Source organism: Callorhinchus milii, unplaced genomic scaffold (genome assembly GCF_018977255.1).
Source record: "Callorhinchus milii isolate IMCB2004 unplaced genomic scaffold, IMCB_Cmil_1.0 Scaffold17, whole genome shotgun sequence".
NCBI classification, from domain to species: Eukaryota; Metazoa; Chordata; class Chondrichthyes; order Chimaeriformes; family Callorhinchidae; genus Callorhinchus; species Callorhinchus milii.
The window spans coordinates 11259542-11403720 of record NW_024704758.1 but is presented as its reverse complement, the minus strand read 5'-3'; the positions used below and the strand labels follow the sequence as shown (position 1 = coordinate 11403720).

Sequence of the window (144179 nt, the reverse complement as noted above, 5' to 3'; positions counted from 1 at the left end):
TTATATCTTAAATTGGTCCAAATCCCTTCAAGTGACTTCATTTGACAGGCTAGGCTTAGCAAAATAACCATTTATCCGATTAAACAAGACAAGTTTGTGTAAATTTGCAGCAATGCTAAATTATATTCCTATTAGGAGGCAGCTCTGCGATTTGTCTATCATTTCCATATGGCAGTACACAACAGGAGCAGTATTATTAGTCAATAAAGAATTGCCTAATGGCAGTATGGGTGATGGTTGCTATGTAGGAGCATATGGGTAGTTACAAACAAGAGCTTTTCAATCCACAAAAACATTTTTTGTCAGCTGGTTATCTAAGCCTCTGTGACTTTGAAAGTTTGAGCTCTGATCATTCCGAGTTTGTTTGGAAGCTAGAAAGAAATTTACACATATCATCTGGTCACTCATTTCACTGCCACATGGATTAAAAGGTTACAGATGTCAATATCTGTCACCAGCTATCCCTGTCCTTGGATCAGTTCATCCAATTAGTAACTGCATTAATCTTGTTAGCTTCCTCCACTAGATTTATCCACAGTAAATAGAATATGACTGTAGCAGGGTACAGGTTTAACAGGCTGATGTTTTCCTTAGAGAGAAGTAGACTAGTCATTTTCACTAACAACTGTTTCTGCAGTTTTACACAGATTTGGATTAAATTGCTCAGTTAGAGAGAACTGCATACATTCGGATTTAACTAGGGTATAAGGAAAATGACAATAAAATGATTTTGCCTGAAATACGGGTGCTACAGTGGGTAAGAACACTTCTTTTGCCTCTTCTTTTACCGGTGAATATTCAATCCAGCTCAGACCGATGGGATGACAAATACCTCCCAGCTGTAACACAAAGGGTGGAAATAAAAGGCAGCCATTTCTCATTCCACTGCTTCCAATAACAATACGTAATCTTCACTGTTACGGGTGCTCCCCAATCTATTTTAACTCTTGAAACAAAGGTAATTTAATCGGTTCAGTTTTACAAAATGATTTTACGGCAAAAGTTAAAAACAAGCGATCCATTTGTATCGCAGAGCAACAACAAAAATTACATTTACATATCGCGCCCTTCACGTGGTTTGGTGTGTTGTTTGGAGCGAGTGACTAAATAAGAATAAAAGTGAGGCAGACTTATTGGAAGTTAAGATGGTGCAATAGGTAGAGAAGTCTTAAGGTTACACAAGATGTGACGTACTCTCAAAGCATTGCAACAAAATCATTGGCCAGGTTGCTGTCGTGGCTGTAACTCCAGGAATCATTTCAATTTGTTAGTTAGGTTTCCTGTAGCCACATAGTTGCTAAGGGAACATTTGTTGATTAGCATGGGATTTTCTCTAGCACGTAGATGAAAGGGAAACAGCTGCTGGAGGTTTAAACAGTCGATACATTCTGCTGTGCCAATGTAAGGAACTTAAATGGATCCATGAAAACTCCATTTCATGGCCTGAAAAATGCAGTCCATGTTATGTTACTTTTCTGCTAAAATCCCTCACTGAATTTGTATTTCAGCGTGACAAGTGCAATATCCGAACTACTATATTCCTGGGTGAATTAGTACTTTATAATGAAGGCTCTGCCCCCTTATGTAATACTGTAACTACTTGTAGTGGAAGTACGGCACTTTTCTACAGTTCTTTACTAACTTTGTATAAGTTTACTGAACTACTACTCGAAAATCAATAAGTTATTTCAACAGTCCCTTTCTGAATTGCTACTTTAATGATAATAATCCTTACATTTGGTAAGTTAAAATAAAACAAGCACCTTCTTACCCTGTTACAATGGAATTGTTCCACTTACCTCACGAGAGCATATGAAAGTGGCAAATGAGAAAGGGTCATTCGACTCAAAAGCCTTCCCCTTCCCACATACTATTTGCAATTTACCCAGACTCTCATGCTGTCTGTTAAAGTAATATAGAGTTCTAGTTGGGAAGAGTATCAGGTCGAACCTGAAAGAAAACTGCCTTTTAAAATGCTATCTGCTTCAATTGCACTTGCATCTTCTACATTCCTTTCCAATTCTCTCCTTTAAAAAACAGGGTTCGCGGCATTCAAATAGTAGTTTGAGCAACATTAGTATCTAAACATTCTTACTCTAGCAGGCAGAAAGCGAGCGAGAGAGAGAGAGAAAGAGAGAGAGAGAGGTGGGGGAAGAGATAAAGACATGTCCAGGAAAGATAGCATTTCATAGTAACAGGATGCAGAAATGTCATGAGCATCATGCGAGGTGGAATCTACCTCAAGAGTACAGAAATTGTTCAGTGCTTTGATATGTCCTCCCAATGTGAAAGGTGCTGAATAAACGTAAATTGCTTTGTATCGTACCTTCAGTGAAAGCCAAAGACCTCTGGGCACAATGGACCATTTGGCCTAGTTCTGGATAATAATATAATAGTAATAATAATAACAATGGATCTCACAGATGGGCGTCAGAAAACTTTCCACTGCATTCCCTGCATTCCAGCAAAATCTGGCGCTGAAAATCAAGAGTACATTCTATTTTCATGTTTTCATTATTTCATTAACTATCCTGCAATACACTTAAAATGGCACCGCTCTTACTTTTTCCCCTTAAAAGTGAGAATAGACGACAACAGCTTTAGCTGCCTGTCGGCAATTCCAAGCTTTTATTGCTGCTTTTTTGAAACGTTTGCCTCAGATTATGCTTAAGCAGATGCTCAAGAAAGAAATGGACAAAATGTACTAACATGCTGGGCAAGGGACAACCTTGAATGGCAGTGAGCAGCTCGATGGCAGTCCATGTCCTCATTGAGGTAAAAATGTAATGCTTTTATTAAGCAAATAGACATGGCGCTGGTTATCTTGCTCTTCACTAAGTGGCTTACGTTTGGCGTATAGAATTACACAGTATTTGCATATTATGATGCTCAGACCTCTAATCCTTGCAGATATGTACACGTTGCTGCTGTGACAAGAGGGCAGCAAAATGTATGTTACTCCAAGCTCACTGAAGAACACATCTGCCATTGCGACAGATTTAATATTTATTCTGCTTTACGTATTCTGTCCTATGGACATTTAGCACAGAAAATGGCTGCTGTAAGTTACTGGTGGTTTCCCACTAACAGGAATTCATTTTTAAGAGGTTCAAATAAATTTAAATGCATTTTTCTGCTTCTCCTCATCACATATGAATCAGAATGCAACAGTCATACCAGTTTGTGTGTTTTTTCAAGGCATTTCTATTTCACCATCCCTTCAACAGGGAGCTTATCCTTAGCTTTGTTGAAACTAGTCTCAATAAGAAGTCGGAAAAAATTATGATTCAGTCAGTGAAAGGAATATTTTAAAATAGCAGCACTTTACATTTTAAGTCCATTTCACTGCATATACTTGTGCAAAGGGCAACCAAATTTATCTACTCATATAATATAAATTAGAATTTATTTATATATTATAATTTCATGGCCAACATTTGACTAGGGAAAGCTTTCAAAAGAAACACAGTTTTGAACTTCCAATTGAGCTTATGAAGCATTAGAAATACATTGCTTACCAACTTATGACATTTAGTGAGGCATTTGGAAGAAAAAAAATTCAATAGACTCGGAAATAAGGTTGAGCATATTAAAGCGTATAGATCTGATCTAGTGAAAGTCTATTACCATAGTTCCTGTGAATCATGATGGTTCATCTCATGCATTAAGGAGCACGAGAAATTCATCACCCACCGGCTCAATAATCTATAGGTGCGTCGTGATTGAGTGCAAGGTCGTGTGTGACACTTTACCAGCTTTTAAAAATTAAAGTTACTCCAAAGTCGTGATAGAGGTTACAATGGCAGTGCCATGTCACGAGTTGACTTGGAGCCAACACGTTTCAGACCTTATCCAGATGGCCAAACTGACAGAATTGCAGCAGGTGTTTTTTTTTTTGGTGGGAGCCATTTGTTTGACTGTTCCAGGAAATCAGTTTGCTTAAATATTAACTGCTAAAGGTGACAAGGTCTCTTAGATTTGAAAACGTTCCAGAAAACTCATCGTCGGAATCCATCAAGCGAACATTCGCCGAAGTGAATTCAAATGTTCGGTTTCACTAGACTGAATTATGACACCACATCGTAATGGCAACAAAAGAATCAGCGGTACCTATAGAAAAATGGGATCAACACTCACACGTCTTATTAGTCATAACCTATAGTGCTAACAGCTTAAACCATTCAGGCCTATAATTCACAGAGCAGTAAAGTTGGCAGTACATTTAAAGGGTAGCTTTATTCTTGGAGCACTAAAAGAAGTGTTTTTGTTTCTAACTGCCCTTTTCTCTCAAGCTCCCCTTTCTTTTGTCGTATCCTTGCTTTTCCCTTTTTTTAAAAAAATTATACGAGCAGTACTCTTACTTTATTTCTGACAAGTAAAACGCTTTCTATTTCTTTTTAAAGATTTTAACCGGCATAGAGTTAATTGCTTTAGCGAGGAGTGCATTCCACCTCCCCATTTCCCATGGGGGTGGTGCTGACAAAAATCTTCTAATTTCATTGCTTTGACTTGCTTTTTAATTTGACACCAATGGCCCCCAGTTCTCCATTGGCAATCCAAGTTTCACCTTCCTGAAGATGATACCTGTGGATTCTCACCTCCCTCAAGATATTGAGTGGGTGTGAGGAATCATTACGGACTAAGTTCACAAGATCACAAGAGAGGTTCAAATGAAGGAGGCCCTTTAGCCATTTGATTTCATCCCTCCAGAATATTCAATCTACTGCCTCCCCTTTGTAGCATTGAGCTATTTCTTAAATGAATCTAGAATCCTGGCTTCAACCACCTTCTGAGTAACCCATGGCAGTAAATGAATTACCATCTGCGTAAACATATACAGCACTCCCTGATGTCAGTCCTGAAATTGCCCTTTACCATCTGTCAGCCGTTGAACTGGAAGGTCTAAATGGGCTTTACTCATTCCAAATTTCACAACTTTTAAGATAGTAATCCTGAAATTAAGAGCTCGGACAGTTAGAAGTGAGATCAGAAAATATCTCTTCAAAGAGAGGCTTGTGCAAATGTGGAATGGACCCCTGTAGAGGTGGGATCGCATCGGGATCTTTAGAAGGAGGCTAGGAAAATACTCAGTAAGCATTAAGGAGTTTGAGGCAAAGGCTGGGAAATGAGATTAAAAGATACATCGGGTTCTGATAGGGTGATGGGACAATCTCGACAGGCTGAACGAATGGCCTCTTCCTGTTTCTATGTTCCTGATTGCTTGCATTGTAAATGAATTTGAGTATCATCAGACACACACAATAGCAAATCCAGTTACCAATGTTTATGGACGAAACACTCAATAGAACTTGCCTTTTTCCACAGCTACAGAATGGAGGTGATGAAATGCCAAATCAGTGAACTATATTTTATATTTTTTTCACCCATTTATTAAGTCAATATATAATTTATAATAATACAACTTGCATTTGATATAGCACCTTAACAAGTCGTCAAGACATCTCAAAGCGCTTCACAGGAATTTGTTTACTGTGAAATGTAGTGACTGTATTTGAAGGCGTATGCAGCAGGCAATTTGCACATAGCAATGTCCCACAAACAATCATGAAGTGAGTGATCAATTTTATTTGGGGGATTGTTGCCCAGGACACCAGGAGAAAAACACCTTTCTCTTTTCAAATAGTGTCAGGAAATCTTTAACGTCCACCTGAACGGGCAGATGGGACCTCGGTTTATCGTCTGAAGGACGGCACCTCCAACAATGCAGCAAAAAGCCAGTGGCAGCCGAGACTGTGAGCTCAAATTTAATTCATTCTTAATTTTTTTTTCTCCATTCAGCTTTTTTTTCCCCTTTTTCTCCAATGTCTTTTGCATTATACTTTGGCACCTCTGTTTTTCAACTGAACTCATCTTTCTCACATCTTCTTTGTGTGAGGAATCAAACCTGCCTGAGCAATACAGAGCAGAAGGTGATGATAAATGGAAAAGCTGCGGAGCCAGTGATGAATGGAGTTCCACAGGAGGTTTGTTCTGCTCCCTGTGGCTCATTCAGGCTATGACGATCCCACTACTGTACCATGTGGCAAGGTGAGAAGTACAAGGGGGTTGACTTTCAAAGGGATCTGGACCAATTACACGAGGAATTGCTGATAGATTTTAATTTGAATAAACATAAGCACACTGGAAAATGAGACATGAAATATGTTGCAGAAGTGTTTGTTCACCACAAGTCCAAAAAGGTGATGGAATTAAATTGAATTGCTAGCAATTCAATCCCCAATCCCAGGCAATGCAAAACTGTGAGTAAGGCAAAGTACAAGTATGTTTGGTTATATGGGAAACAAAACAAATAGGTTACAGTTACATAGAGTGATAACAGCACAGAAACAGATCATTTGGTTCAAGTTGGAGTTTGTACTCCACCCAAGACCTCACCCTCCTATTTCCCTCACCTACACCTTTCTATTCCCTTTTCCCTCATGCACGCATCAAGTTTTTTCTTAAATAATTGATGCTATTTGCTTCAACGACAGCTTCTAGTAGTGAGTTTCACATTCTGTTCACCCTCTACACTATTCCGCCTTTCTTCAGATCAAATGATGATGCGACAGTAAAAACAACAATTTAAATTTATAAAGTGCCTATCAAAATGCTTCATGGGGCTGACCGGGATGTTTAGGATATAGTGGGATTGCTCAAACTTCAAAAATACTAATACAGGGGAAAGGCTATGAGATAAACAGCAAGCACCGAACACAACATTTCAGACTCTAAATCAGTAAGACTGAAAAGGACGGAGTCATACACCACACCATTGTGGGTGGACAAATACCTTGTCATTAAGATAGATTCCTTCCACACACCCCCAACATCCAAGAACAAATCAATAATTGATGTTTCTGATGGCACACTTGCTCAGATTCTCAGAATCCCATCTGTGATGGCATTTTATCAGTCAATGGAAAGATCTCTTGATAAAAGATTGTCCCTACCCTTCAACAAAGACAGTTTCAGCAGGAAGAAAAAGACAGATAAGAAAGATTTTATGAGGCAAACGATGAGATGGAATAGGAGGAAAAGAGTAAAGAAAATTAAAATACAAAACAGAAGGTAGAGGGAAGTCAAGGAAAAAATGACCACAGGATGGTCACAAATAAAGTATTTATTTTTGTATTTTTGTTTGAAATTTTTGTTTCAAAGTTTATTTTATTCGTTTACCACAGGAAAAGCCTCAAAACTAAATTCAGCACTACTTGAGATTTTCCCCACTCAACTTTACTGCCATTCGATTTCACAAGTCTTGACACCAGCCTGTAAGCACCTTACCCAAAATGGCAAAGTGTGGACTATTTTAAAGCTACTGACTGTCATATTTATGTCAAATAATGGAATTTTAAAATGTTTTACAAAGTCTGGTTCATTGATGCGCAAACTCACCGTGTGAGTGTTAGGATATTCAGATGGATATCCCACACATATGCAACCATCTAATAAGGACCCCCAGTGAATAACAAGCAGGACTGGCCAAACTATTTGTTCACTCTCTTGCCAGGAAACACTGAGGTTAATTATAGCACCTGATTTCTGTCCTGGCTCAGATCCCATAAGGCAGGAGCCCACATGCAAAGAACTCTGGTCTGAATGGCCTAGCAACATAGCAGTGGAGCTTCAGAAAATAATTTTGCTTTGAACATTCTGGATTAAAAGAGCTGGAATGCATAATTTGTCGTGTGTGTTAACACAAGGTTATTCTTTGCAGGTGGAAATAAAATCTCCCACCATCTTTTAATGATTGTATCAATCTGGTAGTGGAGGTGGAAGGTACAAAAAGGTTTGCTTTTGGAAGCTGGATGTTACACGTTCCTTTCATGTCTTATTTATGCAGTAAATTGCAGGCATCACTGGCTTTATTGATCTAATTTGGGGCTAAGCTCTTTGTCGTGTTCTTGTCAGATAACGGAATTTAAAATTTATTGCAAAATCCGTCTCATTGACTGCTACACTTATATGCTTTTCCATTCAAACCTATTCAACATTTGAATGTTTAGAACAAAATAAAAGGAAAATAAAGGATGATGATTTAATATCGGTTCATGTCAAACTTTCAAACCTGGATGCAGATGGATGCTGGCAATTAGCTACTCTCATTAGTTCATAATGAGATCAGCTATAACTCAATGAATATCCACTGGACTACCCAACATCAGTGAACCAAGCAGACTTACTTTGCATATTTATACTACTCCTTAAAGTGCTCCAGAAAATCATGTCATCGATTCTGAATCTTCAATCTACGACTGTTTGTGGGACATTGCTGTGCGCAATTGGCTGCCGCATTCGCCCACAAATATACAGTCAATTCACTTTACAGTGTGTTCTGTGAAGTGCTTTGGGACGTCCTCCTGACGTGAAAAGCGCAATATCAAATGCAAGGATTATTATTATTATTTGAATCGCACTGCTTTAACCAGATTTGTACCTGCACTTATCACCTCAAATCAAAGTTTACTGCAGCTTAACCATGACATTGGTGCTGTTACAAGATAATCTTGGTTGTGTGTCCGTTGCCGAATATGAAATTGAATGAAATGTCCCATTCAGTTTCTTTCAAATTGCAAAAATGTTGTCAAAGATGAATTGAAGGATTGTCTAGTTGCACAATATGTTTTTTGCAAAATATGTTTGTGCACAAACCACATCACAACATGACAAGTGGCGGAGACTTACTTAGGCAACAGATTCTCAGCAGATTTCTTTATCCCTTCCTCTTAAAAATACAAAAAAATGAACGAATGAAATAGATGAATTGACTTTCTGTTGCTACTTGAAAACAAATACTCATTTTTGCATATTCAATGTACAACAAAAATTCCAGTAGTGCAGTGCGCTGTAAACTTTTACAAAGAATTCCTCAATTTTAGTGAGAGAACAATCATATTATTATTATTATGCCAGTCATGTAGAAATCACAATACATCACCGTGCCCCAATGAAAGAATACTGGCTACAAAAGGTTTATTACACATACGTTGGTGTAAAAGTACTGGCTGTGACATGTTAACTTAACTGATCATCTCAACATTAAGAATGAAAATACAAAGAACACGGAACAGCCTGGTTTACAATGGAACTAGATTTTCAAACAGATTAAGTGGCACTCCTTTGCAGACAGGAATCCAGATCTTGTTCAATAGATGTACCGCAAATTGGTCTGTAATTACTTTTATCTACCACAGTCAGTCTACTGCAGCTCAGGGTGAGAGAACGTACAGCCCTTCAATCTTGATTCACAAAACTATTTTTCTTTTGGACAGCCTGTGGATAAGAACTGTGTTTCAGCAGTTGCTGAGGTCTAGTATGTGTGTTCCTCCCAGTATGCAGTAAAAGCAGGAAAACATTATACTAACAGTAAGATAAAGAACTTTAAAGAAAGTATTCAAGGTAAAACCACAATACTGATTTTCAGGAGTAGAAATTAAATTATTCCTGCAATATGTAGACACTGCAAACTTTTAAGGCACCAGTCAGAGGGTTTTTTGGATTGTCTGGAAATCCTGTTTATTCAATGTGTATTTTGGAATCAAATTTCTATATGCACTACCATAATCTCCTCTCCAAATGTCAGGAAAGCACAATAATGAGATTCCCTTTTACTGATACGAGGTATCACAACACGGTTTAAAAATAAGGTGCCATTTCACTGATGTTAATTCACTTTCATTTGTATTTCAATGTTGCGGATGTGCATTTCAATCATGGATGGAATAGAGAAAAACATCATAGCAAAATTGCAAAAAGAACATATTGTGCCTGTGCAGCCTTGCTGTACTGTTGATCTCTCTCATTCCACCTACCCCTGAATTCATAACAAAACCTTACTCATAGCCTATGGTTTACCTGGCTCGAACAGTGTCTTGTGTGATATTACATCATTGTCCCTCCAACCTTAGCAATTCAGGACTCTTTGAAAAGAATAGATTTTGAAGCAATAAAAATACAACACTCCACCTTTGTATGGGCAACTTTAGGAACAGTACAAAACATGCCTTTATACATGCAAAGAGGAGATAACTGGTGTGCTTTATACCAGCTCTCCATTAATGATTTTATCATTTTATTAATCAGAGATGAACTAAATCACGTATAAGAGTCAGAGAGGTCCAGTGGAAAGGGGGTAATTCTGGTTTTGCCAGAACATCTTGGCAGATTTCCAGATGCATCTACAAGACTCTCTAGACTTTTGGCATACTTTTGTATTTCGTGCATTGCTTATCTCTCTGCTTTTTGTCCTCTTCAGCATTTTCTTATATTTTCTCTCACCTCTGCAATTTCACGAAGATCTTGTCGATTCACCGCATTGTTGTTAATGTTATTTCCTTGCTTTCCAAATGGCTCACGTCAGCCACGGCAACCAGACTGGAAAACAACAACTCAAATCATCTAAGCCCTCACACACGTTAGCAAACTAACAACATCTCCAGTACCAGACTGATAAACAATGTCTCATTCCATCTCCAACTGTAAGCAGTCTCCTGTCACGTAGAGGAGCAGACTGGTTAACAATGGCTTATATCATCTACCGCATCACCTACAATTGCTCAGGTCATTGTGAGCTCTCCACACCTGCTGAGAGAGACTGATGTCATGAACAGGCCATTCCCTACGTGCACATCACATACGGACCCTGACTGTTACAGAAAGTAGATAAATGCCTGATTTGACCTTCATGTCCCATGTAGTATCCTAAACCAGGGATAAGGTAACATTCAGATTATGATAAATTATTACTTTAAGCATTGGTTTCAAGTGCTCTCTACTCCAGAAAAGGAACCCAAGACTCACCACCTCGATGCTAAAACATCTCTGAGTAGGAGGTTGGAGCCCCTCCAGCTCCTTCACCTTACTGTGAAAGCAGCTGTACTTTTCAGTGATAATAATTGATTTTGCTGCAGTTATTTGATGATATCTAGCTTTGCGTCAACCTCCAGAAACAAAAGTGAGAGTAAACTCTCCTCATCCAATCAAAGGAGGGATTCACAGAGCCCAAAAGTGCACAGCACTAGACTATTGTGATTATTCCTTACAAGTAGGAGATTTTGATTGTTTGTACGACCAAAAGGAAAAAGAAAAGTGCTCTGCATTAGAAGTATTTCCCTATAGAGTATCCTTCATGTTCAAAATAAACATCAGTGTGAAGGGAAAGATCAAACACTTTTTTGAATAAAGCCAACAATTTCCATTGACGTGCGAGGTAAATTCTTCTGCTACTCAAGCAAAGCAATGGACTAGCATTCCGATTTTCACTCCCAATTGACGTGCGGCTCAGAGTAAGTGAATGGGAGCAGTTTATTAAGAGGAACGTAACACTACTTGGGCTCACTGGGAGCAGACCCCACTGAAAGAAAGGTATTCATAAATATATTTACTCGTTCATAAAACACGAGCCTGCTTTCCAAATCTGCTGTTACGTGAACTGATTTACAACCTATTCATTGGAAAATCTGTAGGAGAAGATTTGACAAAAGAGAGTGAAAAAAACGAAGCAGCGCAACATTCTGTCACCACGCATTGTGTTGTAATACATCAACACAAAGCGCAGAACCCGGTGACGTACATTGACAATAAAGATGTGAGGAATGAGCTGCCATAAGTCAAATGTGTTGCTGTCGTTGTCAACCATCCGGTGGCTCGCGCTCTCATTTCACTTTAGCCAGTGGTTATCTTAGATTGCGCTTATTGTTAATGCACATTTTAACTATTGCTGATATGCAGCCACAAAGCACCAGGGTTCTCTTTCCTCTTAATCCTTTCCCTCTGAGGGTACTGCCAAACAACAGAAGTGTGTGTTTAAAAAGTGCAATTCCTCAAATCACACTGGAACCTGGTTACAGTGTAAACAAAGCAGATGTGTATCTATTCGGGCTCCACTCAAAAAATATAATACAACACAAAATTACATTTGTACAACTCCTTTCACATCGAGAGGACGTCCCAAGGCGCTGGTGCCTTCAAATGTTTTTCAGTGGCCCAAAACCTTTAAGAGGTTCATTTGTTATTGTATTGTAAAGAGCCAGCCATTCTGTAGCTTATAATAGCATTAAAAAACTAACACCCAGTATTGGAGTTCAGCACATGTGCGAATGTGCATCCATGTATGCAGAGTTCCCCTCAGCACTCAGACAATGTGAAGTTGAAATGCAGCTCTGAAACACTCAACTGCTGGAAGGAATATTGCTTCACTTCCATCAGTATAAACAAGGCATTAGGTTCAATATAATTCATCTGGATAGTGTTTGCATTATCACCCCTTTCAAGTTTGACCCAAAGATTAATTAATTCTGTGCATTTAAATGCATGTGAAACTGATTCAATTCAATAAAATGATAGTATAATCATGAATTGTTTACCAAACAAAGCAAAATTTGCAAACTTAGTGACTCGGTTGAAAGAAAACGTTAAAAGCTTTTCAAATCCTAAAGCAACTTTGGTATATATTCTAGGAAATTAAAGATTTATTTTGATGGATCACAGATGATGTAGGTTTCATTTCTAAGTTGAATTTTTACATTCTATGAAATTTAATTCAAGATTCTTAAGTATTAAGCAACATGCATTAATTGTGTGTAATATATAATTGACTATTACACAGTGCGTAGATTAAAAATAACGTAAATGCAATCCTACACTGTAATACATGTTTGTAGAAGTAGCAGTTAGGTCTATTGCAGTTTAGTTTGAAGGTTTGAAATTAGGTTTCAAAATTTGCAAAGACTATTTAACTGTACATAAGTGCAGTTTACATGGACAAGCTATTCCAGAGCCCGGCAGAATTGTTTATTTCTGTACCATAGGCCATCTGTAGCCAATAATCTTGTTGATATTGATCAGGAAAAGTGCTCACATCATTTTAAAGTAACATTTCAAACTATCACTGTGTAAGCCAATTTAGATATGCAGCTGATACAAGACTTGGTACAGTACGACCCAATATGAATCTTTGAAAAAACAAGTTGCTAGTTAAGTTACAGTTTAGTTTATTGTTATATTGGAAGTGGCAACAAGTTTTACAGTTTAAAAACATCAATAGTTTGCAGAATTAATCTATTTTTGGAAATCAATTTTTGGTCTTTAAGCAGAAGGGACACTTTAAAATCAACTTCCAAACATTAGATCTGACAGCATCTAAAGTTACCTCTCGGTCGGTCATTTATATATATTACCAGGAAAACTCAGAGAAATCCTTTAAATAAAACATACAATCATTCTTCAGTAGAGTACATGGAGACAAATGCCACGGATGCGAAAGGTGTCGCTGGGATTACCAATGACGTGCTAATGGTTGTTGAAGCAATCTCTTTGCCTCCTTTTTCTGACTCACCAGCTCCCTTTGGGGGCTTTTCTCACGTCATTGAGGGACTGTGGGTCATTCACAGATCATCGACCGCAGGCAAAATTCAGCACTGTGCCTGCCTCCCTCTGGTCATGTAAAAAGGGCTCTGGTCATTGACAAGCCGGCTTTGAGCTTTTATCAATCGGGTTGACTAAAAATAACTCCTTTCATTTTCTGGGTCATTTTCCAAATTAACAGTCGGTTCTTTTCCGCAGTAAGACTTTGTTTGAGATTTATAAATTGTGAATTTCAATTTCCTCAGACTAGTAACTACTTTGTTCAGCAATTGCAAATCTAACACAGTTTTTTTTAATCTTGCTCAGTTGCAATCAAAAACATATTCTGAGAACAACAGCTCCTATTATAAGCACATATTTTCGATTCTCAGCAAATGTTGCTAGACTTATTTTTTTGCGCTGGCTTTTACTATATCTGCTTTTTAAGCTATCAAATGATGCAGAACAAGTTTGTATTTTGTCAAATAAATCAAGATCTCTAAAGAGGTCATATATGTGGCTCCAAGAGTAAACCTGTTATGAGCATGGTTCAGTTTAAAAGGGTCACAATTGCGGCTCTGTTATAAAACTCAGTTTACAGCCACACTGAACTGCATCACACTAGTCGCATCTCAATTCAACTTCTCCAGCATTAGACTGCACTGTATGTTTAAACCACTCTGTGCGTCAGATTGCCTTGAACTAGAGCTAAACATATGTGTTGCAGTAAATCTCAGGACAGATGGTGAGCAGGGAATGCAAAAAAATGCTATTTACTATCCTGATTTGAAGCCATTTGCTTTGGGGCTATTTTTCAATAGGCCTAAGGATGTGGGGCTTTTATTTGTTTTTAAACTCTCCAGTAATATTATAGTTGATAAATTCACACCGTTTAGAAAGTCCATTTATATTCAGAACAGCTGCAAATTTGCAAAAGAAATCTGAATGCGATAAACTGAAGTGAAAGTTTTGAATGTCTGTACCTAATCAGGTTAACAAGGGTCGTTAGGATGTCTTTTATAATATTGAGTGATTGATTCTGCTCGTAGCCCTGGTGGAATTGTAAAGGCTGGACGAGGACCTTAAATGGGGAACAGGCAAAACTAATCTCCACTTAACTTCTCAAATACAAACTTGCTGTAGTAGTTCTGTCCTCCAACCATGTTCTAATCACCAAAAATGAGGCACGAGGTTAATCTCATATAGAAACAGGAGTTGGCCTTTTGAGCCTGTTTTTTTTACAAACTTAGCATTTCCTTCACCCTCTGTGTATGTTATATAAAAAATGTAGTTGGATAAATAGTGCAGGAAACAGATATAACCAATAAAGGACAGAGTTGCAGACTCAAGTCAGGGAAACCAAATACGATGCAGTCTTTCTGCCTTATTCCCTCCCTGCCATCAAACCCAACCTTAAGAGACATCTCTTTGTCCATACGTTTGACCTCCTCTCACACACCCCCACCCACCCCAGGCTCCTAGTCAGCTATGTGAAGTACTTTAAGATCACCTTCGACATGAAAGACACTTGTTTAGGTTGGAGAGAAGCCTTTCTGTGCAGGTTCGCTCTGTGTGGCACAATAACCAGTTTGAAAGTTCTCAACCCTTGTTGGTCTGATCCATAAAAAACCCAATATCCAGACAATCAGCAGAGCTCCTCCCATTCATTCACAGGGATGCTAAATGGCTAGCACTGAATGTTTCTTAAAACAATATTTGGGTATCTAGCACTTGTACCTGAGAATTCTGGTATTTGTGTTCTGCATTTATTTTCCCTTCATTTAACCAATCAAACAAAATAGTTGTGACAAAATGCAAAATACTGCGGATGTCGCTGGGAACACTCAGCAGGTCAGGCAGCATCTATGGAGAAAATGAAAGTGAATCAACGTTTCGGGTCCACCACCTTTCAGCAGTTCCGACGAAAGGTCATGGATCCGAAATGTTGACTCATTTTCCTTTCTCCATAGATGCTACCTGACCTGCTGAGTGTTCCCATCGACTTCTGCTTTTGTTTTCAAAAATAGTTGTGATCTAGGCAGCACACATTGTGCTGTTATCTAGAAGGCATAACATGCTGATTGTATTATTTATTACGAAGCAAGGTCACAAATAAAGACTGTACTAAATTTCTCTGTCCTTGACAGGTGGCAAGAGGAATTGTGCAACAACACAACTCATTTGGCAAACTAGAGCCAGAGCCCATTTGTCATTGACATGTGGCATTAAGAAGCAGTAGGGCACAGCTTCCCAAATTTCAGCCAATCTATCAGGAGGGTTAGTCAGTCTGTCCGTCTTTCTGCTCCGCATTGCCCTGCTGCTGGAAGCGAATTGCACTTCTCCTCACTTCCAGTAGAAACATTTCATCAACCGGCTTTAAAGCAGGAAGAGTAGCAACCAGTCCACAAATCACGTGTGAACCTTTTTCTGGGTTAATGCATTTAGTACTTCAAAGATGTGTGGTTCAATAATTTGTATATTTTAATTCTAGATTACTCACTAAAAGGCAAATTCCTAAAGCAAAAAAAAAAGATCAGTTCAGCTTGGAAGGTATGTTTCTTAAAAAATAGCAAAATTCAATTAGACGTTACTTATGGATTGATTGATCATAGCTGTCCCAGCCAAACGGAAGAAAGCCAAAATTTAGATTCATTTATCTGGAACCGAAGTGTTTATTGTTTAAGAGGCACTGTTCAATGCATAAACACTTCCTCTCCTCAATCAAGTCTCCTACCCGCATACCCCATGTCAAGTTAGCATTTCTTTTATCTTCATCCAATATGGAAGAGCTTAAGGGAAAAGAGCATTCTACTAAATTGTCATTGAAACCTCTGGCCTCACTAGGTTTAGACACATGCTTGGTAGAGTCTCCCAGTCACACCCTCAACATGAGCGTTCAATGAGAAAACACCTCTTAGCCCACCACAGGCCATCCCCGCCGCAGAAATGTATGAACCCCACTCTTCACAAAAATGTGGGAGGGGGGGAGGGAATACACTTGAAAGAGAATAGAAGAAAGAAAGAGAGAGAAACAGATACAAAGTAAGGGTGAAAGGTGAAAAGAAACAGGAAATTGCAAGATGGAGTGGATTAAAACAAAAGGACGCAGCTATTTAGATAAAAAGACATTTGCTTAGGGCTAGGAAAAGATAAATGAATTGGGAGCGGGTACCACACATGGTGTGGGGGGATGGGGGTGGGTCACTGAAGTCGTATTCAGTTCCTTTTCTATGAATGTTAAATGTGGTAGAAAGAGTACAGTGAAATCAGTCATTCCAATTACCTTTATTAAAGAGCCACTTGTCTCGAAGCCAGTTGCTTTGGAATTTAATTAAAATCCACGTCCATGCAGCCTCAGCCACTAGAATGAATTCTAGTTACATAAAATAACTAGAGGGAGGCTGTATTGGGAGCTAACAACCATTAAATATATTTTATGACCTCAGTTTAACAGTACTAATTGTGATTGCATGTAAGGCATAGCACTTCACCCTGTTTGTCACTTGGGTCATAAAGCGTGCTGAAAATAAACTGCAACAGAGGCTTCAGTCCTAAAGGCAACATTTAACAAAGTACAATACTGTTCACCTTGTACATGCAGATAACACATTTTATTTTCCAATACTGACCAAAATAGCGTGCTGTGCCACAAACACTATTGTGTTCATCATGATGTCTGCCATCTTGGTATCATTCTGCTGTGTTGATCATCGTCTTTGTTCTCCTAAACACTATCAGCTCTGAAATGTCACTCCTTTATTCCTTTATTCTAACCTTTTCATGAACCGAGGGCTTTTTTTATTGTGCACAGACCTGTACACAGGCAACGACTATTCGTCTTCTCCGAATGATTGATTCTTCTTTTATAAAGATCACAAATTTCTTCCCAGGAGAGCAGCCTTCCGCTGAGGAGAATATCTTTCTTGCCAGTATCTAATGAACGTAGGTGGATTCTTTTAATGTGCATAGTTGTGCTCAGGTAAAACAATTACCAAACACAGAGGCAGGATCTGTTCCAAAGCACATTGAAATGTGCTTTACTGCAAAAGCACATCTCAAACTTTGACATACATATTCACTGTATCTCACACAACAAAAACTCTTCAATGTATCCCAATGAAGAGTTGGAACATTTAACAACAATACTTGCATTTGTATAGCACCCTTCACACCACAAATCAATGGCAGATGTTGAGGAGGTAGCGGATAGAAGTTCCATCTAATCACAGAGTGTTACAGGTCTTTCAGCCCATCAACTATGCACCACTTATGTTTCCATAAGCACTACCTAATTTAATCCAATTTCCCTGTTCACCCCAATGTGAAAGGCACTTTACAAATGTTATGTTCTCTAGTATTCTAGAGAACAGCATCATATGCAAACAAGCAGTTATCACTTTCATTAGCTGCACAAACCTGACTCATGTAGGTATGAGCTGGTGTGTTCCTCTCATTTGTAGAAAGAAGTTTCTTCCAGTGTCCTGGCTGACAATGCCCGAAGTAACATTGGTCATTCACATCATGGCTCTTTGTGGGACTGTGCTGTGCACAAATTGGTGCCCCATTCAAACCAAATTGTTTATTTTTTTAAAGTCATTAACAAAACATCTGATCTAAAAATTCTATTCTGGTTTGGTTTGTTCATTGTAACTATTAAATCTGACAAATTTGTCCAGTTCAGATTTAAACCAGTTGCTGAACCTGTTTCACACCCACTTAGACCATTGATAAAATGCCATGACTAAATACTTTAATGTGCTACATTATTTCCTTCATTTTTTATGCCAATCTGTGAAAAATTTCATTCACAAGGGAAGGTTTTTAAGTGATCTGGGAATATATTCTACTCTTCTACACCAATAATCATAGATTGTACGAGGTAATTTGGTTTGTTTGTGTTTATTCCGAGATTAATCCTGCAATAAAGCAGAACAAAATTGAATTCCGATTTGAAAACAGCAACAAGTTGTCCTGAAAATCAGTAATTCAGAAACAACTCAAAATGAGGTCCAATTAAGCCTGTGCCTAAATAATGCTGCAAATGACCATCATTAGGAATCCTGTAGCTCAGTGGTTAGAGCCTCGCAAGCGAGAGACCCTGGGCTCAATTCCCAGCAGGGCGAAATGTTGAGCAAGTTTCCTTATTCCACACGCCTCTGTTTACCTAGCAGTAAGTAGGAACCCAGTTTTTAGTCGATTGGTGGTTCACTTTTCCGGGGGTAAAATAATGCCTTCAAATTTTTTTAAAAAAAATAAGAAACTGGTCACTTCAATCCACAACTGTTTGTGGGACATTACTGTGCCAATTGGCTGCTGCTTTTCGCCCACAAAATATACAGTCAATTCGCTTTGCAGTATATTCTGTGAAGCGCTTTGAGATGTCTCAGAGACGTGATAAGGTACTATATCAAATGCAAGGATTATTATTATTATATCTCGACAAGTACATATATATTTATATTTGGAGAACGTTTGCAAGCAGACAGGTGGCTGTCCGAGTCCCTGGTCACTTCCGCCCTCTCTTGCAGACGTTTCTCCTTACCTGGGTTGGAACTGGCTCAAGTAATGGAGATTAAAATAGCAAAGCTTACTGATCAATGCAACACTTGCTGCATGGGAAACCAGCCAACTAAGGTTGGAACAGCCAACATTTTCAATACAAGGAATTTGCTTGTTGAATCCATGTCCGGTTTTCTCTTCACACCTGAGTTTCAGGGATGGGTGGATCTGAGTCAATTCAGAGGTATAGAGCTTGCGTCATCTACTTCACAGACCAGATGTATTAAACTGTATTTACATATTGAATCAGGCATCCTTTTTGTACAGCTGACATGATGATGCTTGGGTGAGCTTTTTCGGGCTTGTAGATTTTAGAGCCATTTAAAGAAAGTTATTAGTCTATCTATATAGCAAATACGCTAATTCCATTTAATATGTTAATAAATTTTTCTGGAGCCTTTATTAACCTTATAAATCCATATGTGATTCACCTATAGCAAGTATAAACATGATTGTTGTGACACAAGCACGCTTTAATCTTGGGATGGGTGGATTTGAGCCAATTCAGAGGTGTTTCATTGTTAGGTCCAAAGAAGGAGCAATGATCAAGGAAGTGTTCATGAACAAGATAACTGGTCTATTGCTAATTCATTCAGGAGTATTAATATTTAAGAAAGAAGAATAGTGTGAGAACCTTTAATAAGATTTAATACTGCTAGCCTGCTGGCAAGTGATCAGATATCTGCCTGGCTTTCTTCATTATTACATCTCAAATTACTTTGTTTGACACTTCCAAGTGAGAACAAAGTTATGAATTGCTTGTTTCTTAGTGAATTAAACAGTTGAGGATATATATATTTGTGTTTATATATACATACGGTAATAAAATGATTTTGATTGATGCATAAGTGGCAAAGGTGTTTTAAATTTGTTACCTCAAATTAGGAGGTGGGGCAAAAATTGTGAGAAAGAATGCAGAAAACTCCAGGAGACAGGTTAACAAAGTGGCCAGATAAGCAGCAAATGAAACTGAATGCAGAAAGATGCCAACGTACAGTGCATTTTGAGAGGAAGAACAAAAAAACACCTTCCAAAGGACAGTACTTCTGATAACATCACACTGAAGTGCTACTCTGGACTGTGAGCTAAAATCCTAAAGTGAGACTTGAACTCCCCCCTCTCTGTTGTTCCAGAAGCAATAGTGTTCCCAACTGATCCACCCTGAAACCCAATAAGATGGTCATGTTAAATCTGTATAATCCATTGGTTAGAGGACAATTAGGAGCAGTTTTGAGCTCCTGATTTCAGAAAGGACATCACCCGGGGAGGCTATATGGAGAGGCTTCAAAAGCTGGGACCGTTTAATTAGAGCAGAGAAGGTTTAAGGGAAGGCTGAAATTCAACAGAAGTTTTGAAAATTATAAGTGTTTGATGTGGTAAATTGTTATGGTAACAAATGGACAACAGGACATACTTTGAGGATTGACACAAAAGAAAAGGAGCGCGGAGTCCATGCAGTAAAGAATACTTAGGATAATAAAAATAATATTAAAGGGGATGGGGAAAGAGCAAGGGAAATGGGATTATGGTAGATAATTCCAGTGGGGGAGCTAACAACAGCATCAACACAAATTACTTCCTTCTGCGCTGTAAACGTTCTATGATTCTATGCTGAATAAATGCTATTTCAAGATTCCTCTCCTTCGCTTGCCGGGCATTCCAGGGAGGTCAACAAATCTTATAGATTCTGACACCGAGGTTGTTTGGAGGATTCCACCCCCACCAGTAACAGTAGCAACACGGTGCTGCACATAAATATACATAAATATACATCATGCGCGGTGCAGTTTTCATTTCTCTGGCAAACCTAATCAAACTGGTTTCTTGCCTTTTCATTTTATTTTCCAATTTACCCTTTGTTGTTTTAAATCATCCATCAAGAACTAACAGTAGCACTCACGATACTTCAGTGATGCAAAAATGGGGTGAAAAATCGATTGAGACCAGAAAATAATCATTACACTCCCAGCCCCCAAGTGCTTTAGTAATATTAACAGTTTTTGCCTGCCATAAATTAACCGTTTTTGACAGAAAAAAAAGTGCTTTTGTAAATAAAAGCTGGGCCAAGATGCACTAATACCTCATCATAATGCTCTATTCTAGTGCTGGATGAAAAATCAGTAACAGGCGGATTATAATGAGAATATATTTCTCCTACTTTTTTTTACTGATCATAAACAATCATCACAACTGAGACTGTGGCATTGTAATGAGATATAAGGAGCTTTTTTTTAAGTAGCAGAAGTAATAGAGTAGAATTTTCAATTCAAAATCTTCCACTGTCAGTCCTCTTTCCCATTTATTCTGGATGATCTAAAGCTCCATTATTCTCTACACTGTCCTTCATTTCCAATTGATAAAAGTACGGAAAAGTCTACATTATAAATAGCATTGTCTGTCTACATCTCTGGTGAGAGTGTTTTGCTGTCACAATTGTTTCTCCATTATTATGACCCCACGCATACAGTGGGTGGACATAGAGCAATCTGATATTCTTTAAGGAGGTGTTATTGGTTCTGATTGACTAACCACAGTTACCATTTAGATTTGCAGCACTTCCTATGATTGATTGGCTAATGAACCTTTCGGTAAGGACAAACAGCAAAATAAACATGATAAAACACAGACTTAAGATATTATGCCTGGGTTAATCAGCATCATATACAGTGCCTTTTTTAACCTTAGTTTATGACATATTTATTTGGGCGAGACTTTTTTTTAATATAAAGAAAACCCCAGTGAAGCTAAAGCTTTAGTTCGCCTGGTTGTAAATTACAATTGCGACTGCCAAAATGCTCATTCCCGATTTAACTTCATCACTGCCCCCATATAATGGTTCTGACACTCTCTGATCAGGTCTCTTATGATTTTTCACCAGTTGCCTTTTTCTTTTGTCCCCATTTCCTGACATTTACAGTCAAATTCAGTTGGAGCAATTTGGAGATGCTTAAAAATTAATTTGTTTGCTCCCCACGTCATCCAAATGGCTTTCCAAATGACTACAGTAGACACTGCAGTGCCAACATCTTGCGTGCTAAGAGATTGGAGACTAACTGTTCCAGAACGCAAGCTGACCCCATTCAAAACTCAGCCTGCAATCATAATCCGGCACTTTCAATTGTGATTTCTGTGGGTGTTCTGAAGTATGTAAATTTTAGAAGTTTCACTTAAGTGGCTTATTTTACAAAGAGGAAATTGTTAATTATGTCTGCTGCAAGCACTATATACAGCCCGGCTGCTCATTAAAAGGAATGATCCAAATATGCATTAATGCTATTCAGAGAACTTGAGTTAAGGCTAAATATAGAATTAAATGGGATAATGCAACTTTTAAAAGAATGGTCATCCACCTTGCGGCTCTTTGGGGGAGGATCTTGCTGTGTGTAAATTGGTTGCTGTGTTTACCTACAAATATGCATTCACTACATTTCACAGAAAACTCTGTGAAGCGCTTTGAGAATGTTTTGACAATTTGTACCAAATGCAAGAATTATTATTATTAAACCATAAATACAACTTTTAAAGCCTTAAAGCTGTGAGGCCCTTCTACCCATCACAAAATGTTTTGCCCACAAAATACATAGCCAATCACCTTACAACATTTTTGGTGAAGGGCTTTGAGACATCTCAACGACGTGATAAGATGCTATATCAAATGCAAGGGATTATTATTATCATCCACTTGTTAAACTACTCAAAACCACAAAGAACAACTTATGCATCGTCTGTTCTGAAGCAGGTATCAAAGAAGGGTTACAATATTGATCATTGAAATGGATAAAGATAGAAAAAGAAAGAATATAGAAGGGACAGAGATAAAAACAGGAAATTGAGATTAGAGTAGTTACCTCCAGTGGGCGGAGGGTCAGTTGACTTTCTCCAGAGCTGTAACTTCTATTGAGCACAAAATAGGTTTAGAATCAGAAAGCAGAAATACATTTGTTACAACTTTGACGATAACTTACCTAGCTACAATCCAAGCTTCTCTTTTTAACAATTATGGATGCTGTTTTTTTTACATTCGAATACACTGCACTGAAGAAGAATTCCTGATCACCTGATTTTTAACAGATTTCAATGACCCTAATCAATGGTATCTGATGGGCAAATCCTTTGGAAAAACAAAATATTAATCATTTTGTGTGTGTTTTTGCGCATAAAAAGGTAGCCAGGTGGAAAAACTCTTGACCCTTGAAGTGCTCAAGTGACTATTTATAAATCATCAAATTTATTCTCTGGAAAGTCAAAACTTGAAGGTCACTCACAGAGTGAATATGCTCTGGTGAAGTTACTCAAGTCCCCAAGGAGCATGTCCATTGGTTTGAACTGATGTGAGTGCAGTTGATCTATTTCAGGAACAGTTGGTAGCACTTTTTTTAACTCAGTCTCTATAATGTTTCTGTCATCTTAGCAGCATTCAATACTTTTGAATTTTATTTTTTTAGAATCTCAAACTTTTAAGGTGAGCTTGCAATGAAAATCTGCAATGGCCAGGCACTACAATATTCCACAGTATATTATTCCCATATCTATATGTTGTATATATGTTTGTATAACTGCTCATAGAGAAAATCTTTCTATTTAATCCCATTGTAAAAAAGTTGAATAATCAATTATTTTTCCTAAAGAATACTAAGATTTGCATCTGTTCCTTTTTGTCTGGACATTCCATCAAATAATCTGTGCACTTTTCAGTGATCAAATATATAAAACAAAGACAACTTGCTTTTATATAGACAGGGCATATTTATATGCATAGAGCAGCATCTCAGAATTGCTTAACAGTGGTGGAGCTTGATCCTGAGCTGCAACACCAAGTTAACTGTGCAATGAAATTTAATTTGTTGCCCTCTAACAGATGAGCTTTCAATGAAAAGTCCGTAATGATCAGGCACTACAATATTACAAGGTATATTTGGACATTTGCCCTCTTTAAAACAAATTGAACAGAAGCTTATGCAAATACAAATGACATCACATACCCAATGTCAGAGATCTGAATGCATGTGCAGCCGGAACACATGACTGATATAGAATACGATCAGGATTGTTTTAAGAATTAGTAGAGTCAATCTCCCGAAAGTATTTGGACTTTTCAGAGAGCTTCGTTGGCCTGTAGGATACCGAGCCCAGTGGTGTCACATGTTTTAATATTGTAGCGAGTGTTAACTGCACTGCTTTTGACACTGTCTCCACCAGGTATAGTCAGGAGCGATTACTAGCGCTGAGGGAGCTCATCTCCAAATGGTCATCACACTAGTTTCACACTGTAAAATTCCCGGCAGCTGTTTGCATCTAGCAAAAAAATACACCCAGCGGTTGGAACCTGGATAGCAGAGTCCCACACATGCATTGATGGGCAGATGAGCAAATCACTGCCTTCCCCTATTCCACACCAATCTGTGAGCTGCAGCTCTCCATTCTTTAATCTAAATTGCTGCTGCTATTGTACCAGGGAGAGCTGTGAAGAGCTGTAGAAAGACAGACATAAATTCCTGAACCACTCAAGCATGTTCCTCTTGATTGTATTTATGTACAACATCTTCTGGTTCATGTCTTCCTGACATTCTATTTGTTGTACACGTTGGTACTTTGACAAGAGGGTAAGTTTGTAGTATTTAAGTCGCAACCCTACTATTTTGCTTTCAGGCACTTTATTAGTGTTTCTATTTGACAGGCATGTGAATAGCATCTCCCAACTGTATGTATGCCTGCAAGTTAGGGCCTACTGCACAGTTTGCTTACCCTATTACACCTCGTTTGCCATCATTTTGTTGGAAGTCTCATATTTAAGTATCGCGGTAGTTTTATTAACACTGAGGGAATCTTACAATCTCATCTTACAATCTCATGATAGAAATTCTGATGAGTAAAATAGTCATTAAATGCACAGTGGTCTGCCTGAGCTCTCTTGTTCTTTCATTTAGACTGCCTCCCATTCCACCGGCCTATCTCTTATAATGAATTCAGAAATCTACTGCCGTAGTGCACCATTGGATCTAACGCTGCCAAACTGATTCATCCTGTTCACTGGGCTGCAAAGCCAATAAAGCAACTTAAACCATTGCTTACGGCCCCGAGAACTGAAGGGCTCCAGATATGGATATCACAATGAAGATTTAGCCATGCACTCCACAGTGTTCACTGACTCTGTCAAACTACAGTAACTACTGGTTCTTCACAAATATACTCTCCTGACGACCATGTCTCGCTGTGGTATAATATATCCATCAAAGAGAATTTATTGATTCTCAGGCCATTGTGCTCTTATCTAAACCTTTCATCGCCCTCATATCACAGTTTCAGAACTTATACAATGTGCACTGGATGTCAGACAGCATAGTTTAGTATATTCTATGGCTAAAAAGAACATTCCGGGTTTCAATTATTTCATAAGTTCATTCTCTTTTTTGACCTCATTTTCAATTCGATTTGGGTCCCTCAAGATTTTAACTTCCTTGCTGACTGCCTGAATGCTGTTATAATATTGGAAGAAGATTTTGGTATTACTTTTGTTTTGCACCTGCTGCATCCCCTTTCCAGTTCTCTCTTGGCTCCCTTGATTTATGTGTTTAAAATCTGCTTCTGTATAGTCTTACTTTTGGCCCAATGGTCACTTACTCTCTTTTCTTCTTCATTAGTTCATTTAATTTTCTTCTTAATCCGTTTTTCATCTAATTTGCCCCAGTGTAATAATAAAAATCCTTGCATTTGATATAGTGTCTTTTACAGGTTATACTGTAAAATAGTGACAGTATTTTGTGAGCAATGTCTCACAGATTTTAAGTGAATGTTCAGTTTTATCTTGGAGATTATTAGCTTGAACACTGGGGAAAAACTCCCTTCTCTTTTCAAATACATAATGACAATCTTTGCATTTGATATAGTGCCTTACCACATCGTTCAGACGTCTCAAAACGTTTCAGAATGTATTATAAAGTGGATTGAGAGTGTATTTTGTGGATGAAATGCAGCACATCAATTAAAAACATGCAGAGAATGCAATACAAATCCATACCCGAGTACGACTAGGTTTCATCCGAAGGAAGGCACCTCCGACAATGCGGCACTCCCTGAGTGTTTAGTGGAGTGTCGGATAAGATTGTGTGATTTCAAAGTCCCAACATGGGGCTTCAACCCACAATCCTCTGACTCAGAGGCTAGAGGACTACCAACTGAGTCAGGCTGATACCTGGTTGTGCTGAGGTACACAGTTTTATTTCATACTCTGCATGTTTTTAAAGGATGTTTGGCCAGCCTTCAGCTTCTAAATGAAGCTCCATCTGCTTTCTGTTATCTCTCTGTTGCTTCAGCCTGTTAATTTCCCCACGTATTGATGACTGAATTACTCAGAAGTCCACAATGGCACACGGTGCACACAACACATCTCATAATAAGTATTCTCTTCCCTTAACAATTAAAACTGCTAGAAAAAAAATCTCCATTTAAAATAATCGCATCAGAAAAATATAATAGTGACAGCAGTTTGAAAAGCAGACTAACTGCACATCTGCAACTTCATTCATTCCTTTTGAGATACATTGTTCAGTTCATTTGGCCGTCTAAACATCACGTTACACAGCAACAGTGGGATATCTTCTATATCCTCTACAACACCTATCTAAAATTATTGAAATACAGTGAAAGCATATTATGATAAATCATATAGCATTATTGTGAAAATCGTTCTGCTTACTCACAGGAAGTAATCAATGGGGCTTTATAATAATTCTCAACAAAGGCCTTGAAGACATTTGGGGTTCTTTGTGATATGACTAAGGCAACAAGAGAGTAAAGAAAGGAACATAAAAGATTTATTGAGTTTGCAAATACAAAGTCTTTATGAAAAGCCCATTTTGTCAGTCATGTTTATTCACTCCTTCACATTTTATTCATTTTTCGTGGTAAACGACTTTCAATTCATCTTAAACCAATACTAGAGAGAGAGATGACTGAGCCCTTCTCTGATCCCCACCCACAGTCTACTCAGGTGGTAAATGGAATGAGCTATTCAAAGTACAGAGCAAATTAATACAGAGCATTGACTTTTTTTTAATGGGTTTACTGAGGACTTTTAAGTCTACTCATGACAGAACTGAGATTTTGTGTCTAAAGTGATCTGGAGGGTTTGTCTTGTAAAACAGACTAATCCTAGAAGAATAATAGAATCAACTCAATGGTTTAATTTCACAGCTATTGCAATTTAGTTTACAAGATAACTCCAGCATTACATTAACTACATCTTATAGTAAGTATGCGTCAAAGAGTTTGAGCCAATTACTATTTAAGACGAGTGCTACTGAAATGCCTTTAAACTAGTGTGTGACAAATCTCCATTAGAGTTGTGAGTGCTGTTCTTACGTCACTGCAACAGATTTTGGTTTCTTAAAAAGCTATGGGACTCAAGATGTAAATCCTGTTAATCTAACCCTAATACTATACTTCCACTTCTATCAGTGTTTGAGAATAGATAGCTTCCGCCCTTGGATCAATAAGACCAAGAGTGAAGAAATAGGTGTGGCTACTGTTTTTTTTCACTCTACAAAGTGAATCCTCGCTTTAAAGTTTGTTTTAATGTTTTCAAAGAGAATGCATTTCTACACTAACAATAATTCAACGGTTTTTATTACTGTGGGGAAGTTTTCAGCCATCAGTAATTTTGTTGATGGGTTTGTCAAGACAGCAATACAATATGTTGAAATGATAGTCAAGTGGAAATAGTTCCCAGTTTCTAGTACAAGTTTAATATAAGCAACACATTGTCGATGCTATTGGGAGATCACCAATTAAAGTTGCTAATAGATGGGCAGATCCAATTCAATTTGCCAGATTTTGAATTCTTACGTAGCCTATACAAGTTGATCTCAGAGGTGTTATGTTAGGATAAATGAGGAGAGCAGCATTCTAGGCTGTGATCATCCTTTGATAAGGAATGAGACGAACAAGAGTCAGAACACATAACTGCATTCTCACAAGAATATATCCTAGAAATAGAGCTAAAATTGAAAACATTTGACAGGCAAATAGACAAACATCGCAGAAGTGTGTAATATTGCCTTGCAAAAGAGATTAGCCATGAAAGAACTCAGTTCTGTGTAATAAAATGTTAATCTAAGTTATTACAGAGAGGTGGTATAAGGTTATTCACTGAGATATGACATAATAATAATCCTTGCTTTTGATATGATGCCTTATCACGTTTAGAAATGTTTTAACATACTTCACAGCAGTTATTGTAAACAGTACTGACTGTGAATACCATAAACTTCACGTTAATTCTACTAAGACTGGATGTTTTAAGATGTAATAACAGTGCAAGAAGGAATGAATCGGGAGTAATGGTAATTTATAAAGAAAGACATAATGATGCCTCCAAATAATATCTGCATGGTTTGATATTAGATTTTCCATCATGATAATCCTTTGACTCTTTTTTCTGAATCACTAGAGAACCAGACGGTTCTGCTTTCTTTTAAATCATGGAAATTAAGTTTTCTCACGCTTGTAAAGGAAATGAAGAATGAATATGGAAGTGTGGGTCACCATGTGAGTTACACATCGGAATGAATTTCCAAGAATGAGCACAGGAATAGTTTTAGCTATGCTCTTGAGTGCTGAAATAAGACTCTTAAATCAAACCATTGATCCACACACATGTACATTTAAGTGGTATTGATTGTTTTGCTTTCTTTTCACCCAAAAGCAATAAACTCTCTATTCGTTTTCCTTGGAATATATCGGTTCCTTCCTAAACCATCACTGCTTTATTCCTTACACCGGCTCCCCTTCACCCAGTGGATTGAATTGAAGATTTTTGTTCTCGGATTCAAATGCCTCCACGGTCTCGTCCCAGCCTATCACCATACTGCTGTGGCTGCTCCCTCCACTCAGAAAACACCAGCTTACTTCATATCCCACTCGCTCCTCCCCAGAATTGGCGAGCAAGCCTTCAGCCATTCTGACCCTGCGTTCTGGACCTTCCTCAGCTCATAACGTCTCATCCAAATGATGGTACCTCCAGCAATGCAGCACGCCACCATCACTGCAATGGAACGCCAGTCGAGAGGACATGATTTCAAAGTGCTGACATGGATTTTGAACCCCATCGACAATCAACTGTGGCAGGTACACAGTCAATAGGTCAACCTTCTCATGGACAGGTGCAACCTGTGCCCATACACAGCACTATCTGGCCTTCACTTATTGCTTATTTTAACAGAATATTAGTCCAAGGTACTAGTACAGTACAATATGTCTGCACATGAACGTGTATGTTTTGAAATAATGTGCATTGCAAAATACAATCAAATAGCAGAAAAGAACATTATGCTGAAAATACTTATGAATTATGCACAGTATCTATTTCCGTATGTAATGCACTGCAGTATTTAATTAAGGAGCATATCTGATTTTAAAATATGATTCATGCACACATACTTTGAACCCAAAAGACATTTCATAACAATGCATCAATGAGATAAATTAACTCAGAGAAAAACAACAGACAATAGAAGAAAAGCCCAGTTTGTGGTGATCTGGCATTGCTCTACGTTTTAAGTTGAAATGGCATGTTTTATTTATGGAAAAGTTCAGTGGTTAAAGCATTGTACAAATGTACAATTCCTCACTGAATTGTCTCTCATGTCTGTATGCTTCGTGCAGAGGCTTTCGATGGTGGGGCTAATTGATTTAATAGTCAGTTGTCTAACCCCAGAACAAAATAACGCTTTCCAATGGTTTTCAAATAAGGCCTTGTGGCTGGCTGCACTAAACTTCTGAATAATCCATCCACTTTATTTCACCACCCTTTCATTTGGAGGTAGTATCATTGCAACTGATGTGTTTAAATCCGTATACATGGTGCTGCCATTTGACTCAAAAATCAGATACCTATCATTACTGCATTCACTGACCACTTTTTGCACCCACTGAGCTACAGCTTTTCTTTGGTCCGCTGGATGTATGATACACGCGGAAACCCATCATTATGCTAAGAGTATATAAGCCAGACTGAGAATCCTACATATGCATGCCACCTACGCATGGAAAGTTCCCTGTGTGTGCACTCTTTCTGTCCCTGGAGGAACGTACGCTGCTTACATAATGCCAGGAAGTATTAGGCACAGGGTGGCAAGAGCCAAGAGATAAACTACCCAGATATTGAAGGACTGCATATCTTCAGAATGTTTAGATAGAATGTGTTAAAAATCAGCCCTTTTTCAAAAAATAAGTCATTAAGCCCCATTTAACTACCAAAGGAAACCATCAAAATTTACTATCTTGTTATGATGCTGGTTTTACTTCATGAACATTAGAGTAAATGTAGAAGCTAATTAGAATAAGGATGCACTAATTTGCTGTCAGTGATGTAGCAACTTTGTTGGGGGAAAGTGATTCAATGCATTTTTTTTACATTCCACATAACTTATGTACGACATATTTTAGTTCCAGCCAGAATTCAAAATGAACATTCAATCCAAAACAAAGCTAAGCTTTTCCCATCCTCCCAAACTGTTTGAAAATACTCATCAGCAATAAAGATCTATGTCACAAACTGATACCATTTACAATTGTCCAACACTGTTACGGCTTCAGCAACAAAATGATGCAGTATAAAATGGGTGAAAATCAGACCGAGTGTGAACCTAGAATCACTCAGACATTGAAAGAGCACATTACAATGCTATCAGCTATGCCAAGATGTCTGTGCACAACTGGCTGCCACGTTTCACCTACAAAATACACAGTCTTTCCACTTTACAGTGTATCCTGTGAAGCGCTTTGAGATGTCTCAATGACATGATAAGGCGCTATATCAAATGCAATTATTATTATTATTATCATCAGAATAAAAGGGAATAGGTCCAGATTAAGAAAGCCAAGTTTAGGACAGGCACCTCTGCATCTTCCTGGAAATGATTGTTTTATTCCTTTGCTCAGAGGGTAATAAACAGCTGGAACAGGTTCCTAGAAGGGTAGTTTAGCCCAAGACAGTGGACTCATTTGAGAAAAAGCTTGATCAAATATCTTCATCTCATTAAATATCTTCTTGAAGTTCTTAAATATTATCATCATCTCCATCAGTCATTATCATCACCATTTGTTACTTCTTTCACCATGACCTTGTCTTATAAAAACTAACGGTGGTTTCGAATAATTGCCGGTAGCCTTGTTAAAAGCTATTGAATTGCTTTCTTTATAATAAATTTCAAAGCCAACAAACTTATAATTTCCAGGATCAAGGTTCTAAACACTAGAACCTTAACAATTTTCCAATCTTCTGGTGCTACCCCCTACTTAATGAGCCTGCAAAAATATTTGGCAGCAGCTCTCACAACTTCTGCTTGTATTCTCTTAACTATTCTTGGATGTAATCCACCTGGCCCTGAATGTGAGCATTTCATTTCTTAAAAAGACCATTTCATGTCTGCTCGCTATTTCCTTCAGACCTCAGAAACATTTCCCGGCTTTCCAACTGACACAAAGAGCAGATTGCAAGAAGCTCCATTCATGTGGGGAATTAGGACACAAATCCACATCCTGCATATCTTTACAGTGATAATGAAAAGAACTTGCGCGAAATAATAAGTAATAATAATAGTAATCCTTACATTTGATATAGCACCTCACCACGTCGTTGAGACGTTTCAAAGCGCTTCACAGGATATTCTGTAAAGTGAATTGGCTGTATATTTTGTGGGCTGAAACAAGCTGTTTGGAAGAACAAGCTATTTTTTCTTCATTCATGTGTGCAAATAAACACAAATGTTTGATGCCAATATTTTGCACGGATAGTAGCAGAAATGTATCCATGGCCCATCTTTCAAATTAGTTCCGCACATATTCACCAAAAACATATCAATTTTCAAAACAAAGTCTTGCTACAAAACAGAAACAAAACTAAAGATGAAAATGAATTTGGACATTTGTGCAAAGGTTCAATGAAAAGATGGTTTGCATGTTATGCACAGTTTTACATGAATTACCAAACACATAAAAGCTTTTCAAATATTGTATAATATATTTTCATTGTATTGCAGATGAAACAAGGCACATCGTAAATCCGAAACAGTGTTACGTAAAAAAAGTAGCACGAGTGAGTTGATAAATAACACTCAAAATTGTATCGGAGCTTGTTTTTAAATGAAATCAAAAGATTTCAACCTAAAGATACCAAGTTACTGCTTAAGATATTGGTGGAGGATGTTGCTGACGCAATTTGGGGATTGGATCTTGGACTCAGAAGTCTCTTTTTTCTCCTCAGAAGCCAAACTTGGTGATGCAGATCACAGTGTTAGTCTAGAGAGAAAAATGCTAGAGGGCAGAAGGGCAATATCCTTGCCAGAGCAGCACACTGATTTCACTCCTGAAACCCCTTCTGAATCAAACCGCACAGCCACTGATACGTTATTTGATGAGCAATGAATGGAAAGAAACCTTCACCTGAACTCACCCATATACAGTTCCATTGAGATTATCAGCATTTATAGATCTCTCTCTTATTTAAAAAAAAACTTTTTTAATTGAAAGACTGTGAATGACAGAACTCTCGGAAGGTGTTCAAATGTTTCACTCACATCTTAGCCTCAGCCATCAATTGATCCTTTTTTTTCGGAGCACAGCCGAGTGTGACTCAGAAAAAGAAAAGAATCACCGCAATGCTGTGTACCTTGGCCACTTAAATTCCAGCTCTATTTGAAGGTGGAAGCAACAGCCTTAATTAAAACCTCCGCCAAGGCAAGTAAGAGTCTCGAAAAAACAAGAGTCTAATCCTTGAACTCTCCCTATACATTTTTAACAACAGATTTATCATAGTTACAAAGTAATACAATACAATCAACATTTATGCAACGCAGTATAAAAAGTATCCTTGGAATTTTCAGGATTGTAAAATAAAGCTGAAATGATGCCCATAGAACACAATTTCAACCTAAAATTGAACATCTGCTAAGTTAATATTTCTGTTTTACAAATAAAAAATCCCAAACATTTTTCTGTCCAAATCCATTGCACTATTTGGTTTCTTCCCAAAATCTCGCACAAGCTTACCTCACCAATAATAATGCTGCTCAGATTTATCACGTGCTTAGAATAAACTTGAAATATGACTTTCAGGGTTTTTTTTCGTAGAAATTCAAAGGGTTAAAGTTCATACTCAATGCATTCAATCACTGTGCCAGATCCTGGCAAACACCTTCAGCAGCTGCCAGTTTTGCTCTCATTACAACACAAGTGCACCATTATAACTGCAGTTGTTTAAATGTTGCACTTGGAATCCTAACAACTTGTTTAGAGCTATCCAGAACTGTAATCCTTTGATGTTACCAAGATCCAGTTGCAAGGCTTTGGTTTAGTCAGCACATTATTTGCATTTATACAACTGGCACTGATTACATTATTACACATAATAAATATTTGAAAAGCTTCATGCATTTGCCATTCTGATTATAAGGTTTTAGAGCTCAAATAACTTTCCAACACACTGGGCACGACAATGTTTTTTTTTGCAAGGTTGGCTTGAACAATGCAAGACTTAAGAAAAGTGTGTCATAAAGTGGATGTTATTGTTTGTTTAGTTGTGAATGAAAATTGGTGATCGTGGGGGGGAATCCAAGGGGGAGCAAGTATTCTCAGATTCATATCGTAATTTTGTCAGTAATAAATTTATTGTGCAAACTGAATCATCCCACCATTGTAATGCACTCAGCTCACTAAAATATTCTTCCAAAACGAAAGTTAGATTTAAGTAATCAAAAATTGAACATATACAATATTAATATTAAATATATTATTATCTGCAAGTATTTCAGTGCGGATTTCAGTATTGGACTCTGCAAACCCTATACTGTATGATTGTTCTCTGGGATGAATATTGTTTGGATACCAGTCTTCAGCAAACATTGCAGTCCAGAAAGTAAGAGCCAACAACTTACCAGAAACTGGGGTTCATCTTATTACAGATCTTAAGCATCACATATGTTTCTGCCACCACTCACTTAATCATAGCATGTGTCTGGGGGATTAGACTTCTTCTATTTAACCCAACAAGCTTGTATTGATTGTTTAGTGGGTACAGTGGGCAAAGTTGGACCCCTATCAAGAAGTTTAACAGTGCCCTTGTTTTGATTTCTACTGTTATAAGTAGTTCAATTCCAGCAGTGTCCCAAATATGCATTTTGCATGCTTAATGCCTTGGCTTGTGCTAAGTCATTTGAGTGCTCTGTATGCAAAGGTAAGTAGCATAATTTCCTTCTCACTTGGGAAAATATTCCCCACACCAGATTTGATAAATTGAACTCCATTTTGGTGACTTCGCGATCACTTCTTTAGCTCAACTAAAGTTTTTAAAGCACAGCAAAGATTTTCTTGTGAGTATCAGAAAAACAGCTAGCAAAGATAAATAAATTAAGCATTCATTCAACAACTCAACCTAAACAACAGAAAATAATAGAGCTAAAAATCTATATTTTACATCATAGGGAGTACTCAAACTTGCCGCTGTCTCCAGATGAAATGTGACAGGAGATTGACTATAATTCATGTGCTAACCACTAGAAGCGGATAAATGGGGAATATTTAATACTTAAATCAATTATAAAAACATTGTCAATTAAAATCATATGCACCTCCAGATGCACCTTAATGCTGTATTAACCATGTTGATGACATCTTCACATTGATACTTCTAGTAAACATCAGTAAACACACTTAACTCTTTACCCTTGTTAATCGATGTCCCATTGCCCCCATTCCATGTACAATGTCACACTTATCTACAATAAACCCATCAGTCATTTTTTAGCCCATGCACTAAATCTGCCCAATACATTGCCAGTGCCATCAATCTCCATTACGGTAGTCACCTGGCTACATAGCTCTGAGCCATCAGCAATTTGACTGCTTCAAGTACTAACCTCCATCTCATTCAAGACTCACATGAACAACAGGGGAGCTCAAACAGACTTCTGCACACCATTAATCATTGCCCTTATGCACTGACCTTTCCATTGAACTGTACCTTTTTTTAAACCACTAACAGAATTTTCAATCTATTTAACTGATTTATTATTGAAATTACAAAACCTGAAATTCTATGAATTTGAAATATGATTTCCAGGACTCAATCACAGAGGGTAACCATTATCAACATAGATTGGCACCTGCATTCTTGTTGGTGTCCAATTCTTTGCTGAACTCGTGTACCATCATCATTAGGATGATGCCTCCTGTCAGAATAAAAGAGAGAGACAATACTTTATAGCATATTAGTGGTTCCCATCCACACTGTGAGGATGACTGTTCTTCCCCAGGTTATCTTATATTTCAGAACTCCAATGAACAATGTGTATAAGTACTACTTCTCAGCACTATAATGGGAAAATGTCCAACTGATCCAATCAGCCTGACACAGTGGTAGATTTCTCGCCTCTGAGTCAGAAGATTATGCAATCAAGCCCCACGTTGGGACTTGGAATCACATAGTCTAAGATAACACTCTAATACAGTACTGGGGGAGGGTGTTGCATTGTTGGAGATGCTGTCCTTTGGATGACGCACTTGATCGAGAGCCCGGCTACCTGGACCTTAAAGTCCCATGGCACTATTAGAAAAGAGAAGGGAGTTTCTCCTGGTATCCTGGCCGATAAATTCCCCAAATAAATACAGTCAAACAAACACTTTTCAGTGTATCCTGTGAAGCGCTTTGAGGGGTCTTGATGACATGATGGTCACCAAAGTAATTTGATTGTTCTCAGTTGTGAGCACAATGTTATTATAATCGGTCAGAGTCCTGAATTAGTAGATTAAACCTTGATCAATACTGAATCCATCACACTTGTGTAAAAGCAAGACTGCTACTGAGCTTCATCTCAAACAGCTTCAGGAGCCTTTATGACAGAGACTGGGTGGACAGGTGAGCAAATAATTATTTGGTCAACTCTATTTGGACTTTCATTTCTTTGAGCCTTTTAGAAATTGAGGTTTTGCTCTTGAACCCCCACCCCAAGGGCAAATTAAACCATGGAGGAAAATGTGTAGAAAAACTGGGAAGTATCACATGAAAGGAGATACTACACTGGTCACAGGGCTGCAGGACTTCATTCAACAAACCTTTACAGCAGAATGAAGCGTACCATTGTCGCAAACGATGCATTTGTGTATAATAAATGTTGAGTTCTACTGGTTCAGGCTTGCTTTGTTCAAATTCTAATGACCCAATCTAAAATGAGACACTTTCATTCCCGATATTACCCTTCTTGCTCTAAGTATTGTGTTTATTTGGCCAGCTGGTATACAGATTTAAAGACATTTACTTCATCCAGAACTGGCAGAGGTCACAGGAAGATGTTAGTAATTTACAGTTGTATGCAAAAAATACTTTGCACAAGACTGCGGGTAATTTTTCCAAACGCACCCCGACAAACGTTTGCTTTATTTCACCAAATGTGTGAACAGTTTTCTTATTGTGCAAAACTGATGACCCCCTGGAGTGATGATGAATGTCATGCCACGCTAGATACAGTTTCGTAATTAATTTTACTTGGGATATCATCAAGAACTAAAAATATCAAATGGGTCAGTATTTTCCTTTTCCAAAGCAGTCCTCGTGCTAATTTCCATGACTTCCAAATCATCTGCACTTTTTTCATATTGGCCAACCTAGCCAGAATCCCGGCAGACAGACTCTAATGTTACCACCCAAAGAGGCAGGAGCTAATGGGTATCAATGTTAATAAGAGGTATTTAAGGATCCATGCACGATATAAAGATTCACTGTTCACTGGGATCATGTCTTAGATTGGCCACTGGGATCATGTCTTAGATTGGCCACTGTAAGATTACATCTTACAGAGCACAAGTATGACATTCTCAGTTCATTAAGTTGACAGTTTGGTGCTGTAATCCAATTGCTGACGAATCCAATCTGATTGATAAGGTTTGATGATAATTTGGTTCGATTTTCATCGACCATAAAATGATCAGTACAATGCGCCCACGTATAAAGACAGGAGGAAGCTGTGAGAAAAAAAAGACTTATAATTTCTCCCATGTATCCTGAGTCTCTTCTCCTGTGTTGCCTGGCCAGATTATGTCATTGCCAAGACAATGTCTGGTCGGCAGCTGTAACCTTTCACAGCTGGAGATGAACGCAATGGCATTTCCTCATGAATCTAGTTCAGCTGGACTGCTGTCTTGGATAAAACCACAAACCACAAAGTAACCAATACACTTCGAACAGACAAGGCTTTTAAGACCAAAGCAACAAAAGTTAGCATAAGTATCCCTTAAAACATCACTCCTACTTTTAAATTCTGGTAGAATATTGTGCAAATACATTTGAAAACAGTTCTTCTAGAAATAGCTCCAACAGTTGGAGATGATCACTTTATAACCTAACTTGGAGCAACTGTAACTAACGAGATCCTTGAAAATCTTGACAAAAATTCATTGTTTTGATTTCGAAAGATCGTACAACATTTCTTAACCTGTCAATCTTAAGCTGCACCTTCGTATATCATTCACTCCGCTTCAGAACACGACAAGGTTAAATGATAATTTAGCGTTGTTCTGCAAGAAGAGAAATGATCCAAACCACAAAATATCACAATGGGTGCAATCCACATCAATGCTACTAAAAGCAGTTTGAGCATTCCTAGGCAAATGAAAGTCTTCCTCCAGGCAGGACTTGCTCCTTCCACATACAGCTATGATCCAGATTTCTCTCTTCAAAGGAAGATCAAATGCAACCAACAGTCATGATCTGAACTTGAATCACTCAGGCTCAGCAAATCTGCCCATAACCTATGGTTAAAATTGCTCCCAGGATTGCCTAATCATACTTGATGGTATGACCTGAAAACAAACATCTTCACATATGTCACTGTATCAAAGAGATATTCCATGCGAGATACTTTGTTTTTTAAACAAGTTGAACGTTGCACTATGTGGTGGTGTTTGCACTACCATATGGACGATTTCTTACACCATGACGGAAAAGTTAGTTAGTGCTTTGCGAATGCATCTCCTAAAACTGTGAGGGTTAGTTAAGTTTAAAATTACTATCTCTGACCATTGTCACAACTAGAACACATTTGCACATGCAGGAAGACAAAAATTAAGTCCCATAGCTTTCAATTAATATATGAGGAAACAAAAAACTTTGTAGTGGCATACCTTTTTATAGAATGAAATAATGAGATCGAAAAATGTAGACTTGAAAAAGTTGAAGACTGGAAAAAACATTTGACCGCCAAAGAAAGATTGTAACAAAATGATAGATATGGCCTACTGAGGTCCTGAACATTGCAGGTGCTCAAAGAATAAAAAGCTGTGAATTGAACCTTTTTCAAAGACAGCCTAGACAACAGAAAAATAGTACAGAATAGTCAAAATCCTGTTTGTTTTATGACAACTGCTCTCATTTGTTCAGCCTTCACAAACAAGGTCTCTTAATAAATGTTTCATTCGGTACAATGCTTTTCATGTCAGGAGGATATCGCAAAGTGATTTTTATTGTAAAATGCAATAATTGTATTTTGGTAGGTAAATGCAACAGGTAATTTACATAAGTAATGTCCCACCATCAGCCAAACACTCATTAATTTAGGATTTGAGAATTACTTGATCTCGATTTCATCTTTGCGGATTAATTTCTGTTGAAGGTGACATGAGGAGAGAAAGAAAGGGGAAAAGAAAACCACAATTTTCCAGTGCTATTAAGATGTCATTTTGAAGGAACTATCCCCCACATGGCCTAAGGGTTAACTTTGTATTATTTTCTGGTATCTTCTGAGTAATTTGAGTTTGCTACCATTATTTGGTCTATAACCTTTATTATATACTTGTGAAATAGTTTTTCCTCTACTTTTCTGGGAGCCAAAGGCAGTTTACAAAATAAATTAAACACTTGCTCTCTCCATCATGAAGCACCAGGTTCAATATCAACACTCTGACCATATCTTTTCTTCCTTGAGCATTTTGGAGTTTTTACACTTTCACTGAATAACTGACTGGCACTTACATTACCTCTAAAATACTTCTGGTATTTAGCGCTCAATGAGTTAATCCAGAAAAGAGAGAGCTATGTGTTTTCTCAACACATATTAAAATCATACTGAAGCATTTATAAGAAACTTTAAAAATGTTTCTTGGCTATTTCCTGTAAGCTGGTATGTATTAAAGATGTTTACATGTACATTTTAGTTTATGATAGTTGTGAATAACATGAAAGCTATTCCAACAAGCAGAATACATCTTCCTCAATGAGACAGATTTGTGCTTTTCTTAATTATTGCAAAGTGAATATTCAAGTTTACTTTTCAAACAAATACCTTCTTGATGTATCTATTTTCATGAAAAAGGATTATGCATTTATTACATAAACACAAAATTCTACAAAGTCAGTTTTGATTATAGAGTTCATGGAAGTAATCAAATGCAGTTACAACAATCCATTTACACATAATGGAGTGATATGATAGAAAAATACATAGCCTTCTCACCACACACTTAAACAACAACAAGATACAACAACAAGATTCCATTTATTGAGCGCCTTTCACGTCGGGAGGACGTCCCAAGGCGCTGTAGTTGGGTCAGGACCCGAGCATTGGGGGGAAATGGTCAGGGTGAGGGGAGGGAAGGGAGGGAGCGAGGAGGGGGTAGAGAGTCGAGAGGGGAGCTGAAGGCACGGTCAAAGAGAAAGGTCTTGAGACCGGCCTTGAAGGAGGAAAGGGAGGAGGCAAGGCGAAGGCAATGGGGGATAGAGTTCCAGAGCCTCGGGGCATTCATTTCAGTTGGAGAGAAAAAAAAGTGTCAAAGAAATTCCACTTCTGTCACTTTGGTTTTTAACTCTTAAACAAAATGGATTAATTTCATACCAAAGGAATTATGTGGATGGTGCAGTTGATGCTCTAACATTGAATACAGGGCCCTGGTGTAAAGGTGTAATTCCCGAAAATTATAAGTTTTTGCAAAGATAATGCAGACACTGGGTTCCACAGCTTAGGAGAAGCTGTTTGCCTGTCCTTTTACAGTGAGGGAATGAGGTACAGGGATTGGAAATAGCAGAATTAATTCATTAAATAAGAGCCCTGTAAAGTAAATAAAAAGTTTTCAACTTTTTTAAAAAAAAATGACTTGCACAAACGCGAATTGTTTTGCAGTATTTTAGGATCCCAGGCATTATTAGGGTGTTGCGTGTTTGGACCTAAACCCACAATATCTTCTCAGTCCCAAAATATTGCACAATCTACAACATCAATGTGGTCCTAAAGATACTTAAATTCCCAAATGGCAAGCATGAATTAAACTGCACGCAAACAACCTACAGATGCAAAACATTTGTAAATGATTACTGTTTAAAAATGGTCAAGAAAAACAAACAAAAGAATAGCCAGAATACTATGTAAATGCTGTTTAAATGAACTGACAAGTTTAAGAACATATTTCCTCTTCAGTTAGGATTCTGATGGAAAAATCAAGGGAAAGCCCAACAATGTTTGTTTTAACCTTTTTGTTGGAGAAAGATCAACTCAAAAAAGACTCTCTAAACTTTTGCATTTTGAACAGCAATAAAATCAAGACATTAAAAGAATACCACTGACCCATAAATCTTCAGAATATTTAACCTTTTCGGAGCAAATTGTGAAGAAACAACATCGTCGCCATAAAAACTTCCATTTTAAAACTTTCTTTAAAGTACAAAAATCTTTAGAATTTATGGCTCCCAGTGACAATTTTTCTGTTGCAGCACAATGTGGAGAGTCACAGGTCACTGCAGCCTAAGAGAGTCCGAAACAGCAGTTACCGCATCAGCTCCAAACATTAACAGGTTAGCGATCAAACAGGTGGCAAAAAAAAAGAAAAATTCACATGGATTCAATGGAAGAAAGGGAATTTTTTTAAAACCTCACTGACGATCAGGCAAATTTTTAAAACTCTGCTGTTTTTAGCAACTGGAGGATGTTGGGTCTAATTTTGAAAAGTGTTACCAGAGGTTAATTATTTCATTATTTGTAGCAAAGCCTGAACCTTACTGTTCACTCTACAATTATTTTTATTGTAGCGATTACATTCTGTAATAGTCTGCCTTTTGAACTTGAAGTGTGCTCAAAGGAATGCACATTAATAGCATATGGAATTAGTTCAGCTGAAGGAAGTCCCTCCCTGAAGCACAATTAAATATCAGTGCAAACCACATTCTTTCTAATGGAAACACTGTGCACTGAAGCAAATCCTTAGACTACGCATAACTAATAGGGGCAAACCAATTAGCAGGATTACAACATATGTTCATGACACAGAAATGATTACTGCAATCCCATGGTCGTAAGCTTCTTCCATTTATTGATGCGTGCAATGTTTGGAGATCTTAAATATTTTAAATAGTCTGTATTACTCAAAACTATTACGTAAGCTGCAATCTGTTTCATTCACTGGTAGTCATGTTAAACAGGTAATACTGCGAGGCTAACAACATATTCAGTCATATAAGCCATCTCAAACAGCAAGTAAACAGTTAGTTGAACGTGTGTAGATGTAGAGAAGTGAGAAACATACCATACTAAGAACCAATGGTATCTCCTGAAAGCTGGCCTTGCACGACAACAACAACAACAACGACATCAAGATTACATTTGTATAGTGCCTTTCACGTCGGGAAGACGTCCCAATGAATACAGTGAAGTCAAGGGTGTCAAATAGCATGAAGAAAGCAGGCAAATCAAACTAAATTGCCATTTCAACCTGCTCCCTGCACAATTTTCACAGAATTAGAAGTGGCTAACGAAAATCAGGATTACAAACATGGATGGATGTTTTAAGGTCAAAACGGCGACATTTTCTTTTTCATTATGTTAATTATTTTAAAGTAAACCCCATTATGTGTGGACATTTTTAGCTTCTGACAGTTCATGTGTGTTGCTAAATAAAAATCAAAAGGCCTGAAAGCAAAATGTGAAACTCCTTATTGCGGAAATATTATAAACAGTTTTTGCATGAATTGTTCCAATGCAAATAAGTTAGACAGATGAGTATTGCTGATATTTGATGCATAAAATAGCAGTTGTTATTACAGCAAAGTAATCATATCAATTTGCCTATTAATTTTGAAGATATATGCACGGAGAATTTTAGATCAACTTTTTATTTAAAGAGTCTATTATTTCAGGATTAATTTTGGTTGGGCATATGATTGAATGTCAGGTTGAGTAAATACTGGAATACCAATAATCTAGCAATCCTTTCTTGAAACATAAAACCCCGTTCCTCCCGGCAACAAAAAGGTTTTCCCATGGTCTGTGGTGAAATCAAAATAGAGAGAGGACTGAAGGGAAACAACTTACAAATATTGATGCTGTTCACATGACATGCATTATTTAGTTATGTGAATATTCATAATCTCTCACAATATCAGGTCCACCAACCTTTATCATAGAAATAGCCACTAAGTTTTGTTCCTGGAAATACCACAGATCTTGAAAAATAGATTTCACTCCAAGTATTCAAACTAGGAATATGTTTGCTGTGATAACAAAATTTAATCAGTAGAAATGTTACTCCATCTAAAATGGGAGCAAAGTGCTAGAATGCATTAGAGCTTTTACACACTTCATTGAATTGTATAACCTGAGTTCACTCCTGTAAGTCTCCATTCCAGAAGTTGTTAATTTTAGCCATGGCCGGGTAGAGGGCAAGCAACATCCTGCAGGAAGGGCAAGTCATGCCATGCCTTCCTAAGCTGAGAATGGTGCACAACAGAAAAAGGCATGTTCAGCACAGAAAGAGGTCATTTGGCCCATTGTGGCTGTGCCTGTAGTACAGGATTTCTGCACAGAACAAAATGAGCGAATTATTCCTTCAAAACATTGAAATAATTTCAAGGACAGAGATAAATTGTCAAATTGCCTCCAGTGTTTAAAACGTTTGACGTTCCACAATACATCACTGACTGACTCTCAGATCACTTTGATGGCGGACGATCATGAAAACAAGATGAAGCAATTAACATCACTTTCAACATACAAGTTATTACCTCTGCAGTGACATGGGGGGTGGGAGGGGAGGGTCTCCTCTAGTCAGTATATTTACCAGCCAATGTTCACACATGAGAAATTCCCATGCAATTTACCAACAATCTGAGCATAACCCATATACTCTTTGCCAGCTGTATAGGGATCTATTTTGTGGTCACAAAGGAAGAGGCTCATTAACACTGCAGAATAACACAAAATTCACTCTATGCTTCCTGTTCAAGCATAAACATACTGAGGTACTCATCAATTTTGCCTCGATAATGGTTACTTGTAAAATAATTCTAGTGTGGATGACAGTTAAGACTCAGGATTGTACCTTGGTGTACAGCTCAGTCTCAGAGCTGCAGAGGAACACTTCCTCACTGCACGTTTTGGTTATTAAACAACCGTAACAGTCACCAGTTGATCAATTATCATTTCCTATATAGTCTATCCATGTGAGGTTAGCACTAGAGAGAAGTGGTTTAACTACTTTATTGAATCTGATTCATCTTCTCAGGAATGTTTTTCTAATATTTACAGCAATCATCTTCAGCTCATTTAGGATGCCAAGGTAATTATAGGCTGCTTGAAATGATACAACTATGAATGGATGAGAGTAGGTAATAACCTCGTAATTTAATCAAACTGGCTCAGGGTGCTTCACAATTATGCAGCAAAGCTCAAGTGTTTTAAATACATTGGAATTTCCAAGGTTAAAAAATTACAGTACGCTGGTCTATAATTTTCTATAAATGGTCTCAATAATAGGAAAACAAAGCTTACGCTTCCATCATACTTACTGAGCCAAGAAGCTACTGTGGTATCATAATTGCAGAAAAAAATCACAGGAGTTTATAATATGTATGTGGTTATGCAATGAGCCCATTTCTAACTGGAATGATTCAATGACATCATAAAAAAGCAAATCCTTTATGGATAGTGTACAAATCCCAAGGTTAAATTAATATATCCGCTCTCCACCAGCTGAAACATGCAAAGCAGAGTGTACTACCATTTCAATAAAATGAAAATGTGTAACATGGTGTAAAGTCATCTCAAAATGACTTTTGAAATGCTGGTTGAGCGTCATACTGAACATGATTCACAGGAAACATTAACTGGAGGGAGAGAGAAAAAGATGTTTACGAAAAATAAATAAGAAGTGCCACAGCCCAGTGGCAGTGAGTAGTCATTCCAACAGCGAACAGCAATGAATTGGATGGTTTATAAGTTAGTGCCAGATTTCCCACAGAACACAAAATTGTAGCTGGTGCACTGCAGATTATTTTGTAGTTCGAAAGGATGACTAGAAGTGAAATAAATGTGTGTAATAAATTATTTAGAAGTTGTATCATCGATTATATACATATATCATTTTAAAGTTTTAAAATACATTTGTTTGGCATTTTAGATTTTTTTGGGTTATAAAGCAGTATTTCAGCATTTTACTTTGAACAGGGGCACAAAAAGTTGAAATAAAAAGTTTGCAACAGTTTGAGTGTTCAGTAAAACTGGAAACGGAACTTAGCATCAGTTTAAAAACTAGCGGACCTGTGTTTATCCACCAACCTAATGTAGAACAGTTTTTATTGCTGGAAGCTAAGCAGTAAAGAGATAAGGAAGATAAACCATAATTTCTACTTCCCCTCCATAATCAGATTCTCCCAGGCTGTGGAGGGTTATTAGTATGAGCAATAAAGCTCTTTGGATTCCCACCAATACCACCTCAGGAAATTTTAAGGTGATGCTTACAAAACACTTTATGAGAAGTGATGAGAATATCACAGCTCTGTATATGAAAGTATCAAACACTGGAATTTCCAGCTCTATTTCAAAACAAGCTCAATATCCTGATAATAAAAGCAATGTTTGTTACATTATAAAAATTAGCGTCTATTTAGGAAAAGATGTAAAATAAAAGCCTCGCACATTCATGACTTCCAGAGGGGTATATTTATTGCAATATTCACAATATTGTAAAATCGCGGCACTTAGACAGTGACATTTACTGAACTGTAAACTTCAGCCTCGATTCACCACTCTGAAAATAAATACTGGCATTTTATTAGCTTTTTACCAAATCACCATTTATTATACTTGCATCAATAAACCACAAATGCCTGTATGCAACCAAAGTGATACTTCCTTTCTCCTGTTTATTTTAGATGTTGAGTCATAAATGTTAACCTGTTATGGCAAGCACAGAAATTAATATATAGTAAATGTTGTAAACTTTAATTGTTTCACTAATGAAAGACATCAGTTCTCCTTCGAGAGCTCTTTTACATTCAGATCAATGGAAATCCAGGTGGTCATTTCTTTATATCTGCTAACATGTTTATCAAATTCTTTCCTCGGCTGGAAAGTAATACCTTAATTAAAAATAATAGGTTGTTTTAATTTTCTTTTAGTGAGGGATACAAATCTTATTGATCATTAGTTTGCAGACACTGAGCACAGAACGGTGACTCACAGATTAGCATACTGTGCTTTTGCTCTGCTCCATCCACATTGCAAATGTCAACAAATCCATTTCACAAAGAACAAACTAATTTTAACAAGTTTAAGAAACTTTGGGGAATTACAATGGGGAAAAACTACTCCCTTTACTTTCCAAAGCAGTAACTTTATCAATTATTTCCAAGGAAAAGTAGCACGAGTCAGTTACAACGTGCAACGTTTTTTTCATGACCTAATCTTCAACTTAATTTCAGCACAGTAATATTTCGATTTGTGACTATCAGGAAATCGTTGATAAATTGTTATAAATAAGTGCTGAATTTGGGGCAATTCTGGACTTTGAATGAGGGCAGGGAGCAAGCAAATTGGAGCGACTGAATGGAGACAGAAGAGAAAAATCAACTCACGAATCTAATATTTTCAGTCTAGTAATCATGGAGCGACATTTCTATTCATGAGTGGTTTCAATTTAAGGTTACAAAAATGTATATAAAAAAATCAGTGAGATGACAACCCAGGAATTTTGTTTCCAGGGCAAAGCACATCAACAAGGCTCAAGTTGTAATAATTGTTAATTTTACATCTTACTTTATTTTTTCTACAATTTAATGGCAGCTCTGAGTTTTGCAGAACGTCCTCGTGGATTTTCCTGAATTTCTTGAAGATCAGGAGTCAGCACTTTCTTCTGAATGTTTGACCAGTTCACACCACAATGTTCATGGATGCTAATTTCTGGTTCTTCCTGCTGTCTCCGCTGTCCTTGTCTAATTTTTTGCCTTGAACTGAGGTTAGGCTTTTCGGATACGTCAATTCCGTGGAGAAAACGCTTCACAATGCGATCTTCAAGTGAGTGAAACGTTATTGCAACCAAGCAGCCTTGGGGTTTCAAGAACTTATAAGCTGCTTTGAGTCCTTTATAAAGTTCATTCAGTTCATCGTTCACAAAGATTCGCAAGGCTTGAAAAGTTTTGGTTGCAACATGTGCAGGTCTTTGAAGTAAGTCTTTGCGTGCATACATTGCAGCTGCTGGAAAAGCTCCTGTGACGCCCCAAAACAAACAAAATTGTGTTTATATTTTAAGTACTCAGCACATGAAAAACTGTCCTTTCAAATAACAAAATACAGGATACATCTCAAGCAATGAAAAATATTCAGCAAGTAATCACACGGCAACTAGATATATCTGATCATTTCCACATCAAATGGTATCTTAAAAGTAGTGCATAATGTTTCTACCATGCCTTTTAAATTTTTGGTATTTTTCTTTACTTTTTTTTAAACCTTTTAGGTGAATTTAGTCAATTTAATGGTCTTTGCTAATACGCGTCTCAAAACATTATAAAGCAGATAAGGTTCACAGGATTGAGAATAAAATTCAATTGTTTGACAAATTATTTCTCAGACAAGACGCTTAAAACTTCTATGGGTATAAAACTGAACCACAACACAAGTGTAAGTTAAAAGTACTTCACTAGTTCCTGGTTCAATTAGGATTCAAATGCAAAACCTTTCCCCCTCAAACAAACACATAAGTACAGTAAAACTACCTATTCACTATATTCTCCAATTGCTACTTTGAGATGAACATGGAATATTGTATTGTGATTTCAAACCCCTCTGCAAATGAAAGGTACCAAACACAAAAGGAAAACAGACTTTGTTTGCCATGGATTAGCCTACTTCTGTCAAGGCCAAGATAATAATAATAATTCTTGCCTTTGATATAGTGCCTTCTCATGTCTTTGAGATGTCTCAAAGCGCTTCACGGAATATACTGTAAAGTGAATTGACAGTACAATCTTCAGAGTACGCAGACTTAAATGGTGCAACGCAACCGTCCTACAGGCTGGCCCTTTCTGTTTGCAGCTCATGGTATAATAACATGCAGTAGGCTCAATATCATGCCCTGTCCTCAGCTAAATTGAAAACAAGCAACCCAAGTCAGGTTAAGCAACCCATTAACCCAATTCTATTTCTTTCTACTCTCTGGAGAACTCCATGTACAAATATACCTAGATTTAAATAAAAACTCACCAATCCTTTAAAAGGACATCATTAAACATTTCTTTTCAGTCAAATTTACAAACTGTTATGGAAATGTTATTTAACAGGTCTGAGACAACATGGAATACCAAGCTGAAACATAATATACATCTATATCAAAGATTCTATTGCAGCCAAGCTGATACAATTAATAATTAATCCGGCTAAAAGAATATCATGAACTAACATTTAACCATTTTAATGACACTTCCTATTTGTCTTCTGCAATGTTATCTTTCTTAATATTGTAAGAGACTTAAAAAGAACAAAAAACAAACAACACATTTATCTTTAGATCTGAAGCTCATGAAAAATATGTTACCAGGATATTCTTACAAACGCTGTTTAACTACAATTTGAAATGCAACTCAGTGGAGGCAATCCTCTCAGCATAGCAGGCAGACTATTAACAATGGTATCAAGGTGCATCACATTCAATCAAAGATAAAGAAATAATCTTTACAAGTTAGTATGTTTTCTGACCCTGAAAGAGCTTGTGGCAGAACTATTTTATATATAAAAAAACTAATTGGCATAGTCTTCTTAAGGACAGGGATGATGGGGCTCCAGAATGAAGCAGTTTTCCACATATGCTGGTCTGAGCCATAAGAATAAAACAAAATTAGATGATTATATCCTTGAAACAATTAGTTTGAAGACTAATTAAACAAGTTAGCAATTATTCTATGATTTGGCAGAGAGGTCCAATTTCTCAAATTGGACAATACTCGCCAATTAAAGCGATTGCATTTTTAAATAAACCATTACACAAAATATAAATGTTTAATGCACTCAGAATAAGTAGCTGGATGATATTCACCCTTTACACAAGTTACACTAGTATATAATAAGAAGCATTAGCTGGGACCCTTAGTTCCGATTGCAATAATATCCTCTCAGAAACAAAGCAGCAAATTTATTTGAAGATCAAAAGCTTTAAAAGTAGGCAGCCAAAGACCATAGCTATTATAAATTGAATCCTAACACTCTTACACGATGGGACTCAAGATATGAAGGAATTTTCCAATCACACATAGACCAACCTATTGATTGCACCATAGATGCTGATAGCAGCAGTGGCTCACCACAGATGGTATTTAATTTGCTGCCTTTGGATGCAGCAAATTAAATACTCTGGTGAGACCAGACACTATTTTATTTTGCCATGGCCAGCTGAGCTTTCAGCCCACCTATATATTTAGCTATGCACTCAGAGCAACTTATTTTAATGTTTTTACCTTGGAATGAACATTAATATAAAAAATTTTTTTTAAATTCTGAAAAAAACTGAACAGTGGGGTGCACTGAAGGCAAAATTGCTTAAAAATTAGACATAAATGTTAAGTGTAAGTGAAAGAAGTGGCAAAACCCCAGAATTCAAATATTAGAAGCATAACGTCAGCTAACTCAAGCTTGGACTCAACGACCCATTGTTACTGTATAGATATATAGATATATATATACACATATATAGTTCTTGGGGTAATAATCCCTCCAAAATAATAACAATAATTTGGTCACTCAATCCACGACCGTTGGTGGGACACTGCTGTGCGTAATTGGCTGCTGCGTTTCACCCACAAAATATAAAGTCACTATACTTAACAGTATATCCAGTGAAGCGCTTTGAGACGTCTCAACGACATGATAAGGCGCTATATCAAATACAAAGATTCTTATTATTATTATAATAGAAGTAGACTGAACCTCAATCTCTGGGCAATTTTCAAACCTGGATTTTCAAAAACTATTACAAGTGTTCAGGGGGCAAATTCTTGGCAGATTCGTTACCAACTAGAACAAGTGCAATATCCTCAGCCAAAACAGATAGAAATCCCTTCATTTCCTTTCCCTTGGCTAGATTCCAAATCAGACTCTGGGCGTTGTTTGGGACAGATGCAGTATGCAGTCCCACAGAACACTGGAACAAACTTCAGTCTAACACCAACATGCATTAATATAACACTCATCACACGGGGTTGCGTCCCAGAGTGCTTATAAGGAACAAGATTAGCTTTTACATTACACTGAAACTATAACATGATTCCTACTGGCTTTTCGAAACCCAATTTAATTTTTTTGGTATCATCAATAAATTTAACATATTTACAGCTATAAAGTTAAATTGAAAATAATAGATTTGCTAAGTACTTCATAAATGTGCTTCTGAATTGTTTACTGGTTTAGAATTTGTATCACAAGTTACTGCAAAATCCTCCAGTATCCCAAGATACTATTTCTATTTTTCTGTATTGTATTGTAACAAGGTATACTTACTATTTGATAGATCCCTTTCGGAGTGGCGCTAGATCTCAATGCATTGTCCAGAAATAATCATGTTTAAAACATCAACAAGTAGAAAGGGAGCCCCTTAGATAGTACGCTGTAGTTGTATACAGTAAGAGTGCCAACACTGCTGATTGAAAAATGGCTTTCAACCAAACATTACATCAGCAGAAACATTTCCAAAGCAATTTCCATGTCCATCTGCACATTAAGGTTGTACCAAGGGGCTTCTCCTTGTCCTCCTATGGGTTCTCAGTTGGGGGGATGCAGGGGGGGTAGGGGGTGGAGAAGAGAAAAATCAACTCCAATGAACATATGAAACCCTTGTGGCCACGCCCGCCAGAACAGCATGCAACATCTTCAGGACAGCTGTTGAAGCAGCAGTGATACAATTTCAGTGTTCAATTCCACAAATATGGAGCAGAAGTTGGAAAGTTTCTAAGGCTCAATATCTCTGAGATGAATTGTGAGCTGGATGGCAGAATGGATGCACGCACACCAGAGTTTTATTTATGTAGAGCGACATCCATGTGGTGGTCATAGCGTAATTCTCAGTGACTTCTGGATGCAGTAACTTGAGGGAACACTATTGCAAAATGCTCCATAGTGGGTATAAATAGACTTAAGTCAATTTTCCAAGCAACGTTAACCAGAGCTTGCAGAACGGGAAAGGAATGATAAGAGAAGGTTTGGAAAATCTGCATCTATCTTTCCATATGATCTTAGATCTTGGCAGCTTTCAGATTAATCAGACCAATATTGTGCCAAGGGGATGCAAGTCAGATCAATGATCCAACTGTAAAGACACAGAGACCAAATAATATCTCATTGCAGAGATCCTTCCCAAAAGACATCGAGCCCTCTTTTGAGACAGTTCAAGCTGTTCCAATCCCTGATGCCCAGGAACTGGAGAATCATCTGGACACCCCAAATTAAACATCACTATTTATTTGCTATCGTTTCTCCAGTGGTTTGGGTTACAGAGGGGAATTCAACAAGGGATGGTGCTAGGAAAATGTAGGCTCTTGGTGAAGAAAATTACAATGCGATACCCATAATACATTTGCCAATACACTACATGTGTTAACAATCAAATGTTGGCACTGTGCATTGTTGCTTTCATTGATAAGTGTTCCGGGGAGCAAAGTTATAAATAATAATAAGCCTTGCATTTGACATAGCGCCTTTCATGTTGGAATGCTGTCTCAAACTGCTTCATAGGATATCATTCTAAAGTGCTGCATTTGTGTAGGAAAATGCAGTAGCCAATAAAAAACACATTTTCTTGTTATTTTTGGGATTCTAAGTACAACTGGTTTTCAAAAGATTCATACGCCTGGTGCCAAGACCACAGAATCTCTATTTGCTCCTGTAAGGAAACTGTAGAACTATTTACCAGAATAACCCAGATTTAATTAAAAAAATCAGCTTGAAATTATGAATTACTAAAACAGGCAGCATACAATTAATTTTTTTTCACAATGAGTGAATGACTGCATTTCATTGATGAAAAATATCTGATATTATAAATGATCTCAAATATGTTGACTGAAGTCTCTTAAATTGCCTTAAATCATGATGGTTTAAGGCCACTGAAATAGTTAACTTGCTAAATAAAATCTGTAATGTGCTGCACTCTTATGTCTAATGCATGAAAATCTCCAGAGTACCTAAAAACAGTATCTTCTAAAACATTAATTTGATGCTGGCAGCTCGTGTAGGCATTCTTGCGTAGAATTTGCACAACACTGTAAAACTTCAACAATAATCACTGCATGTGATGCAGAAAATAATTTGGTCATATACAATTCAAGTTATCTTTACAATGAATTAAACATTCTAAAGGTCATCTCTATAATGATCATTTTTTGTTAAAAAAATTATTTAAAATTGTACCCATTAGTTCTATCCCGCTGTTTGGTTTATTGCTATATTCTTTTTAGACAATTATTATTCACTGGAGCCAGGAACCATAGCTTTTGAAGCTAACCAGATAGCAATTCTGTGATACTGAGATGGAGTAAATGAGATTTATTTTAATAATTCTAACACTAAATAGTAATATGTATTAATACATGTCTTATTTGCAATATAAGCATTTTAGGTAAAGTTATTTGGTAAAATCAGAATCCTACTGTAGCTTATACTGCCATTCTGTGATGTCTGACCCAACATACTTGTGAGGCATTGTGCGAATTGTAAATTTACGATACAGAGGGGCTTTTTTTTAAAAAAAACTTTTCTGCCTTTCAGTTGTGAGGATGTAAAATTCTGAGTTTTATATAATAATCAGTAAGGCTGTTCAATATTAGTTGACAGGAGTAGCACTTAGCTGAGCGAGAGAGTCTCACTGTGTTTTGCCCCTTTTTACTGCAAGTCAAAGATGGCGAGTTCTGCTCTTACAAAATGCTCACCCAGGCCAGCAACCCTCAAATATCACCTATAGAGGGCGGCTGAGTTCAAATGTCAGTTAACGCTGGGATTTGAACCTTTGAATGAGAATCTAACACTCCACTTTAGTACTGGGAAGAATTACTGAGCCTGACAGTGTGCAGTCAGTAGAAATACAGTTATTAACACAGCATGCTTCAGCTTCAACTGTGTACATCGATTCAGCTCCTTCACACTGACGTGCTTAACAACTCCCCAGAGCCTGTGATGTCATTAGCTGTCATTGGTTAAACAAAATATTAAATAAGAATACACTGAAAAATATGGTAATGATAAACGCCTCTTTATAATCAATTTGGATCCATCTTTAGCTCTCAATAACCCTCCTCAAATTATTAACCTTAAAAACCTTAAGCATCATGAGCAGTAGAAGTTAAAGCTAAGTGAAAATACATTGCAGCACTATTTTAAGTTGTCAAAATTCCGAGGATCATTTTATCGAATAGAACATCTATGAATTATTTGGTGTCATCCTGGGTAGTTCGGTCACTTGAGCAGTGGAGACTTAAGGGACACAAGGCCCCGGGATTTTAAAATTTGCTGTGCATTTAATCAGCCTTTCATCTGTTATTTAGAAACATATTCTTAGCCAGTGGGGAGGGGCGAGTGAGAAAGGATATCTCCAAAATCTTTGTTTGCCAACCTACGTCTGGAGACCTTGAGGTCTAGAGGGATGCGATATCAAGCAAAGCATCTTGATGACCTGTCAGTACTCACTGCACCTAGATTCAAAGCATCTGCTGCAAGTCTCAAATTACACAAATTAGACAAAGTAATGAATGTTCCCTGAAAGGAGTTTAATCTATACTGATCACATATAGGATTTGGAATAATCATTGGTAAAGCAATCCTGTCCAGCATATCCGGTGTCAGTTTATCCACTTCATATATCAGTGTGAAGCCTCCACATCGCGTGAAGTCAAAGCTCCATCAGGGAAGAAACACTGAATTCTTATCTTGGAATGATACGTTGCTATGCTTCTGGTAAATCTGAACAATGATAGCAAAGTCAGCTCCATGGAAAGAATATGGTGTTCTGAGCCAACTGTGAGGATCAACGTCAAAAAGTCACTTTAAAAACTATATGCTCTTTGTTCATCATGAATGGGTACGGAACGCGGTGAGCAGCACTCCGAAGTTACAATACTGGAGTGGCACTTTACAAAGTGACTGAAGAAAGGACTCAGCATACAATGTCTCTTCTAACATGGTTTCTAACCAGCTACGCTAAACCATAAAAACACAGGAACAAGTAAGGAATGAGACATGCCAGGCACTTTCCTGTAAAATACAAGTATAATGTTGTAATTCCTCTTTTATAAAGGCCGTCAGACTTCTGAGGAACTTTTGAATATAGTCCAGCTGGTCAAATACTTAGTGGGTAGAATGTTTAAAGAGGAAGATATATCTATTTTACATATTCAAAAAACATTGCTCATTAATCTTTATTTTGTCTCACTTTAAGTTCTTTGTGGTTTCTACAATAAAACATTATTTTGATCTACAATCAATGTACTGTTGTGAAGTATTTCTAAATTTATCTCAATAACATTTTCAGGCTACTTCAATTTAAATGTTTAATTGAATTAACGTTCAAACTTAAAACCAAAATCAACTGTTAGTATACTGTAAAAAGGACTCATCACATCTATATTTACCTATTCCATTTTTATAGTATTTAAATGGACTCAAATCATTTCCAGTTAAAAATTGTTTCACTGATAGCAAAGCCAAGTTACTATGATTAATATTTAAGTAATAATTCCCCTCCGTAGTGGCTGTGTAGGTTGTCAATGTACCCACTGAGACAGTTAACTGGGCTGTGTGGGTGGGGTTGGACTGCATAATTGCTCCCACCTTCCATTCCCCAAATTGATCACAATCCCTCCCATTAGAGTGTGGTATCAGGATTGTTTTTGACTGTGATTCTTCCTCAGTCAAACAATGCCAATGCTCATCATCTATTCAAACGTGCAGAAAGGCCACTTGAATACAGATACCACAGTATGACTAAGAAACGTTGTAAGTGAGAAAAATAACAACATAACTGGAGAACAAGTGGAGCAACAAAAGTTTCAGCAAAGAGTGACAAACTTTAGTTCCTGTGGATATAAATAGCAGTGTTCTGTGCTGTCGCTAAGTGGCATTGGTTGATGACTCATAGAACTACCAAGAGGTTTGACTGAGCCGTTCTAATCAGCTCTTGTAGTTTTGTAAATAAAATCTTTGCACATATGGCTTACATACAAATATTTACTAAATCACTTAGTGTCTGATGTGCTTTTCTATATGTTATTTGAATAGGTAATGCTCATTTTAACATTAAACCAGTTTGGATTTTCAACACTTCTGAATTTTGATTGGAGATGGTTAGTTAACATCACAGGCAGGATTGTCTTTTGCTACATCACTAACGAGAGAATTCAAGAATACCATTTTGTTTGCCAGTGCATCCCCATTAGTGACAGTGAGTGGGTGCCAATGCACTGTTGCTAATAATTTGATACGACAAATAGGAATGTCATCACTATTTTTTTTCAGTGACACTGATACAGTTCCTTCTAGGGATTGGATGAATGGAAGCACTGCAGTGTCAATACCCAAACCTGTAACCAAACATGAAGAAATGCACATGGCTTTTCTCTTAAAGGTAATTCTATAAATTTCACACTTGATCTTGGAAGGGGAGGGAAGAGAAATTGGCACTTTATAACAAGTGACACTTGTGTTTCTCTTTCTTTTGATGGGAATATTTATTTTGGCATACAAATATTAATTAGAATTCCCACCATTGATTGAAAGGCATGTTGTGCTACGGATCTGTAAATCACTATGAAGCAGAAACTAAAAGTTTTTAAAAACTCACTGAACTGATATTTATTATGTTCTACCCTTAGCAGTATAGGTTAAAGTAAATATAAGGTACAGGCATTATTTTATACTGTTTCAAACGGACGTCAATCTGCTAAACTTGTGTTAATCAGCTACCTGACCAGATCATTTAATAATCAAGTTTCAATAGTAAATGCAAAGTATAAAATTGAAACCATGCTTTTTAAAAAAAATTACTGCGTACTTACCACAAAATAAAGCATGGTCTCTTGCATGAATAGTCCAAGTAAACAAATTTCAACGTTGAATAAACCTAGCTCGTGGGAAAATATACAGCAACCAACATTTCCTGCACAGCACATAGTAGAAATACTGCAATGGGTTTCAGTTAATGAAACCCCAGGTTCAATTCTTCATTTCAGGCAAATTTAGTGGAACCACAATTATTCTCTTTGACATTTGGTATGAAAACCAAAACATTTCCATTCAAATGGAAAAGCTGCATCCAAATTTAAACCTATTTAATCTTACCTCAACTACTAAAAGTTGCTCTGAATTAGGCATGAGACTTTGCAAGGTGCAAAATATGTATTCCCTTAAAATAAACCACCATTTTTTAACCAGATTTGGTTTTGGTTTCTTCCCAGAAAAAATAAAACATAACTTGAGTGATTTTATTATCTGCATCTCTTAAGACCTAAGACTTAAGACTTAAGCCAAATAACATCCACAAAATTCACTCATCCAAATTTAATTTGTTCATCGAACCTAAACTTTAAACAAAAGATTTAACGCAAAGATGTTGCTGCAATGAAGCTTCCTGATAGGTTAGATACATTATAACAGTATAAAGTCAAGAAAATGCAATATTATGATACTTTGTCAATGGTTTTGTACACTCGAAAGGAAAAGTTTCATGCTTTTTTGCGTTGCTTGAGATCTACTTTATAATAGCAATGTTTATCTCTCATAAGAAAGCAAAATTTAAATATTTTAAACTCAATATATTCAGGATTTAAAGGGTTAGTAAAATCTCATAAACTTATTTTTTGTTCATTACACTCCGCTTTTTGTTATTTGCATGAATACTTAGTTATATCGGGTGCCAAAGCATAAATGAACTTGGGCCATGATATCCCCAAGATTTCTAGTTGTGCACGTGTGTGAGGTTACAAGCATATTGTGTGTAAGCAATACCCATATTGCACAATGTGAAATAGCAAAATAAAGTTTAGATTTGTTTGGAAATGCAATGTGTTACATGTACGGTGTAGTGAGAGTTCTCTATTGTACTTCAGTTTCTCTCCTCTCAGAGTGACACAGTGAGATAATTGAACCAAACAGGAGGCAACGAATATCACTGTTGAAGAAACCCAGAGAAGAGGGATAAACGTTTTTCATTCCCATCCATCCATGTTGGTACTTCTGCCAAAATAGGTTCCTAAAGGTGGAGAAAATTGATCTTCCTAGAAGCTTGTCATCACTAATTGACCATACCCACAATTAGTCAGACATTCTCATGCTGCTTGTCAAAAAAAATCTAATCTTATCCCCCAAAGCAGTGATCCCCCTTGAAGTCAATTTTAACACTCTTAACACTCTTGCCTGGAGATCTGCTACCAAGCAGTCCAAAGGTCCTGTCATCACTTAGCTTCACCTGCCAACACATGCTGCTGAGCAATGAAACTTTATCTTTCAATGATCAAAGCTTAGAAGCACCACAATGACAGTGTGTCTGATAGATAAGGCAGCAAAAATAATCTTTTAAAAATTAAAATGCATTCTTCAATTTTCAGATGAATATTGTTAAGGTAAGCCCCCAAAACACTTTATCTTTGAGCACTCCTTTTTAAGAATTGTTAGTGCAGTAACTATTTTATTAAAATAAAATGTTGAAAACCACTTTACTTCCTCAGAAATATTATTACAGTTCGGTAAACATTCCTTTGTTGATTGCCTCCCAGATACAAAATGTATTGTAGCCTCCTAATTTGCAGGAAATAGCTTGTAAAATGACAAATTTGTAATTGTTCACATATTGAGGGGACTCTGCTTAGTCATTTCAAATTTAAAAATGTAATTAAACAGAGATCTTCATTCATAGATTTGCAAGCTGTTAAGTGGAAAATATCATGCAATAGTTATTTCATTTTGGGAGTTATTTTAAGAAAACTCAAGATAAAGTGCTACGTTCGAATAGCTAAGGGGGAAGAATATGTTTCAGTGTGTGATATTATAAAAGGGACTAACTGGTTCAGAAAAATAAAATATTCTGTGGGATGAGACATGATTATTGGACCATATTTATCTAAAAACTTCGACATCAGCTGTACCTGTCCTCTGACAAACACCTTCAATGTGATGCAAAACAAAATAAAGTACGCACTCTATGGTGATCGGAACTCAAGAGGTTTGAAAATGGCAGGAAAAGGAAGCAAGCTGTCAGGCACTGTGGCAATTAAGGCCATGACTCATATTTGTTCCCCCCAGCACAAGTTTAATCCTCATTTTTTAAAAAAACTAGCAATTTATCAAGGTGGCATAATTATCCATCCTGTGATAATTGCATTATGCCTCTTTTTCCCATCCACTCCTAGAACTCATTAAAAATTAAACATATGATTAGTGTAGTTAATAAGAATGTGTAAGCAAAAATAACCTATTAAATTAAATTTGTGAATATGAATATTTCCTATTCAGATACATTGAACATAAAAAAATCTGAACATCAGTAGGATTTAATTATGTTCTGATCGTTAATCCTTTACCAACAAAAGGATTTCCACCTGGTGTCAGAACAAACTCCTTTGCACAGCAGAGTTTGCAATTGTTGTTTTGCAAGGTAATCAATCAAATTGTTCATCTATATGGCAGGAGCCGCAAATCTTACAGGACTGATGAAATGGCACCTAAGAACAAATAAAGCTATCTTCAAATATGGCTGTGAAACACCAGACATCAGTGCACCACAACAGTGGACTCAGGAGGTGCAGATTGTGTGCGGATAATCAAAAGGATGCTTTACATTTACCACAGTAGGTGTGTCACAAACAGAAGAGATCTGGAGATTAGACCGGTAAGTATCAAGGTTTAGTTCCATTAAATAAATTCCATTAGTTTCCATCTTTAACAAAAGATACTAGGGAATCTCTACTAGTTTACAAGCTATTCAGTCAATTTATATTTCATAAGTTTCAGGCAATTCGATTACTATAAATCATCTCCAAAATATAGATAATCCTAATCAAGAAGAGCATAACACATACTATATCTGGTACATCCTGCAGGTTAACTTCAAAATGCCAATTTAATTTGTTGACTTCTGTTCCCATTATTACTAGAATAAAACTCTTGACATCAGAAGCATAATTACGCAGGATTATTAGTACCTGCATGATGTACAGTACAAATGGATCCCACTGGGACTTTTAAGATTAGTATTTTTCTCCTAGACACTGGCTGGAATTAATGAGGATACCTGCAACTATACTGGCGAGCTGCTGAGTGCGAATGATGGGATAGATGCTGCGTGCCTGGGTGACTGCTGCAGCTATTTTCTTTGCATGCCTTTCCTCTCCGTATGCTTTTAAGATGGACGCAAGTGACTGTTGATCTAAGGCATTCACTACGTCAGCTGCGGTGGGCATGTCGGGGTACCTACGCACAAAAAGAGCCAATTAATTTCTTTGACGTCATTTTCATTGACAGAGGTGAAGTTTCACAGCCCAGAGACACAGAGCTGAAACGCACATAGCATACAAGTATGTTTGAGGTTCTTTTTGGCAACAGATGGTAAAAAACATGAAACAAGAGAAGATATTTCACAGAGGATTCTTCGGATGTGAACCTAATTAAGCCTATTTCTATTGAAATTTCCAAACACTAATTGGAATTCTAAATTTTATCGGTTACCAAATAGTGCTAAAAATTAATAAAGCTAGAAATGTTATAATTAATAGTTCCTTTACACAATGTATGCTGCACTTTGTACAGAATCAATAAGCCCCAACTGAAAAGTCTCAGAAGATTGATGCAGAGCTTGCATGCACTGCAGGACTGTATTGGCTGAAAATGTATTTTAGTTTATAGTTAAGCAAAGCATATGGATTGGAATCTAAATGCAACTGTTTCCAGACTAAATCAATTGGATATAAAAAGAAAGCACATTGAAATGTTTTGCTTTTACAGGGAGATTTTCATTATCATTATTTTGTTCTGCAGCATCCTGATATGCATGTACAATATTGTAGTACACTAGCCATAAGTGCGGAGGCTGGAATTGTCCATCAGTTAAGCACTTTTAATTACATTCTTAAATGGACATATGGGTTTGATCGAAATGTTGATATTTTTAACCCAAACCATGTTTATAACAAAGTTAGCCAGGGGTGATTTTAACACTGCAGCTCTGCAAAAGTCCCAAGTACCCAAGAAGTGTGTACTCCCTGTGATTCTAGCCATTGGTTTTGCCAAAACCTTCCATACCTTTCTTAAAATGTTTGATATGCTCAGCCTCAATGTTTAGAGTGGCTCAGTAACACTGCATTGTGCCTTTCAACGTCAATGCCAGTAATGCAAAGGCTGGACTTTTCAGCAGAGGGTTGAAATAATAAGATCAAGAATGAAATGGGAAAGTGAATTCAGATTTGTACCAAGTCGGAGAACATGGATCACAGAAAAACAGTCAAAAGTCAAGAATAGCGGTACCAAGTCTTTTTAAGATTAAGTGAAGTAGCAGAATTGGGTAGGAAGAAACTAAGGCAATTCTCTCACAAAGATGGTTGACTGCATTTGGAATGCTCCATTTTAGGTGTGTTTGGTGGAACAAAGAGTCTGCAATAGCCTTGATGTCAATAGCTACAAAATTTAGTTTCATTCTAAATATTACTCAGACTGGGGGAACTCAAACGTGCAAAATCTGGGCATTCCTGATAAATCAAACTCCAAAACGACAAACTGAACAGCTGTAACTCCACTGTTTAACAAGAGTGGCCAGGTATAAGCTTGTTGTAGCTTGCAGCTAAGATAGCTTTGCTATAGAATTTATTTAATTACGAAAACAGAATTACATTATATTTGCACTAGACCAGAAAAAAAGCTAAATTATAAGCTCTTAATTTTGATAATTCTGCTTGCCTTCAAATCTGGCAGATTTTCTACAGCAAGAAGCCATGTTTCCCATTACCACTGTACACGGAAGAGGGATTAAATGGATTATTCAGTTCTCATGATATGAAAGAAGAATCTTTGTCATAAGGATAATGATAGTTTCTGTACCAACCTGTCCTTATCCATTCTCATGTCTAGTGGGCCGTCTTTGCTTAATGCAAAACCACGCCACGGCATGTCTAACTGCATAGAAGAACAGCCTGCATCTATGACAACTCCATCCAGAGTATCTGGCATGACTCCAGCTTCCATTAGCAAGGGCTCCAGTTGGCTAAACCTTCCTAGTAGGGGTTGAATATGGCCTCTGGAATACAAAAAAAAATGGTATTTTACAAGCATCTGTGTAAAGGTTGATAGGTTCTGTAACAAATCACTGAATATGAATCCTTCCATGCATTTTGTTGTTGTTTAGAAAAACGTCCAAACCACTCTGGTACGCTATCTTGCATGAGAGGCACTATATAAATGCACATTGTTGTTCCCATACCTTTCTCTAAATTGTTTTAAGTTTAAAGCATTTCCACTTATCCCACAATTTATTTAAATAGGTTTAAAGTACAACTAAAAGATGATCTTTGGCTGAAAAAGAGCAAAAAAAGGCTAGTTTATTCCAGCAAATTAAGGCCAAGATCTCTGCTTTCAGCTTTCAAGATATGCCCTTCTGCTCTTTAAACTTCTCAAGAAAAGATCTTCAGTAGATTTCCAATATTTACCACCATAAAATAGTACAGAAGTGGGCAGTACCTTAAACTACGCATTTTAAATACAACTATGTGCAGCATCAACACTCATGCCACTGGAGACCAAAGGAAACTCAAAGCATATTGAAATCTTTCCAAATCTAAAACTGTACCAGCACTTGTTTCATATAGTAAGCATCAAGCTAGCAGATGTTTGTACATTTGTTTTGGCCAGCCTCTTCCAGCCAGTGAAACAGCCAGAAGTGTCTGCCTAACAAAATGTGTTGAAGTCCCAAATATCAGAAGGGTGGAACACAGAACTCTATACACATTGCAAAAATGAACTCTTTTTGGAGTTTTCATTGGAGATATATAATTTGGATTATTTGTACAAGCTCCTGGACTCTCAGTTTTTAAATATGAAGGAATCTTCCCATTTTTGTAATTTACAGTATTTCTTTCTTCATTTTAAATGTTGATAAACTGAAATCTGTGTCCAGGCAAATGGCAAGGGAAGTGACTTGCTCCGGGAATTCAGCCAATTCATCTCTTCAGCCATCTGTTTGAAGTGTACAAGAATTGCCCTGAGTAACCTACCCTTTAACTTTCGCTCATTGTGGGAAAACACCTGGCATATTCCCTCTGATCATTGAGGAGCAGAATTCACAGAGTGTTAAGATTACTCACCTACGACAGAGAACATAAGCAAGGTAGACCACTGTGAGATTTTGATAATGTATTGCTGAATAACCAGTTCAGTGCAATAGGAACCACAGGTTACAATATTTGGTGTACGTTTGGCTGAGGAGCTACTGGGTTAAAGATACATCAGTGGGATTATGGCATCCATCACGAAAGTACAATACATACCAACAATGCAAAACTAATTTCTTCAAAGAAACTACAAAATCAGTCAGACCCCATTAAAATGTGTTGATTTGGTCCATAGAAATGAGGTTTTTAATATCTTGGTATGAAAAAAAGCCTGGCGATCAGAGCTTCTAGGTCATCAGGTTGATGTTAATATTGTCAGCGTCCTGGGCAACAAGTCAATTGATCAGTGTCGACTGCTCTCACAAGAGTTTCAAGCATGTGTCACGAATGCTACTGATTTGGTATGCCTTATTTCGCTGGGTGCCATGCGCAAGAAGCTAGCCAGGCTGTGCAAGAAGCCATAACTGCACTGCACTTCAGGTTCACTGGTCTAAAAAGCACCTGCACTATAAATAAACCTGTGGTAAACCAAAGCTCAGTATAACAAGGTCTGACTACGTTTTGATTAAGCATTGAGAATTTCTTTTAACTTTTAATTTCTCACAAACAGTTTTTTTGATGTCTGCTTTTCCATTCCATTAAAGTAATAAGTTCCAGTTGAAGTCATACATTTACTTTTTATTTGAATAAATAATCCATAGATTTAATCATTTGAACCAGGTTTAATAAACCCACATTCATTGCTGATAAATGGTACCTGAAAATAACCAAAAAAATGATGGCCTCAGATTTTATCTGACCAACCTCAGACTTTTTTGAGGAATTGAGATCCCAATGACTGCAAGAAACCAAATGACATATGATTATCTGGCCATTTGAACACATATATAATAAAGTATGCAGCCAGACATCACTAGTTTTTCATGGAATCAAACAAATTTGTGTATATCTGAAATAAATACACCTGGAGTCAATTCTATTATAATATAATAATCCTTGTATTTGATATAGCACCTTATCACATCTTTGAAAGGTCTCAAAGAGCTTCACAGGATATACTGTATAATATAGGTAAACATTTAGAAATAGTGTTATTTGCACTATATATTCTATTTTGGTCAGCCTTTTCCCTTTCCAAGCGTTACTCTTAATTTGATGTATGCCACATATTTCCAGCATAAATCAAAGGAGCACTTCCAAAAATATCAGTTCAGGTCTCCAAGGGTAGGCTTTTTTTAAAAAAAAGAAAGCACTGATCATCATTTATTGATGCCTCTTGATTGTCATAAGTCACATCAGTTCTAGTGATGTCAATAATTCCCAGTGGCTAGGACCGTAGCTTCAGAGAAATACTTTGAATTTACTAAGTAATGTGCAAACAAAATCAGAAAAAAAACTAAAATGCTATCCAAAAGAGTCACTCCAGAATATAACTGCAATTTGTTTCTTTCAACTCGCTCTTAAAATATTCTCTGCCCATAAGCCATTTCTTTCTGATTTTGAGTAGTTGAACTTGTTTATCAACAATCCACAAAACTTCAGTTCTTCCTTTTGATTCCTTTGAAGCCTCCTCTGTAGGATACCCAAACTATTAACCTGCAGCAACCACCATTCAAAACCACCACCTCGTACACATACCACTCAAGGTTTTACAAAGAAAAAGAAAAAACATATTCCCACCTTGCGTGATCACACCTATCTGCATGAGCTGATGTAGAAGTGAACGTACTGTACTTTACATACACCTGATGGTGTAAATAACTTGATCATAAATATATGTCTGTATAACACAATATGAACATAAAATTACTGAATCATTAATGTATAATCCAATTTTGCTTGTGTAAAAAAAGTGTTAAAGAGCTACTGAGCCACTGGTCTATGGCACACCATGACATGAATCAATAGCAATTTCTGCACATCTACCATAAAAATGTACAGCACAGAAGGTGATCTTTTGGCCCATTGTATCTGTGCCAGCTCCCTCAAAGCCTTCCATATCCTAACTACTCTGAAATAAAAACAGAAGTCGCTGGGAAGACTCAGCAGGTCAGGCAGCATCTATGGGGAAAGGAAAATGAGTCAACGTTTCGGGTCCACGACCCTTTGTCAGAACTGAGCCACGTTTCAGCTCAGTTTCGGTTCGTAGACCCGAAATGTTGACTCACTTTCCTTTCTCCATAGTTGCTGCCTGACCTGTTGAGTGTTCCCAGCGACTTCAGTTTTGTTTCAGATTTCCAGCATCTGCCAGTATTTTGCATTTTGCCCTAACTACTCTGTGCTGGAAATAAAAATTCTCCGGAAATGAACCACAAAATATTTTGGAAAAAATCATTAACAGATTTTGTCACCAGCTAATAATGCCAGGAGACTGATTACCGTTGTTTGAAATGCATGGGAAAATAGGAATAATGTCTCCGTAGGAGGGCATTTAATTGGGATAAAATTCTTCTATACCAATAAAACAACAATATCTGTGTGTATGTATGTGTGTGTGTGTGTGTCAGCTAAGATCTCAATAACCTATTGATATAGAGACACGATTTATACCTCATTGGACAGGTCTTGCATCTACGAGTGCAATGAGTATATTTGTTTTCGGGCATCTCCTACCATTGATAAGCTATGACCTAAAAAAGCTCATCACACATATATGGCAGTTTTGCGTTTTGCGCTGCAAAATGTCTGGTTAGCCGTGCCAGCTCACAGTGGTGCTGTAGCATCATGCATCACCAACATGTACGTACGTAAACACCCACTCAGACAAGTGTCGGGAGCAATAACTACACAAAATCATAAGTGGTTGTGTGAAAGAGCAATCCTTGCTCCAAATAATGAATCTGCCGGCGAGATCAATTCCCAGCTACTCAATGACATCCCTGGCCAAGAAACTGTGTACAAGCCCATAGATACTGTTCCCGACATCCAAAATGCTGTCAACTTCCCAAATGAGTTTTTAAAACTCTTTGGAATTATCCGGTTTCGATGCATAATCATGCTGCTGAGGAATCTAGATGCACCAAAGCTATGCAATGGCACAAGGTTCGTGGTAAAGCAATTGATTCCACATGTTATAGAAGCAACTATTCTGACTGGTCAGTTTAATGGGGAAGATGCATTCATTCCTCGCATCCCACTGCTCCCAAGTGACTGCTTGTTTGAATTCAAAAGGCTCCAATTCCCTGTTTGAATGTGCTTTGCCATATCAATCAACAAGGCACAGGGGCAAAGCTTAAATGTTTCTGGGGTTTTCTTGAATACACTGTGCTTTTCCCATGGACAACTCTATGTTGGATGCTCACATGTGGGTTCATTTCAAAACCTGTACATCATGGCCGAAGGAGGAAAAACTGTAAATGTCGTCTACACGGAAGCCTTGCAACAACTCGAGGATTTGCCAGATCACACAGTAAACCACTTTGGTTTACATAGCTTTGATAAGATCTTCTATCGTTCATGAAGCACTCTAAGGTGCCGTCTGGCGTGGAGAGCACTATATAATTCCAAGTTGTTGTTGTTGTAGCTATGACCCTTTGATAGGATCTTCTATGGTTGATGGGCTATGACCTAAACAAGCTCATCACACGTGTATGGCAGTTTTGCTTAAGGTGTACACACACTGTTTATGGCATATTAAATGGTTTGTGAGTGGGATCACTGAAATCTACATTCCATATTAGATCTTTTGGTTGCAAGCGTAGCTGCAACGGGTACAGCTAGTGTTAAATAAAAAGAACATTTTGTTTTCAAGTTGATACGTGCAAGCTGTCTTCATGGGCAATTGCACTGTAGGGAATGTTACTTATTCAGAGGTACCACATTTAATATTTGGTCTGTACTAACTTATTCAATGCCAGTCAGGTATGCAGAGAGAGCTCTACTGTTGGCTTCACCAATTGGGCAGAAGTCCCACGCCAATGACTTAGATTGGAACTGTATGAGTGAGAATATTGAGCAAAGACAGGAACACATTCAGCTATCATGGCATAGTCAGAAAGCTTACTAGCACATAGCGCACAAACATGGAAAATAGATGTTTCAGTATGTATCAGAGGGATGTCATAACTCAAGGAACCACATGTCTGCATGAGTCACCTTAAACAACAAGAGAATTATTGAGAAAACTGAAGAAAGAGTTGGACGACTTACCTTCACTATATTATAGGATGCAAGCAATCATCCCAAGGGGAGAAAGAAACATAATTACATGGGACTTAAAAGAAAACTTTTCTTTAAAGTAGTTACATGACCTTCCCCACCACACTGTAATATAGGCATACCTTCATTTCATTTCTCTCATCTTTCACATCAGTGCTTTATGTTGCCTCCAAAATAAGAAATAGCTCAAATCAGTTTGTTTTATTGATATAAACAGTTGCATATCCTCTCCTGATCTTTTATAACATAATTATCCTTCATTATATGGACCTGTCACAGTACAAAGCATTGAAATCAAGAGTGCTTCTGTACCTCTCTTATCCAACTGAAAGACCTGATACTGCTAACATTCCAGATATTTAGTCCTGTAGCTCAGTAGAGCACTCGCCCTGCAAGCAAGAGGCCTGGGTTCTATTCCTGGCAGGATGAAACGTTGGCAAAGTTTCCTTAATCCAAACGCCTCTGTTTACCTAGCAGTAGGTAGGAACACGGTTGTTAGTCGATTGGCGGATCACTTGTCTGGAGATAATAATCCTTAAAAAAAATAATAATGTGGTCACTCAATCCACGACTGTTTGTAGGACTCTGCTGTGCGCAATTAGCTGCCATGTTTTGCCCACAAATGTACAGTCAATGCACTTTACAGTATATTCTGTGAAGCACTTTGAGACTCTCAAAGATGTGAAAAGTGCTATATCAAATGCAAGGATTATTAATATCTGCTGATTCTTAAAAATTATTTTAAACTACAAGCCACTCCACCCACAACACAATTTTTTTTGGAGAATGCTTTGAATTTAATCTCTTAACTGCAGAAGCCTTCAACTATATCAATAGCACACAGCCATTTTGATTTTCCTATAAAACAGTTAATATGCAATAAAAGACACCTTTAGTGAAGAAGTCGATCGTGAGATTTTTCTTTAGTGAGAACAAAGTCACAATACTTTGAGGCCTCAATTTAACTTCACTAATAAAACAGGCAATGTAAAGTTATTTCTTTATTAAAGACGTTTTATAACACACAATGATTTACGCTCATCACGTCATATAGCTTGAGCAATCAAAAGCGCTGCCTATTTCTCCTGAATAGCAGCATTCACCTTGGAAGCGATAACATCCACGTAAACCTTGTTGGAGGTTTTGGAACCACATATTTAGTTCTAGAAGCCAAGTTCTCATAACTTGTACTGTTCCCTCCACCTCCCTTTCCAAATAATGTCAGTGCAGGGAGGCCGTTACTAAGGCAAAATACATTTTTATTTTCACTAGCTGATATTTCAAGCTGCAGCTGGAGCATCTGTTGTATGTTCGCCACAGTGATGCCTCATGAGATGGCAGATCACTCGCGAATGAAGTGTTGTAGTTGTTTCAATAAGAGTTCATCCCAAATGGCTAATAGATCACAGTATAGGTCTGCATGGTACCTTTACGGTGCATTCCATGCAGCACCAAGTCTAAAAACAGAATCCTCTGGAGAAACTATGATTACCTGCAAAGTTCGAAAAGTTCCAACAGCCGCATCCAATTCAGATTCATACGAAGACAGAACACTAACCAATTGTGTTGAACTCCCCAGGTGGTTGATTTCATGGTTTGCTCATATATACAGTATATATAATATTATATATACACATTATATAGTATACATTATAGGCTCATGTGACAAATCGACATCAAGACGACCTGTTGGGTTAAATGGCCTGCTTCCATGCTGTAATATTCTATATAATTCTATACGTTTCCGCTGTGTTTCTTTGGGCTGGACTTTTATTATTCACTCTGGGTGCTTGTGTTTTTTTTAAAAAAAGTTATACTTATTTTCTATTTAAAAATGGAAGCACACATTGAGGAATCTTCACCACACTCCCCACTACAAAGTAGCTTGAACTCTTAAAATATTTGTGCCTCCTCAATCTTAAAACACATCCCTTTTCATGCTTCAGAAATGATAATGATTAGTTGCTGAAATTTTGATCTCTGATGATCAATGTCACTCATGCTGCACGAGAATTACAGCTGCTGCACTAATCAATTTCAGGCCCTCTTGTGACCTGCCAGCAAATGATTTAGAAATAAAAAGCTGACGTAAGAGCTGACAAGGAACACTGTAAATCATTGGCTCATTGCGCAAATCTGTAGCCTGTTGCACTTGTGGAATCATGGGTAGAGAGATACATCAAAAAGCCAATAATGTGTTGAGTGCATCCATTCACAATACAATTTTACATTTATAAAGTGCCTTTCACATTAGGAGCTGGACAGTCGAAGGGCTGTAACAAATTTATATTTGGTGGAACATTCCTTTATATTTGATTTTCATTAAGTCACTCAATTAACTTGTTCAACTACTAAAACGTTATACTCTGGTTTATGACATTAACTGATAATGCCAAAATAATCGTGATATCGTTATAAATCTGAGGTATCCCATCATTTGCTCCATAATCATAATCTCAAACACACCAGTCTGTTCAGTGTAAAACATAGCTACCCAAAAAAGATTCATTGTAAATATTTCCCTTTTAAACTACATACTGTAAAGCACATCCTAGTGAAATAATATTGTAACGCAAAATAATTTTTTGTCAGGGACTCAAACTCTGTAATTTGATATTGTGACAGGAGTTTCCTCCTTTGGATTGAGAATGCAATGGTATAAATGGGCTGCATGACATTTTATTTACTTTTTGACAATAGAATAAAACTAAATTCTAGCAAACATTATTCAACCAATTACCTTCTACAAAGCTGTGTCGTACTATTTAAATTTGTGAATTGCAGAACACAAGCGTGCAAATACAATAAGACATTATATAGGCAATAAATTGCATAAATTTACCAGCAATTGGCCTATATCACGTTGCCCGCATGATAGATGATGTGCTGGGTGGGAAGCAATTGAAAAAGAAAAATCTTACAATTTTGACACTTCTAACATAAGATGTTTCCACATTATGGCTCAGGTCGTACCAAATGCTGTTAAGAAATGTGGAATCTTTACACAATCAGATGGTATGAACAGAATAAAAATTCCAATGGGAAATACTTCATGGAAATTTATCACAGCTCCACGCAAATTACAGAATTTTAAAAATCCTGCCTTTTTTCAACATTGCCCAGGAATGAGAGCACAGATTTTGAGCTCAAAACCTGAAGCTGGTCTCAAAATTACGGCCTAAAGACCACAGTGCTATTACCCTGAGTAGACTGATACTGCAGCCAGTGCAATTTGATTCGACCTCCACTCAAAATGTGCACTTTAGAAATCCCACAAATTTAAGGCACCATTTTCATCAATACAAAAGTGGTCATGCAACCCACAACAATTTTTTTTAAAAAAGTAACCGTTTCTACTGCTGGAAGCAATAACAAATCACTTCCAGCAGAATAAACTAGTCATTAGTGATAATAAATAATAATAATAATCCTTGCATTTGATATAGCGCTTTTCACGTCTTCTAGACGTCTCTCTATCCCATATATAATATATATGTAGCTCCATCCCGCAGTCCCTCCGTCTCACCCCCTCTTCGTCCGTGCTTCGATCTCCCCGCTTCCCCGACACTCAATTCCGGTCTGAAACTCTGTCTGTTCAGGTCTTGTGACGTCCTTCCAACGTGAAAGGCGCTATACAAATGTAATTTTGTTGTTATTGTTTTCTCAAAGCGCTTCACAAAATATATAGAATGATGAACAAACTGGATATTTTTCTGATATGAATGGGTTGATTGTGTGTTTGATGCGTTCTTAAATCATTCAGGAGAAGAGGCCAACTTTTGAATTATTGCAACAACAAACACTGGCGAATATGCTGGCTGGTTTGAAATTAAATTTACTGGGACAGTGTGTAAACATCAATATTCCTTGTTCATTGATGCGTCAGTTTTCCTGGAAACTGAAGTTGATATTTTAGCATGTTTGCATTGCTGCCTTACCTTCAACCCTTTTAATTATATTTAAAAAATCATATGGATTTTCAACATCTGATTGTACAGTTTAAATCCATATAACTAAATACAGTTTACTTCTTAGCTTCCCTGAATAAAACCACTGTAATTGTTATTTGGTACTCTTCGTTTATTTGGTGTAGCAAAGTACAGAGCTATTTGCAAAATTCACACAAGAAAAGCCATGTAAATGTTTGGTTCATTTCCATTCCATGACATGGAGCATTCCCACTAGAGACAGACCATATTGTTTGCTGTATGCTATTGCAGGTGTGATTGGGATCATATTCCTGTTGAATAGTGAAGGATTTGGCTGCTATACTGTTATGCATTATGATGTAGTTTGTTCCCCCATGGCATATTTATATGTGCTAATTAATCCAACACATATAGGCAGAGGCTATCCTTTTAACCAATAGCCTATACCCATCATTTTTACAGTTTCAAGCTGTGTACAATATTTGGCTCCAAAGATGAGGAAATGAAATGGATTCATCTATGAAATTAGCTGGGAAAGGACAGTATAATGTACTTATTATGAACAATGTTATTTTTGATTGAAAGTATGTTATGAACAGGAAAACTGTAGAAAATAAAAATCTCTCACCAAGCTCCCTAGCTCAGTTAATTCTCCAAACTCAACAAGAACAGGGCTGTCTAAAATTTACTCCACAAGCATCTATCAAGCTTTGCGAGTGTTGAAATTCAATCCTTGCTAAATTAGAACATTAACTAGTTTAAGTTGCCTTGCAGCTTCCAAGCCATCTGAAAGCCTACACTGTTTACAAGTTATCTTTTTCCCCAATTGCTCAAATATTGTACAGTACTTGAAATTATTTCATATTTTGTTATTTCTTGCACCTTATATACATATTCATTTAGCAAATATGTTTGATAATTACTTTTGAAGCTATTATGCCCCTCTCAATTCTGTTTTGTTTAAAGAACAGAAGTTCTCAGCACAAGTAGTTTCATGGATTGGGGGGGAGGGGAGAAGAGAAAATAATCACAATGTAAGAAATGATTATACACTATTGAAGTCTTGGCTAAGTTTCCTTTGACAGGTGGACATTTGCTTGGGACATACAGGAGGTAAAGCTCTTTCCCAGAAAGGCTAATGGGATATTAGTTAACTTCATGTATGGATATAAACACAAAGAAATCAATTCCCTCAACGTCACAAACAAGGAGGGCTTCAGTGGAGGATGCAAACTTACTTTGAATAAGAAGAAATGCAGGAGGGAAAGATTGACACGAAAGTAACGCTCTAAATAATTACAAAAAGGACAAAAGCCTGAAGCATTATTTTATTCTGCATAGTACTAAAGAATTAATCCTGTTGAAATATTAATGGAGAAGAATCTTTGTTACAGAATTTAATCCCATGTTTATAATACATGCTAAAAAAGAGGGTTGCATGCACAAACTGCAATAATTTCTTCTTCCTTTGGGCTTCATGAATAATTCCCAGATTTGCTCTGGAACATTTTAGTGCAACTGATAAGACATTTCCACCAGCTGTCAATGACCACTATTGCATCTTTTCTGTCTGAATATTTCTCTGCCATAATGGCTAACGTCTGATATAAATAATGATGGGAACAGTGTGACCAGATTTTATAACACAGTAAAACGGGCTAATCACTACCGGAGACATAGGTGTTAAAAGACCAATATACAACAACCATAAAAGGAATGAGAACTTTTTCTTTGATGGTTGCAGAGCAACTCTTAGCAATGAGGCCTTCCTGCAAGAAGAATTCCAGAGAGACTATCTGGATATTTCCCCATACAGGAAACAGAAAAATGCATGGAAAAGCGTCAATGGTCATTCAGAAATGAGAACCATATTTTCTATTAGCCTTTTAAAGCAGGGTTAATAAATTTACACCTATTGACAATCATTTCCAGATGGTCATTTGTCTGTACTAATTTTTTAAAACTACACTACTTACTCTGATCAAACAGTTAGAAGTACAATAGTGAATGAAAGGAAGGGGACACGATTTTCTACGTATAATCCACAAAGACAAAGAACAATAGAATCTATAAAATATTAATTTCCCATTAGAGGTTAATTTTTTTAAATAATTACATGTTACGATGGGTTAATTTTTCTGAATAATTAAATCACGTTTCCTGAGTGAACGGTTTGTAGTGAAATTAGTACAGGTTTTTTGACGCTAGATGGCTCAGTACAAGTTACTTGCAAGTGACTCGTGAATAGTCATATCAATTGTGAAGTGATTTCTTCTGTCGTACTATATAAAGTTACAACATGCCGAGAACATAAAGTAAATATATTACACTGAATAATAGACAAATAGAACAGTAGAAAATAGTTAATGCTTAAAACTGATACACCTGAAACAAAAATATACAAACTGCAAAGAGGCAATGCAGTATGTATAATATAAAGTTACTGAATAATAATCCTTGCATTTGATATAGCACTTTATCGCACCTCATCTTCGAGACGTCTCAAAGCGCTTCACAGAATATACTGTAAAGTAAATTGACTATATATTTTGTGGCCGAAACGTACCCAAATCTAATCCCGTGGACCCAAAACGTTGACTCACTTTCCTTTCTCCATAGATGCTGCCTGACCTGAGTGTTCCCAGCGACTTCTGTTTTTGTTTCTAATCCTTTTCTGTTTGTTTTATTTGCCCAAACAATTCCAACACCAACAATTTGCATTTCATAGCCCTTGAGATAATTATAATAATTATGTTTCGTAGTGAAAGACTCCTACTGCAGGAGTATAATCGCAAACGAGTTAGAATTGTGGTGGAAAGAAAAAGTGAATGCTGAAAAACTGATGCAGGGTGTGACCTGAAACATTGAAAGTTGCTTTCACCTTCAGATAACTGCACATTATTTTCTTAAACAAATTAAAACCACAAAGTTCTAACTGGTCACATGGAAGGAAATTACTATAACTTTTACTCAAGCAAATATATAATCTGGCATAAGAATGAGTAATTAAAGCTGGACATTTAAGAAGGCATGACCCACTCTGATGAAGGAACGATAAGCATTGATTCATGTTACTTACTGGCACGCATGGGAAAGCTGTTGAGCAATCCCATATGCTATTGGGTCTCTGTCTAAGGCAAATACGGTGATGCCCGAGGCGTGCGAAAGGATCATTTTTGTGTGGCCTCCTGCTCCAAAAGTCATATCCAGAAAGGTCTGAAACAAAAATGGAAACAAATTCTTGGTACAGCAATAACATTTTTTCAAAGAAACAGTACCTAAAGTACTGTGCTATACACAAGGAAATCTAAAATAAAAACACACTGAATAGAACAATTTAAAATAATAACACTTGTATTTGATAAAGGGTCTATAATGTCAAAACATCTCGAAGCAGTTCACAGCGAATTTCTGTAAAATGCAGTAACTATGTATTTGTAGACAAACCTGGCAGCCTATTTCCACACAGCAATGTCCTACAGCTACAAAATAAATCACCAATTTGATCTGAAGGATTGATGGCCAGAACACTGGGTGAAACTCTGTTCTCTTTTCTAACAGTGTTATGGGATCCTTAGCATCCACCTAAGCAGACAGACAGCTTAACGTATTTTTTTGAAGTTGTATCTGAAAGAAGAAAGGATCGCATATCAAACAATGCATCACTCCCTGGTATTGCATTGGAATATATTAAATGCCCTGAATACTAAAATACTTTAGAATACACTGAATTCAATATATACTCTATGCACTATTCTTCAGCTTAAAATCATAAGATAATACTTGAAATTGTTTCCTCCAGGAAAAATGTTCAACCACATTCACACTGACACAATTTTCACACGACGCTCATCTTGTTGAAGCTACTAGTAACATGAAAAACATTAAAGGATACAAATATATTGAAAATATCAACAGAACTACCAATTATCTGCAAGTTATTTTTGCTGAAGATACTGACTTCCAGGAATGATTCTGTTGAAACAAAGTTTGGTTTCTAACTGCCAAACACATCTAGCACTTATCTTCCTCTGAGTCACTGGCTTCTGTGACCACCAATATTTGGATAAACTAATTTATAATAATGCTTGCATTTGATATAGCGCCTTATCACGCAGTTGAGATGTCTCAAAGAGTTTCTTTTTCAGATACAACTTCAGAAAATATACACAATATATCATACAAGACTAAAAAAAGACTGACTAGTAATTCAATCTGGAAGTTCGAGCGACATTCAAAAAACATGAAAGAGAAGCTGGAGTGGCTTACAATTGTTTGGTCTCCTTTGATAGAATTACTGCTTTGTAACTTGCTCCCGGGTATCTGTTATTTGATATGTAATAGTGTGATAATTTGATTCTTGGTTCACTATTTCTTAGAGAAAATAATTTATCGGGGCGCAATATTTATTACAGACAAACCTAACGTATTAAATTTCCACTGCAGTATTTGTTGATTATTACATTTCTTGATTAGAACTCTTATCCAGTGAAACTCAAGTGAGAGAGAGCGGATTCATAACTATAAAGAGAATTCTTTCTTGAATTTGTGTTCTAGCATAGTAGGTTTAACAGGTATAACATGGGCGGTTAGCTTGAGAGTCGCACAGCAACAAATGAAGTCAAGGAATGAGTGAAGCCCAACTTTATACATGCATTGATGGCATATAGTGTGTGGTTTACATTGTCCTTCCTGCAAGTTTGAAATCACATCCCCAATCATACATAATAATAATCATAAATTAATGTGGAAATTCAATTATTTCAGGAAATTAGATCACAGGACACCAATAAGTATAACAACCTTTTAAGTATACAGTATGTCTTTGACTTAAGCTTACTTATTTATCAGTTTTCATGTTACAAATCATGTTTTATCAACAATGCACTTCAATGAAACAAAAAGATTACTCACATCACAAATATTCAAGTGGCAGGAAGAAAACACTGTAACTGTGCTTATGAAGTTTGTAGAAGTGAATTTTAATAGCTACAAATATTATTAAACAAATTAAATTGTTATTTCTTAAAAGCAACAAATGTATGCTAAGATCTATTTTGAAATTTATCTCCCACCCCACACTCCCTCAGTCCATCAGAACTAAAATAAACACTGCATTCTTAGATGCTTAACAGGTGAGTGAATACATGTATTGTATTGCACATTATACTGTTGTACACTTTATCCATAATTAATTGAGTAATGTGCTTAGAATTCTTTTAAATGTCCATCTCTCCTCTCAATTAGACTTGTGGCTAAAAATATTTTTACCATGTTTTAATCAGTTAGAATACAAGTGTATTAAAAGTAAGCCAAATCACTTACAGATTTTAAATTTGACACTCCCTGCATAATGGAAGGGGTAGGTTTGTAGCAGCTGCTGAACATCAGGCAAATTTGCGTCAGACATTTTTTCCCCTATTTCAGTAACCCAACAGAAGAGCTTCAGCTCCAGCATCTCAATGTAAGCGGATGGCAAGCGCAGAATTCTTGAAGGCGAATGTAGGGGAGCAATAATTAATACAAAAGAATACTGAAAGGTAGCTGTTTAAAAACGCATAAGGTTATTGTAACTGAAAAGTAAACCTCTTGATTGTATATATGGCCATTTTACTATAGCAAGCCACAATTAAATTAAACGATACTGTGCATTTTTGCAACAGTTTTACCACCCCGCCTCCAATACATTTGACATGCTTCAATATAGTTTGTATTTTATTAAATAAATCAGAAGCAGTAACCACAGTGAATAAAAGCCATTTATATTTTACAGTCAAGTTTATTACAGATATTTATTCCTGATCAGTTGCATTCAGTGTTCAGGTCATAGTGTTTAAGCTGCAAGATCATATTATGACAATGGAGAATCCATTAGAAAGCAAGGACTAAATAGAATATATGATCACATCTTTTCTGCAAGTCTTTGTTCTGTACCTGAAGTTCACTGTCATAATCAGTTTACATCATTATAATTCATGTCATTTTGTAATAAAGTAGCAGCAGTTATAAATCTTACCATCCATTTTGGTAGGGTGAATTTGCATAATGAGAAGGCATTTATATTATTTATTGCAAAATCATAACTGGGTAGTTGAATTGATACACTACAGCTTTTCCAAGGAAATTTACACAGTCCAAGTAAAGTTTTTTCCACTCAATTGCATCGCTTTGGACGCTGCAATAAATGAACAACAGTGGAGAAAGGTAGTATAGAGAATGCTGACCATTGCAAGACTTAAGACACACTCCAATTCTCCCCTTTCAATTATATTTAGGTTAAGCTTCAGGGCTATAGCATTCGCTGTATGATATCAAAATACTATAATGCCAATTAAATCTAGTTCAAATAGTGTTATGGGATCTTCATCTGAACAAGCAGACATTGGAAGAACAGCACCTCCAAGTCCCAACATGGGGCTTGAACCCATAACCTTCAGAGGTGAGAGGGCTACCAACTGAGCGAAGCTGACACACTTACACTGTGAGTATGTTCCAAATGGCACCAGATGGTTCCTTTTCAGAATCAATGTGGATACAGTATGAGGGGGTTAGTCTTTGAATATTTTTTGTTCTCTCATAGCATTTTCCAAACGAAGTTGAGTTTTAGCAACTAACTTAAATATTGACGCCATATTGCATGCTCCAATTTACTGGAAGCCTATAGTCAGGAATTATTTTCAGGCACCAACTTGTAACTTTAGAAACTTTAGGTTTTTTGGTGGCAAATTAAAAGCGAACCTTAGACCTGAACTCAATCCTGATTCAAATAAAATGCAACATTTATCAAAATCACCAGTCTTTGAAAAGTCACTACCATTAGGCAACTGTTATAGATGTTTTCCAATCTGAAGTCTGTCGAAATATATAGAATTACAATGATAGAACAACAACTTACATTTATATAGCGACCTTCGCGTAAAACAACATCTCGGATTGCTTTACAAAGCAAGCCAAATGCCAAACCAGGGAGAGACAGAGGGGTTGAGTAAGGGAGTTCCAGGGGACAGGGGTGTAAAATTGAAAGGTTTGGCCACCAATGGTAGAGCCGGGGACGTGCATCAAGCCTGCATTTTACTGCAAAGTGTAGTGACTGTGTATTTGTAAACTAACAGATAAACTCCAATTTCAATGTGGAAATCAAACTGGTTGCCAGGTTGTACTATATTACTTCACACACAAAACAGTTACAAAATAAATAAATGTACACACCTTTCAGTGTATTTGTATTATTTGGGTTTGGAATAAAAGTACATTTGCCAATGCTTTGTACTATTTTCAAGTACATAGTCTTGTATACATGTGTTCTGAGATGTCCAGTCAGTTAAGATAAATGACCTTCCATTGAACGCAGGCAAAGTCTTTTACTAAACATTAAAATTTCACATGATTTCAATATCAAAAATAAATCTGGAAAAACATAAAGCTGCTTAGCTTGCCAATACAAATCATAAACTGCCTGGTAATGAGAAAACATTACATCATTCACTTCAAAACTACAGCCTAGAATACAGAGAACAGTGGATGGTCAGGGTGAATTATAGAGATGCATGGAGCACCAAGTTGGGCTGGAGCCAATATGTTAACCTAAGTACTGTACAAATGTGCAAGCCTCAAATGAACAAGAGGCCTTTACACATCTGTAAATCATCCCCTGGCCATCTGTTACATTGTTCAATTATATATATATTCATTAGATATAAAAAAAACTTTACTCTCAATTGCTTGATAAAAATATTGCCAGCAGTGTTGGATGAAGTGACTATGCAGATGTGAAGAAGCGGTCAGTAGTGAAAAGCAATGAGCCTTGTAAAACTGAAGATGCAAAAGAAAATTGGGTGACTGAAAGTTTTTTTGGGGGAAAAAGCACCTGATATACACAAGTTAATTATTCACAGAAAACATTTTTCAGAAAGTACAGGTGGATTAAGTAATTGATTGTATTCAGTGCACCATAAAGAAAGCCAGCATCACAATGCCTTAGCAGCCAACGTGGATATAACATGGGAGTTTTTAAGAACTTCAATTACAGCATGGAAGGGAATATTTCTGATGACTAATGTGTGCGTAGGCAGAAAGTCTTAATTTACCACATTGTCCAGAAGTAAGGAAGAAATCAAATTGGGTCAATTTAGTACAGCAGTAATCCTCACCATCAGTGGTGTGTTGTAAAGTTTATTGGTGCTCTAAGAGTTCAATCATTGTTTAATTAGGAAATACCGACAGAATATTTTACGACATGACAAAATGCTTCAGGCCCATTCAGCTTTTGAATTGTTTTGCCAATGCTCAATTATAATACAGAAAAGTGTGATTCAGATTGGTATGGTCCCTTCTAGCCCAGTTCAGATAACTCAATGCAAGGTTATGCACATGGGCATTGTGACAGAAATGTAATGAACCAAAGAAGACCCAAAGCATTGTGGATTTGTTTATTCTATAAAACACAAGAACCGTTATGGTTCTGAATTCCAACGGCTGCCAAAAAAAAATAATAAATTGATCACTTCAATCCACAACTGTTTGTGGGACACTTCTGTACGCAATTCACTTTACAGTATATTCTGTGAAGCGCTTTGAGACATCTTGAAGACATGATAAGGCACTATATCAAATGCAAGGATTATTATTATAAAGATCAAAAAGAATGGTGGAAACAATTTGTTTGGACCTATGTGCTAATTACTCAAGTCTTTAATGCATGGTTTGAACAAATGGCCAAAAGCAACAAGGAACGGTGGAAATGATAATCTGTCTGGACCTGTGCGCTAATAACTCTTGAAACTCTGAAATGTATGGTTAAACCAAATGGATGGAAGATGTTTGCATTGATGAATATCAGTGATGAATTGCATTAAACAGGCCAGGAGACAGACTTCTCAGATGCAGATTTGGTGAGACTCAGAAGAGTATAAAGTAACACAAATTTGGTCTGGTCTTTGTCTGAACTTTACCTCTGGGTTCACAAACCAAAGGATAGAACCTTACAAAAGCAAGATGGGCAGTTTCAATAAGACATTAGAAATATGTGTGGTGTGCAAATGTGTAATGGTGAGCAAAACTGAAGAAATCAAGATATGCATCTTCCCCTTTGACTGAGAATATTTAAATCTGTATAATTCCTGCTTTTGAGACACAGGTTCAGAATAAAGTCAAAGCACTATATGGTTGCTAAAGCTTAAAATGTCCTTTAGAATTATAATTAGCACCATTGCCATCTTAAAAAGTACACTACCTTCTGAACCAGAACTTTGTGGCTGTATGGTCCCTTTAGGCAAATGAAATAAATTTCAGTTTTCAGTTGTGAATTAGCAATCCCATTGACATGAGGCAGGAATTAAGGCAGTTGTTTCTCTAGCACATGAAGTAAAACCAATGTGACTGACAGATATCCTTCTGCTTGCCAACAGATGCAATTGTTTTTGTTCTGAAGTACAGCCACGAAAACTCTACTCTGGAGAATTTTCCTTGCCAGTTTTCTCTCCTTCCACCTCATCTCCTAAAGGCATTTGTGACTTTTTTTTCCCCACTCACTCACAATTAAGTCACTCTCCAGTACATCACCCAAGTGACCATTATTAATGTGAGCCTGAACACAATATTTAAGCATAAAGAGCGTCATTCTGAAGCCTATCATCACCCAGCATTCATGTATGCTTTTTCCAGCAGAAATTACTGAATACTGATCCAGATGAGGAAATTTGGCTGAATGTTCCCTTCCTACCCTAAGTACTGAGGCCAATATTTGGCAACAGACTGAATTACCCTTTTTTCTTACACAATACGCTTCATTTACTTTTTAATGAAATGAAGGAAGGTAAAAGAATACTCCATTTTTAAATGGTGAAAATATATTTCTAAATGAACTTCTATTAATTAAACCTGAAGTGAATTATGTAAACATATTTCAACAGAAAGCACACAAGTCATTAATCAATTGTATAAACCTACCAGTACAAACAAGCATACAAAGTGGCTTCATCTATTACAGCTACTATTTGTAGAAAAAAGTAATACCCAGAACAGCTTTTAAACAATGTTTATTTTTCACAAAGAACACAATGCTGCAATTGCAATAACAGGTTACAAAATTATTGACTTATTTATCATTGACATCTTGAACCAGAAAGCAAGTTACCTCACACCTGTCACACGTTTATCATTTGTAGCAATATTTGATATCGCATTTGATATCGCACTTTTCACGTCTTCTAGACAGCTCAAAGTGCTTCACAGAATATACTGTAACGTGATTTGACTGTATATTTGTGGGTGAAACGCGGCAGCCAATTACGCACAGAAGTGCTCACAAACAATCGTGGATTGAAGTGACCAATTTATTATCATGTTTTTTTCTTGAGGGATTATTATCAGGCTTGTGGAATAAGGAAACTTGCCCAAGGTTTCATCTTGTCGGGAATCAAACCCAGCGCCCTCGCTTGCAAGGCAAGTGCTATAACTACTGAGCTACAAAACTCCACTTCTACATATATTAGAGCCTAAAACATGCGTAAAAAAAGTGATCTTTGCACATTTTCCAACAATTTCCAACATTCTTGTGAATACATATTTTCTAATGCTATTGCCTCATTTCTTTTACAATTTCTATAGATCCATGTAATTTTCACAAAATGAACATCAAAGTTGTGCTTGGGTTTGTTAAGCACATCACTAAAACTGGTGTCTGTGATGGCACGAAGATATTTACATTTTATTAGCTCAGAATATTATTTCTATAACTAGAGTATTTTTATACATGAAACACAATTTTGAATACAACTGAACTATTCACCAGTCACAAATTTGCATGATTTATACAGCCACAGGGATTAGAATTGCTTTGTGCTTAACTTGATTATCAGATGCATTTCAAACCATCTAAACCAGTGGAGTTTAATTTATCAAGGAACAAACTTAAAATTCCTAAATCCATGACTCACATGCACTATAAATATTGCAAGAATATAAATCTATGAAAATCCAGTGTATTAAATGTAACCTAAGCGCAGCACACCTATTAGCATTATGGTAACATACAGTACTAAGATTGCTAAGAATTGCCATTAGTTGTAGGAATTTTATAAATTTTTACAATTTGTTCAGTCACAAGTGACTAAGAAGCCACCTCTATCATAATTTCTACTTTTAATCCTCCCTCAAAACAGTTTCCAAGAAAATCAAAACCCTATAATTAAAGGTGAACCCATGAAAACACGAGTAGTAAAGTAGCATTAAGGATTACTTTGTGTTTAAAAACAAACTTCAACCAGATCATAAATATAATCGAGTAACTACAATTATCACTTTGCACTGGTTAAAGAAAAAAAACCTTGCTTAAGAGTTTAGGATTATAAGACTGACCAGTGAAAGGGCAAGTTATGTACAGGATCCAAAGAATCCAAACTGAAGAAATAACAGACAGCGGGCATCCTACGCTGTCTTGATGAGTCACAATGTGAACACGTCAGAACCAGCCGAGATGGATTCAGTGCACCAACTGAGCATTTACAAAAGCAAATGGTTCAATACATCCGCTGAGCTGATTAGGGCAATTCCAAAATATACAATATATTTAACCAACATTTCTAAAAGATCTATGCTGAGAAAGCCCAAGAGTTTCGTGGGAATTCACAGAATAGACTTGTTCAACATGCGGAAATAGCTTTTGGGTCCGGATTTCGGAATACAAAGCCAGCGAACGCACAGTGCTCATCAAGTTCAATTTGTTAATTTAAACAATGTATTTAACAGCAATCACAACCACATGTAACAATTTTAATACAAACATAAACCCGCATTTCCACAGCTCATTAATATACTATGAAATAAGAAGTTCAAAGAATTATAAAGTCATGAGATGAAAGCATTCTCATTGTTAGAGAATCTGGAATATGTTTTGAGTTCTAAATTTCCAAAAATGTAGTATTTTATGCACTACATTAAAGAAATCTAGCAAAAAAACTTGCAAATCAAAATTATCAACATTAATGGAACACTTTTCACACAAAAATAAACATCATGAAGCACATCCCAATATATATACATAATATATACACATAATATATATAGACACACACACACTTGTGTATGAATCAAAACCATGACTGAAAATTCAAATACACTAAAAGACAAACAAGGGAGAAGAAATCTGTTAATTTGGATTACTACAGAGCATTTTGTGAAGCTTCTGTAAAATGCAGCAACAACTTGCACTTTTCTAGTGCCCTCCACGCAGGGTAGCGACTCAGAGTGCCTATCACTCACCACTGTAGCCGTTATAGGGAATAAGTGAATAACACTACTCACAATAGTGTGTAGTTTCTGACTGGGTAGAAGTAGAAGTGCAAGTCTCCATGACCATTTTTCCAGTAATTTTTTTTGTACAATGGTTGGTATAATCCAATGGATCATCAGGGCTCAGAGAGTTCTAATCTTATTTTCAATAGCTCATTTACAATATCTTGCATATGGATCTTACAGGGATTTTTTATGGTTGATTGTAAGTATTATCCCACATAACCTACACGTTGGAGTTTAGTCTTCACTTAAATTTGCTTGTTTCACATGATATCATGTTGAAAAGTAACATACTGTACTGTTTGTACTTCAAAACTAAAGGTTTTGACACATTGGAAACAGGATGTTTCACGTTTGTCAATTTATGGGCAATTAAATGAATGTAGTTTGTTAAAAAGCAAAATACATCTACAGTGTGTCAATCAGTATAACTACACTGACAACTGTGCTTTTTTAATTAAGCAGTTTCCAATTATCTAAGCCAGTACATCTTCAACCTTGTGCTGACGATGACTCAGAGCTCTGACTCACCAGCCAAACTTTTTTTTCCCCATAAGGAAAACTATTAAAGTTGTTTCAAGTTCATTCAAAAAAAAATCCTGAATATAAGTTACTTTCGCAAACCATGGAGCAGATCACCCCTCCACCCCACATATAGCACTGCAATACTTTGACTTCACTCAGGCACAATTAGAATTGTACTCAAGAATGAAATGATAAATAAAGGTTTGGGCAAACTGTTGCTTTCTTAACAAACATTAATGATTTGTCTCAGAGACAAGCTGTGCATACAATGCAAAAGGACATATTTACATTCATAATATAGGACTAACAATATCATGAGAATATTTGACGGGTGCAAACAACAGAACTAACATTTGTTGTAGCATGTAAATGAATCAAACAATTCATTAAAAATAAAAATGCATTCAAGTGTATTCAGTTTAATTTTGCATTATAAGCTTCCCTTGATTGACAATGAAGGTTGAGAATCAATCAACTGTACAAGATATAAGAAAACACGTATACCAAAGAAAGCTTAAGACTTTTTAAAATGTTTTTCCAATGCTTCTAAATTCTCAAATTATTTTTTCCATTAACTCAGGGCTTCCCAGGATTCTCCTCTTTTCCATACTTTCTCCACCTCCACATCTTTGACCTTCTCCACTCATCATCCAACCTGATCCATTCTATGCCGAGTATTCAGCTGTATATTCTTTCCTGCAGATCTTATGATGCACACAACTAACTGTCATTAGTCTTGCAGTACAATGCCTGTATCGTTAAAATTGAATTTCTCCATACTCTTCAATGAGACATTGGTAATCTGGTTTCCTTCAATCCCTCAAAGAATGAAATGAACAGTTTATATCTACATCAGTGCCATTCAGCCACCAAGGTTCCGGTTTTCCTTTCCCTCTGAACACTGTATCAGGATTCAAAGTGAACAGTCTGTTTTAAAAAAAAACATATAGTCTCACTCAAACAGATCCATTCATGGGACCCGGTACACAAAAGCAGAAAGAAAGCTTTGTGTGGTCAAAGTAAAAGGTCAAAGCCCCACGCATGCCTGTTTGCAGTGCTTATTTTGTTTCAAAGGAGATGTTAAATAAACGTGAAGACTGACATACAACCTGATGTTTTAGGAAGAAAAACTTATCTGGTATGACACGGTTGACAAAAATTCACCACGGAAGCTAACAGCTTTTTGATCACTTGTAGAAGACCATCAAAACAGAGCTCTGTATGACTGACTCAAGACCACATGAACTTGTGAAATTATCCTGTACTTGATTGGCAAGTAACATCATTATAAATGACAAAAACACTCAATTATTAATTAATTGGTTACTAATTATTAGGTAGCATTGGGGAGCAACTGTCTCAGTGAAGCTGCTGTTACACTCGAGAGAACACAGCACTGAAAATAACATACCCATTAGGAATGCAATATTATATAAATAGCCAGCAATTCTGCAGACAAATGCAGGTGTGTAATAATAATAATCCTTGCATTTGTTCTCGTGCCTTATCAAGCTCAGCGACATCTCAAAGTACTTCAGAGTATACTGTAAAATGAATTGACTATACTTTGTGGGCGAAAAGCAGCTAATTGCACATAGCAGTGTCCCACAAACAGTTGTGGATTGAAGTGACCAATTTATTATTGTTTTTGAAGGATTTTTTGTGTACAATGTATCCTATGCCTGAACCTTGACTGTTGCAATTTAATGTAACTTTATGTTGCAATATTACCAAAACAAAATACAATTGACTATTCCTGAAATCAAGATTTCCTGAAGCAGCTTCACAACAATCAGATGATGCCATAGTCACCAATTGTGTTAATAATCTTATAAACTACATATCCAATTTTTACATTTCACTTAGGCACAAAATTCTGCACCACTGGCATTTTTTATTTGATGCTTAATGCTCAGTAATACAATAACACTTTTAATATTTCTTACACATTGCACATTGGGAAGACGTCTCAAAAGCACTTCACATGATATGCTGTAAAATGTAGAGGGTACTTTATTGAGTATTTTGTTGGCGAGCACAGCAGAAAATGTATGCAAAGCAATACCAACAGCCATGAACTGAACCTTTTTTTAATATTTTGGGGATTGGTAACCTGAAGAACTCCCTTCTCTTTCAAATGGTGTCATAGGATCTCTAAAATCCACTTTAACAGGTACACAGGGCCTCAGTTTAACGTCTCGTCCAAACGATGGCATCTCGAACAATGCAGCAAGCACACTGCACTCAACTATCAGTGGACACTATGATTTCAAAGTCCCTTCTGGGGAACTGAACCCACAGCCTTCTGACTCAGACTCAAAGTATTTCATCACACAAAAAATGATGAGAATATGGATGAATTGCTCTAGGTGATCATGTATGCAAATCACTTAAGGTGCTTAAAAGGGAGACAGAAACATGGAAGTAGGGAAAGTCAGGGGGTTGGGGAGCCAGTGCAGCTGAGCAAGAATTGGGATGAAAGGCTTACGGAGCCTGGAGTGGGCACCACCGTGGGTTGCAGAGTTCTGGATGGTCTGCAGAGTTCTGGATGGACTGCAGAGTTCTGGATGGTCTGCAGAGTTCTGGATGGTCTGCAGAGTTCTGGATGGTCTGCAGCTTGCAAAGGGAGGTGCTGGGGAGTCCAGTAAGCGGGGTGTTCAAATAATTGAGCCTGGACATGATGCAGGTAAAAAAGTGGGGATGTGGGATAAAAATATTTACCATGATCTAACAAAATGGCAATACAAAAAACAACTTGCATTTGTATAGTGTCCCTCACACAGGGTAGCATCCCAGAGCAGTACAGGTTCAATAGGCAAATTGGCCTAATTCTGATCCAAGGAGAACTTCAATTTTAACTAAAATAATGGGAAATGTTCCAGAGCATCTGATTGATAAACAACTCAAAAATTGCAGAACAGATATTTTTATTATACTCTGGAAATATTTTGACTGCTTAAAAGCAGCATTTTGGGAAACGTTTTCCATTGGTTAAAGCTTGATAAAACTTTCAGCTGATACTTCTACAATCACTGCTCATTCCTAGTCAATAGCCAAATAAGTCCCAAATATTCTTTCGTTATAGCAGATATCGCTTATATTCCTGACGAAACAAGAACCATAATCAATCATCACCAACTTTACTTGCCCTCGCCAGTACATGCTACATTGTTGTTCTCCTGAATTGGTTTTGTTCTCAGAATTTTGCTTCACAAATTTAAACAGCAAGGTTCTAAATCTCTTTGATTTAGGCATAAATCATACCTATCAATTGCAATCATAGTCTTGATCATCAAATGAGCCACATAGCATTACCGACTCTTGACTGATGGACACTGCTAACCGAAGCTTTCCCCAGAAATTGTAATTTAAACCACATCTGGGAATTATTGGCCTCACCTTGTTACTTTATATTTACATATACTCTTTGGCTTAGCAGATAAACATGCAGAAAGTATACTTATTAATTGCAAGTTATAATAATCCTTGCATTTGACATAACACCTTATCACATCTTTGAGATGTCTCAAAGCGCTTATCTAAACATACTGTAAAGTGGATTGACTGTATATTTTGCGGGTGATACGTACACTTAAAACTTTCTGAGAAAGGCTCCATTTGGCCATAGAATTGTTTTCAAAAAAAGTCTTGCTCCAAACATTTCTACCAAATCTAGATGTGTTATCATAAACTGTGGACAAACGGTAATCCATATGTGTTGATGTATTCAAAATGCAGGGCTCAAGACAAAAACGTGTGAAGAGTCATTGCAGAAATTGATCAGTACTGTACATGTAAAGATTCGGTTTCCCTCCTGGATGGTAATCAATACACGTTCCATGGATGTGGCAGACCAAGCATTGAATGATTTTAGCTACTCATTGGGCAATTGTGCAATAAATAATCTGGTACAAAATCCTGACTCACCTGTCCGGGTTTCGGTGACAAACAATTAAGAACTTCTTTCACCATCACTGGTTTGTGGGAGCATGTGGTTTGCAACGAACTTTTTCGACTGGAGTTTTCCTCTGAGTCGGGTGCAGTGCCCGAAGCCTCTGCCTGGTCGACTTTTTCGGTCTCGCTCGATGCCGAGGAGGAAAACTTTCTGGGCGGACACCGAAGAGCGACGCTGATTTTACCCCAATAAAGTTCGTCACGTCCAACGCCAGGAGGTGAACGGCTTTGAAGGAGACGGTTTACCAATCTCATTGTCATGTTGGTTGGGATGGGATGGGTTGGGGTGGGTTGGGGTGGGTTGGGAAGGTCAGCCTTCAGGGAGATGTCCTGTACAATACAGTTCTTAGCCGGTGGGAAGCTCTCGCTGTGAGCGATTTAAAAAGTAGGCGACGCTATAAATGATTTAACCGCACGGGAACCGTTTATGGGGGGGGTGGTGGGGGGAGGGAGTAAGAAATAAATCGCTCTGGACACACAAAACGGCACCAAGTGTCGTACCTTTCTGAGTTCGGGGAGGGTAAGGAGGGAGGGAGGGCGGGTGGGGGGGGGGGAAAGGATGAGGAGGCCGAGGGGGTCGGGTCGCGTGCGGCCAATAACCCCACGTTGACGGGCCTGCGAGGAGGGCCCTCCCTCTTCGGGAGCGTTGCCGCGGTTGGGTTTCGGGGTGACGCTCAACGTCCTCTGAGCCCGGGGCGGGGTGTCTGACCTACTCTGACAACGTTTGGTCGGCGAACCCCGGTCTCGTACCGTCACGTGTAAACACCAGGACCTCACGGTTCACGGACCGAGCGAGCAGACGCGTAATGGGCGGTCATTGTGGTTCGGGGTTTTATTGCGACGTCTCGTCTATTAACGAGTCTATTTGACATGAATTTTTTTTAAAAAAAAACACACATGTGAATCAGCGCGGGGACCGTTCAGGTATCTATCTCTACGTGAGTTGAAAGACTCCCTTCCTCCTCTCTGACAGCTGTCTGGCCGCCATGACACTACACACACACGTTCCCGCCATCTCCGCCGCCCGAGCAGTTAAACGGCTGAACATCCTCCGCACGTCCCCGAGACGTCACGGCGCACCGTCACGTTCACCCCCCCCCCCACCTTGAGACGTCAGGGCGCAAAGGCACGTCTTCCGCCTCCCCACCCCTTCTACTCACTCGCTAACTCGCTCGCTCACCCTCCCGCGATGACGTCACGACGCAAAGCCCTGGGCGGCGGCGGTGGCGGCGGGTGGGTGGTGGGGGTGCGAACGCCGACCAATCAGAAGGCGGCAGCTCGCGCCACGGACCGGTTTGAATTCCGCTGCCTCTAACGGCCGTTTGGTTCCCCTCCCCCCCCGCCCCTCGACAGCAAGCGATCACCCAAAAATAACATGACCCGCGGTTCAGGCGTGAGTATGCCCTCGATTTCTCTTTTAAATCGTTGTTGGGGTTGAGGCTTAAACCTGAGCTGCTTCTCTCTCCCTCTCTCTCACTCTCTCTCTCTCAACCCCCTCTCTCGATGGTCTTCCACATCGAGGCGCTGGTTTTAATGCACCTCACACTCAATCTCTCGATGAGTTCGGGCCTAAGTTGACTTTCAGGTATAGAATCTGTATAGAAATTATACAGCACAGAAGGAGGCCATTCGGCCCATCGTGCCCCTTGCCGGCTCCTTGAACAAAGTGCTACCCAAATTGATCCCATCCCCCGGCTCTACCCCCCCCCCCCCCTCTCCCCCACCACCCCCCTCACCCCATAGGCCTTGCAAACACTTGCCCTCCCCGAATGTCTGCCCACTTCTCCCCCGCAAGCCGTTCCGGAATCGGCTTCCGCCACTCCCTCCCCGCCGGGCGAGCGCGTTCCGGATCCGAACAGCACGGACGAGCTGCACGTGCGCGAGTGAGACGACGACGACGCGAGAACGTGAATCCAGAGTTGTTTTGCTGCCCAACTGCCGCTTGGTTGGCTGTTATCCGCTCCCTCTCCCAGTGTGCGCGTGTGCGTTGTTTGTTTTTTTTTTTTTTGCAAAGTTGTTCACCTGACGCGCGTAACGCGATGAGCTGGATTTGTACATTGTTAGATTGACAAAATGTACAGTCGGATTCAAGATCCTCATCCTCACCCACAAGGCCATTCGCGGCCTCGCTCCCTCCTACCTCTCCGACCTACTATCCCCCTACCTACCTGCCCGTACCCTCTGTTCCTCCGGCTCCGGTCTGCTCCACGTCCCCCGCCCCAACCGCCCGACCATCGGTGGCCTTCGGCCTCTCAGCCCCGAGGCTCTGGAACTCCATCCCTCAGTGCCTTCGCCGCTTCCTCTCTTTCCTCCTTCAAGGCCGGTCTCAAGACCTTTCTCTTTGACCTTCAGCCTTCAGCTCCCCTCTCGACTCTCTGCCCCCTCCTCGCTCCCTCCCTTCCCTCCCCTCACCCTGACCATTTCCCCCCAATGCTCGGGTGCCGACCCAACTGTCCAGCGCCTTGGGTTGTCCTCCCGACGTGAAAGGCGCTCTATAAATGCAATCATGTTGTTGTTGTTGTTGATTCACTTCACAGTATATATAATCTGTGAAGTGCTTTGAAGTCCCTGTGAAGTCTCGAACATGTGACAAGGCGCTGTATCAAATGCAAGGATTATTATTATTATTGATGAATCTGAAGTTTTGACACATGCTGCTTTACTGTGCGAGCTGTCTTTGCAAAGGTGCCCTAACATTCAGTGAGAGTAATTTTGTTTACAAAATCAATTTAAATTTGCATTACCCTTAAACTCATGGTTATACACATGACTAAGCCCTTGAAAGAAGAAGGTTCCCTCCCTCCCAGTCTATGCACTGAATAGGTGTGTGATCCTAAAAAAAATAGAAGTCGCTAGGAACACGCAGCAGGTCAGGCAGCATCTATGGAGCGAGGAAAATGGTTAACGTTTCAGGTTGATCACCTTTCATCAGAACGCAAAATGAACTACGTCAGAACGTGATATCGCCAGCAAAATATACAGTCAATTCACTTTACAGTATATTTTGTGAAGTGCTTTGAGATGGCTCGAAGACGTGATAAGGCACTATATCAAATGCAAACATTAGTGTTATTGTATGTAAATAATGTAAATGGTACAGCAGGTATTATATTATATATATTATATATTATACTGTAATTATAAATGTTAATGTAACCAAAAAGTTTGATGAATATTGTCAATTTATTTTTACAAGACCTTGGAATAATAAGTGTAATGTTCAAACTATTTTTAAATTTACAGCAATGAAGGAAGTGTGAATCAATTAGGACAAATGTATTTAAACAGAAACCTCTGAACATTACCATGATGTCTTCTGGTGAAAATGATGTGTGCAATCATTTAAAGGTTATAGTCCGTGTCCGTCCAGAGAATTCAAGCGAACTGGATGAAAAATATAGCAGAGTTGTGCATGTCGTCGATGAACACATGCTTGTTTTTGATCCAAAACTGGAAGACGTGAACTTTTTTCATCCTACAACACATCGTGATTTAAACAAGAGAAGGAATAGAGATCTTAAATTTATCTTTGACCAAGTTTTTGATGACAGTGCCTCACAATTAGATGTATTTGAACAAACAAGGTCAATATTGGAGGGTGTTTTTAATGGATATAACGGTACAGGTAAAGTATTGTACATTTACTTTTGCTTCATATGCTTTGATTTTTTTATTGAATCCAATGCAATTGTTTATCAGAAGTAAAATTTTAGCATGAAGGCTCAGAATTTATGAGGAAGAAGTGTAGAACATGCAGGTAGAAGCCTAGAGTATTTCGCAAATAACAATACACAGTCATGACACTTCACAGTATATGTTGAGAAGTACCTTGGGATGTTCAATGATATGATAAAGCACTGTATCAAATGCAATTATTATTTGTGAATAACATTTTCAACAAGGGTGAGCAATCATGTAATAAACAGTTGATGAATCTAAGGCATAATGCAACTTAATGTACTTTATGAAACATGCTTTCACTTACTGATTTTGCAAACTAAATGAATTCCAGCAACATTGACTAAATAATTGAGATGGAACTAAATCTCCACTTTATTAATGAATCACTTTATAATGCTGTTTATCAATCCTGAATATATAAGGTTTTTAAGTTATTTAAGGATGATATTTATTATTTTTCATGAGCTCTAGCATACCAAAACTGTAGGAACTAAAGTGTTATATTTCTATATCCAGTCTTTGCATATGGTGCAACAGGAGCTGGAAAAACTCACACAATGTTGGGGTCACCTAAACAGCCTGGGGTGATGTACTTAACAATGATGGAATTGTATAATCGAATGGAACAGATAAAAAGTGAGAGGAGCTGTGATGTTGCTGTTTCATACTTTGAGGTGAGATTCACTGTCAGTTAAGCATTTTGACATCTATTAATACACCATTTTTCAGTAAGGATACCATAAAGATTTGTACTGATCCTGGATCTTGTCACTGGCTTTTTTTCCCATTGTGTTTGTCATGAGTTTTCTAATCATATAGACACTTAAAAAAGGGACCAGTGATGATGGTGATCACTGCAAGATAGAGTCTACTGCAATACAGCAATCGTGCTATGCCATTAGCAACAATTCCTGCACATGCTTGTCAAATGGAATGGGAGTCAATAGCTACCTGACAACCTGGAAAAGCCAGCTCTAAAAGCCAGGTGTACAGCTTGCAGTAGAAGCAAATCCATGAACAAACAGAGCATGTTCTTTTGGGGTCATCTTGTTTAATCAGTTTCTATTATTTAGTTTCTTTTAGTATAATTGTTGCTGCTTTAGACCTAACTGGTCTGATATCGAACTAACAGATTCTCTAATTTTATGTATGCTGCACAGTAAAAAGTATTGGAGGGCAGCCCATCAGGTAATGATGGGAAGAGGGAAGGAACAAACGTGAGAAGATAAAGTAATAAGTTAAAACTCATCTCTTGTACATTTTTAATGTTCAATTTGGTTTTTAAGGTGTATAATGAGCAGATTCGAGACCTATTAACTAATTCAAGATCTCTGGCAATGCGAGAAGATGCACAAAATGGAATTGTTATCCAGGGTTTAACTCTACACAAGGTACAATCTGTTTAATCTTGTTCATAGAAAATACTACATTTTTGTTTTAAATAATCTATTTACATTTATTTGATGTTGAGATGAACTGATTAAATATTTTGCATGGGTGATGTACTACATTAGTTACACTTTTTCTTCAGGAACCTTGGGGGCAGAGTGGCTGAAGGCTCTCCCGCCAGTGGTGGGGCAGGTGGGTCGGGGGACGTAGAGCAGGCCGGAGTCGGCTGAGTGGAGGGAGCGGACGGGTTGGTAGGGGGTTAGGAGGTCGCAGAGGTAGGGTGGGGCGAGTCCGGGGAGGGCTTTGTAGGTGAGGACCAGGATCTTGAACTGGATCCTCTGAAGGATAGGGAGCCAATGGAGTCAGACGAGAATGAGGGAGATGGAGTTTGGTGCGGGAGAGGACATGGGCTGCAGAGTTCTGGATTATCTGCAGCCTGTGGAGGGAGGAGTTGGGAAGGCCGACAAGCAGGGCGTTTGCATAGTCGAGCCTGGAGGTGATGAAGGCATGAACAAGAGTTTCAGTGGTCTGAGGGTTGAGGTAGTGGCGGAGTCGGGCGATGTTACAGAGGTGAGAGAAGGCAGAGCAGGCCATGGCTTGGATGTGGGGAAGAAAAGACAGTTGAGGGTTGAACAAGACATCTAAAAGGCTTATTGATCCTAAAGAATTCTTGTCTTATTGATTCTAAAGAATTCTTGTGTTATGTTGCGGAGAAAATATAAGCATCTTTATAAGCATGAGCATATTTGCAATTTTATTATCTGATATATATATATATCAAATAATACAATTACAAATATGCTCAGTGATTTTTTTTTGATCAGACAGGTGTCTGATGCATGAGGAAACCCATTACTGTGCTTAAGACTATCCAAACCAAATTGAAGTTCTAGTGCAGTAAGCTGTTTCCTTTGTATTGAGAAGTGAAGAAATGGGTGGATTTTACGAATCGGCACAAGGTTTAGAAGTTGGCTCATCGCAAATAATGCAGTTTAGAATGTTAAATAACATTTCATTGGTCGAACCATTTCTTTAAATCACTCTTGGAAACTCATTTGTTCCTGAGGCACGAAACGCTGGTGAAGATTACCATTGAGGCTGAGTGTTTTATCCATACACATTGAATATTGCAATGCAAGAAAAAGTGTTTGTGTATATCTTTCTGTTCATAAAATATTTGACCAAATGTAAAACTATTGGATGAAGTTGAAAGATTTAATATGTGAACAACTCTCCTTGTGACAACTCTCTGTAGCCTAAATCTGCCGAACAGCTCCTTGCAATGTTGGATTACGGAAATACAAACAGAACACAGCATCCAACTGATGCGAATTCCACGTCTTCACGTTCACATGCAGTCTTTCAGGTATTCTATAAATAGAAACTCTAATATTATAAGATTTGTAAAAAAACGTGGTCTGTTAATCATTTTAATGTTTTTTAAATAAAATTGCCTGCATGATTAAAATTTGGTTCAGTGAAAATAAGTATAAAAATGTCATTAAGTTATTCTTCAAAACTTTTTACTGTGGTATCCAAGATATTATGCTGAGTACAATTATGATGCTTTTTATATGATCACTTTAAATGTTGTCAAAATTATTAATGTGCCCTGTCTCAAGCTTTTCAGACTATTATTGATGTTTCCACATTTTGGTAAAACAGATTTTACCTTTGATTTTGCTCAGCATATTTACACTATTCTACTATTTCTGCAGATTTATTTAAGACAGCAAGATAGAACTGCATACATCAGCCAAAGCATTAAAATTGCAAAAATGTGCCTCGTTGATTTGGCTGGATCTGAACGAAATATGAGCACAAAAGTAGCTCGCCTCAGGGAGGGTGCAAATATTAACCGATCTCTTTTGGCTCTTGGCAATGTCATAAATGCCTTAGCAGATCCAAAGGTAAGAAACAATTTTTGTATAGTAGTTTATGTTGTTAGCATTACAGTGAACCTAATAGGTTCATAAAGTTGCTGGTGCTGATAGGTTGGATTGAAGTTGAGTGTTTCTTCAGAGCTGGTTCTATCTCAGATGGACTTCGCCACCTCCAGAAAAACTATTTTTAGATGGCATTCATTGTATTGACCAGGATTCAAATCCAAAAACATAATGGGCAGGGAGACTGGTTTGCAAACTACTTTAGTTGATGATAGTTCTCCAAAGGCATGCCTCAGCATTTGATATGGATGACCCTCCTAAACTAAAATGACTGTTTTTCTTCAAAGAAAAGAAGTCTCAGATTCTGTACCTAATACTTGTTAAGAGGTTCTCTTAAACATTGTTTTCTTTCTTGTGCAACCATAACCCCTTCCCCCTAGACATTCACCATGTTTTATAGCCAAATGCCTGAGTACATGTAGGAGTAATTATAAGGTGAGGAAAATGCTGGTACAATCCTGAGATTCTCCTGTAAAACAGACTGCACAATTATTTGAGGTGTGTTTAGTTTCAAAAATTTAAGGAATGGCTTTCTCATTCAGATAGGATAAGACTTGTTTCAAGAGATCTTTTGATGTAGAATAAAACATTCACAAAGTTTATGCACCTCCTCACATCCAAAGGACAGCATCTTCTTACACTGCAACAGGGCTGTATTGGGAGTGTCAGTTTTTTAGACTATGTGAGTTCAGGTCCAGAGGTGAGAGTGCTGCTAACTGAGCCAGGCTGACGCACAAATAAGGTACATAAGTATAAATTTGTCAGTCCTGTAGGTGCACTTAAATTGAGGGCCGTGGTGTTTTCCTCACTGTGTAACTTGCAACCCCACTATAATCTATCTGTGTGGTCTTACAAATGTTAAAAAGTGAAATAAATCTACACAGGAAGATATTTTCAAAAGCTGAAAACTATGTTATGCTAGCTCCCCATTTAGGTAAATAATGAGGTTGATTTGCTTACAGCTGTATAAACTAGGTAACAAAGAGGAAGGGAGGAGTGAAATTTGCTCTCTCTCAATCTGAATTTCATGTGATGAATGATCGCAACAACGAAACAGAGATGTGGTATCTGAATAAAAGTCCTGTAGCTCAGTGGTTAGAGCACTCGCTTTGCAAGCGAGAGACCTGGGTTCAATTCCAGGCAGGTCAGAGCGAAACCTTGGGCAAGTTTCCTTACTCCACACGCCTAATAATAATCCCTCCAAAACCAAAAACAATAAGAAATTGGTCATTTTCAATCAACGACTGTTTGTGGGACATTGCTGTGCGCAATTGGCTGCCGCATTCGCCCACAAATATACAGTCAATTCACTTTACAGTGTGTTCTGTGAAGCGCTTTGGGACGTCCTCCCGACGTGAAAAGCACTATATCAAATGCAAGGATTATTATTATTATTAAAAGGAGCTATGTTACCAGCGATGAACAAGTAACTTCTAATATTTTAATTGCAAGAATATTGAAATAATTTGAATGAGAAATATATTAATTAAGTGCTCCGAGACGATACCCTGTGTAAGTGGAGCTATATAAGTGCAAGTAGTTGTTGTTCTATACTTTGGGTCTAATTCTGATTGAAATAAAACCTAAACTGATTTTTTTTTAATGCCCACTATTTTTGCACCTTTTTTTAATAAGATGAAATTCTGTAACTAACTCTGAACTTTTCGGACTCCTGTACAACAAAGCAATGTCCAAACAAATGGACAAAGTTTCTTTATTTGGCATCCAATAAATAGATGTAATGTTATGCCTGCAATTCCCTTTGGATTAAAATACAATTAAATTAAATCTAGTTTCATCGAAGTAGATTATTAATGAAATGCCATTTTGTTAAGTGCAACAGGGAACTTATGTCACGCGTCATGCTGCTTGTGTAGTCATGAGAATCTTGAAATTAATTATGCCATACTTTATAATGTAAATGAAAATAGTTTAAGGTTCAATCTCAGAATCATAGGAAATAACACCATGTACCAGAGATGGAGCTTTCCCAGCAACTAGTGTTTAAAAGTTTACAGCTTTAGATCAGCTCTTAGTGTGAAGTTGCAGTGCACACTGTGTCCTGTGAAGCCATTCTGGCATCCTCTCCCTAACCATGACATTATCAGAATAGACTATCAGAGAGAGATCTGAGTCGAGGGTTTTCACACAATTTATTTTGTTCTTTAGATATCTTGAGTCTCTTGAGTTCTCATTGGTGGCTAGAAACAGTCTACACCTAAATGTTTCTTTGCACACTGTTTGGCCTATGGATATCGAAAATGCAGCAAATAGAAAATAAATTTACAAATGATCTTCAGATAAGTTTTGAAAATTGTCTATCTTTCTTCCTCCCTGTACTATAAAATTTGACCTCCAGTGAGAGAAGGAACAAATTCCCACACATTGGACAGTCCAAGGTGTTTATTGCTTCTAATTTGTTGGATACAATTGGTAGCCACTCATTTGTTTATAAATCTATCTGCCACAAGTCCTACTTTAAATGCAAACTGTATGTGAAGGAGAACTACACCATCTTTACTCAAGTATGAGAATTTCTGTTTTAAACCTCCCTGAGCCACTACCAACCAAATATTATTCTCCAGGTTACTTAACATGAAGAACAGTATGTAGAACTGCCCCCACACCCACCCACCAAACCTAACATTGTCACTATATGTTTGTGGTGAACATTTGAACAAAATGTGTTCTGGTTTAAAATATGCAAAGTGAGAATAATTAAGAACTGGAGGAGAAAAACATCTGGTGCAGTAATTCTGCAATCATTAAAAAGCTTATTGGTTCTTGGAAAATAAAGTCTTGCTGTTCTGCGTTGTGTTAACAAGAAAACCATATCTGACTCCAGAGCGCAAATATTTGCGCAATATTATATTATTTAACCGGATAGATGATCAAACGATACTATACGCTGCCTTGTTTGAATGAACACATCTGTGTTTACAATAAGCTCCAGAGCAATCATTAATCTTGTAGTGCTGATAAGAAATCTTTTCAATTAGACATTTCCAGATGTGTATTCTTACCATTGAAGCTAACCCATTGGTATTTGCTGGTTTTAAGCTTTTCATTTCTGTGCAATTAATGCATTATATTTAATGCATGATAAGAGTTTTTTGAATGAAGAATAGCAGTAGATGTAGTCTGAAATAATGAACTTGTACCCTCATTTCTTCAAATGTTCAAAGGAGGAAAGGTACTTTTGTTAGAACAGTAGGAGGTTTATTAAATGCTAGCATTGGTATTAAGCCTTTTGAAATGATTTCTTAAATATTTTTCCTCTTTCATATTATTCTTGATCTAGAAACCACGTTCAATGTTTGCACTGTTTACTAGAGAAACTGCTGAAGCTTTTAAAGTTCATTTAGACACCTGCCTTTTCTTTTTGAGCATGTATTTGTGGTGGTACCATTTGATCATCTGATATTTTAGTCTTCTTAATGGAACAATCTTGTAAATTATATGATTAGAATAGATATCTAACCCCTGGGGGGATGATAACAGTACCAACAACAATAACAATCTGTAGGGAGGATGTCCAAAGGCATTGGACAATCAGGGACTTAGACAAATAAATTATTCTTCATAGTGGAGCCTCAACTACATTTTAACTGCACAAAAACTCATCAAAGATTAACTGTAACGCAATCCTGTCTCCTCCAGATCTGCGATTTTGATATGTCATACTAATCAAAAACACTCTTGTTCTGTTTGTATTGAAAAGTATCCACTATATGCAAATCACAAGTATAAAACATTGTACGTCACTTATGGGTGATTTGTAGCTTTGACAGCATTTGCAATTAGTGATTGATTGCAAAAGGTTCTCGGTGAAAAATTTGTGAATGTGGTGATTAAAGGTGGGACTTTAGTAAAGTGAAGTGGGAATGCCATTTAAGGCTGAGATTTTTTAAAGGAATTGTTTATGCAAGGATGAATGGGGAAACTGGAGTAGTTATGTTGATATTATTTTGACACAATTTTTAACTTGGCTTTTTATCTCTCTTATTTTGAATTGAACATAATTACTTTTGTTTACACAAAATAAATATTCATTGCATTCAAACACTGGCAACATGAATATGTTTGAAGTAATACAACTGATTTGCAGGAATGTTTAATGAGGTTATTATTTTGGAGCTATAAAGTCAAACTGCAAGGGAATTTGGAGCTAAGTGTATTTATACATGTATGGTAAGGACTGAGTAATATAAATTCAATCAAAACAGCACCTGTGAAATATGAGCTTCAATACCTTGGTTGAAACTGAGATTTGAAGACAATTGGAGCAATAAAGAAAAGGTCAAAGAAAGCTAAGAAATTGAGGTGTGACTTTGTCATGCGGCCAAAGTGGGAAATTGGAATAGCACTAGAGGATGATTTAAAAACTAAGTTAATTATTCAGTGAGATACAGATGATGTAAGTCTTAGCTCTGAACAATTACTTTTCAAAAGTCCGATGCACAAATGAGACATTTTTCACATTTTACTTTGCTCATGACTTAAGGCAAAATTACAGCCTGTATGAAATGCATTTTGCCAGTAGTTCAAACTAATAATTATTTCCAGTTGACTATTTAGTGTACCTTATAATCTACTGACAAACATTACAAATAGAGGTGCAAATTCTTGCTTGTTCCTTTTACTGAATACTGCACTGAACTTTTTTTTACACTTGAAGATGATAATAAAAATACAAGGATAATTTTTAAGATAGTCAGATTGACCTGCTTTAAAGTTTAAAAAAATTTAAATGACTATTGACAGTTTTAACAAATGAAATAACATTTGGATTCAGTGAGACAGCAAGTCTTTGTTCAAGTTTTTGCTGAGCGTTGCAAAATAACATTGCTCCTTCTTTTTGTAGAGAAGAACTCAGCATATACCATATAGGAATAGTAAACTGACTCGAATATTGAAGGATTCCTTGGGAGGAAACTGCAGGACAATAATGATAGTTTCAATCAGCCCATCTTCTAGGTGCTACGAAGACACATACAACACTTTGAATTATGCCAATCGTGCAAAAGCCATCAAATCATCAGTAAGTTGTCTATATCATGATATTTCACAACAAAATGGAAGACTTGCAAAGTTAGAATTGCACATTAATAATGGCTTTTTATTTTTGTATTTTTACTGAAATGTTTACCAGAGAATATTTGCATTCACTTTCACTGATGGCACATCAGTATTCGTGATATGGCAGTCATTTTGTTTACCATTAAATGCCCCTCCTGATCTGCAAGTATGCATGTCTGCAGTATCAGAATGATTACAATGAGACATCTCATTGATGGATACAGTTAAATGGTGAAACCAAAGTTGCAATGATTTTTTGTAAGTCTCATCTGATCATCAAATGAGATTTACTGCCATTGGAATTACATTACTTCAGTATATCTGTTTTAATCTAAACCAGGGAGTTGGTGAGAACACGTTTGTTTGGTTTTGATTATCTGATCCAAAGTTTCATAGCATTTTGTACTAAACTTGTGGTAACATTCTTCTGAAGGTCTTTTAAAAATGATCAAGATAAGACGTATAACAGCAGTATAAACAGTTTATGGTCAGTTTTCAACACTTAACTGATCTAATGTCTGTTGACAATGCCACCTGTAATAGTGATGTAATAGACAGTGAAATGCATCTTGGATTACAATAACTTGGCTGTACTTTCTGCTTAATATAATTACTCGGTAATTTTATCTTTATGTCCATAGTTGAAGAGCAATGTTTTGAATCTGGATTGCCATGTCAGCAAATATGCAAAGATTTGTGAAGAACAAAAAAAAGAGGTAAGTAAATGTCACATAAATACAGCATAACTATTACCTTTTATGATTTTAAAAATCTAAATAAGATGAGTCTTTCAATCTCTTCACTATATTTTCCTAAAATAAATTCACTTCAAATTACTGGTAATTTTTTTGTGTAATTCAGTACAACAATTAGGTGCACTGCGAATATGTTTGATAGTTCAAGTCCAAGATTATCTCAGACATTTCATTTTCATGTTGTATTGGTTTTGCAGATCATGGAGCTCAAACAAAAACTGAAGGATTACAATAATGAAAAATTGGTGAATCCTAACACCCATGGGCTAACGCTTACAGTTGGTACAGATATACAACAAGCAGAAATCAAAAGGTAAGCCTACAATGTTGTCAAGATATTTGTGCATAGTTAATCTGGAATTCAATGTATTTTGTGATATACGTTTGCCAAATAATTGTTGCAGGTTCACAAAATAAAAGCCTGGAGAAATCACTTGATTTTTTAGGTATCTGCCACCCTCTGCTATAATTTTGAGATAGCGGAGAAAAAAAAAACTAATGGCAAACACGTCAACATTACAATACTTGCATGGAAGATACACACAATTTCATTTGATACAAGTAGGAAGTGGAAGCCATCTAAAGGCTTTCTGGATGCCAGGCCCCTGAGAAGGGCAATATAAAAGCAGTATAACATGCAGTTTTAATTCAGAAAAATTGCGTAATTGAGCACAACTATATGCTGGACATGGTACCACACCTCACATATATACCCACATGCATAGTTCAGGTTTCAATGTTGACATCAATGAAGCTACGTTGCACCTTCAACATTTGGAACTGCACATCAGTATCAGTCCCAGTGTTTTGTTTACCTGCAATCGGAAACCATGAGACATAAATCAAATTGGGGATCCTGCTTCATTGATATTGGATCTCAAAATGGTGTGTGAGGGGGTAGAGTTTGGAGGTGGGGGAGTTACTAATTGACACATCAGAATTTGCTAGTCTTGTTTTTAGAAATCCTCTGTATCACAGGTCAAAATAGTACCTTCAAGATGTCCTGGCATTTTGGCAGTAAAGCTAGTAGAACTACTATTTTACAATTCACTGGCAGAATGTCATCACTCACGTTGTACAAGTGAATTCACTGTGTCGATATGAATAAGCCATTATGTGATGGCAAAGACGTACAGAAGGAAAAGGGGGAAAAAAATGTCTTCATGTGACATAAGTAAAATTAACAGAATAAGATTCCTTGCATTTGATATACCAACTTATCATGTTGGGAGGATATCTCAAAGCTATGTATTAAAAAATAAAAACTTGATTTTTAAAAACATATATTTACATGTTTATATTATTTTCATATTCTGCAATCTACCTGAAACAGAAATCGGGGTAATCAGTTATTTGCACACAGATGCCTGAAAAAGCATATAGTAGTTCTACAGTTCCTGTAGAAAATCTGAAGTATTAATAGTGCTTCTTTGCAGCCTCTTGCATCAGTGCCTGGAACATACAGTAGTTCTGAGAGATGTAAATGTCCCTTTGTATCAATATTTTAAGAGTTTGGCAACAATAACATACCATGTACGTCATAGAGTTAGATTAAGAAGTACAGTCACGTCTCTTAACTTTTTTTAACAAGAGGATTGACTCAGTGCTATTCCTCTGTGTATATCTCACATAAAAACAGAACGCATAAATAGGATTTTTTTTTCCAAAAAGACCAACTGAATCTAAAGATAACATACACAGTTATTTAATGTTTGTGAATTAGATGAGGTGCAAGAACATTTTAACTTTTCTTTCAATGTTTGTACCCTAGGGGCAATCAAAATGCAGACCAGTCTGATTCTAAACTCCAGAGGCAATGGCTGTTTTTATCAAAATATACTGTAGCCATAGTTCATGCTTGAATTAAAAATAGAAATATTCTGATTGAGACATAAATATGTGCCATCGGTGGCCTTCAGCTACTCTGCCCAAAACTTCTGGAACTCCCTGCCTCAATCCCTTGCTCTCTTTTTCCTCTTTCCTCTTCAATTGTGGCTGTGGTCAGCTCCCCTTTCCCCCTGGCTCGTTATTCAGCACTCCCAAAGCGCTACCTTGTGTGCAGGTTGTCATTGTTTTTGAATTACCTTTTTAAAGCAATTTGACGTAAACATTAGAGTTATTGGTCAGCCTTTTCTTCTTTCAGAGGGATATTTGATTTTAAATTGATAATGCTACCACACAACACTGCATACACGTGGGAGACTAATTAGGCCATACACTTCAAGAAGGTTTCACAGCAAGAAAATCCAATCCAGAGTAAAAAGTCAGATACCAGTAAGAGACTTCCTATTTGCCTTGATATTGGGGGGAGGGATTATGACTTTCAGAATTCAAACTAACTCTTGCTGTGAATATAGATCTAAAATAGTGAAACATTAATACTGTAATATGCTGTATAGCATTTATAAATAGTTTTTTTGTTTTTAAGATTTAAGGAAGTTCTCAAGAATATCTTCAGCAAACGGCAGCAAATCAGGAATGAGAATTTGGACTTGCAACTGAAGCTCAAGGAGACTGAACTGAAATCTTATTATCACAAACGAGACAATCAGCAAATCCAACTCCTTTGCTCTGAACAGATCGCCCAAAAGGTAAGACAGTTGGAGGCAGAGCACGTGTGAAAAGTAGACTGTAGAAACGTGTGGAAAAGTAGAAAGGGAAACTGATAATAGATATTTAAATTGATTGTAAATGAGATAGAGAAAATATAAAACAATACTTATAGATATGCCAAAGCAGCAGCATAAGAGGGTACAAGTACTGAATGAAAAATTTAGGACAACATCCAAAAAGTACTTAATTAAACATATGGCAATAAAGATGGGGAATTGTAGAGGTCAGGACGTCTACTCATTTGAGGGCTGGTATTCTGAAAAGATAAAATCAAATGTGATGCGACTTAACAAATAGTATACCTGGAACCTAAATATTAACTTAGTAACTTAGATTAACTTGGTGTCTATTTCCTTTTCTCTGCTTCAAAAATGCATTTCTTTCAATATTTTATTTCCGTTAGTATGGAAAACAAGCATACAGTTGTTTTTTAAAGTAAATTTTATGCAAAGTTGGCCTTGATACATTTCATAATCTTTACATGTTGCATTTATTTATTACTAAGCATACCACAACAAATTGAAAAAACTTGTCTTTTTTTTCCAATTTATATATTGAGCCAAGAGTATTATTTGAAGATGAAGCTTTGCAAAACTAGCAAGAGCTGCTTGCTTTGCGTGTTTTGTGGGCAGTCCTGTTTATTTTCATATTTTCCATTGCACAAATCATAAGGAAGATGCAAATGCTCTTGATTTCAGATTCTTTTAAAAGAGTTTCAGACATTTAACCTTTGTAACCTAGTATCGCCTGCTCGGCAAGCATGGTGTGCTTCACCTCCTATGACCTGCCTTTATCACCATCAACAATTTTGCACCTTTTTGGCTGTTATCAAGCCTTGCTGTACTTTATTTATGTAAAGCAAAATTTCTTTTTATTCTCCATGATCACATAATATGTTCTGCTGTGCATTCGGTTTTCAACTAACTATTTCTGATAAAGGTATTCCATGTCAACCTACTTCCATAACAATAACTGCAATTTAAATATATACTCAGTTACCTTTCTCCCAGCATAATGTGTGATGTAAGGTTTAGGACATTGTTCTTTGGGTTACATATGAGTATGCAATTCAGTAAATTAGACAGCATTTTCTGACCCCTTTCGACTCTTAAAGTCATATGGCTCAATGTTGCCTTGTTTTTTCGCTGAGCCCTGTTATTTACCCTGTCTGTGTGTATAGCAATGACCTTGGATGAGTCAACAAACCACACACACCTCAATATAGATAGAAAGAAAAACACATAATCTGAAGTAACAGAAAATGCTGGAAACTCAGAAGATCAATCAGTATTTAAAAGGGAAAGATGGGTTAGTGCTTTGTGTGTGATTATGACTGAAGCTTTGCAGACGATGGAAACCTGTTATCAACAAAGCTAATGAAATAATAGGTTATATCTTGAAAACATTCAAATATTCATTTAAAAAGTTATTCAATTTCTGTGTAGATCACTGGTGAGGCTACATTGCAGTACTGGGAAGGGTACAATTGCGGAATTTTACCTTTAGAAGAAATCAATGAATTTGAAAGTGTTCAGTAAAGGCAAGCAAGATGATTGCTGTTTAGAATATTAAAGGGCATTGACCCTTAAGTTGGGAGTTTGAATGCTAAGTTGTCATTAAATCTGGAAAGATCTGCATGTCCTGAGTCAGATTCAGGCTTACTGCATTGGCATTTTCTTGCCTACAATTCTTAAAATGAAGGTGTTAAATTGCTATGGTACAAGTCATAAAATCCAGCAACATTTTATAGTGGCACTTGATCAACTGTGTTTTTAATTTGATCTTTAGGCATTGTGGAAACATGAACATCGACTTGCAAAAATAAATGCTCATTGCCTGCGTATTCAAGAGATGAAAAAAGCTTCAGAGAAATTGTTTGAAGAGAACAGTAGTTGGCTTCACCAGGTTGAGAGGAAAACTTGTTTGTTAAGCCAAGACAAAAAGATGCCGCAGGTGGGACTGAAATAACCAATATTCTGAAACCATTGCATCACTGAAGTTTTACAAACCTCCCTAGAAAGGAGTGGCTATGAATTTAAAAATACTTCCAGCTTAATGTTGAATGTCCTTGTTACATTATCGTCAGAACTTGCAGGGTATTCCCTTGAAACTACCTGTACCATCTAACATCTGTATCCTCAATCGCATCAAACTTTACAACACAACAACAAAATTATATTTATAGAGCGCTTTTACATCAGGGGGACGTCCCAAGGCACTGGACAGTCAGGGGTCAGGATCCAAGCATGGGGGACGGGGTGGGGTAGGGGTGAGGGAAGGCAGAGAGGTGGGAGGGCAAACGAAGGCACGATCAAAGAGACCGGCCTTGAAGGAGGTAAGGGAGGAAGGGACTGTGGGATGGAGTTCCAGAGTGTGGGGGCAGAGAGGCTGAAAGCTCAGCCACCGGTGGTCGGGCGGGAGACATGGAACAGGCCAGAGCCCGCTGAACGGAGGGAGCGGGCAGGTTGGTAGGGACTCAGTAGGTCAGAGAGGTAGGAGGGGGCATGGATGGCCTTGAAAGGGAGGGCGAGGATCTTGAATTTAATCCTCTGAGGGACGGGGAACCAGTAGAGTCAGGCGACGGTTGGAGTGATGGGGTCACGGAGCCTGGTGCGCGAGAGTACACGAGTTGTAGAGTTTTGGATGATCTGCAGCTTGTGAAGGGAACAGTTGGGAAGACCGATGAGGAGGGAATTTCCATAATCGAGCCTTGAGGTGACGAATACATGGGTGAGGGTTTCGGCAGCCTGAGGGGTGAGGCAGTGGCGGAGTCTGGCAATGTTGCGACAGGTGGTGGTAGGCAGTGCCAGTCATGGCGCAGATCTGGGGGAGAAAGGGACAGTTCAGGGTCAAACAAGACACCCAGACTCCTGACTGGCTTAGTGAGGGTGAGTGTGCAGCCGTGGATGCTGATACTGCCAGCGCTCGATACATACTTATAACTTTACCACCCCAACTCTCACCAGGCTTCTCCAATTCCCACGGTATCTATTGCATGGACCTCATCCTCACCTATAAATCTCTTAATGCCCTTGTACCTCCCCATCTCTTTTCCTACTCACTCTTTGGGTGAAGTTACACTCCATGATTATGGATATTGAATTCGCACTTAGAAGTATATTTTTGCTTGATTAATAGGTTCTTCAGCAAGATCTACATTGCAGTCATTTAAAGATGGAAGTAATGGACTTAAAGCGACAAATTGGGCATATGATTCGATTGCTTTCATTCCAAGAATCCGAGAATAAACGAACCGAAAAGTAAGCCAGTTAACATAAACACATGGCAATGTTTAGGTGTGAGAGTCATTACATGACAATAAGCAATTTTGTAATTAAATATACAGATTACATTATTTACTTAAGTGATATGAAAAGTTCTAATTGAACAACTATTGCTAATTATTTTATTAAGAAAAAAACAAACTGGTACTTTTGCCACATAGAAAGATATATCGAAATGTGCCAGTTCTCTTCCAGTATTTTGTATGATGCAATTTGAGCTACTTAATAATTGACTTGTATTCATTTACAGCCTTGTAAATGCATTGCTTCCTGCATTCCGGCATCAATATTATTCATTGAAAAAAGTTGGACAAGCATCGGCAGCAACTGAGTCTCAGTTTATGAGGATAGAACAACTAGTTCAGCAAGAAAAAGGAGTGGTATGGGCAGATGAGACTGTGGAATTATCAGAAATAACATCGGATGTTCAGCTCGATTTTTCCTCCATCATAAGCTTCTCACAGCTTAGTTATAACCAGGACATACCATGCTGTACGTATATTCTTTGTGCTGTGTTATTGTACTGCTTTCATTGGAAGAATAGAATATTGTCAGGTGAACCAAAGCTAAGAATCTCAGATTCTACTTTAGTCCTGATATGAATCATTACTGAAATAATTAATGTAACATTGTTACATTGAGACATCCTCCCAACGTGAAAGGCACCATATAAATTTGTTTTTGCTGAAACTTTTTAGACCTTGTTCAGATGGCTGCATTAGCAGATGGTTAATGATCACATTAGAATGGCAGTAAAAAGATTAGCTATTTTTATATTGAAGTCTTGACTTTTCACATACTGCAAATCAAAGCTGACAGGAACAACATGCACTTATTTTGCTTTTGCTAGTCTGTCCCTAAGTCTTCTCACGCAATACCCAAGCTCAAGTTATAGTGCTTCAGTTGATTGGCATCTTGGTTCCAAAAAGGTTCTGCTGTGCTACCTTTTTGCATCAAGCAAGAGAGAGTGCATTTTATTAAAGCATTCTTCTGCCTTGTGTTTAATTGCTTATATGTTGCCTTCATATGATTTTGTTTGCTCACATTTAGGTACAACAAATACACCTTTAAGAAGCCTGCTCAAGAATCGTGTAGCACTCCAAAGGGACAGTCCTTTTGTTCAAATAAAAGGTAGGTGGAATGTTCACTGCTTACCAAAAACATCCATCATACACAACGCCATTATGTCCTGTCATCACAATGGGCTTCTTTTGAATGCATTTCATTTGTATAGAGCCTTTCAGCAGTTAGGTCACAGATTTTCAGCATTCCAACCTATCTATAAATTTGCAGTTTTCAGGGTGATATCTGCCTCATTTTTTTTTAAAAATCACATTCTTTTAAGGTTGATGGATAATATCACACTCAAACAAGATTTCATTATTTTAATTACAATGTTTTATAACATTTTGTCATAATGTTTCTTAGACTTTTTTGGTCTACATTATCTGGGTGAAACACTGAAGAGGCATGTAGCATTGATCATTACTGCGAAAGGAGAGAGGAAAAGGACCTGATCACTTGATTGATCAGGGGAAAAAAAGTTTTTTAAAAAAATGTGCTCGCCAAGTTGTGCTGGGGGATAGCAATTATTAATTATATATTGTGATTGGTGCTTGTAGAATTGCAAACCTTTGACATTACTAACCCACATGTACATCTGACATTTTGGTCTAATGATCACAACAGTGGTCCAAATAAAATGGGCTCTTTGGCCAATGATCCCATAATATTGTTCCTTGATCCATAAATATGTACTTTTTAACGAAACTTATTTGTTCTATTTTACTGCTCCCTTTCTCCTGCTGTCTGTCTATACTTTCAGTTTTGCTTTCATTCAGTCATATTCAGATAAATTCATGATGTGTTGTGCTTTTAAATGAACCATTGCAATCCTGCTTATTTTTAGCATTTTGCAAAGTCAATGTGGCAAGAACATGTGCCATTATATGAAGCACTAATCGGTTTCTTATTGTGTATTTACGATCAAAAGGGACAATACTGTTGCGCATCATAAACCACTCTGCACTAATCATTGAAGACTTGTGCATTTTTATAATTGTTCCCTTGCAGATCTTTTAGAACTGTAGTGGAAAATCTATAGAGAATGCTAAAGCCATTCAAAATGTTGTTTATGAGAAGCCTCAGTATTGAGTCACCATTCAGCAGCTTGTGGTGAACCCAAACCGTTGTGCAAGCATTCTTGGGGAAAGTTTTTAGCTTATGAATTCCTTGTGAATCTTTCAGTTTTGATTTTTCATCAACTCATGGCACCTTTTGAATGGTATAGAAGATGAAACTGAGGCATTAGATACTTTAAGCCAGTCGATGTTTAAGCCTGACCTTCTAAGCATTCTTTCAACCAAATTCATGTCAATGTTACAAAGATGCATATGTATGTCTCACAGGGGACCCAACTTTTCATCCTATTTGTTCCCATTATTGGGTACCTTGTGTATATGATGAGGGGATACACTACTTGAAGGCTCTGCAAAAATACAAATGTTCAATACTAAATTGGCAAATCCACTTAAGTACAAAACAGTCAATTCTGTCAGATCAGGCATTGCAAAAAAATATTTAAAAATCAAAATATTATACCCAAAGTTTGTTGCAAATGAATGATGTAACTGGATTTACTGGGCTTTCCCAACGCAAATTAATTGAGCTAAACTTCATTCCTTTGTTTGTACACGCCCTCTAACAGAAGGAATATTTTCAGTTAACATAGTATTACTGCATTCTTTGCACAATCGCATGTAGCTTTGAATTTATCGATTTGGCATTGAAGCAATGTGCTAAAACTATCAGGATCTTTATCCATTAGAATTCATATTTTAATATTTTAGCTTTGCTAAGAAATGACATGGTAATGTAAAAGTATACACAAAATTTTAAAGTCTTTAAATATCATATGTAATTTTAAACTACAGAGTACAATATATATATTAGAACACACATTTTTAATAATTTTAATTTATTGATTTGTAACTTAGAATTCCATGAATCATAATATTTCAAACAATCAGATTTTTTGATTAATATTAGAACTGTGTCTTATTTCTATGCAGAATGTTTATTGAAGTACATTTTTTTTTCTTTCACTGTACAACGGCATTACCCAGCACACGTCTTGTAATTTAGCAGTTTCCAGAAATACCACTCAAGCATGTATTAATATGTTTGAAAGAAGAAAGAAAAAAAATTATATTATTCCATCTCGAATTCTCAATTAGATCTAATCCCATTCATCAGTGCATTTTTGTCATGAACCCTGCTTTGAGCCTGTGACTCATGTATGCTAAATATTGCTTTCTGCATTTCACATTAAGTTATAACTCCATAAATCTCCTTTGTTTATACACCTTGTCTGTGATAAATTGAAGAACATCTCGGGTGAAACCACTTGGGGAGGTTGTTAAACTAAATGCAAAGTACAGAAAGCCATGAAAGCAAATGCAGAGTGCATTGTGAACAGTATGATTTTTATGCCTTATGATATGTACGTTTTTGATACTTTTTTAAAACTGCAATTGCATCTAAAAAAAACTTTGATGTTTGCATTATTTAAAGTAAAAAAGTTACTGAATGCAATGTTCGAATATATGTTCCTGCAGTAGTCTTTTTGCCTCCTTATTCTTTTTGCCTCCTTTTACCTCACCACAAAGAACAATTCTTCCTAATAATACCTCTAGATAATTCCATCATACAACTGAAAATAAGTAGAATAAACTTATTTCTGCTCCCATTGACCAATTTGAACTTCATAAGATCACAAGAGAATTTTAGATGAAGAAGGCCTTCAACCCATTTGATCCCATCCTCCCCTTGCAAATCTTCACTGTTGTCCTTGTTTGAACTCTGAAGATGTTTTCAGGTTTATTTTATCTCCCAATAGTTTTATTGTTAGGATTTTTAAGTGTTCCAGTACATATCTATAATGGTTTAATTGCAGTCAGGTCTTGGTGTGTTTATTAACTTACTCATCACTGGTCAGTCTTCATAGTGATGTTTCAATTTAAATTGTATGGAGTTGCCATGAATTTACGACTTCTTGGATTGAATGGCTTGCTACTGTTTGAGAGAGATATGTTTAGCACAAGTGGCTACCGTGCTTCTTGGAGAATATAAGCTCAGAACACGTGCCTAATAGATAAATGCTGAGGAGCATATGAATGCTGCTGCACTATTTGATGAATAATATTATGCAGAGCACTTCAAAGATCTGTTTTTGATGCTCTTGAGTTAGTGGGTGTGTTCTGCCCAGGACATCATGTTCTCTAACAACAAGACCTTCCTAAACATTATTCTACCCACCAAAGGCAGCCAATTCCCAAAATGACAGACCATTAGTCCTTTTAAGCCAAACACATTTCCCATAAAGCTGCTAAAGGAAAAGAGGTTGTGGAAAATCCAGATGTTTTAAGAATACCATTATAACTTGAATTTCATCCCAAAAATTACCCCACCCAGTTTCCAATATGGGAGGCATAACAAATTTCCCTTGAAGGCAAAATAAATATCCTTTCAGAGACAAAGAAATGTTGTATGCCCCAGATTAAGTAACCCAGAACAGGAAACTTGCTCTATTGTAGGAGAAATGTGAACCTTGAGATTTCACCGTCTTGCGTTTCAACGTTTCTGGCCTGAAAGCAGTAAGATAGAAACTGACACCTTTAAAAGGCATGAAACCACATACGATCAAAATGGTGGTGGGAGGTGGAGAGGTTTGAAAAGCTATACTTTAACCCTAAGTTCTTTGTATTGGTCAATTTTCGTACCAGGTAGCAAAGTTTGAAGGTAGTAATTTTGCACTACTATGTCAAATCGGTAAGTCATATTTCACCAAGAAAATTAGATGCCTTATTTCTGATGTATTGTAGTTCTCAATACAAGGAGATTACTGAGACATGGACCGTGGCATTTTGAACATCCGAAATAGCAAACTCGTGCAGAAAAAGTTTTTCTACTGAGCTGGTAAATTTTTAAAAACTCCAAAAAAAGCTTTGCATCAAAGTACTGTATTGCAAATATGAGGGAAGCAGCACTCTCCTGGAACTATTTCTGTCACCAATTGTCTTGAGAATGCTTGAATTCCTTCTCTGAAAATTAAATTAGCTCTGAACACAGCAGCCAATTTACACACAGAAATGTGCCATTAACAGCCAAGAAGTGAATCACCAATTTTATCTGATTAATTGTTGGCCAGGACCTTGGGAGACAAACAGTCCCTTTAGGGTGTTGGGTTATTTCTGCAATGTGCTTTGCAGAAATCTACCTTGGATGCAGAACTCGGCACCAAGTTGAAGATTACACTTAACATACAGTGTGCCTCAGGATTATATAATTTTGGCATGAGACAGAAAGATGTCCTCAGAGGGGTCATCCTTGCCTCTTAAATGTAAATTGCCATTCATTAAACAACTCATTTCAACATTTTGTTCGTCTGATTGAAATGTCATATATTCAATAATACTCTTATACTATTTGTACTGTTTTAAGAATTCTTCCTTGGGTGAAAATAAACAAGGAATAGTGATGATCATAAATGCATATTAAAATCTTTGAGGGGCCATGTAATCTATGATTGTTATATTCCCTCACACCTGTTACATAAACATATTCTTTGTTATGTAGATTAATACTTTTTCATATTTCGGCTGAACCCTGTAGTATTTTACAAGCAATTTTTAGTCAATTTTTGGGCACCATCTACTGGCCATAAAGAGTCCATTTGTTACAAAGATGTTATACACATGTTCCACTGCAAGGGACACTGGTTTCAAATCTCTGAATGAATGCGAACCATGATAGGCAGTTTATCTCCTTCACTTTGTTTATCATTGGTATGTCCTATGGGCCCACAGAAAAATGTTCTGGCAATATCAGAATCACACCACATCGCAACCCAGAAATTAGGCTTCAATATTGCATGAGCCAACTTGACTTACACCTCAAACGTCAATTCAACAGCAGGAGAAAACAAGGGAGCAGGCAGTATAAATGAAAGTTGGATATTGATGGAAACTAATGGACAGGGGAATAAACATAATTAAAGCAACAAAGAAGCCAATTAAGAAGAAATATTCACAACTTTGAAATCTACCAAAACGATTGTTAGCATTCCAGAGTCTGCACACTTGGATAGGTGCTAATAACTAATAAATACTAGTACCTCTGAAATGAGTCAGCCAAACGCTAAGAAAAGTATCCTTTTAAATTATTTTGTGGGTGGACCAGATGTATGTTTTATACGAAAATCTAAGCCCTGGGGAATTTGCTAACCATAGATTGTTCCCATTGGTCTGCAAAATGGCATATTAATGGAGTGCTGGCATATTAATTTGTTCAACTTTCATATAATAATAATACAAATTAATGATCCATTCTCTAAAAAAAGTGGCAAACTTTTTGTCACTTTTTAAAGTTCCAAAACCTCAGCTAGTCGAGTGAGATGAGTGATCCCATTCCTGTGGCACATATAGTATATGGGTTTTTCTGGATTCGCACCTCATTTATTTTCTCTTCAGCTTATTTTGTACAAATACTTCAGTTAAGAAATCTAGATTATCATTTCACCAATTAAACTCATCTGACAGAAATTGGTGCAGATTAGTATGATTGTGTGTACCAGATGAATTAGGAACAATGTAGATTATATCATATAAAATCAGCAAGAAGTGCTGCCAAGGTTCAGTATTAGAAGCCTGGAGAATCTTGCGTTTTAAGTATGCCTAGTTTGAAATTTCCCAATAGTCCCTTTTGAAGGAACCATCTAGGGTAAGTAAGGTGATGCAATGCTGATTTTGTTTTTAAAAAAAACACCTGTGTGGGATCAAAGCATTCCCATTTTAGCTCCAAAGATGACTCATTCTATTCTATATGGAGGCCAGGGGTATTGAGGCTATGCTGATTGTACCTGTTTGGTCCCTTCCAATTTTCACACCTTCTTTCCTGCGGGGCTAACTCATGATGGGGTATAATTCTATAGACAGTGGCCATCTTCTTGTACTTTGTCTAATTGGCTATTTTTCATATGTGAGCTATAATAATAGTATTGTCCCGCTTGCTGCTTGGCTGGGAGCATTAAAAATCATCTTAGGCAAGAAAGCTGGTAGTTAATACACTCCTATGTATTTTACTTGATTCAAATCATGTTGCCTATTATTTCAGTGAATGGGAGCAATGGAAAAGATGAGTTGTGTGGTTCCTGTTGAATTCTTGAGTTAGTGACTCTTCTCTACTGTTGTTTGAATAAGATAACTTTAGAAAATGGGAATTGTTTCTTGTAAAGGCGAGCACTGTAATGTTGTGTGTTAACTGTAATGGTTACTCCATGCATTGAGGGAACTTTAATGTGAGCTGCCTCTCATCTCACTCTCAAGATAATTTGTTGCCTTCTTAAAAACATCCAAATGAGGATTTTTAGTCTGCAGACAACTTATTTTATCAGTGAGTCATTGAACTGAATTTGTATGTGGATATGAATTTGTAGCTATGTGACTTGATTACATCAACAAATCTCTTTATGGATTAAAACCTGCTCTTATTACACCCTCTCACACAGCGGGCTTTTGCTGTAAAACATTTGATTATGACTATTCTGTAGCTGTGATGAGAAGAAATTCAGTTAATTTACTGTACTTCTCCCTTCCTTTCCTAAAGGACTAGTACTTGGAGTAAAGTTCCATGGACACACACCAGTTCCTCTCCAATACTTTATATGAGCCAAGACAGTGAATGTCGTCAGGCAATTTGACTTGGGTGGGGGAGACATGAGACAGCCATTTCCCTCACCGGGACTTTGCCAACTTTGGATTTGGCAGCCCTAATTTGACCTCAGTCCAGTTGGATTCAAAATGATAACTAAAACTTTCAGATAATTTATGAGCATTTTGCTGTATCAAGTTATGACGACTATACTAGCGTAATTGTCCAAGGATAGGTACAGCTCTGGTAGTTCTGCTACATTATTCTTCTGGTCTATTGACTTGTGAGCATTTAACTTCAAGTTAAAATAACTAAATCTTTAAGCTTTACCAGTAAAACTAAGCTACTATATAAAATAAATTGATTGTACTGAGGAATTGTATTGAACCCCTTTTAACCTTAGTCATATGACGTTTTGTGTTACCCTTCATATTATGTTGTATAAGATCAGTATATGCAGGACAGAAATCAATAGGGATTGATGCCTCTTAATAGTACTTGACCTGGAATTGATTGTATCATCCACCTCCATTTTAGCCTTGACCCAGATAACCATATTCAGATTATTTTGTTTATCTCAGGGATAAATCTGATTTTTAGACCATATGTTATTTTTAAGAGAAGTTATGACTACCAATACACACCCTGAAGACCTTTTTTTCTAACTACTTAATCTAAATAAAGCATAAGATAAATGTTCAATTGTACAACTAAAAGATGTGTTGAGGCCTGGATTTATTCTGTCAATCTACAGTATTATTATTATTTGCTCTCTGACAGAATATTAAAAGCATTTCTAAAATTGGATTTTGTTTTTTTAAAAATCTGTGGGGAGGGGGATAAAATGTTGATAACCAATGATATGTTATAATTTTAATTCTCGATTTTTATTTTGGACAGCTACTTCTGTGGAATCAAAGGAAAATATTTTATCTGAAAGAAATAAAGAAATAGCAACTCCTTATAAATCTTTCCGACGAAGGCTGGAGGAATCACTAATAAATTGTAGCGATCAACCTAATCAAAGTACTGCAAAGAACTACTCACACCTTGCTCAACTGAATGATAGCCTCTCAAAGGAAGTAATAGCTCTTCAGTGGACACCAGAGATTTGCAAGTCGCAGACTGTGCAACGTCCTTCTTCACTGAGTGACTCAAAACCACATTCCCAAATGACAAACTTTCACGGAGAGGAGGAGGAGGAGGAGGACGGTAATTTGAGTGACACAGAGAATTCTATCTCCAGAACGAGCAGGAATCTAACGAATGTTACATATAACTTGACAGCAGGATGTAATCGAGCTGTCATGGACACAACAGTGACTCTGAACCCAGCTGTGAATAATCCAGACTGTAGCAAGCCTGTCGATGTATCACACGAGCATTCCTGGCCCCATGGAAGCTTTCTGCAAAGGTTTGTTTTACAGCCTCATTAACCTTTCAGTTCAAATTTGCTAACATCCCTATCTTGCATAGAATACTCTCAAAGGTCTGGTTTTGTTCAGTTAAGCATATAAGATGTGCACTGTGGTGTCTCCATCATTTATTTTAGTTTAAAGAAAAATTAAAACTTTTCACCTTAATGTTGCCATTAAATCAAATTGCCATTCACTATGTGGCAGCCTTAATACTCTAGTTTTGTTCCAATGAACAAAGTTTAAAATGGGAATCCGTGATCCATCCTTTGTTTAGATGTATGGAGTGTTAGCTTTTCAGAATTATTTTTCCATTCTTTAACTGCATGAAGTCAAATTCATCATTTTGATCTCATGAATGCAATTTGCAACCTAAATATTGTCAGAAGAAGAATGCCACCAGTGATACTAAAGTTAATTTTTACTGTCCATGCCATATAAATATTGGTCCCGATTCCTTTCCAGGTTCCTAAGGTAATATTTCTAGAAAGAAGGCCTTTCAATACCTGACATCTTGTTTCAAGAAGCCATTTTCAAACACTCAGCTATTGCTTGCAGGGTTTTTCCCTTTGAGGAGTTTCATGTGTAACACAGTTCATCTCCTTCTCAGCTAATTGAATAATATGCTGCTAATGGAACAGTAATAATGAAGGCCTCAATATGAAAGAGTAAGTAGGCTGCAAGCAGATATTACCACTGCAGGATTGTCACAATGAAAAAATTATATTTTTGGCAGCCACTAGACTGACACATGGAAGCTCATCACCATGTGGACCGCCCCCAGCTCAGGAATCAGACTACAAAGACCACTACTGAGGCTGACTTGATTCCTACATTCTGCTCTGTTGCCAAGCATGTCTTTTTGGAGCCAGCTCAGCTCCCGTCGCGTTCCTCTTCTCTCCCCCCAGAGAACAGTCACTAGGTCATTTGACATTCGGGAACCATAGGTCTGAACCCTCACTAGGTGAATAGTAGTCTTTCTAAAACTCTATTTAGCAAGGCTTTTTTTTTCAAATTAAGACAATAAATTGGATTCTAATTTGGCCTTTCTTGCTTCCTGCTTACATCGTGTTTACGGTTTTGTTAACTCTGGACCCTTAATTGTTTAATAATCCACTTCATAAACTTTCATCATGCAATGAATAATTAATCAAATTAAACTATGATGTTGATTACTTAAAGGTAAGTTTCTGATTGGTTTGTCATAATACTGTGGAACCCTTAATATTTTGTTATGGTAATTTTTGTCACAGGTTGGGTTTCCAGTCATTGCTAAATGAGAGTGCAGCACTCAGCAAGCCTTCGTACATGGGTTTGACTTGTGCTGCCAGGCGAAAAAGGAAATCTGAAAGGTAGGCAATGGCATGACTTGAAATCACACATATTTGATGCTTGGTTTAATAAAAATGTTCACCTTAAATCCTAGCACAAGGAATGCTGTTAACTTTTTTTAAATGAATATGCTGCAAGATATTTATTTCAGTGAAATTATAAGTACTTTTCATTCAAATTCAAAAAAAGTGATTTGATGTTAATTGTCCATAATTTTGAGCCTGTATCAGGCCTGCGATTTTTCGTTAAATTGTTCTAAACTATTCATTTCAATCACATAGATTTGGATGCCCAAACTTAATAGACTTATTCCTCAAGTTTTCAACAATTTCTGTTTATGTTGCAAAGGAGTGACTCAGTTGTTGTCTTATGGATATAATGCAACAAATCCCTTTTCGGAGGAAATTTCCAGTTCTTTTAAAGGAAACCAAAGCATTGATGCTTTATTGGCAGATACTAATGTATTAGGCCTCTTAGCACACTGACTGCAGTTATTTTACATAAACAATTTTCTCATATTTTCTACCAAGAGTCTGTTTCAAACTAATATGCATTACAGTGGCTAGATGGTTTTACAGCAAATCAGCTTTGGAAATTTTAGATACGGGAGCCAAGAGAACTGCCCACAATATTGTACTGTGGCCACTCCGTGTGTGTGTGTGGTGGGGTGGCGGAGAATCTCGGGTTTCTCACCAGAATTGCAGAAAAGACTGACTAAATGCCTTTTTCAAACAGCATATTTAGAATCGGGTAAAAGAAACCTAAATAGCTTTTAAAATCACTAAGAAAACTTGAAAGTCATCTCGGAAGACACGATGACAAACTAGGCTGTTCTCAACCAAGAAACCATTGTGATTTTAGACCCAGGGAGAATGAAAACAAGACCTTTTCATAGCAGTTGAAGGAAGATCCCCCAGGTGTACCAGATGCATAATTTTTAAAGATTCTTTTTTTTTGCAGGGAGAGAGCATGAGAGATTCCAGCAATATAGAGATTGAAAATCTGTCAAAGAATAATAAATACCAACCCTAGGGCAGATAAAAGAACGTTTCCTATATTTGATTTGAGGCATTTTTTCCCCCCGTGGATAATCTGTTTACAATTAAATGATGATGTAGAGGGATGCTTGCATCAACATTTAATGTATCATTAATTGTAGCTAATCTTGGTATTGGGAAGGAATAACATTTTAGATGTGGGAATTAGAGATGTAGTTTCTAACAATTGTATTAAAGTGAAAAAGGTATAAAACAATGCTGCACTTTTGACCAACACGCTACAAAGGAAAGTTGCCATAGCAACACCGTTATAAAGATGGGGTTCCCAGTGTCATAGCACTGGAAAAGTCTGTGGGGCATTCAGTGTGCCAGCCAGCTAAGTGATCAAGCGAGTATTAATTGTGACTAATTTGACTGAAGAAACGAGTGATCGGAAGGATGGATTTGGTATTCTAAAAAATTAGGTCTTTGTTTTTGGTTTCATCAACGTACTGTCAGAATAGACCCTTCATTTAAATAAAGGGTCTATTCTGACATTAACTGGAAACAAAAACAAAAAAAGAGTTTGGTTGATCCCCTGTGTAAGGCTGTCCAGATTTCCAGTCTTTTACCAAAGAAAATACCCACAATAATTGTTAATTTCTGATTTCTAACCAGTTGCATTTTCTACAAGATTCCTGTGGCTTTTAGTTTAATTAATTTTCTTCTAGAAAATCCAAATAAACTACATCACAGGTCGTGTCATCAACTAACCTCCTCAAAGAAGTCAGAAAAGCATCACTTTCCTTCTAAATCCATATTAAGTGATTGCTGCACAATGTTAGAGAACCTGTTTAATAGATTGGATTCCTTTTTGTGCAAGTTGTTGATAGAGTTATTTAGATTAACATACATTGGTGATATTGGTATAGAATTACTAACCATCATTTCTATATCCTCATACAGTTTCAAAGCTCCAAGAAACGACAACAGTTTTGCAGCAAAGCGCATTCGTCAGGATATGCAACCCATTGCAGAAAGTGTAGCCTTGCGTGTACCAAGATTGCCAGGTAACTGCAAAGATTGATACAGGTGTTCTATTTTTATTTTGTTTTTTTGGAAAAAATACTAAAATAAAATTCCTATATTGACTAAAAGTTCATCACTATCAACAAAAGCCCTCAAGCAGCTCCATCATGCAATTTAAAAACATTCTCTTTTCTGTAAACTTTTTATTCTTTTGATTTTGTTCTGGAGTATTTCTATTTTATCAATTTAAAATCAGTGTGTATTTTAGATCTAAAGTCTGAAAACTTGTTTGTTGATCTTGTTATTATCGAACAATTTTTGAAAGAAAATGGGTCGAATCGGATTTGCCCAATTACTAAATCAACACTGTTATATTTACAGAGGGATCACAATACCAGAGAAAAGAATTTCCAGCTAGAAGGTGTGTTAAAAAAGATCTCAATGCTATCTCAACAAATAAAGACCAACCAAAACGTGTGAAATCTAAACTGCTATAAAAGAGCAGAAATGGGCTACAAACTTTGTACAGTCTTATTGTAGAGTACTTATTGTTTCACCCACAAAACATATAGTCACTACACTTTACAGTGTATCCTGTGAAACGCTTTGAGATGTCTCGAAGAACGTGATAAGGCGCTACATCAAATGCAAGGATTATTATTATTGTACTGTCCTGAAACTTCACCTTTTCATATCAAAGCAAATAGTTAACGATCCATACCGTATTGATGTTCTTTGACCTGTCTATAATGTAGAACTTACATTAAAAGCTACTGAGATTTGTTTAAACCTATGATTTTTTTTAGCAATCATTACTAATAATTTTTATTGTTTTATGTATATTGAGAGAATGTGACCTGTGTTTATGTCAAATAATAAGGCTGTTTTAAACATAATAAAATGTTAACAATAGATTTTTGAAATGTTAGATATGTTTTTTAAAAATTCGAAATGAATCATAACGTCACAGTTAAATGCATCATTGCACTACTGGCTGCTACCCCTTGTGAAGGGCTCTCTATAAATACAAGTTGTTGTTGCAAGTTGTAGGATACAGTTGACTTCAAGATTTGAAATGAAGCGATAGATTTCTAACTAAGAAAATGCTGGGATTCACATCCAATCAGGTTCTAAACAAAGCCATGTTATTACAAAGCAATTCTAAGTATTCTGTATTTTTACTTCCAATTTTTGTGTTCCATAAAAAACATGCTTGTCTGTTTAAACTCCAATCCACATGCTGCAAAGATTCGATGCGAAGCATTAAACATCCCTTAATATTCCCTTAGCAACCACACTACCGTCAGTGTGAGATAGATTTGAACTTTAAAGTCATCTTTAATCACAGTCATAAACAAAACAACTGCATCATAAAGTTTATTATTTGCAATTTTGAGATATCATGTCTAGAGTCTCACCACTGGAAGACCGATGCTCTAGTTTTATTTTCTGACTTTTACTGAGAAGCAAACATATTGTATTTTATGCCTGTGTTATAAACAAGATAAAATGCATCTGATATTTAAACAAGATTTTTTTTAAAGATATTTATCATATCAAACTGCTGGTCACACCAGTTAAGTGTATAGCTATTCTAGCATTTCTACTTTGTACTCAAAAGAAAAATGCTCGAAGAAGAAACTGGAAACCAAACTGGCCTTTGTGGAGGTTGGTGTGTTTAGCATATACCAGGAGAATTGCTCTGACACTTCTGACACCAAAAATGCCTGTCAAGGACCTCAAAGATGTGCTATCATCTCTACCAATCACATATAACAGGTAGACACCCAGGTAACCTGCCAACGCCAATTATCACACTCTTTTCTGGGGTTTCCCAGGCAATGTGCCAAGTGTTAGCACTATTGGTCCTAGAGGGCAGAATACACACTCCATTCACCAGCAAGCGTGGACACTGAGGCAACAAATTCATTCTTGTCCTAATGGATGAAGAACCCTCGGCCATATATCCACATTGCCTCCTACCTGAGTGAGGAGTTCAAGGAGGCAAAGGCTACCTCCTTCGACCCGCAGATTGAACTTAAGCAACCTTTTGAAGTCAGAATGTCACATGTCAACCACCTTGATGCAAGAGTATCTTCTACTTTTGCATTGCTGTCTTAGGTCACCACCTTGATGGAGTACAGAGAAAAACACTGAGCTTAAAATAGTATGGAACAACTTTACTGTAGTCAAATCCTTTGTCATCTTTCATATGATGGGCTAGGATTCCATGCAAGCTGTTCCAGACCTACTACTGGGAGTTGCAGCTGATCGTATGATCTGCTGCACTGCCTAAGAATGTAAGGGCAACTCTCAGCTACGCAGTGTGGCCATGACATAAAGTGGGCCTTCCTTGCTCTGTTAAATTTTTCAAATCACCAGCCTGACAGTGCCCCTTCCTACTCTGGTTGCAAAAGCTAATTGGTTTGGTGCCTTCCATTAACAATCTTTGGATGAGCTGAATTCTCATCGGTTGATTGGCCGAAGACTTGATGAAGGCTGTTAGGTAAACCCAGTTGGCAACAATATGAGCTTCCAGTTAACAAAAAACAGTAAACGGACCCCGACACTAAGCAACCAAAATTTTAATCGTACCTGACAATTCTGCAATGTGACCCATCAGTGTGTAAAAGGATTCTGCTTGAAAAACACGATTATTGTATTCTTAATTAATTTTTTTTTAGAAATCTAAAAAATATTGACTTTACCTACAATAATCTAACAAAATGCACATAAAGATGCATAAAGTTCAAAAAGTCACTCGATTTCGAGACCCAATTGTATTTTTTTTAAAAAAAGACGGTGTTGTTACCAGGAATTTGTGCTGACTAGTTTCATGACTGCATTTTCAAACAAGGAGAACTCTTTGGCTTTAACTCCTGAGAACCTGGAGTTACATCATATTTACTCTGCCTGATTCTCTACTCTTAGAAAACTTGAATGTTTTGTTTAGCAGCTTTGTTGCTAATTCTTTTGATTTTATTTGATGTACCATCTTTACAACCACCCAATTTGGGTCAAATCCAAAATAGACAAATCTTGCAGATGGCTAATGGAGCATTATCTAAAATTTTACTTTAGAGGATTACAGAGACAAATATTGAAAGTACTTTGCACCTCTCCAAATACTACAGAATGACAGATGTAGTTTCTAGGCCAATAAATATGTATATATTTTTCAAAAAGCTTATTTTAAGATTTTAACACTACAAATCTGTCACCAACTGTTGTTGAAATGATCAAATAGGTTGACTCCCTTTGTACTTCCTTAGAAACCCAATGTTTGCGATGCATTTTGTCTTGATTACAATATTTAAAGACATACAGTTGTATCGTTTTCTTGCTTACCTTGGCTTGAATTCATCCATTGCTCTGCTGGGATGCATTACAAGTTTCAACTTCTGATTAACACATTACAGATGAGGTTGTATACAGTTCCAGCAGATTAAATTATCTGGAACAGCATTTCTTACTCCTGTTTTTACACCACATTATCTAATTTTAGGGGGCGTGGGTAAGGCAGGTGACTAAAAGCTTGGTCTAAAAGATGGGTCTTAAAGGAGGCTTTAAACAGGGGAAGGATGTGGTAAAGTGGTGGGGGAATGGGATTGATTGTGTAGTTGGCAAAGAGCTGGCACAGTCACAATAGGCCGAATGGCCTCCTCCTGTGCTGTAATATTCTATGATTCTGTGAAACACTGCAAGCAAGCTTCATCCCATAATTTGTCATTTAGATGATCCAAATACATATCTGCTTCATTTGTGTTTGACCACGTACATTTTAAAATGATTTCCACCCACATGTATTAGCTGCAGACTCCAATAGGATAAATGGTGCAGTGTTGTATTGCAGACTGGCTGTATGGAAACCCTCATAATTTGAAAAATCATTCATATACAACAAAATAAATTATAAATGATTTTCTCGATGATTTTAAACTAATTCATAAGTTGAAACGTAAAACTTTTACACTTGATAGAATATTGGAAATTTCGAAAAGGAGGCCATTTGGTTCATTGTGCTTGCAATGATAGATCTCCATTGAATCTGCTCCAATTCTGTTTTCTTGCTCTTAAACCCTTTATTTTCTTTAAGTATATATCTAATTCACTTTTAAAGTGTTTGGCTTCAAACGTTGCTTGTGGTGACATGTTCGACAGCCAAACATCCCATTGTGCAGAAAAATGTCTTCCAATCCCTCCCTTTATTGCTTCCAGTAATAATTTTTGTTTTGATATAGAACATAGGTCAAGTGGGGGCCACTAAATTATTTTACCCCCAATGGCCACTTTCAAAGTGTTAATAAAGATCAAAAGGATAACAGTGAAATTATCCCAACATCACCTGAAGCAGCATTCAGCAAATAATTGCCTTTTTTCACCTCAAAGTCTTAAGTAGCTGCACAACGTCATAAGGATGGGGTGGATGGAGTCTGATTTCAAGTACTTAACAAATTACCTGATGTGGCTGAGTAAACTTCAGACAACATTGAGTATTCTGCAGTTGCAGACTGTTACTGAGCATTTGGCTACAATATGTTGGGTGATGCTATTTGGCTCGGGAAGAGGTTATCGCCAGAGTTGATATATTTCTCAATTCACAATGTTTCCTGTTGTGGCAAAGCAACAGTTTTCACTTGGACTCACATGCTCACCAACAAAAAGTTTATTTCCACACCGATAAACCAGGCAGTAGTGGAAATCATTAACAGGCAGTGCAGCAAGTCAAGTCCAGTCATTCATCTTATTCACGAGCTTCCTTGTCAATAACGTTTTATTTAAGACCAAGCGTATCCCTAGAGTTAAGAATGACATAGATGATGCAATCTTGCTTCCAGTCAGATTACTTCAAAATATTGCACCCGCATCAGACTCCAAAACTCACAATGACGTGGGGGAAACTGGGAAACAACAGCCTCTGTTTTGGTAGAACAGTGCACAATGCCCAAACACCCTTCCGTTTATTTTAAAATTGTTGCAGATGTATTCAATGAATATTTTTTTTAAAATGTTGCAATTTTACAGCCATTAATTCTTGAGAATAGTATTGCCACCACACAAACGGAATCATATTTCTCAGATCCACTGTTGGATTTCAAAACACCGTTTATTAGTTCCATGATTAAACATTGGGGTTTTAAAAACACCCGTTGCCCACATTCTTAGAGAAGGTTGAAGGGAACGAAAAACAAAATATTTGAAAACTCAATACCTAGTGAAACTTCAGCAGTGCATCCGTCTTAATGACAACAGCAGACTCTTTCAAAATGGTTTTCCCTTTGAATCTCCTCCCGAAGTGGTTTGGAGGAAGCTATCACAAAACGACAAGCGTCGGCAACTGAGTCAGTCTATAAGTCTGTTGCTAGACCATGGGAAGTGAAAAATCAACAACTCGTTAAGACACGATCACTCATTTAAATACCCTGCCTCCTTTATGCAATATTTGCCTATACGATCAGCTTCTGCATTCCATTTCCTCTGCCATCTGGATGGTTCTGGATTTACTTACAGAAATTATTTCCCAGAAATATGTAAGGAAAGCTTTTGCTTTCGGTGATGTATTGGAGTTGCCACAGCATGTGTATACACACACACTCACACAAAAACCCACAGAATTCTATAAACGTTTACTGCAACCACTGATGATTTACTTTTCCAAGAATTCGACAATCACACCCCCAAACACAATTTCCTCTCAGTTAGCTTGGATTATGTTCCCTCTTCATGTAAATTCATACCCAAATTTCAAATGAATTGGCTATTCATCTCATTGGTTTCAGGACACTGCTAAGCAAATTAGCTGCTGTGTTTACCTTCATTTCTGATTAATCTCATTCTGTAAATCCTTTCAGGGGATGTCTTGTTTCCACGAAAGGCGCTACATAAGTGTCAAGAGTTGTTGTAAAGAGCAATAGATAGCTGTTATTTAATTCTCATTTATTAATTTGGTCACTCAATCCACGACTGTCTATGGGACACCAATATTTTACCCCCAGTTTCTTTGGTTAAAATTGTATCATATAGCTAATATTTCACCACCATAGGTAGGGAAAAGGCAGATAGCTTTTACAGAGACCAAGGACAGGTATAATGGGCTGATTGGCCTTCTGCGGTGCTGAAAACATCTGATTCTATCACCTCCTCCACACTTTCCAGGCATCCTGAACAGACCATGACCCCACCCTAAATGTTAAAGATCTAGGCCTAGGGGAGGGGGTGGGAAGAGGACGTAAACAGTGCCAGTGCCAGCATCTGTCTTCTGTTAGTGATTATGTTGCAGCCCAGCCCTAAAACATAGAGCCATGGCTTTCAAAATAGTTTCTTTTATGCGCAGAAGGAACACAAATAGGAAACTTAACCCTCTGTCTATGTGTCGCATCATTTTCTTAAAGGCATGATATATTTGAATCAAATCATCTGATTTGGTAATGCAGGTTTTGTTTTCAAATCTCAATGCTGCATCAGTACAATTTTGTAGGATTTGTTATTCATACTAAGTTATACAATGAGAAATCGGGGCATCCTGGACTCTTTAAAAACTAGCTTGTTCAGCAAATTTGAATTATCCATGTAAAGATTTTAAATACTGCAAGTCAAATGCACAATATTGACACTTTAGCAATATATACTGTATTTTTTCTAGCACTAACATTTTTNCTAACACTCATAGTTCAGTAAAGGAACATTAATATTACTGCAAGGAAATACAAAAACTGTCATGCTATTTCATTAAAACTATAAATACAAGTGTATAAATGTTTTTTAAAAAATGCTTAATAATGAATACCCTGTGATATCAATACACTGACTTGTTTCTTGTTGATGTTAGTAATAAGAAAAGGATGTTTATGGGAATGTGCAGAGTGGGATAATCAAACACTGCAGAGGACATAATGTTTCTCTGAAAGGGAAGAACAGACTGAAATTGGATATCAAAGAATAGTCTGCAGTTGTTTATTGGCTTAGGTGATCAGGGGGTATTCTTACAGAGCTTTTCCTCAGGCTATTAAATTATTGCCAAATCTCAATTGGACATACCGATCTAACAGAACTATCTAATGAAATTGTTTTAACTGGGAAGTAAAATCCAGACCAAATACACAGTCACTACACTTCCCAATAAAATCCCGTGACGCATTTTGACATATATCCAATGCAAGGATTATTGTTATTACATGTCAACAAAACTGGTTTTCTTCATACTGTTGACATCAAACTAATTGAACCTTACAAAGAGCCTTTCAGCTGCGTGTGGGTACGTGTTCTTTTATGACATAAACAAAACGCAGCTAGCAAATTATCACAATTACTCAGGAAACATGTGCACAGCATTGATTCTGGTCCTTGAGATTTCCAGTTAGTTCAAGAAGTTTAGTATAAGTCCTCTGGCCTGAATCTAGTAGCTTTTTGCCACTGTCATTTACACACAAGCATGAACCTTGCATCTCCTGTATACAGAATAAAAAGTATGAATTTGTCCAATCAACGCATGAAGGAATAACTTTTCCAGGAAATACAATACATTTTACAAAGTTTAAATTTGAATATACTAATTGTGAATGTGGTGTAACATCCACTCGAGTCTTATGTTGAAACTGTATAGGGCATTAAAAGATGGGGAGTGGGAGTGAGAATTGGAAAGCGGGATCCATAAAAAAAACGAACAATTCGAAAAACAGGTCGCAATGGTACAGATACGATAGGCAGAATGGTGTTCTTCTGAGCAGAAAATTTCTATGTTTCAATATCTTAGCCTCTGTGGACCACACTGTTATTTTTTTGTAAGTTCCTCCTGCTGATCTATTGATGCAGTGAGTAGAAGTAAAGAAACTGTGCAGAGCTGCAGGCAAGCAAACCACTATGCTTTGTACTGTAAAAAAGCTCAGTAGGCCCACGGGGCAGCTTCATATGTAGGAACCAATGAACAAGGGTATCATTCGAATTGCAGCAAAGGAGTAACCAAACCACCCAATGAACAAAAGAAAACTTTGAATGTCTATTAACAATGGAAATTTTGTGTAAAATAGATGACTTGTATAACACAATGGGGCAATGGGGGGAAATAAAATATGCTGTTTATGCTACAACATTCCATTTTAAGCGTATGAAATTCTGGATCCTGAATTTGCATCTTTACTCAAAACATTTCAGAGGAGCAGTGCCAACTTCTAAATGGTTGAATGAAAACAGAAATGGGGTAATAAAACCCCCTCAAAGATCCGAAATGATTCAGCCTGGTGATAAACTCGAAGATATAAAAGAATTGTGGATTCTTTTATAATAATGATGATATTATGTAATGAACCAAGCATTAAGGATTATTTGATAAAGTGCCTTATGTTGTCGAAACATCACAAAGAACTTCACAGGAATTACTGGATAGTGTATTGACTGAATTTGTAGGCAAACCCGGCAGGCAATTTGGCACAACAATAAACAAACAGCCATGAAGTGAATGACCTGGGAGAAAGTCCCTCTTTTTTGGTATATTTAATGTACACCTGACCAGGCACAGATGTTGCCTCAGTTTTATGTCTCATCAGAAAGGATGGCACCTCTGAAAATCCAACACATTATCCTGGACTGTGAGCTCAAAGTCCCGACATCGGGCTTGAACCCACAGTCTTCTGACTCAGAGGCGAGTGCTACCAACTGAGCAATACTGACATTTAAATAGCAGACAATTGAACAAATGATTCCCTTTTTTATATATGTTTTATGTTAAATGCTTTTTCATAGAAGAACATGGAATGCTGAATTTTAAAAGTGTTATTGCAGTGATTTGCAAGATATTTGACCAAAATAAATTGTGCTTTTGGTTATACTAACAATATAACTATACAATTGCAGCCACATACTTCACAAAGCTCTAATATCAAGATTAGTTATATCAGAAATGTGAGCCATTTTCATCTTCTGACGCCAGTAAAATCTAAACTATTTTTAAGAGAAACTTAAGTAAGAGTAAGAGACTCCAGAGGGTAAATCTGTATCTGCGAAAAGCATTTGGTGGATAGACAAGAAGACAAATGCATTCCCAATCCCCAAACCAAAACGAGTTGTTCAACTTCTCATACAACGCTTGCAAGAATATTCTCCAAAACATTTAGAATGACTGTTTCTAAGAGTAAAAAAGGTGAATGATTGCAGACCAAATTGGATAATGTACACTATCCCTCTGTATCTTGTTCAAAATGATATGAAGATTTTTTGGGAGTCTGTTCTGATACCTGTCAACTATCCTTAACTCTGAACAGGAAACTACTTTTACCGTGATGGCCACCTTTAAAGTGGATGATTTCTTCTGATAATGGCAGGTTTTTTTATCCTAGCTATGCAATTTTGTTGGAATCTTAGCTCCAATGACATAGCAGAACTATCCCTTACCTGACGCTAAGTGAAATATTCTGGGAATTATAGTCACAGCATCACAGCAGTTATTGTAGGGCTGCAATTCAAGCAATTTCTTGACTTAAAATATAGCTCTTACATGGAGTGTCATGGAGAAAAAAGGTGTTTCCCTAAAGATATGCAGGGAGTAAAAGGTGAAGGAATGACCCACTAGTGCCACCAACATGTTAATGATAGAGTTCATTCCTGATGCTATTTCTAGCTCACATCCAGCTGCAGAAACATAAATTGGTCTCTACAGCTCAGGCCTATCCATTAGTGTTTCCTGAAATGAAGTCAGACAGAGAAAACCTATTTGTGGCAAAATTCCTCAACAACTTTTCATTTTTTCAAAATAATTACCTTTCATTGGTATGAACTTTGTTTCAGTAAATACTCGTGAATGGCCCCGAGCTTACGGCAAGTGGATTGTACATACTCTCTGTACCAGTGATAATATGAACTGTAAGCTCTGGAGAACCTTGATGGTGTCCACACACACTAATTCAGTTAGTGTACGACTGAGTGCACAGGCAACCTTTAGTCCTTGTGTAATATCTCTGGGAGTTTTGTTTCTCAGGAGTGGTAGAAAAATGACGCTGGGATCTATGATGTGTCATGTATAAACCATTTGTAAACCATTTGCATTACATCTACATATGTGCCCAAACCATGCGTACAGAGGGAATTGTGGGTGCCCTTCGTGATGCAAATAATGACTGAAAAGGATTTTACTTATCAAATTAATAACTAAACATTTTCAATGGATGTTCATTACATAATTAAGGCCACTTGCAATTCCCTCTACATATATGAGTTAATACAGGGCACATAATAGATTCTATCACCCATCTTATTTTGTCTTTAAATTTACCTTATAGTTATTCACCATTGAGCAATCCTGACTATCCTGCAATCCCAACTGGAAGGAAGATTTTGTGCACATGTTTCGATTCAGTACTAACAGTGTCTTAACATAGCATATTTTTAAAAAAAGAATCAAATAATCAAGTACTCATTAATTGTGTTGAGGGTTTTTCCTCTTCACTGGTGATACGTTTAACAGACTGGAAACTGATATATAGTGACCACCTTTGGGACTGACTTGTTGGTGTAATATATACATAGTTTACCTGTTTCCATGTATAAATTATATGTTTGCCTTTTTTAAAAAAAAAACTGACCCTAATTCCAAGGTTTGTCCCACAAATGCACTTGAGTTTAAAAAAAATTCATAGTAGTATTTATTGTGGTCATGTTCATAGTAGGTAATGTACATTGTTGTGTCTTTTTTTATATATCTGAAACACAATGCTGCTTTGCAGCAATAACAACAATAACAACGACAACAACAACAAAATGACATGTGTATAGTGCCTTTCACATCAAGAGGACGTCCCAAGGCACCGGACAAACACTATTTTGGAACCGAGCTGCGGGGTCAGGATCAGAGAGGGTGGAGGGCAGGGGGCGAAGGAGGGTGACCAAAGGCACAGTCGAAGAGGAAGGTCTTGGGATGGGTCTTGAAGGAGGCAAGGGAGGGGGCGAGGCGGAGGAACTGCGGGATGGTGTTCCAGAGGGTGGGGGCAGAGTGGCAGAAGGCCCACCCACCAATGGTGAGGCGGGCGAGGCAGGGGACGTGAAGCAGACCAGAGCCCGCTGCGCCAGATAATTACAGACGAAGATAAGTGGTGAGAGTTGTACTTTCAATGAAAAGTACTCCGCCTCTCTAATCACAGTATATTGGACTGATTAAAAAAACCTCCTACCTTGTAGGAGATATTTAAAATATGATATAAGATGCCCTCCTCCACCTTCAGCTTGGAAGTCTTAAACTGACATCAGATGCAGGGCTTGTCAGCGAGCAATCTTAGAAGAAATTATGTACCGAATGTTAAACGTAGCCCAGAAAGATCAGTACCAGCTGAGTACCACTGTGTATTGGACTCATTCAAGTTTCCTGCCTTGAATCCTCTTGATTGTCACCAGATCAGGAAAGGACGTTCATCCACATTACTTCCTGTAGACATTCTCTCACAAAAACCCTCAGCTGATGACAGCTGTGAAGTTTCCCGCTGGGTTTCAAGACCCGAAAAGGTCCGTCTCAGCAGGAAAGAGAATAAATTACATTTTACATATCTTCCACAAGGAAGGAGATTCTTTTAATAGTATCTGTTTTCAAACCGTACCAAGATCAAGTGTTTTACGTTGATAGTATGTTCAACCTTATGCTTACTCTTGCATAAGGTAAATGGCTCAAGTAGGTCATGTCATCACTTGTTACATAATTAATGGGCATTCCCACGGTAAAATTGAAAATTAATAACGTCATAAATATAACCGTCTAACAAAAGAAATCTAATGTTTCTCTGTGTTGAGAGGATCACAAGAGATTTGGCTGAAGATGCCGTTCAGCTCATTTAATCTGTTCCCTCCAGAATAGAAGTCCAATTGCCATCCCATAGCTGTTTGTTAAATGATTCTAGTAACCTGGCATAAACCGTCAATCCTGATAAAATAATCCAGTTGTTGATTACTTGGTTGCTGCCCTGAAAACTGATGATAACATAACATAACATGTAGAAGCAGGAGTACACCATTCGGCCCTTCGAGCCTGCCCCGCCATTCAATCATGGCTGATCTTCTAATCTAACGCCAGCTAATAACCTGACCCTGCCTTATCCCCATATCCCTTAATCCCTTTTGCAATAAGAAATCTATCTATCTCAGTCTTGAATATGTTCAAGGACTGACCGTCAACAGCCCTTTGGGGGAGCGAGTTCCATACATTCACCAACCTTTGAGTGAAGTTCTTCCTCAACTCAGTGCGAAAGGGCTGCCTCTGATTTTAAGGTTATGACCCCTGGTTTTAGTTTCTTCAACCAGGGGAAACAATCTCCCACTATCTACTCTATCATGCCCTTTGATGATTTTATAGGTTTCTATAAGATCCCCTCTAATTCTTCTATATTCTAGAGAATATAGAAATTGGTCAGCCTATGCTCGTAACTCATCCCCTTCATCCCTGGAACTAACCTAGTAAATCTACGCTGCACCACCTCCAAGGCAAGTGCGTCCACCAAAGGATGTTGAGAAACAAGGATCAGCCTTGTTGCACTACTGTAGCAGTCCCTATTTTTTCTTCTCATGATTGATTCTATTAGTTTTCCAATTGTTGAGGTCACTCCAGTTAAAGCTCCATCTCCCTTCCTGAATGTAGGAGCCACATTTGCCTGTTTGCAATCTGCCTGTTGTCTGTTGAAACCTCCCCAGTGTTGATAGACTCAAAATAACCATGAATGCTTCACAAATCTCCTCTAAATGTCTTGTGAAGTAAGCTGGAGTTATGTTCTCCTCTCTGTGTGATGATGTACAAACTTTCTCGTGATTTGCTTTCCATGCAGTTAGAAAAAACAAAGTATTTTACATTCCTAATTTCCATCTAACTGTATCTAACTTCGCGGAAAAGAAAAGAAAAGAAGGTTGGGAGGAGCACACTGAGGACATTTTGGGCAGCCGTCATTCAATTTTGTGAGTACTTCACACATGATTGCCTACATTTGGTTGAGGAGCCCTCACTCGAACACGTGCAGTGAACCACAAATGGAAACTGGTTCCTATTATTCATAACGAAATGTAGATGCTCAACTAGGCAGTCACTTCAGGAAACTTTATACCAATTTGCATACTTGTGAATAGCGATTTCTACTGATGTCATAGGTCAATTTTCAGTTCTCCCACCTTTCACTCACACTGACATTTACGTTTTGACTATTCTGCGTGCTTTTTAAAATGGATTGTCATTTATGGATCATGTGTAAAATTAATGAATACACTACATTTCTTGAACAAGTTGATAGAAAACAGAGTTTTCACATGATTCATGAACTACAAAAAAAGGAACAAACAACTTTTTTTCCCCCGGAGGGACCATCACATACAAGAGGACATAACTTCAAAATCCACACTGCATTGAACTAGATTCATCTGTACATTTCCTTACAGCTCTGAATAATAATAATCCTTGCATTTGAATTAGCACCTTATGACGTCTTTGAGACGTCTCAAAGCGCTTCACAGAATATATACTGTAAAGTGAATTGATGATCTGCTTCAGAACCAGACACTCCATTCAGCCATTCTTTTTTTTTGTAAGATGTTAATCAATGCATTAATTGGTTCATCCACAAACCTATTCCTCGTGTCCATTAAACTGGGAGGAAAATATTCCTTCTACTTTCAAATCTAGCTTGAGGCTTACTCATATTCTCACACAGAAGTGGGCTAAATAACCTGCTGGAATCCTCTCAGCATTTCCAAAAATGGCATAATGTCTCCTTCCAAACTTCTATTCAAATCAAGTTCATTTCTGTGAGTGTCTCATTATAAGTTAAACTCCGAAGTATTGCTAAGTTTCTCTGACCTCCCACTCTAACTCCACAATGCCCTTTTGAAGGTAGAGTGCCAAAATTGCGCACAATATTCAAAATATGGCCTCAACAAAGATCTATTAAAGGTAAAATAATGTGCATAGTGCAATGACTTCTCGTCAAACGCTCTGGAAAAAGCAAATTTGAGACAATTAGCCTTATTATTAACAATTTACTACTGAGGATAGAGTCTGGAATGTAACAATTTCACATGGGATTCCTTAATAACTAAACCAAGTGGGGCTCCTTCCGGGAACTGCAGGACAGAATTTCTGCATGTTGGTGTTACATCTTCCAGTTTCCTCATTAAAGAATTCCATTGGAAATCATGCATTTTAGACCCCGGAATATCAGCAGCAAATCAGTTCTCTGTGGTTGTCTCGGTAGTCCAGTTTCTGAGCCAGCTATGAATTTCACTAATGAAATCATACACCTTTTAATATATAGATATAATTTGTATTATTAGTTTATTTTTATCTTAGAAGAAATAATGATAACATTTTAATATTAGGTTTTTGATAAATGAATACCTGTAGAAGTAAATGTTAACCACTGTAATTGAATTATAAGAATATGGTGCAACATTCTCAGGTCACACTCTTTGGATGCAGAAAGAGAAGTTTCTCCCAGTGTCCTTGCCAACAATCCCCAAATAAAATTTGTCATGATTGTTTGTATGACATTGCTGTGCGCAATTGGCTGCACTTTTTAAACCATACAACGCACAGTCGCTACACATTACAGTGTTTCCTGTGAAGGTCTTTGGGACGCCCCCCCCCCCCCCCCCGGACGTGAAAGGCGCTATATCAAGCTCAAGGATCATTATCATTATTATTAAGTACATTTCAATGAATTGAAGGAAGGTATCTGAACTCTTACTAACATGGCTCAAATGTCTGTTCTATTTTTTTTTCACTTCTGATTGATATCACCAGTATTTAATGAAATATCTGTTCTGCCAAGCAATCTTCAACAACTGTCTCCAGAATGAAGCCCAAAATATCTTGTGTGGGCGGAATTATATTACAGAATGCACATCTTTGAATCAAAATGTGAGTAAAACAGCATAATTCTTTAATATGCTCAAGGGGTTATAAAATTATAAACAGTAGTTTTCATGTTTTTTCCAAGTGAACTTTACAAAGTTAACCATTAGCACGCCATGGATGGTGTACTTGTCTGGTGGATAGTCTCATCACTGAAATAATAATAATAATAATAATCCTTGCATTTGATATAGCGCCTTATCATGTCTTCGAGACATTTCAAAGCGCTTCACAGAATATAGACTAAAGTGAATTTCAGACTTAGAAATCTCTAGTCCTTTACGAGTTACGACTTGAAGATTGGGACTTTAAAACAAACTTTATCGCCATGTGGCCCATTTCCAGAGTAGATGGTAGATGGTAGATCAGAATAATAAATAATAATAGCCTTTTCATTTGGCACAGGACCTTTCACATCGGGAGCATGTCTCCAAGTACCTTACGAGGCATCCTGTAAAGTGTAGTGACTGCATTTTATAGGCAAATGCGGCAGCCAATTTAATTTAATTAATTAGGATGCAAAGTAAATTATTTTAAAAATGGGATGGTTCAGTTTGAAAACTTTCTGCCCAGTGTGAAGCTGAGCCACGCAATCTTGGAGACACCAGGTTCAATTCTTCACTCTGTGCTAACTGATGTCCCCGCTGCTTCCCAGGCTATAGAGACAAAACATCAGTCACAGCTTCTGATCACTGTCCAGTGACCTTGGTTGGAAATTAATGGACATGGGTTGAAGATAGCATCTGGCTCAGCTGTAATGCCCCCTGCAGGTGAATAGCCTGCCAAGGCTCACACATTTATAATGGCCACTTGGGTGAAGATGTATTGTGACGCTATCAGATTTCCCCATTTCAAGTTTCTAATTAGCTTTAAAACATACTCTTAAAAAATGTCCAGAAACAATTAACACTGCAAATATATTTAAGAAAGTAACTGAGCTGATGTGACCTGTGCAATTTACAATTAAGCTTTTACCTTAGCTAAAATAACACTTTCCCCACCAAGATAAATTTGAGGAGAATTCTGTTTGATGAGCGGACAGATTGGCTCATTTGAGTTCAAGCTATTAAGGGCGGTTCATGAAAATGCGCATGTTAGAGGTTTGTAGGCATAAATGTATCATTTGAAAGCAATGTTCTGTTTTTTTATCAGAAGTTTTTATCACAATGTGAGTTTTGCAAAGGACCACTTGTTATAATATAATGTTCCTGACATCAATTTATATTTAATTCTAATTTCTCACCTGAAAGGAATCAAAAGGGTCAGAAAATAATTAGAACATTATTTCTGAAGGCTTTCATCTCTTAGCAACAGTCATACCATTAAAATTCATAGTAAAAAATCTTGGTTTGTATACTTATACCATTACGTCACTGCTAAAGCGTTTTTTTATTATTTTTAAATGTATTTAAAAAAACGATTGAAATCCTCAATTTGTCCTCAGAGGAAGTAACTATTTTACCTGTATTTAATATGGTAATATTTGAGTTAAACCGCTTCAACTTTGAGAGTGGTCTGAACAAATTGAATCTAGAGCGACATAATCCAATGCTCTTAATTCTTTTTATAAACAAGTAGATTTTTTTCCCAGGATGTAATTTTGGTTATAAGACATCCTTTCACAATCAGTAAAGCAAATTGTTTCACAAGTTGATATACATGGGAGTTGGTGATTAATAATTCATCTTTGAAATGATTTGGGTGTGGAATACAGTAGTTGATTCTTTCCCTGGGAATAAATGCTATTTCTGCTTGTACAACTTTAGAACTAGACTATAATTGGTGCAGACATATCAGTAGCCACAGACATGACTGCCTTGAATCCTGCAGAATCTTTTGAGCTAACGACAAGTGTGTTTTTAAGCACTAACCAGCTTGATATCAGTGGATATATTGAGCAGCCTACCAGGGAATTCATAAAAAGGGTAGATCATTATATCTGTTACTCTGAAACCCAAATGCAACAGGAGCAAATGCAACCAGACAAGTTCTTTATAATGTTTGTTGGTATTCCTAGCATTCTGGGTTTGAACAGATTGCACACATGTTGAACTCCCAGGCACCAAAACAGAATTACATTTCTCCATGATAGAAAATGGTTTCATTCTTTGAGCAAGTAAATAATTTGTAATGTTTTAGATATCATGTAGGTGTTGCCTAATTATCCTGGATCCCATCACAACTCGTTTGTTTCATAGCAATACTCTGTTGAGATAAAAAGAATACAATGAAGCCTTTTCAAAATCTTTGGAGGTTGGTGAGTACGTGGCTTTTTTCCTTTATTCCACTGCTTTATATGGTGCCCATTTTGATGTGATTTGCTCTTACTTTTTATTGTATATTTTCCGGGTGACCCTGGTTACACTCAGGAGTTAGACTGATGTGTCCAATTCCAAGTCTGTGGAAACTTACTGAACAAACTATAATTAGGCACATCAGTCAACCAGAAGTAGAATAGAAAGTCCCTATGGCATACTAAAAATCCTCTTCAGATACCTTAATCGTTCAGACAATGCGCTAGAAGAAATTCCACAAAAGATATGCCAGTTAGTCATGACATTCTCCTATGTTTTACACAACACTGCTTCTCACTGTGGGAAAGACCTTTCCGAGTAAGGATTTGATCTCTTTTACTAACAGTTTCAGAGCTTGACATGCTTGCAAAAGCTAACAAAATACTGGAACAATTAGGGTTGCAAAGGCAGAGTGGATGCCAGTAACAAATACTACATTGGCTTTTACATATAGAGTAGCTTTGTTTAATAGGGAAACTCAATGATTTACTATTGTGAAATACTGAAAAGCATATCTTTGACAATACTGGGGAAAAACAGACGTGTTTTTGTCTTTAATCAATTTTCACTATAAAGACACCCATTCTGATTATTATTTGGTTTAATTTTTCAAAAAATATTTTCTCTTTGCTGCTTGTATTTAGTGTTGATGTAACATGCTGCTGACAAAGTCAGTATTTGCTAGATTAAATTCCGATTTAGTTAACTGGCACCTTTTCTCCCTTCAACATGGTCAACAATGTCGCTAGTATTCGCCAACATTATTTAAATGTCAATATGTATTAAACATAATATTTTTATCAGACAATTTTTAGTGAAAGGTTTACATTTGCATTTTATATAAATATTTTATCATCTGACTTACATAAATAATACGTCTACTAAATCTAGTTAAAACATGACATCAACAGCCTGTTCTCCTTTCTGCTCCAGAGAAAAAATAATTGTTTGCTCAAATGTGGAACACTGTAATTCCATATTAATGATTTGAGTTTGAATTGCAGCCTTGATCAACTTTTAAACGGAAACTTCCCTATGGGTTTATATGTCACTGGTTCTCAGCCTGGCTGCGAGGCGGAATGCCTGCTTAGTGGAAGGGGAAGGAGGAAAATTCAGCGAGAGACGCAAAGAGTGTGGCCTTTTGTTGGCTAATGTATTGGAACATCTGTCCCAGGGAGTTCTGACTGTTGAGACTGCTCTGTTTTAAAAGAGAACGGAAACAGGAATGGGTAGATATGGATGTGAAACTTTCTTTTAAACTAAAATACTAACTTATTGTTGTTACAAAGCAAAACACAACTTGGAGCATACCTAACCCAGTGTACTTTAGCCCCGACAAATCAATATCTTAGTCTCACAATATCTCAATCACTTTGAATAGAAAAGAACGCCAGTGATGTCAAATTCATCCAAATTGTTAATTGTGCCTGAATTATAGTACTGTGTATAGTTCTCCATAACCCAATACAGAAAATGCATCAGAATCATGAAATAGGTACTGTGTAGGTTCACATGTAGGAGTTATCATTTCATCATTAGGTACTCGAATAATTTCAAAGGGTTTCCCACCCAAGGACTCAGCTGTCACTCTAATTTACAACCTCAACCATCCTCCTTACAATCTACACATAGCAGGGCCAACTGCAGGCTAAAGATTATAACATGGAATGGAGAAATACTTTGATGAAATGAGACTTTAGCAAGCTCTTCTTTGGGATTCCCTGCTTTAAGAAGCTTGCTTTGTACATAGCTTGCTTTCTTCCTTCCTTGGCGAAGAGTTGCATGTTTTTCACCACAGTAGTGCAATAATATTTTAAAGGTACATTCTGTAACATAGAATGTATTAATTTGGGGATGAAATTATCATACTCAGCATCTGGAGTGTGGAGGAGCAGAGGGCATTTGTGCATTTTAAGGCAATACAATTGTGTGTGAAACTGCAGAAGTCTCTTTACTTGGGAGCAGGTAAATAATAATAATCCTTGCATTTGATATAGCACCTTATCAGGTCTTCAAGATGTCTCAAAGCGCTTCACAGAATATACGGTAAAGTGTATTGACTGTAAATGTTGTGGGCGAAATGCGGGAGCCAATTGCACACAGCAGTGTAAATAAAATTATCCTGAGGTTTTTTTCGTCAAGGTATCGTTTCTTTGTATTTTCAAGAGTGCTCTGCCTTAAGCAGGAACCTTTTAAAACATATGTTATTGCCTTAATGGAAAATTTATAGGCAGCCCCAGTTCCTGCAAATGTGCTCTAAACCCTCTGCCGCTGAGCTGCTGTTAGCCACTGGGATAATCTTGCACAGCAGTAAAGACTAGGGCTTTCACACGTACAAGTTTCCATTTTTTTTTATCACTTAGGGAAACAAATAGCACTGAAAGGAATTAAATGGCACTTTAGTACCAACCTTGGTGATGATCCCCTCTTTCTTCATTTTACTAAGATAATACAGTAAGAGGATGATGGCCCTTTAATGCAATGTTAGCTTGTATCTTCGGAGCAGGCATTATTATATGAATGCAAATTAGATTTTCTAAAGTTTACTTGTTGGCCATATCTCCATAGCACAGCACCAGTTTTATTTTCCTGTGGAAGTCGCTGAGTTTTTTGAGGCAGAAAAACACATGCCCTGATTGCCTAAAACAGATAATTCCAAAATTATCCAAAAGGGAAATCTCTCTTATATGACTGTCGGTTTCTTATTATTTTGGCACCCTACAGGTGTGGTGTGCTGACTGCAGCTATTGGGATCATTTCTTGTTTGCATATGAACACATCCGTGCTTTCACCATTTCACGATAAACAACGTCGGCTGTACTCTGAAGTTAACTAATTGGCCCACAATCCAAATACAGTCACTATACTTTACAGTATTTCCTGTGAAGTGTTTTGAGACACCCTCCCGACTTGAATGGTCCAGAGTGATATCATGAAAAGCTCTTCTCTTGAAAGCTGTGAGTGGCTGACACGAGGCAAATTTGATCTATCTGAACCCATTGATCAGTTTTAGGACAAATTTCTCAAAATTGGCAAATTCGCTCACTGAGCCATGAAGGCTGGCTGATGTTGGAAATGGTCAAGTTCATAGTTAGGGGCACTCTTGTGAAGTTACAGCTAGGGTAATTGGAGTAGAGCAGCAGAAGCTTTATTCTACATCTGACTGCCTAAAGTGTTGCATTGCCACCCCTGGCATTCCTTTTTGCTTCCAGATCACAAAAGAATCGGCCGAAAAAGATTTTCAGAAATAAAGCCCTGTTGTTGTCACTGGGGTCAAAGATCTGGGAGCATATTTTTTTTAATGATATGAATTTAAATGAAAAACAGCTGAGCTCTCCTATTTATTATGGAAGCCCAGAGTGGTGACACCCTATATTTTGATTACATAACTCTGAGGCTGCCTCAAGCAGCCCAAGCACACGCTGCCTCTAATAGGTTGTTTTATTGTTTGTTTTATGAGCAATTTCTATTTTGCTGTGAAACATAATGCACCACAGAATTATGTTGCCCACAAGGACTTTAAATCAAGGCGAGTACCACTTTGTTTGGAATGTTGCCATGATTAGTTTCCTGCATTAATAACAATTTGTACAGCATATTTGCATGATGCCTTTCACGTCAAATTAAACCTTTCACTGTTTCTCTCTTTTTTTAGTTCTGAATAGATTGTATATTGTTCTTAAGATTTTCCCAATTTTGTTAAAATTTTTGGCTTCCATCTCATTCTATCACTGCCCTCTGAGAGTAAATCTCCTCTGGGATAGAATTGGAAAAGTAAAATTTCAAGTGAGTTTGTTTTCTATCACATTTTTAGATAACATTTTTATTGCCCGAAGAACACAAGATGCATGTGATTATCTCTTTTCTGGAAGGAATTATGAAAATGTAAGTTTTTTTTTAAAAAAAGGTTTGATTTATTTTCATCTTTCTCAACCTGTTCTCAGACTCCTCAAAAACAAGAACGACAAATTATATTTATAAAGCGCTTTTAACGTCGGAAGGATGTCCCAAGGCGCTGGAGCTGCAGGTTGGGATCCTGAGCTAGTAGCTCTTGCCCACGTTGTCGGGAAGCACAGGGCTTTCACTCTCCGCCTCCCTGTAACAGTACAGGTGAGATCAGGGACTCGCCAAGCTGTCAATCTTGTACACTTTACATCTTACCTCCTCCGTCTTGAAGCTCTCGCGTGCTGAGTTGCCATGCTGCCATGTGAATAAACACCTTTCTGAAGGAAAAATAATTCCTACGTGTATTGAATTTCAATAGCCTGCATCTGTAGCCTTACTAATACTGGGAGTACACCAGAAAGTAATTTTGTTAACTTAACTAATTATTAACACCTAGCTACAATAATAGATGAGTATGATAATTCAATAATAGACAAATGTGACTTTCAGCAATTTTGAGACTGCATTTTGAGAGTGCTGCTCTGGAAGGAATGGCCACAATCCATGGGTTCAGGTATAATTCTTTGGGACGTCTCGAAGACATGATAAGCCCCTATATAAATTACAAGGAGTGTTATTATTATTATTATAATTATTATTCTCCCTGGGTTTACGTTTTCATACCTCCAGGATTTTTCCTGGAGGTATTTGAGGCGTACATCATGTGAGAAATGTGGAAAGGTGTTCAATTTTGTTATCTACGTCAACAAAATTTACACCATGATAATAAATACGCTACAAATGTTCCAGATATCTTGTAACCTTGATAAACTAGCAGCAAATTCAGTGGCAAAATGCCAGCAAACACTCAATTTAAATTAAGTTGTCACAAAATTGGTGTTCTGTTGACTTAAAAAAAGAAATACCAGTTATGGTGCTAATGACGCCAACACTCTAATGTGCCTCAATGTGAATTTGTAGCATCAGTATTTTCATGCCAGCTCTAAAATCTGAAATCAGATCCATATGTTAACTTCCCACAGAAACTGGGATAGACACCAAAAAGCATATTCTGGACTCTCCATGGTTACATGATACTTTTGTCATTCATTTGGGATTGAAAATGAGCAAAAGTTTTCGTTAGTAAAAAGTAATCCTTACATTTGATCCAATGACTTTCATGTCGGGAGGACGTCTCAAAATGCTTCACAGTATATACTGTAAAGTGCATTTTGTAGGTGATGGTATTTGGAAACCAAAAGTCACTGCAGTATTTAACAGTGGCTTCACGATCAGAACCAACATTTATGTTTCTGGGGCGTTTCTCAGCTGACAAAAGTCCAACAAAATGTTGGAAAGGAAAGTGCTGGCAGCGAAAGGTTGACGACTTTGGGATCATGATTTTCCCAAATTGGTAGAAAATCCCATATTTTCAGTCGCAAACCAGACTATTAGCCTTAACTTTCAATTTGGAAACAAATCAATTTTCTTCCCATAATCAATCCTGACTCCTTACATTAATTTTGCTGAACAAATTTAAGCATTTCTTTGAATATAAACAGAAATATACTAATTACAAGGATAATCCAGATTTCCCTCCTGATAATATCAGCTTCCTCACTGGAGAAACACTTGGCTATTTTCCCAGTCACAGTTAACAATCCTCCCAACTCATTTGCTTCCCAACCTGGTCAAACTTCATTCTCTTCACAGCTCATTTACAGCAATTCATCACTAGAAATAGACAGCTTTGCTGACATGTGAGCAGGACATGGGTGAGAAAAGAATAGGGCACTGACTGGCTGATCAACAGCCATTACTTCCTGGTAAAGAGATTGAGGAGTCAAAAACACCCTTTGAGAAAGTATTGAGAACATGCCTGAAATCAGCATGAAGAAACAGAATGAAACAGTAACACTCTTGGAGACCCATTTCACACTCCTAACCATTGATCGAAAGATCTGGAACAGAGAGTAATGTTATACCTTCTCACATCAGGCGGCTGTGGAGACAGAGCCTGTCTAGAATCTTGGCTTTTTGGCTCTCCTTTAAACTGTTCATCCTTTACATTCCTCTATCTCTGCAACATTGCCCACCTCTACCACAGATTTTCTTTCTGTTCGTATTTGTAGGGCAATTAAAATGCTGGGTTTATCACCAATTCAGACGTGAATTCAGAGCACAGTCTCCACTGACATTCATACTCTAGATTGTTTGTTGGGTTGAAATAAACCAATCTTTTGACTGTCGTGTTTGAGGCGGGAAATACATCTCAATGGAATAAATTCTCAGTGGAAGCCGATTCGATAACAACTTTTAAGAGAGAAGTAGATAATTATTTGGGGAGGACAAGTTTGCAGGGCTATGGGGAGAGAGCGAGGGAGTGGGATTGAATTGGCTAGCTCTTTTCAAAAAGCCGGCACAGACACGATGGGCCAAATAGCTTCTTTCTGTGATTCTAGGAGATGAGGGAGATGTCAGGTTCCTCAGATTCTTCTGGATCTTGTTGATTTTTCAGGGATATGAATATATTTTACTTCAAGAAACCATTCATTGGGATATTGGTAGACAATCTTGCATTGATAATAATGATAATCCTTGTATTTGATATAGCACCTTATCACATCTTCGAGACGTCTCAAAGCGCTTCACAGAATATACTATTAAGTAAATTGACTGTATATTTTGTGGGTGAATATACAGTGTCTGACTCTTCCTCTACTTTTTGCAGGCTAGGTTGATGGAGCCTTTGATCACACCAAAGTGTGCGTATGTGTGTGGGGGGGCATGGGTGTTAACCAATATCCACAAATTTCGATTGGAAGGTAGTTTACCCACAGTCTTTCTATTGCTTGTAATTCACTGCACAAGTGAGGAAAAACCTCTGTGTTTTGAGAGCGCTGTTTTTTGCATCTGTTTACCAGGCGGCAAAAACAAGAGAAACCCTGAAAATAAGTTCAGCCAAAAGGATTGCTTCAAGTGTAATCTTCATAACATGATGTTTGAATAAGTTTCCCTCCTGTGAGAGAAAAACAGAAGCAGGATGGACACACGGAAATTACTTGGATGAATTTGCAGCAACTGATTACATTACTGGGGCTCAATGTTTTGTTTCATGGTTTTTGGTTTTGCTTTGGAAGTTCGGGCAAACATTGTTCCGTGCAAAGTTACAAATGAGTGGAAAACGGAAGACGTAGTGATAATCTCTGTCTACGATATAAAAATTATTCCAACTTTATTCCAATTTTAAAAACGTTTCAGATTATTTTGCCACATTAGGAAAACTAGAAAAATATGTTAGAACTTAAGGAAAATTCCTGTCCATAGGCCAAGAATGGATCTGATACTTGGATATTTTTTCTCTCTCACTTACTAGAACAGTGCAACTGATGCCAAAGATGAACTGACAGATGGCATTGGGGTGATATATAGCTCGAGGGAAGGGAAATCGTGATATCGAATACCATGACTTGTTCTTAAAGAGACATGCGGCCTATAACGCTTCCCTCACGGATTTGCTGGCTCAATCACTGTTCGTGACAACGTATGTGGAAGAGAACGAAAGGACTTGACAAGGCCAGAGATATCTTAGCAAACTGATTTTCTTACACTAGTTGGGTGCCAAGTAAAAAATATTGATAACTTTTTAAATAAAATTTGGTATAATTTAGTCTACATTCTCCCAAAACAATAATTTATTTACAATAAGAGTCTACATTCTCCATGAATAAAACACTCTGAAACACCTGCATGGGATAATAACAAAGCTCAGAGTAAAGCAGACACTAGAGAATGGAAAATACAATTCATGTAGCACTTTTCACATCGGGAGGTCTTCTCAAAGCTCTTAACAAGGCACATATTAATAACAAATATGAGGGTAGGAGTACCTACAATGAACTCTGTTTACACAGAGTTCAACAGAGTCTGATGGTTTCTTTACAGTCACTATGCTTTTGGCAGTGACTTTGTTAGTAAGGAACTTTTTCCAAAAGTCCTAGCTGAAAATCCAAAAGGGTCTTGTTCACCACTGCAGCCTAAGCAATAAGAATGTTCTTCAAAGGGGTCAAATGTCAATGTTACTAACATTAAATGTTACTAATTTTTTTTTAAAAAACTGACGCCGGTTAACAGAGCTCTGCACACGCACTCCCTCAGTGAGAGAGATTAGTAACAAGAAACAAACTCACTATGAATCACTCCATTGCTTGAAGCGATGTTGTATTGCTTCCAGCAGCAGCATAAATCGTGTTTTAGCTTCACCATTTTGTGCACAACATCCAGAGTTAGTTGTGCACAACTGTGAAACAATGCTGTAAAACAATGTTTTTTTGAGCCAGAACATCCAAACAGTGCAGTTAACCAGGTAACAGATTAATGCATTCCGATTCCATGCTACTCCTCCAAGCGCTCTGGGATACTACCCCAGATGAAGGGCGCTATATAAATGCAAGTTGTTGTTATTCTCTTGCTGGAATCGGATCCACAGCCACAACATAACAGTTTTACTGAAGTTCTATATCTCAGCGACTGAATACAGAAGTTCTTAGTAACCAGAGTTAAACAAAACCTTCTGTAGCAACAACTCCCACCGGTAAACTAGGAGCAGAGGGATCGTGGGACTCTGTGAAATTTGCCTACTAAAAGTGCTGGTGATCCTGTACTCTCCACATTGCATTATCAGCTGGAAAAACTAGTAGACAGGTGAACATTTATAACTCCACTCAAGTGATAAAACACTATCGGAACAGAATTCTGGCAAATTAGCAGTGCTGGAGGATTGGGGTTTGGATCCTGGTATGATAAGTTTAGATGCACAAGTGGACTTATGGAGCAATATAGACAGTGGGAAGACAGTTTCCTTCTCCCGAAAAATCTCCTGGCCATCTTTTGGACATCATAACATCTCGTGCCTGTCCTGACATCAGGAATAGAGCACCTGAACAAGGATTGATCAGGGGTAGGACACTGGTGTGATTGAGATAGCATCCCATGTACTTGTAGGGCGTCTTGCCAATGTTTAGGTTATCAGTGACTTACCACTCATGCTGCTTCTGCAATAGATGTTCTTTGTTGGACATTTCAGCACCCTGCCAGCACTACAACTCCAGCTCCTCCCCTGCTGACCTTCACAAACAGTGGTGTGCTCTGATTCTAGTGAGCCACAAAGATACGCTGCTTAAATCCTGCTGAAAATTACACCTTTTGATATGTGCACAAATAGAGCCACCCAGGCCATGGCAATTCAATGGGGAGATTTTGCCCACAAAATACACAGTCCATACACAGTCACTTTACAATATATTCTGTGAAGCCATTTGATACATTTCAACAACATGATGAAGCGTAATATCAAATGCAAGGATTATTATTATTGCTTTGGCACAAGGAACAAAACAACCCCAAAAAGATTCAGAGATATTTGGTACATTTATGTATGTGTGTCATATGCATATTTACCTCTCCCCAATATTATGACTATCACAATTCACATGCAATTTTGTCA

The 144179-nt window shown here is 37.3% G+C and overlaps 2 protein-coding genes across 5 annotated transcripts; one reads left to right on the top strand and one right to left on the bottom strand.

Annotated features, from left to right (window-relative positions):
- Nucleotides 1-44857: 44857 nt before the first annotated feature.
- Nucleotides 44858-86963, bottom strand: mettl15 (methyltransferase like 15). Its single transcript, XM_007887671.2, has 5 exons — nt 86392-86963; nt 72725-72861; nt 60277-60468; nt 58474-58652; nt 44858-46421 (listed from the first exon to the last, which is right to left on the bottom strand). Exons 1-5 carry the CDS (start codon nt 86677-86679, stop codon nt 45982-45984), a joined length of 1236 nt encoding a protein of 411 aa, XP_007885862.1. The 5' UTR covers nt 86680-86963; the 3' UTR covers nt 44858-45981.
- A 363-nt stretch (nt 86964-87326) lies between these two features.
- Nucleotides 87327-118226, top strand: kif18a (kinesin family member 18A). 4 transcript variants are annotated; one of them, XM_042341488.1, is made up of 18 exons: nt 87327-87342; nt 89662-90043; nt 90616-90773; nt 91386-91490; nt 92744-92854; nt 93207-93398; nt 98299-98475; nt 99155-99229; nt 99466-99581; nt 101697-101859; nt 103670-103834; nt 105020-105141; nt 105416-105657; nt 106216-106296; nt 113776-114289; nt 115544-115642; nt 117566-117669; nt 118010-118226. In XM_042341488.1, the coding sequence occupies exons 2-18, from the start codon at nt 89725-89727 to the stop codon at nt 118123-118125; spliced, it is 2859 nt and encodes a 952-aa protein (XP_042197422.1). In that variant the 5' UTR covers nt 87327-87342; nt 89662-89724; the 3' UTR covers nt 118126-118226. The 4 variants fall into 4 exon arrangements, with proteins under 4 accessions (XP_042197422.1, XP_042197421.1, XP_042197423.1 ...); XM_042341487.1 differs by lacking the exon at nt 87327-87342 and adding an exon at nt 87757-87811; XM_007887669.2 differs by lacking the exons at nt 87327-87342; nt 89662-90043 and adding an exon at nt 87786-87811.
- Nucleotides 118227-144179: the final 25953 nt, after the last annotated feature.

Excerpts from the sequence above, each read along its gene's own strand:
- mettl15 (XM_007887671.2), bottom strand. The coding sequence starts at position 86,679 with ATGACAATGAGATTGGTAAACCGTCTCCTTCAAAGCCGTTCACCTCCT. Across the intron at positions 72,862-86,391 it reads TGTCACCGAAACCCGGACAG|ACCTTTCTGGATATGACTTT; the intron begins GTGAGTCAGGAT and ends TTTTTGTTTCAG. Across the intron at positions 46,422-58,473 it reads GCTCGCCAGTATAGTTGCAG|GAGCTTTTCCAGCAGCTGCA; the intron begins GTATCCTCATTA and ends GGGGCGTCACAG.
- kif18a (XM_042341488.1), top strand. The coding sequence starts at position 89,725 with ATGATGTCTTCTGGTGAAAATGATGTGTGCAATCATTTAAAGGTTATA. Across the intron at positions 92,855-93,206 it reads GTTCACATGCAGTCTTTCAG|ATTTATTTAAGACAGCAAGA; the intron begins GTATTCTATAAA and ends CTATTTCTGCAG. Across the intron at positions 115,643-117,565 it reads CGAAAAAGGAAATCTGAAAG|TTTCAAAGCTCCAAGAAACG; the intron begins GTAGGCAATGGC and ends ATCCTCATACAG.